The sequence below is a fragment of the Dipodomys spectabilis genome, unplaced genomic scaffold (assembly GCF_019054845.1).
Source record: "Dipodomys spectabilis isolate Male_0828 unplaced genomic scaffold, ASM1905484v1 ptg000120l, whole genome shotgun sequence".
Classification (NCBI taxonomy): domain Eukaryota; kingdom Metazoa; phylum Chordata; class Mammalia; order Rodentia; family Heteromyidae; genus Dipodomys; species Dipodomys spectabilis.
In genome coordinates, this window is record NW_024870797.1 from 4,056,066 (window position 1) to 4,200,244 (window position 144,179).

Consider the following 144,179-nt stretch of genomic DNA (forward strand, 5'->3'; position numbering starts at 1 on the left):
GTATCACTATCTGCAATACTGTGGAATTTATGTAATCACTTAGTCACAATTAAAAATTTGCAAAAACAACCACAACTAAAATCACGAGGTGTAGGGCCTAAGAATTTGGAATTATTGCATGTCTGATGGCTACATTTTACAGCATATGTTTGAAGGAAGGAAGGATTCAGTTTTAATCCTACCTATCAGTTTTGGTTCTTCATAAGGAAAGAGAGTCAAGAGGATTAACTTTCACTGCTGTTTTGCTTATAATGTTGGCTTTGCAATTGCTACAAATAATGAACCAATTTTAATTAGAATATTGTAAAATAGTTCCAAGATTCCACAACCTAGCTTACCTGTTTACAAGCAGTTATTTAAAACTAGGATTAAGAATTGGATATACCCAACCGGAATTAAGAATTGGAGATACCCAGCCAGGCACTTTTGGAACAGGCCTATAATACTAGCTACTGAGAAAGTTCAGATTGGAGGACCAGGGCACAAATTCAGCCTGGGCACCTTTTGGTAATCAAAAGAAAGTATAAGTCTTGTTTTTTGTTTACTGTAGCCTAATTTAGCAATACCAGAAATTTGATATATGTGATATGCTGGGACAATTTTTTCTCAAAGATCTATTAAATTATTTTGTTTTCTGTGAATCAGATTAGAGATTGTATTGGACAAAAAGACTAAGAAAATAGCACTACTTCATGTATATAAGCTGATTGATTCTGATACATTTCCCACCTCTGTAGTGGATGATGCGTGCAAACTGGATCATGGTGATGAACATGGATATGGAACCAGAAGTCAGTTCTTGCAAAGTAGATGACACTTGCCCTGAAGTCATGAAGATGTCCACATTAAAATCTGACGGTGGAATGGATGACTTAGGTAAAGAGGAGACCTTCAGCATGTTGTATATGCTGTCCCAAATTACTCATCTTGATTCCTTAAATGGTTGAACCTTAGCTTTCGTATACCAGAATAATTGACATCTTCTTTGGAGACATCTTTTAAGATGTACTTGAAATGCATGGTAAAAGTATCATGGAGGACTGTGTTGAAATGAAGGTTCAAATGAATTCTTGTCTTGTTCCCTGACCGGTGGCCATGCAGACATGGCATAAAGTGCCACCTGAGAGTAATTTTGGAGTGGGACTAGTGTGTCAGAGCAAAAGAATTTTTACTTCCAGGGAATAGAAACGTGTATGCCTGTCAGTGAGTCCAGGAAAAAGAAGAAGTCTTAAGTAAGCAGAAGGCATGTGGTGGGAAACATGTCCGTAAATTGTGGGGATTAAGAGCTACTCAGGATTTTGTATTTGGGACAATAAGTTTACTATGAAGGTACTCTGCTAACTGAATGTGTCCATACCTCCATTTTATTATTATATTTCAGGCAGAACTAACATTTTTGTCCAAGGACAGCCTCAGTTTATATTACTGCTAAATATAGCCTATTTCATAGCTGGAATCACACATCCAGATTGTTGTTGTCTCAGATTGTATTACCCCTAAATATAGTCTACTGAGTAAGTAGCTGGGGGTACACCTGCAGGATGTCTGTTGAAATGCTCTCTCTTCATTTTTTCCAAGCGGCTCTTCTCTTCGTTAGTGGCTGGAATATACACATATGATGCTCTGCCCATTCTACACTGGGTAATCAATGTAAGCAGTATTTGAATGAAGTAAGGAACACTGTTTTAGTAATTATTATGGTCTCTTTGCTCAAAGAAGGCATCCTTGTCTTTTAAGTCAGCAAGAAATCCTTAAATTTTTGATTCTTTCCTTCTTGCCTTTCATGAACTCTCTCTTTCAGTCCTCTTTTTGCCTTTATTCTTTCCTTCTCAGCCTTTGTTACTTCCTTTCTTTCTTCGTGTTTTCATTCCTTGTTTTCTTGCTGCCTTCCTTCTTTTGTCCATGCTTCTTTTCCTTTCTTCTTTCCCTCCCTCCTTCCTTCATTCCACTTTCCCTTCTTTCTGTCTTGTTTTCTTTTTGTGTTTCCCTTTGTTTCCCTTGGGGTTTACATTCAGTGGTGGAATTCTGTGCTTTACCTTTGTGTTTTCAGGACTGAAGTCTATCACTTGAGCAACACTGTCTCTTTCAGTTTGAGGTGTTGGTGTTTAACTGCAGACAAGAGTGACACAGGCTTTTCTTCCCAGTCTGGCTTTGAACCTCAGATCTTCACATCTCAGCCCCCTGAGCTGTTAGGGTTACATATATGAGCAGACCGGTGCCCAGCATCATTGGTGCTTTGAAAGTTTATGGAAGGGGTTGATGGTGTACACCTTCATTCATAGCACTTTGGGAAGCTGAGATAGGAGGATCTCATCCTGCCTGGACTAGCAAGATTCTGTATGAAAAATAAAAGTATGAATTACAGCAGAGTCTCAGAAGTTAATAATTCATCTCAGTAATATTTTTGTGCATTCACTTAATTTTGTACTTAGGATTTGCTGAAATTAATGATGAAGGATATACAGATGTGATTGCAGGAGAGGAAGATGCTGCAGCTGTAGCATCTTCTGCTATACATGAACAGCAAGTGGGTGACAATGAAGTGAAAGCCCTGATGCCAGTCACATGGACAGCAGCTTACAGTAAGTCACATAGCACTTGAAGAATTCAGTCTCTGATTATTGAAAAAACGCATCTGTGCTATTCAGAGTTTAGCACTGGGAAATGATTTTGTGGTGGTTTAAGAAGAGGTGAGGAACTCTCAGATGGGTTTTCTTTTTTTCCTATGGATTTTTCCCTGAGTTTCCTGGTATGTTAGAAAGTGACAGACAGACTTGCAAGGTGTTACCTTGTAATTCTTCTTGTTGGTGGCCCAGGACTTTTCCTCTTTAGGAGATTGCTGGGTTTGGAAGCAAGGTGTTTCCTGGTCTCAGTATGAATGTGCCCATAAGACAGTGCATAAGCGGTATGGAGGTTCCTCAAAACATGACACATAGAGCTCCCATATGACCCATATGACTTCTGGGCTTTTATCCAAAGGATCACAAACAAGGCCATACTAAAGCTATGTTTATCACAGCATTATTTACCACAGCTAAGATAAGGAATCAACCCAGATGCCCCTCATTAGAAGAGTAGATCAAAAAGATATTATACATACATACAATGGATTTCTGCGCTTCCATCAGGAAGAACATTACTGTCCCTTTTGTTAGGAAATGGAAAGGCTTGGGAAAGATCATATTAAGTGAAGTTGACCAGTCCTAAAGACATTTAGGATTCATGGTTTCCCTTCTTTGCAATAATTAGTATCCATATAGAATAATCTTATCAGATGAGCTGAAAAGCTCAGAAACCATGTACAAATGACCATATAAGTTGGTGCCAAGTGAAAGGAACCCCAAGATATGGACACAAGAGGTCTGTCTTAATTGTTACTGTTTTAAAAGTACCATGTTATTTTATTACTTGTTGTTGCTGTTGTTTCTTTGTATGTTCTTTCCCCTATGGCATATCCCCTGTAGCCACTGTACACCTTAACAATAAAATAAGAATTTTAAAAAGACATAGTGACTGAAATAAGGAGTTTCTGTAACTCATGAGTATCAGCACTTTGTCTTAATGGTTGTGGCTAAGTGTTCCTACAGTTTTATGCTTCATAACACTTTGTAAAAATGTTTTTTACTCACTTACTAGGTGATGCCTCTGATGGAGCTGAAAACCAGACTCCTGGAGCAGGTACCTTCTTACCTGTAGATGAGTGTGGTGGCCACAATCGACTGGCTAAACAAAACTCAGGAATAAGGAAGAGAGATGATTCTCAGCAAATGGGTGAGGAAAGGGTAGTTTTCACTCCACACGCTGCTGAGGTTTTAGAAGAAATTGATGGGCCACAAGTAGCATCTGGATTTGAAAATAGAGTTTCCAGAATTCAGGGAGAATCATGAGACATTTTCCTAGGAAAAATCTGATTGTGGTTCAGAATGAAGGAAAGGAAATAAAGTATGAGTTGATTTTAGTGGAGATGAAACAAAATTCCTATACCACCTTACGTGTCTGGTCATTTGTTTTTGTTTAGGTCATCGACCCCTGAGCTAGGGTACATGGCTAGGGTGCTAGCTCTCCTTTCTTTTTCCCCTTGCATTTTTTTCTCATTTGGGTCTAGCACTGAATCAAGTGAGCCGGCAATCCCTTACAGCTCTCTCATGGGTATAATTGGACATAAGAGTCTCAGGAACTTCTCTGCCCTGTCTGGATTGGAACCTCAATCCTCAGATCCTCAGGCTCATGAGTAGCTGGGATTACTAGCATGAGCCACATGCACACAAATTTCACTCATTATTGTCAAGATAAGCTAGCCTGGGCAGGAAAATACATGAGACCATTATCTCCAATAGACAACAAACCAAATCGTCAAGTGAAGCTGTGGTTCATGTGTAGGAGTGTAGGATGAGATTTTCTCATTCTCAGACTTTTGTTTTTCATAAAGTGATGTATAAAGATAAGGTGCCACCAAAAGGTACTTAGGTATAAATTCTGTGAATGTGAGACAGCTGTTTAACAAGGGATATTGAGTCATCACCTTTTAGCAAGAACTCTCCCCACAGTTGTGTAGGGTGCAGAAAATGTTTTAGCCCCTATCAGAATCCCCATGAGAATCCACTGGCAGGGTTGTCAGTGATGTGGGGGGTGGGGAGTAGGGAGATGCGATGGAGGGAGCTCTATTAACACTTGTCCTGGGAATATGGGTCTGCTGACTCTTCTAACTTGAAAACACCTCCAAAGTCTAAGCCCGGCAAAGAGATGCCATTTAAGGGTGACATTTATCTTGTGACTTCCCCAGATACCAGAGAAGCAAGGCAACATGGCTTTATCAACCCAGGAAGCAAAAGACACCAGTGTTGGTATTGTGACCACAGGAGCTCAAGCTCAGGTGATTTGAAGAGACATATAATTTCAGTTCACACCAAGGAGTATCCTCATAAGTGTGACATGTGTGGTAAAGGTTTTCACAGGCCTTCCGAACTCAAGAAACATGCCGCTGTCCACATGGATGAAAAAATGCATCAGTGTAGACATTGTGACTTCAAGATTTCAGATCCATTTCTGCTAAGTAGCCACATTCTGTCAGTTCATGCCAAGGATCCTCCCTTTAGATGTAAGAGGTGCCAAAAGGGATTTCAACAACAGGATGAGCTTGAAAAGCACATGAACACACACAGTGGTCGGAAAGTGTTTCAGTGTGAGCACTGTGAGTACAGCACCACAGATGCCTCAGGCTTTAAACGGCATGTTATCTCCATTCATACAAAAGACTACCCTCACCGCTGTGAGTACTGCAAGAAAGGATTTCGAAGACCCTCTGAAAAGAACCAGCACATACGGCGACACCATACAGATGAGAGCTTGCCCTCACAGTGTGTCCACGGATCTTTATAAACGTGTGCTGTGAAGCAAGAGACTTTCTTAAAGGCAGTCATCCTTGGTCATAGGCAGCTGGTGATGTACAAATACAACTGAATACTCTGTAGGCTTTATTCAGTAGAGCGTTCTGTATCTTAGTCCCTTTCTTTAAGCAAAAAGAAAAAGATGGAAAAAAAGTAGCCAATCCTTCTCTGTACTGAAGTTTTAGTCTTTGAAGCTTTAGTGCATGCTTACTTACCTACCTTTCCTCATCTCAACAAAATGAGTCACTCTAAAAAGTAATCATCTTAACCAGGTTGAGGCAGACATTTTCACATTCCTTGGAGATGTGCTACTTTTGGTAATATAAATAGTAAGAGATCTTAAATGAACTTTACAAGGAATCATTTCCTGGTCTTAGTTTCTTCAGTCTTTTGGACCGTGAGAATTTCCGTGTGAGCACGCTAGGGATGCTGAATACATATTGACCATATTTGCCCAAAGCTTTCATTTTGTCCAGTGGGAAAAGAATGCTACTACTGAGCATAAGATTTCCTTTGTACTGTCTCTCTATTTTTCAGGAGAGCTACCTTTCCAAGTAATTTTTATTTTTGCTCTGTGTGTTCAGATTGTGTTTTATAAATGAGACTTCATGTAGTCAGGCTTTATAGAACTCTCAGAAGTGAATGGTACCTGGTGACACTTTTTGGCCACTTAGCTCTTTTTCTTGGGTATTCCTCAAATCTTATGTCTGGGGTGAAAACTATTCGACAATATAGAGCTTGAATGTCTAGAAATGTCTGCGATCTTTCTGTAAACTTGACATACAAAGAGTAGAGTTCATGTGAAGTAGAGAGATAAAACGAGTGAACTGTGTAGAAAGTTTTCCATAATAACTTTTATTCCTGCCTTAAATTGTTCTGGGAAATTAACTCAGACATGGTCCTTCAGTTCTGAGAAGCTGGTAAAGATACTTTCTGTTTTGCAATGAAAGGGACATGAGGAGGAATTATAAGTCCATTTAATAAATGAATGAGAAGTAATTCCTAGAGTTGGCAGATTAAGCCTTCTTTGTGTTTATTAGAAAACAATGCTTGAAGAGTTCCTATGCAGGCTGGCTTTTATTAAAGCTTAAGATGGAAGCAGTGGAGGGGCTCAGATTTGCCTTGAGCAAAAGAGGCTCAGAGGTACCACCTAAGGCCTGAGTTTAGGCAGGCAGTTCAGACAGACAGACAGACAGACAATAAGCCCAACACACACACATCTTCACACACACACACACACACACACACACACACACACACACTCATACACACACACAGAGCTCAGATGTGATGTTTGACTTTCAAATATCAGCCAGTCTTTCAGTTTTGTCTAAGAGTTCACTACATGTTAAGTCACTAACTTGACTATAAATGAAATATGAAATTAATTCACTTTGCTCATCTTGAGGCATTAAGCTTTTTAGAAAAGAGGAAATTTTTTACATCTCTTAAAATATAAAGGGACACTGCCAAAAGGGGCATCTAATAGAATTGATTTTAAGAAACACATTCTGAAGGATCTTCTGGTTCATGATACTCCAATCTACATCAGCTAATAGGCTTTTATTTTCTAGTGTTACACACACACACACACACACACACACACACACACACAATTTCTTCACACTCATTTTCAAGGCTGACATCCCACCATAAATACAGATTGAGTTTTGAAGCCTCTTATACCTTCTTACTACCTCTACATATTCCCATGGTGTTTAGTCTGTTGGTAAAAATTTTTGTATGTGTAACGGTATTTCAAAGTCTTCTTTGAATTTCATTTTTAATAAAAATATTCAAATGAAAATTTAACATAAGATATTTAAAAAGTACAAAAACATTAATTTGGTGACATTTGTTAAATCAACAGAAAGATAAGAGAACACTTTACATACTTCATGTTTCTCAGCCTCCCTGGAGTCAGTTGTGTTGATTTTAACTTGTGGCATTGCAGAGTGAAAGGCCAGAAAATTTTGGACAAAAAAAATCACCTCAAACTCAAGCAGAAAAGGTCAGATAAGGTGATGTTAGGGAAATGAACACTAAGATATGTATTCAAATGCTTTTTTTCCTTTCATGCGGAACACATTTATAAGATTATTTCTTTGTTGCTTTGTATGCCCCTCCCCAACAGTATAACCCTGCTTTCACTGTATTTGATGTTGGTATATTTTGTGGAGGGGAAGGGGAAAAACAGATTGTTTAAATAGGGATACAGGTGGACCCGTTGCAACAATGAGATGTACAAGTCGTTATGTCCAAAACCAATTGGTGAGTGGAGGAGGGTGAGGGGGCAAAACCAACTGGTGAGTGGAGGAGGGTGAGCAGGTGGAGAGGAATGCATGTGGGGGCAGGGGGAGGATATGAAGGGACAGGAAGGGGAAACAAAGGAGGAGGCTACAATGCTTGATAAGAAATGTACTCATTATCTTGCCCATGTAATTGTAACACCTCTGTACACTATATACTCAATTTTAAAAAAATCACCTCAAAGAAAAATGAAATTGTTCTAGATTAGTAAACTGTTCGGATTATAGTCTGGTTTTTGTTTTATATTCAGTTGGCTAAGTTAAAGAAGTTGTTTCTGCTAAAATTTTCCAAGAGTAGAAGATCTTAGCATGGCTAGTTATGATTTCACTGAAATTCACTTTTGGATATTTTATGTCCTTTTGCACTTGTTGTGAAAAATATCAGTTATTTAAGAAATGCTAGTGTATGCATTGTTGGAAATGTGTGTTTGAGATGCGAAGATTAGAAAGGAGAATATTTTTGTTTTATAAAAGTTTAGTATGATTCTCAGGGTCTTGGGCTTCATAGGTGATGATCCACCAATTTTGAGCCACACAGAGCCCTGTTTAGCTTCCATTGTGTTTGAGAGAGTATCTCAAATTGATGGTAGACAACACTGTTATTCTCATGCTATAAAGAGCTAAATACAAAGCCCGGTGACTTTTTAAGTACTTAATCAGTTGAGGTTTATCTTGTTCATGTTCATTACATTGTTTCTTTTATATATATATATTTTTTTTTTGAGGGGGGGTCCCGGTTGTGGAGCCTGAATTCTGGGCCTGGGCGCTGTACCTCAGCTTTGCAGGTCAAGCCTAGTGCACTACCACTTGAGCCACAGCGCCACTTCCTGCTTATTTCTTTTTGCTTATGTGGTGCTGAGGGATCGAATACAGGGCTTCATGCATGCAAAGCAAGCACTCTACCACTGAGCCACCTTCCCAGAGCTGTCTTTTATATTTTAACTTGGCATATTTTATATGAATGTTGATCTTAGTAAGCCAAACCCCTAGAGTGTTTCTTTAGGAGCTGGCATCCTACTATTAATGAGGAATAATAGTTGATCACTGTTCCATTACATGAAAAGTAAAATCTTTTTTTTAATTTTTTTGGGGGGTTCCAGCGTGGGGCCAGAACTCTGGGCCTGGGCGCTGTCCCTCAGCTCATCAGCTCAAGGCTAGCACTCTACCACTTGAGCCGCAGTACCACTTCCGGCTTTTTTCTTTTTGCTTATGTGGTGCTGAGGAATCGAACCCAGGGCCTCAGCCACGCAAGGCAAGCGTTCTACCACTGAGAAACCTTCCTAGCCCAAAAAGAGACAATTCACTTTGGCTCATGGTGTCCAAGGTTTCTGTCCACTGCCACCTGGCTGCCTTATTTGTGATCTAGGTTAAGAAGAACATGGTGGAAAATTGGGTATCTCAGGTGATGAGGTGAGGCCACCTGCTCACCTCATTTCAGTTCTAAATGGAGAGACACAGAAGAGAATGGAGATAGAGGCCTTTAAGAAGTCTACCTTTGCTGGGTACCAGTGGCTGAGGCCTGTAATCCTAGTGACCCAGGAGGTTTAGATCCAGAGTTCTGTGTACAAGTACAGCCCAGGAAGAAGAGACTGTGAGACTCTTAGCTCCAGTTACCCAGAAAAATTGGGAAGCAGTGCTGTGAATAAAGTAGCTTCGTGCACCAAAATTCAGGGACACCACCGGCCATGAGGTCAACTGCCAGATGTAGTGGGAAAAAATGATAAACCAGAATCTTTTCACAGAAATACCATAGTTACTTACCAGTGAATTAATCCATTCATGAAGATATCCATTATGATTCAACCAATCATCACTCAGTGTTTTGCTCTACTACAGAGGCCAGGCTTTCAAGAGAAGAACTTTAGGGATGCTTGGCACTGAGACCAATTCATTTTGTGTTCTTTTAATCTTTGCCTGGCTGTGATACTCTTATACTGTTAGCATTAACAGTAAGTACACCAAAACATGGTTTCCTAACCACTTTGAGGTAGCATGCTCAGCCAAGATTAGCAAATACATACTGTTTCCATAAAGCAAGGCAAACAGTAACAGTAACCTCTCCTGCCACGAAGGTACATGTTATCTTTAATTTAAATGATAATAGGAAATTAGATTTAATGAAAGGCAGTGTGCCTTTTGAAGGTACTAGCTAGAGTATGGCCCACCTTGTACAGATGGGGAGGACAATTGACTCTGACTCCCAGTTGCACAGGATCCAGGCAGTGATTGCTTAGCAGGGCAAGTTTTAGGCTGGGTGGTGTGTGTAGGGTGCGTCTTGGTTGAGTAGTCCAGAGAGCAGCCACCAGGAGCAGGATCTTTCCCTAATTCCAAACAGCCTTATCAGGATTCTCCTATTGAAAGCCTGAAAGGCCAAGCTCACTTGATCTTGTGGGGTTCGAGGGCCATGGTTGGTCCTTATTGCATAGAGTAAGTTTTAAAACAATGTTGCTTTCCTTTGACTCTGGGTCCAGCTAAGTATAGTGCTGAAGCACCATCTTGAGGCGATTGAGAAATTCAACTGGATAGTCAGTGGGTCTCTGAAATCTTTGGGCTCCCTGGTGACTTGTCAGGGATGGGCTGCTAACCATGTGCCAGGAGGATAGGGAAAGCTGGACAGGATGGGCAGAGGGAAGAACAAGCATGGAGAGCAAGGAAAGCCTAAACTTGTATAGAACTACTAGCCAATTACCACTGTTGTAGCAATAATTGTCCAACTCTCCGAGAATATTTTAACCACAAGTCTGGTTTAGGGGCCATTAAGCCTGATTATGTGGTCTGTATACTGGCTAAGCCCTATTTCAATAAAACATAAGGTGTTATGTCTTTATAGACTCCTTGAGTGAAAGGACATCCAGAGAGCCGAGGAGACACCCTAAAGGAGTGTCTTAGGTGGGAAGAGACTGGTATCTCCCATTGGAGTATGGTGAGTGAAAAGAGACTGGAGTGGATGGCTGTATTTGTACACTGTGCACCCAGAGATTCTCTTATACTGAGTGTCACATTGTCCCAAACGGGAAGGACCGGCCAAGGAGGCGTAAGGATGTTTCTGGTGTGATGCCACATCAAGAGAGAAACAGAGAGAGTCAGAGGGCCCACAGGTAGTTATCACCACAAAAAGGGGTAGGGAGAGAGTGGTCTGGTATGGATGTAGGGCCAGCAATGACAAAGCCGAAAAATCCAGCATGAAGCTCCTCCAGCATTTAGGGCCCATGGAGGGGTGGTCAGAATGCAGGTTCACCCTCAGAAAGAGAAGAGAAGGGAAGGCGGTGGCTCCGGACTCTATTAGTGGGCATGATTGAACATCTTTAACTGGTGTGAAAGAATTTGGACTTGAGTAAAGTAGAGGACAACATTATGGATTGAATTACATGTCCTAGTAAACTAGGGAGACCAGAGCTCTTCAGCACCTACATAAGTGATAGGATAGTCACAGCAATCATTCCATAAAATCCACAAAAAGTACTAAGCATAGGACCTAGGCTTATATAACTAATTGCTATATTTGGTGTTTTGACTCAGAAACACACAGAAGGAAGAGCTTGTGAAGAGGTAACAGTGAGAATGCTGCTTTTTCTCTAGGAGGAAATCAAGCATTTTAAAAATTCTGAGACTTGGGCTTGGAAGTTGGCTCAGTGGTAGAGCGCTTCCCTTGCATGCCTGAGGCCCTGTGTTCGATTCCTCAGCACCACATAAGCAAAAAGGAAAAAGTCGGAAATGGCGCTGTGACTCAAGTGGTAGAGCGCTAGCCTTCAGCTGAAGAGCTGAGGGACAGCACCCAGGCCCAGAGTTCAGGCCCCACGACCGGACCCAGAAAAAAAAAATTCTGAGACTTAAAAAGTGTGAGAGAACAAGTTTGTGTTATTTGAGCCACCAGTGGGAGCATATCATGGCAACCTTTCTATATTAATGCACTTAATTCAGTAAACCTTCAACAACAACCTTTGCACTGGATGTTACATGTTTATAGACTTCCAAATAAAAAAAGAAAGGAGTTATTGTTATATTGAAATGTCTCAGCCTCCTCAAATCTATTCTCTATTTTATGTACAAGCGAGTAGTGTGATGTAAAATGCAAAGCCATTGGATTTTGTTGTTGTTGTTTTGCTTTGCTATGCTTTGCTTTTTACCTCATTTTCTTTGGGAAAAACAATGTCACCAACTTTGCTCTGTGGAAGTGTATTTACCAATATAATGAATGAAGGCTTGCGTTCAATTTCTAGAAATAAGCACATGAATAAATCCATGTGTCTCTCTACTTCCCATGCTATCTTTGTTGTCTTTAAGCCCAATCAAATGTGCTTAAGTTTGATATGGGATAGGTTTGTGACCATGAGCAGTTCTGCGCAACAGATGAATTCTCTGGTGTAGCCAGCTGCCTGATCCTCAGGAGAGGACAATCGGTTGAGATCTCTGAGAAGCTGGAGGATCAAGTTCAAAACCAGCCTGGAGGGAAAAGTCGGTTACAGCCCTTTTCCAAAATTACCAACACAAAGCCCGTCAGAAGGCCTGTCTCATGTCCTAGAGAGCCAGGCATGCAAGCAAGCACACAGGCAGAGGAAGCTCAAGGCCCAGGGGTCCTACCCATGTACCTATTACAGTTAAATAAACAAACAAACAAATCAAATCAAAACCAAAATCCTTGCCTCCTTCACAGCTACCTGTTGTGTATTCACAGCCTGTTCTTCTGGAATGTTCTTGTCTCCACCAATAGATAGCCTTTCCTTGGTGCTTATTTGTAAAAGTACAATGGAAACCCTGTAGAATCTTTTTTCACTTGTCTATTGTGGATTTTGTGGGTTTGTCTGTTTGTTTGAAGCTGTTGTTGCTGTTGTTGTTGTTGTTGTTGTCCCTGATAGCAGAGGTTGCTGCTGATTGCTTTGTGATGATCAGAGTATCTCAGAATTGTTTGCCTAGGCTATTTCTGAAGCCTAATTCTCAGACATCAGCCTCTGAATAGTTGGGCTACTAGGCATTTTGCTGCTGTTGTAAGCTGTACTGGTGGTTGAACTCAGGGTCTTGGGCAGTCACCCTACTGCTTATGCTACACTTCCCACCCCCCATCAAATTCTTTGTAGGAAGTGTTTCAAAGGGAGTTACTCAGCAGGTACGTGGTAACCTCTGTTTCTGAATATTTGTCATAAGGCAGTGAACAACAAAAACACAATATAGAATGTAGTGGGCCCTTCAAATAAGATCTTGAAAATACCCCATAACATGCATAATGACCGTTTCTGGTAAGTTCATAGATTTAATCAAGGGCCTACTAGATTATTTCCGCATTATTATTTGTGTTTTCCTATCACATCAACTTCTCATCTTCAGTATCTTTATTTTTTTTCTCTCTCACAGGACTGTTGTTTTAGGTTAATGTACAGTGAGATTGCCAAGTAGCTATTTGTTAGTGCCATGAAAGAGTGGAGCTGAGCCAGTTGCAAGTGCCACGTGAGGCCTATGGTCCTAGCTACTCAGAAAGCTAAGATATGAGGATTGAAGTTTAATGCCAGATGGAGCAGGAAGGGCTGTGAGACTCTTATCTTCAATTCAACACCAGAAGACATGGAGTGGAGTGTGTCTCCAGTGGCAGAGTGCCTAGCCTTGATCAGAACACCCAAGTTCTGAGTTCAATCATCCCCCACCCCCAAATGCACACACATGCACACCCAGTAGCATAGAGATTCTAACCACTTTCAACAAGGAAGCAAAACAATTTACCAGTAGTTAAGTTTACTCCTGTAGTCAACTACAGAATAACGTCTTGGACCTTTTTTTTAAAAAAAAAAAAAAAAAAAAGTTATTTATTGAGTGTGTTTGGAGGAGATATAGCCGTTTCTATTTCACTGAAGAGTTTGAAGAGATTAGGAAAGAGTTCTCCTTGGAAGGTCTTATAGAATCAGGCTGTGAATCCATTTGGTCCCAAGCTTTTCTTGGATGGGTGGTCCTTTACTGCCATTTCAATTTCATTACTCGTTACTGATCTAAAGTAAAGTTAAATCTTCCCTTTGGGGGCCAGTTGGGGCTATCAATGTTCTCTAGGAGTGCCACCATACTCCTAGATTCTCAAATTTATTGGCGTAAAGATTTGTGAAGTATAATACTTGGAATCTTGCATATTTCTGTTGGGATGTGTCCCACTTTCATCTCTAAATTTTTTTATTTGGGTGTGCTTCCTTGACAGGGTGTCCATTTTGTTATTTCTTCAGAGAGCCAGCATTTTGTTTTGTTGATTATATGATCTTTTATGCTCTAATTAGCTATTTCTGATTTGATTTGTAGTATTTGTTTCCATCTATTGATAGGCGATTTGGCTTATTCCTGTTTTCCCAGGAGATTGAGCTGCATCACTAAAATGCTGACTTGAATTTTCGCCAACTTCTTGATGTAAGTCAGCACTTAGAGCTCTACATTTTCCTCTGAGTACTGCCTTTGTTGTGCCCCAGACAAGCTGGTATTGTGTGTTAAGTCATATTATTTTCCATACAAGTTTGAATATTCCAACTAATCTCCTTGATAACACATTGAGCAAGCTTCAGAGTGGTGGATAAAGAATCGAGAGCTATGTACAGATGACCATATAGAATAATATTCTATGACACGGTACTTCAAGAAAGGGAAACAAGACATTGTTGCTGTTTCAGTTTCATTTTCTTTTGGTCTGGCTTGTTGGATTATTTGTATTTGGGAAGGTAAGAAAGGGCACTTCAAAGGTGGAACAAGGATGAACATATGCAATAGTGATACTCACTAGGCCCTTTGTGGAAATGGACTGTGTATCTTGTGGGTGGGAACAGGAGGGGAAGATGGAAAGGGAGACAGTGAATGGGTGATGACATCTTTCAAAAAGAATTGTTCTCATTACTCATTACCTGATTCATGCAACTGTAAACCTTCTGTGTTTAAACTTTGCCGTGACAATTCCCAAAAGTGTTACTTGTTCATATGATAAAGGAGATGTACACAGTGGTTACAGTTACACAGTACACATAACCAGTATATATATCTTTGAACAGTGTCACCTCATCCCCACTCTGCTTTCTTGGACTTTTAATAAAGGATTTCTTAACATACTATTAGCCATAGAATTTCTTCTGTTAATTTTTTTGTTTTTACTGTGAAAATACCGTCTAGAGGGTTATAATTACATGAGCAAGTCCTGGAGTACATTTCGTATCAAATATTGTTGTTTCTTCCTTTGTTTCCCCTTACCATCCCTTCTCATCTCACTCCCCTTCCCCCCTTTTTTTTTAACATCCTGTTCTTTTTATTGTAAGTTGCTTTTTCCACATTACCTTTTTTGGGCTGTCCTCTGTTTTGAACTTGGCTTAGGTCTCGTTGGCTAGGCAAGCAGTGTTTTGCATCACACACCAAATCCCTATGCACCCATGCCCGCTTCTCTTTTTTTCAGTATGCTTAGTTTTAGACAATGTTTGATGTGTTGTTCTGTGTGTGGCCATCTGTTTGTGTGTGCTGCACCAGGTCTGGGGTTTCAACTTGCAGCCAAAGCTCATGGCTTTTTGTCCCTTGAGCCACATCTCTACTATTACTTTTGAGTTCTTTGCTGGGAAAATAATGAGAAGAGTCTCTTGGATTGCTGGCTTCAAACATTGGCCTGTTTGAGTCCCTAGGCCTGTAGGGTTTAGCCATAGACACCGGGATAGGGTCTGCATGTTCTTTTTCTTTATTATAGTCCTGTCTCTAACTGCCCTTTCCCTGCTTGTGTCCTCTGGAGACTCAAGGGTTACAGACATGCACCACTTGCACAGCTTGTTTAGATGAGGCCCCAACATTTTGTATGCCTACGGAAACTGAAATACTCTAGTTTTCCTTACCTGAGCAGCTATGAGTTAGTTACAGGCACACGTCACCCAGTTCAGCGTGAATGTATTTTCCATGGGTGTATGAAAAGTAGTTACTACAGATTGTCTAAAATGTGTACATATTAAGAGGGTACCAAGTGATATTTTGTGCAATGTGTAAATCCGGGTAACATCCTTTCATTAAAGCTGAATTTACCAATGGAAAGTAATATCCATGAACATTTAGAAAGTGGCTTTATGAATTTGATTTTGTCATGTTTTGTTTTTGCTTTTGCTTTTGCACCCTGAATTGTTGTTGAACTTTTGTTTGTGGGTGTTTTGTTTGTTTGTTTGATAGAGTGACTTGTGCCAGTCCTGGGGCTTGCCCTCAAGCCCTCAGGGCTCTCATTTGGCTTCTCCAGGTGGCCCTTTCACTCCTGCTCACAACTAGGGCCTTACTGTCCCTGCAAAGCCTGCACAACCAAGTTGCTCTTGGAATATCTACCGAAACAAAACAAGGAATCTACCATTACTTGCCTTGTCTCCGATTTTCCTTTTCTGTTTTCTTTGAGCAGTGTTCTCTCACTCAATTACTGGTGCTGCCTCCCAACTCACTTTCTCCCCTCACCTGCCCGGTTCCTGGAATCATGGAAGTGTGCTACCTTGCCAGGCTTGCTCTTTGGTTTATAGTGAAGCATTAAACGGGTTAGGGGGGAAGCATTTCAGTACTACGTACATATACAATGTATACCTCCACAATATAGCAGCCAAGGTGGAGTATGTCTTTAATACAGGTAAAGGATTTGTAGTTTTTACTTGGAAAAGGGTGCTAATCTCCCATGAAGGATACTGGTTAGGTGATATGCTAGTGAGGTCTTAGTATGAACACAAACGTATTATCACTTCACATTAAAAACAAAACAAAAGCAAAGATCAGAACAGAACAACAAAATACCAACTTCACTCAGTTGTCACAAAACACTGAAGCTTTGAAAGGTAAGTAACCATGTAGAACATTTCCGATGACTTCTGCAAAGCTTCGGGTTTCGTCTGTAAGATGTTTTACTCTCTTAAGTGGTGTTTACGTTTTGTTGGTTCTTTTTTTCCTTTTTTCCTTTTTTTTCTTTTGTGGGTCCTGGGGCTTGAACTCTGGGCCTGGACACTGTCCCTCAGCTCGTCACCTCATGGCTAGTACTCTACCACAAGGCCAATTCCGGTATTTTGCGAGGTTTATTGAAGATAGGAGTCTCTCCAACTTTTCTGCCTGGGTTGGATTTGAACCTCTATCCTCAGATCTCAGCCTCCTCAGTAGCTTGGATGACAAGCATGGGCCTCCTCTGTGTTGGTTGGTTTTTGTACTTAGAAGAGAGTACAAGCGATACACTAGTAAAGTATGATAGAAAATTTAAAAAGCAAAACTAAACATGGGCCATTTAAAGATTTTTATATCTACTTACTGGGTGTTTTCCTTCAGGTACCTTTTGTCTCCACATGTGTGCCAGCAGTGGGGCCTAAACTTCGGGTGACAGCTGTGCCTGGTCTCTTGCTGATGGTCTAGCTCTGCCACAGGAGTCACACCTCCAGATCTCCATTTCAAAGGACAAGAGAACTCCCTCCTTCTGCGTGTATTTCTGTCTGTCTGCCTGCCTGCCTGTCTGTCTGTCTGTGTGTCTCTTTCTCTCTCACTCTCTCTATCCAATTTTAAGGGTATAATGGCCTGTGAGCCCATCTCTGAGAAGACCCAGAGCGGAAAGATGGAAGATCCTAAGTTTGGTGTAGCTAAAGCTTCCTAGGCAGATCATGTGTTGAAACGAATGAAGCAGTAAATGAGTAAGTGCATTATAGCAAATAACTAAATACATCAATGAACAGAATGTAATGCAAACCAGAACTACAGGATTTGGGAACCGGTCGATCCTGTGGAATCAAGCGTAGCTATGACTATGGTTTGTAATCAGCCAGGATTCATATCCCATGATGCTGACCGAGATTCACATGCAATTCTGTTCCTTTTCGAGTATTGACGAATATGGAAAATGTGCAGATGCCATCGTTAGAATGCTCTGTCTTTCCGCATTTCAAGTCAGAATCTCAGACTGCCGACTGCCTTAATAAGGTTGTGAGCAAACGGTTTAGTGTTGCACTGGGACCTCCTCTCCGGCTTCCTTTTCGTTTTCAAAGGTTTCGTTGAGGTGGTCTGCAGGCCTGCCAGCTAGGACTGGAGGTGAAGATTAGGTCAGGCCATGGCCTGGACTGCTAACTTCTCCAAGGGGGCTTGCTTGAAGGAGGGCCTTGCTGCAGCTTTGGGGCAGGGCAGGCGTCTGGGCTCAGGTCAGTGGTGGCTGTGGAGGCAAAGAGAACCTTGTGACCCGCCCCTAGGAGAGCCCGCTGCACGTGACCAGCGGGTCCCCTGTTGTCAATCACCAAGAGGTCCACCAAGAGGTCCTCCAGGAGCCGGCAGGAGGCGCCTATGTGCTCTTCCGCCTGTTCCCGGGTGTGTCTGTCTGGCGATGACGTAAGTAAGTGACGTACTTGCTAACGGTTGTCCTGTGCTGGGGAGCTCGGACCCCTTCGCTCCTCCCCTGCCCCACCAGCCGCAGCCTGGCTCAGCGCCACCTGGGCAAGGTCTTCCCGTGTTATCCGCGCCATCTCTGACCCTTGCTCAGACGGTGTAGTCCGGTGAGTCCGGGACGCCTCTGTGTCCTTGGGCCCTAGTGTCAGTGCGGTGGTCTGGGCGGCGCCCCCCATGGTCCCTCTCCTGCGTCGGGCTGGGCGACGCTGCTCCAGAAGCTCAGTAGTCCCTGAAGACGCAGCTTGCGATCCGAGCAGGCCGGGGAAGGCCACAGTAGGCCGCAGTGGGAGTCGGCTCAGGGAGTGGTGGCCATGGCGCGCTCTTGGGAGGAAGCGGGTGGAGGTGGTGGCTGGGTGGCCCAGCGGTGCGAGGCAGCCGAAGCGGCCCCAGTGGACCGACAAGTGATCCAAAGTGGGGGCGAAAGGAGAAGGGCAAAGGGCAAAGGTCCAGGCCTGAGACGAAGGCCGCAGCCGCGCCGCACACATTTTTCACTGTGTAAATATCGGCAGTGCTGGACTAACTCCCTGTGGGGGAAAAGATGCTCGAGTGTCTGTAAGCCTACCTTCTCCAGGAAACGACCAGGGATTGCAGGAGAGGGGGAGCACCATTCTGAAGGCGGCCTCTGGAGAGAAAGATTTCTCTCTGGTGGGTGAGGAGGATGTACAGCAAGAGAGTGGGAGGCCGCACGCGCTGTGAGCCGGCCCTGCCCTCTCTGCCTTTGTGCGCCTTCTCTGCTGGGCTGTCTTCCTCTCTTGCTTCTGTAACCTCTGCACTTCATCTTCACTGCCTGGTGCTGCCTGGTGCTGCCTGGTGCGGCCTGGTGTTTCCTGGCACTTTCTCACATGGTGTTTGTCCTGGGCTGCTGCAGTGAGACCCCAGGAAATTCAATTTTTGCTCGAGTACCTCATATGAGCCCTTAGGTTGAGGCGGTGCCGATTTCAGCCAGTATTGCCCCCACTGTCTGAAAATGCAAACTCAAATTTGGTGGGAAAATACTGCTTCCTAGTGTGTCCAGTGGAAGACAAGAGTAAATTAGGACAGTGAGAAGGTCTGGAGGTTATATTGTCATGTATCGGGAGAAAGTTTTCCACTCTTTGAATGAATGATGATTCATCTTTTTGTTTCCGTTTTATTTTTCCCTGTTGTTTTCCTGTCCCTTTTTCCTTTCAATATTCTTGGCATGACAGTGGGTTTGGAAGTAGGCTGCAGGGTTTTCCTCTGAAGAAATGCTAAGTGTTATTAGTACATATTTGAGACCTTACATACTTATGGTGGTGTTTCTCCTCTTGAGGGTGGGTTGGGGCTGTGGATAAAATAAAAACGTTCTTCTCTCAGAGGTCTTTGGTCTTTCTGGTTGCTGAGCAGTGAGAGAACCATAGTCGATGCACTGTGGAAGGTGTAAGGAGAGCTGACTAGGGTCTTTTGTGGGGCAGTATATGGCTCAGAAAATTGGCCGCTGGGGATCTTAGCTTACATGCACAGCATTATGAAAAAGTAGGTATTTTAATGCGTTGAGGTGTTCTTTGGTTTTTTTTCTTATAATGGTGTGTGGAACTGTTTCTGCCTCTTTGCTGCAAAAAAGAAAATGGAAAGTCTTACTCAGATCATCCAGATTTTTCCATTCTTGTAAGAAGTATGTAAATAAGTGCTAATCATATCTAATGGGAAATGGCTTAGAACATAATTTGGAAAGCAGAAACTGGCAGTTCCTTCAAATGAAAGTAAAAAATAATCTTCTAATGAAATCATATATTGCTAAGTGTGATTTATCCTGCCAGGGAAACCATGCCTGATGTATCAATTGTCATTATTTAAATACATAGAAACATGCGGTGCTAATACGCTTCAAATGCCTGTTAAAGAAACATGGGAATTAATTTTTTTAGAGTTGTCAGATCACTGACAAAAAAAAGTCAGAAATAATTGAGCTGTTGAGCTCAGACTAACATATTGTGTAGATACTGGCAGGTCGTTGGGGTCCCATCTTGGCTGGAGGAGGGGCCAGGGAAGGGTCCGCCATCCTCTGGTCTTCACCCCCAACTTCCAGTGCTCATGGAGTTACACCTTGGCTTTTAGAGAGATGCTTTCCCAGGCGTGAGCATAGCAGTGCCACAAGTCCGTGTGGGTAGAGCCAGCTGTTCCTCAGCAGCTGCACTCAGGGGCTATGGGCATGAGACAGGGGGCACCGTGGCCAGGACACCACTGCTGCTCAAATGAGTTGGACAATTTAATTACTGTTTATCAGTGGGACAGCCTGGCTCTGGGAGCTGAAATGGTGCTTGGATATCTTTTTAATTAGTAGATATGCCAAATAGCTATATGGTGTGAAAAAAATGATAATATGATAATACTCTTTGAGATTTTCCACTCAGAAAATAATGAGAATTTTTGACCATAGGAAGTTGTGAGGGTTCATGTGAACTCTTGCTCTGTCACATACAGCTAATGACGTGTGGCTTTCCTACTTCTTTTCTTTTAGTGTCTCAGGTTATAGAATCAGAGATACCATAGTCACAAATGACATTTTAGCTTGTAAAATTGTGTGATGATACCTTATCCGTTGGAAATACAGGAATAGAATCTGGCCCTGATTCACCAGACATGAATTTTGAGTAATTGCTCTCTTTAAGAGTTGGTGTTCTGATTGATGCCTCTGGTTGGTCCCTCCTGTCACTGCATCACTGGTGGCCACTTGTAGGTGGCTCACACATCTCATATTTCTGTACTCGCTGATATGTACCATTGATAAGTAGGAACTGGTATGGTATATCACAGCAAATGACAAATGGTGTAGACCTGTCTTTGTACCCCTTCCATGAGCTGTAGTTGTGAGTTGTGTGCTTTGTAGCCTGGTCCATTGGAAGCAGCAGACAATCGGATTCCAGGGGGCACTGCCGGTTGCCCAGTCACAGTGGGCATGTGGTGTGGAAGTTTTCTTGAGGGATTTTGTTTTGGTTCTCCTTTTCATTAAGACTGGAATCAAGCGTACATGTAAACTTTTGGTAATTTAAGTTTCCTTTTGTGTCATTCAGTGTAAAACTGTCTCATTGGGAAAAAATGTAGGTTATGAAAAGTAAAGATTTAGGCACCGTTCAAAAAAAAAAAAGAAAAAGTAGGATGATGATGTTTTGATCAAGAATTACCGAGAGACAAGATAGAGGCAGAAGTAGGGAAAAGACATCCATGTGTAAGTTGAAAACTCAGAAAGTTGCCAATATTTACAGGATGGCTCCAGTTGAGACAATCTGAGATGCTTAGAGTAGAAAGTTCATGAGGGTGCAGTTGTGAGCAGCATTGCTGAGGTCTGTGTGACATTCGACTAGAAGCTCTTATTCACTGCAGAAGTTTCAAGGCTGAGAAATATGCCAAGGGAGTCAATGTGGGCTCCCACTACTAACTGTTACCAAGAAATGGTGCCTCTTCTCTCATGGTAGGTTGCTCTTACTTTTCCTATCTTGCTGAGTAGAGCAATGGGCTTAATAGCAAGGGTGTTATGGTGGCTGACTAGAGAGAAGATTTAGGATGTCTGCCCTGTCCTTAGGTTAATTATGAAGACACAGGTATTTACAGAGTAGCTCCTAAACTTGTGTAGCCTACACTGTCCTCACAAAAACCCTGCCTGGTGAAAGAACTTAACAAATGGCAATAACCCTTTCATTATTCTTCACTTATCGAAATCTTAAAGCACCTCCTGTGACTGTCCAGTTACTGGAGTTCCTGAACATGTAGAGCATGTGTTTCCAACAATCTTACGGTATAAAAGCCCAGTTTTCCACACCTTTTCTGGACTGCAGCTGATCACAGCAGCAATGCTTCAGCAGTTCTCCATGTTTACTACATCAGGAAGAGGTTTTGAAAGGAGTGAGTAAAAACAGAGAGGCAGCCATTTGTACAGACATTGTTGGCTGCCTTGCGAAATAAAATGCTTAGGCCATTGTTTTTTGGACTATAGAAGTAGCTGATTTGTATTGGGAGAGCTGAAGTCCTACAGAGAAGATAGAATTATATATCCTGCACATTACATCGACATGAGGTGTTTCAGGATATCAGTTAGTTGTGCCCGATGAAGAGTAAATTAGTCTCAAGCATAAGAAAGAATCAAGTGAGGGGCTGGGAAGGTGGTTCAGTGGTAGAACACTTGCCTTGCATGCCTGAGGCCCTGGGTTTGATTCCTCAGCACCACATAAGCAAAAAGAAAAAAGCCGGAAGTGGCGCTGTTGCTCAAGTGGTAGAGCTCTAGCCTTGAGCTGAAGAGCTGAGGGACAGTGCCCATGCCCAGAGTAGAGGCCCCATGACTGGACCCAAAAAAAAAAAAAAAAAACAGGTGAGATTATCTTTAGCAGGAAATCCTGTGATGAGTTTATATGTGTGTATATTTATACGAGTACTTCTTTTAATTTTTTTTACTGTTTTTATTTTGTGTGTTTAGAGGGGTAGACGGTGATGAACTGGAAAACCAGAGGTATACATATTTTGGTAGTAGTCGTTTTGGCCAAAGGATGTGTTATTTCATAATTTACACACAATTTAATGTTTTCATAAACTAATTATTTATTTAAACCTATAAAAAAGAGGCAGATAGTTGCTAAAATAATTAGGAAAGGATAATTAGAAAACATAGGAGGATGATACTTTACAAAACGCCATGCGGGGACTAAAAGTCAAACTCTATGTAAAAATGCCACATTACAGAATATTTTATAAAATACAAAGTCGAAGATATAAAAGGACTATGTATATTCTAACTCTAAAAATGAGTAATCGCGACTAAATATTAGGTTTAAATTTACAGCTTCCTCTGGAAGCGTGTGCAGCCGTTTACTCAGCCATGCAATTTACATACATTTTAGAAAGACAGTCCCTTTCCTTATTTAAAAATTAGTGTTTTGTCAAACTTTTCAACTTTGGTTGGGGGTACAGGGAGGCTTGGGTGTGGGTCGGGAGGATGGGAAGGGATAGGAAGGGGAATCAAAGGAGGAGGCTACAATGCTTGATAAGAAATGTACTCATTATCTTGCCCATGTAATTGTATCCCCTCTGTACAGTTTTTTCACAATAAAAAATAAATAAAAATTTTAAAAAATTAGTGATTTGAGCTTTGAGTATGGTGGCTTATGCTTGTAATGATACCTGCATAACGGGATGACTTTGAAGCCTGGGAGGGCAAAAGGTTATGCTAGCAAGATGACATGTAAACTGGGTCTGATGGCACAGGATTGTGATCCCAGTTATGTGAGGTAAGAGCATCTTGAACTGAGGATAGGCTAGCTTCCTCTGAAAAAGTAGCACAGGCCAAAGAAGTTGTATGTTTTCCTGAAGTTCTGGTCTAGGGTTGGAAAGAGCGGAGATGAAGTCATAGTTGAGGCCAAAAATGGTTCATATATTACTGACTGATTGACTTGCTTCCTTTCTTCCTTCCTTCCTTTCCTTTGCATGTGTATGTACATATATCTATCTATCTATCTATCTATATATCCTTTGTACATTTATGTATACCTTTATACATATTCACATCTTGTTCTAGGAATGGGACTTGTCAATTTGCCAGTTTTGTCAATTTCCTTATCTTCAAGGTGGTATACAGATGATTTAGAGTTACAAATGAAAGGCAACCACTCCCTTTCTTGTCTTACCCATTACCCCATACCTCATTAGTCTCCCACTTTCCATCCTTCCCAACCCAGTTAAGTTGTACAGTGCGTTTTCAACATAGTGTCTTGTGAGTATCACTGGGCATTGGTTTAGCTTTTTTCCTTTGTCTCCTTTGTTTTTCCTTTGTTTCCTTTTGTTGATCCCTTTCCATTCAGATAATTCAGATAAACATACTGTATTTGACTTTTTAAGGTGCTCAATTGGGTATTTGAGAAGTAGCCATCAATGTGCTAGAGAGGAGAGGACAAAGAACTGGAAGGCCAAAGTAGGTAAGAATTAAGGTTCCCAGTGCTCTTGATTATTGGTGTTACTTTGGCTAACATGTATTAGAAGTTTGAAATCGCTGAGTATAATAAATAAGTTGTAAAGAACCTGGGTCTTTTCTTTCTTTTCTTTCTCTCTCTCTCTCTCTTTTTTGTATGGTGGTAGGGGGTTTGGGAGAGCAGTTCTGGGGCTTGAACTAGGACTTGGGTTGAGTCCTTGAGCTGTTTTTCCCAAGGCTAGCACTCTACCACTTAGAGTCACAGCACCACTTCTAGCTTTCTGAGTGATTAATTTGTGATAAGAATGTCAGGAACTTTCCTGGTCATGCTGGCTCTCAGCTTCCTCAGTAGCTAGGACTACAGATGCGCCATTTGTCAGGAATCGATTGGTGAGGGGTTTCTGGCTTAGTTTTTCTTTCCACTTATCCTCACCTCTCCAGTAAGGAGTTTTGCACAGTTTTCTCAGGTGTTGGATGCCGGGGAACGGAGTTGATCCAGCAGCTTGAGAAGTTGAGGCCAGAGTATCACAACAGCCTAAGAGTTGGGAAGAGTCTATCTTAACTGACTAGCTAGCCAACTAACTAACTACATAACTAAATATCACATCAATAAATAAATGTATTATAAAAGTAGAAATGATGTCATCTGTTGTGAGTACAGTTTCAACTTTGCCAACAATTGCAGATTTCTTTCAACACTACTCTAATGAGTAGTGTTTCTCTGATATTGTTTGGTTTAAAATTCTTTTCAGCAAGATAACTGCATCTCTGTGTGCCCCTCATAGGTTCATATCCACTGGCTTGCATAAAATTGGTTTATAGGGCTGGCTCTGGTAGCAACTCCACTTTCAGCTTTTTTGGTAATGATTCATTGGAGTTAAGAGTCCCAAAGGCTCTCCTGCCCAGTCTGGATTCAAACATGGCTGGTCACATCTCAGCCTCCTCAATAGCTAGGATTACAGGCCCTTGAACTGTTTTAGTTATTTTTGAAACAGAGCCTTCCCTTTTTGACTGGGCCAGGCTCTGACTCTAGTTCTCCTCCTGGTGACTTGCTTTACAGGCATGTCTCAGTGTGTCCCCTGGTCTCTACGGAGACCAGGAGTTCCCAGACTGGCGTTGAACCACAATCTCCCCTCTCTCTCACTCTCCCAAGTACCATACCTTAACAAGCAGCAATCCTAGGCCAATACATGTATAGATGTTTTAAAAACAAACCAGGTATAGACTCAGATATAACAAGGTAAACATAATTCTGAATTAACACCTAATTAAAAATTTGAAATGTGCTAGATTATGATTTGACATGATTTTTATACTGCAGTAGTACAAAATCTCAGTATAGTACTTTTTACAAAATAATTAAGCAGCATTGAGTAGAAGCCAGGTGCCGGAGACTCACGCCTGTAATCCTAGTTACTCAGGAGGCTAAGATCTAAGGATCATGGTTCAAAGCCAGCCTGGGCAAAAAACTCCATGAAACTTTTATGTCCAATAAACCATCAGAAAACCAGAAGTGGTGCAGTAGCTAAATTGGTAGAGTGCTAGCCCTGTATTTAAAAGCTGAGGGAAGTGCTCATGACCAGATTTCAAGTTCCACGAATGAAAAAAAAAAGTATCTGTATGTATTACTTTTTTGTACGTATGTACTCATACAGTAAGAGTAACCAAAGCTTGCTTTAGAAATATTGTACCGTGTGAGGAATATAATTTTTTGTTTTGTTCTGTTTTTCTTATTTTTTTTCAAACTTTCTATCCCTACCCTCGTTTTTCACCTATGGAATATGCTTTTGAAGTTTGGTCACACTGGCTGTGGGACATGAGTGTTCGTACTCTTGGTTCTCTCACCAGTGTCTCCAGAGGAACTGAGATTATATGATGACTCAGTTGTACTTATCTAGTTGATATTCATACAATTTTCTTTTGTGAAAATATTATCTCATTTTTGTCATTTTGTAAAATAGTGTTCTAATGATGAGTAGACCAGGGGAGAGCCCTAGATGTAAGTCCGTGATTATAAGTGTGCTAAGCATTTCCACTTGTTTTGTTTTTTTGTTTATTTTTGTTGTTGTTGTTGTTTACGTTTTCATTAGTTTGGGTGGAGTAGGTGGAGTGCTGGCACTGGTGCAGTTTCTATTCTGTTTCTGATGCTTGAATTCTGGGATTTGGGAGCTGGAACTCAGAATCTAAGCACGGTCCTTCCTTTAAGTTTTTCTCTCAACTAGCACTCTACCATTTGAGCCACTTCCTGTTTTGGTTATTTTCTTGGAGTCAAGAGTGTACTGTAGACTTTCATAGGTAGACAACCTGGCTATAAACTGCTATCCTTAGATATTAGTATCTAGACATAGGAGATTTTAATACAAGGTACCTGAGTATCTAGATGTAGAATATTTTAAAACAAGATACACTAAGAAAAGTTCTAAGTTGTCTTTTTACATCCCGACTGAGTAAATGTGTCACTTTGAAAGGTAGTGCCTCATTGAATGTGCTCTTAAGCCTTTGGCTTTCCTTTGCAGCCTTATTTTAACCTGTGGAAATATGGAGAACATGTAGACAAGATAAGGTAGGCTGGGAAAGTAGTATGTGTAGTAAAAAGGTAATACATGGGCTATATAACAGTTTTTCTCAAAGTCTAATTAACATATATGTTTTTCCCCATGTATTTCCTAGATTCTGTTCCTTAATTAAAACTTCCAAATGAGCTCTTCACAGGAGGTTTATGGTCTTAATTTTGCAAGTCTTAGTCAAGCTCAAGGTACAGTGAAGGCTGAGAGGTAGACTGATATGGAGAGACAGAGAGAAACAGACTGAGGGTCAAATAGATAGTGTGTTCAGGGCAACCATCTGGTGACCCATGTGATCACTTGGTCTTCTTGTACATTTGCATATAGACTTGGACTCCTTGTGTCATCTGTCTTGAGACACTTACTTGTGCTGGCTGTATTGTTGTGAGTAATTCAGTCCAATGTTACCAGCATATTCTTTCTCCCTGCTTGTAGATACATCTGCCATATGTTTCACTGATAAGAGTGGTGTCATTGAATAATTAGAGGAAGTTAGCAGTAGTGGGCCTCTGCTAAAACATTACTAGAAGAGGTTTAAGGTGCTCTGAAATATAAAATGGAAACACTTCCAGTTCCTCCATGACTATACTTGAGCTGGAAATTTTATCCAGGGCCCTCATACATGGAGAACATATGTTCTGCTGATAGGTTGCATCCCTATTTATTTCTGAGGATAAGTGAGGAAGGGGAAAGTAGGTCATCAAATGCACTGTTGCTTCCTATGAAAAGAGGAGATGGTTGCTCATATTAGTAACTGCTCATATGAGAGGTGTGTTCACCTCTCCTGTGCCCCAGTATGTGTTAGCAAAGGAAAGCATTCAGTGGGACTTCACAGAACCAGACTTCAGGCTTTACAAATAGTGGCTATCTTTGCCAGATAGTCTTCAGCATATAGCTGTTGCGGATTGCTTTCCTATGTACTGGAGCTCTTTCATCTTTTTTAGTGCTTGGTCACAAATGATTAAAGTACAATTGAAACTCAGAAGGCTGAGTACCAAAGAACCTTTCCAAAGTGGAAAGGAAGCAAACACACCTCTTGTTGGAGTAGTGATGTACTTAGCGCTCGCTTACCAGGCAAAATTAGTATTTATAGCAGGTAAGTCAGTGATAGACTTAGCCTAATATTGTAGGGTCTTTGGAATACTAGACATCTGTGTAAAATTTTTCTGAGCAGCAAACCTCTATTGATGATCAAAGGAATACTGTTGGAATAATCATCTGTCTACAGATTGTTGGGATTCCCTCCGGTTAACACAATTGTAGGACGTCTACGTAAAATTTACTTTTGTTTATAAGGTTTCTAGTCAGATGTGGTTGTGTCTTGAAGGAATAAATCCACTTGAAGGGCTGTATTGATTTCAGACATCAGGAAATTATGAATTGTGATGTTAAAAAAGAAGTAAAGGAAGAGAAATTGTGAATGAGAAATTCGTAAGAGATGATACCCAGTCTGGCAGGAGTGAAGAAAACTGTAATGTATTACATGTTAGGACTCTCCCTTAGTTTGTGGGTTTGGACATGTTTGTCCTGTTGGAAAAAACAAAAGCAACAATATGGGAGGAAATCAGAAATTTGAAAGGACAAGGCTATAGTATCCTTGAGAAACATGGGAGGAAAACTAGGATGTCACTTAAGGAAAGGGAAGGAATTGTGTGCCAAATCCTGAGCAGCCTAAAGGATAAGTAGTTAAGAAAGAAAACCTTGGTATGTCAATGGAATTTTTTTGTCTGTCATGTGGCTTGAACTCTGTGCCTGGGCACTGTCTCTGAGCTCTTCAGCTGAAGGCTAGAACACTACTACTTGAGCCGTAACTTCCCTTCTGTTTTTGTTTTTTGTTTTTTTTTTTTGAGATATTGTTCTTGGGGACTAGTTTCAACCACAGTCCTCCAATCTCATCCTCCTGAGTAGCTAGAGATTACAGACATGAGCCATCAGCTCTGGATATCAATGGCACTTTTGTTTCCATGTGTGCCTTTGTGTTGGTCTTTAGAAAGAGTCTACTTACATATGTAGCAAGCTTTTGCTGTGGCCTTAAACCTGCATGGCAGAGCACACCCTTCATCCAAAGCACTAGCATTTTTATTACATTAATTGATTGGATTTTGTAGATAAACCAAATATACCCTTAATTCAGTTTCATCTAGTTGGTTAGAGAAGATTAATTTGGATTTAATTGTGTGGGTGCCAGTCCTGGAGATTGAATCAGGGCCTGGTGTCCCTGAGACTGAAAAAGAATTCCTTTTAGGCTCCCTACTAGCTAGGATAACAGGACCCTGGCACTTTATCAGGCACTTCATTGAGAAAGCATCCTTGCAAACAAGTTTCTACCCTGACTACCTTCAAAGTATAATGCCAGTTAGTAATCTCAACTTTTCCATGAATCATGTTTGAGCCAAGAGCTCGTACCTTACTTGCATTTACATTTTTAAGAGAAGAAATAGAAATATGTAGTGAGACCTAGTTTTGAAAATCAGGAATAACAATAATGGATTTGCAGCCAGTATTGGTTCCCTGTTTCATTCGGGTTGATGATACATTAGTATAGCGACTATGGTCTTGTTATTTGAAGCAATGTGATTGTCTTAAACTATGTTTCTTACCAGTGAATAGGAGATACATGGGATGTTGAAAAGCTATAGTTTATATATAAATTACAGTTGAGTGTATCATTTACTTGTATGTGTTTATCAGGACCACATAACCTTTTTTGAAAAAAAAAAAAAAAAACTCTTTTCATGTACTAGGTCTGATCTCTGTCCTTGAGCCTGTTGTACTCAAAGATAAGACCTTATCTCTTGAGCCACAGCAACAGCTTTTTCTGAATAGCTTATTGGAGGTAAGATGTCAAAGATTTTCTCATTTATATTGTCTGTGAACCAGGGTGTTCAGATCTGAGCCTCCTGAGTAGCTAGGATAACATGTATGCCACTGTTGCCCAGGTAGCATCTATTCTGAATAGAAATGCATATTAATGGCCGGGCGCTGGTGGCTCACGCCTGTAATCCTATCTACTCAGGAGGCTGAGATCTGAGGATCACAGTTCAAAGCCAGCTTGGGCAGGAAAGTCTGTGAGACTCTTATATCCAATAAGCAACTCGAAAACAGGAAGTGGTGCAGTGGCTCAAGCAGTGGAGTTCTCCCCTTGAGCTGAAGAGCGCAGGAACAGCACGCAACCACGGACAAAAAAAAAAAAAAAAAAAGAAATGCATATCAATATATGTATCTATGTATCTACCTATCTATGTGTTTATGTGTCTATGTATATATCTATCTATACCTGAGACTTTAATTTTTCTAACGGAAACTAAATATAAAGTGAATAACTTTACTCTTTTTCTATACCTCTGTTAGGATTTTAGCTACAATGAGAGAAAGAGAGGGATTAGGGTTTCACCCAGGTTATGAAAGTGGGTTTTTATTGTGCTCATATGAACTTGTCTTCCTTAATGGTGGAGAAGAGTTCCCTTTTAGACCAGAGAGTGAGTGAAAGAGACTGACATACAGTTACATGTTCCTCCCTATTTCTGTAATCACAAGGTCATTATAAAGGGAGGCCAGTGACTACCCAAAAATGCAACAAGTGTTTACACTTCTTCGATACTTTGAATTGTTACCATTTTTTGAACTGGTGATAGCAAGATTAAGGTACCTTAAACTTAAGGTATAATGAACTCTCACAGAAATCCCTTCATTAAATGGGCTCAGGTTGAGCCAAATCATGATACTTTTAACGTTTCATTGTTGGTTGTACTTTATGCCTTGTCGTAGGTGCTGTGACGACTCAACATTAAAGGTCATGGATGGAGATGGATTTGAGATGCAGCCACAAGAACCAAACTCATTCTGTCCTGCAATAGGTATAAGTGTGTCTTACATGATCCTACTTTTAATGTATCAAACTTGGAGTTTTTTATTGAGAGAAGAAATGTCCCAATTTAAGATTCATTGATGGCCTTGTTATTCTGCCAGATTCTCATAGCTAATTCATTGGTTTTTCACTCTAGTCACTTGGCTTCTCTGATTTTCCCAGTTATACACTTCCATCCTAGTAGCTATCACAATCAAAGTGTTTCAAGTTGGATGTGTTGGATGTGTCTATTAGTGTATTATCACAGTTCCCTACCAGCAAGACTGGTAGTACTTGACCTCAGGATTCTGAGATACATAACTGGATTCCCTTTGGAATTTCTTCTATAAGGGCAAACTCAGGGTTTCTGTGTGGCTTCCTTTAGATTCTCCTGACTATGCAGATTTGGGGCCACATTTAATTCCTTTGGTTGTAAGGTTTCACTCCTTCTTTGCTTTCCATTTATCCACCATATTGATTTCCCCTTTCAGGTTTTTGCTCCTTGTACATTGCACAGGATTCCCTCAGGCAACAGTGAAAGGAGTTTTCTCATGTATTGTATTTTTCCATACCGTGTCCTCCATCACATCTGGACTCCAGCCAGAAAACTATTCCCTCTAAGAATGTGTATGGTTATCTTTAGAAATGCAGGCCATTGCTCCAACCTTAGAATTTATCCTCTTATTTATATTTCCAGTTGTTTTTGTATACACACACTGACACAGGTGGGCACACACATTTGCACACATGCACCCACATGCAAACACAGAAAAACCTCTTATATACAGACACATGGCATTTTTACAATATTAGAAAATAGGAGTTTCTTGTTAGCTCTCTCACAAATGAGAAATATAAAAGGCCATTCTCAGTGTTCCCAGTCCATGAATGTCACTGAACTTGTACTGAAGTTTAGCCCTTTTGAGTTGTAAAAGAACATTTAAACCTGATCCTGTGTGCATAGGTTAGGAAGTGCAACAACCTTCTGGAATACAGTTTCTCTTGTAAATTGACAAAAGTTATAAACACAAATTGCCTGTTACTAAGTTCAAGATAGCCTGACACCTGATAAACATGGAGAAACACCTCAGTTCACAGGTGTCTCCTGACTGCAATGCAAGCTACTCAGGATGTTGAGATCTGAGGATTCTGATTCCAAGCCATTCTAGGCAGGAAAGATAGAGAGTTAGGCTGGAGCCAAAATCCTCTCCAAGACATTTTCAGGTCTTTTAGTCTATCCCCAGGAGAGGCACACCAACACAGGAAAAAGAAAAAGAAAGTAAGCACAAAAGACAGTTTTAGGAAGTAGTAGCATTGGTAGAGGCACAGGAATACTTTCTGGGGAAAGCCATCTTAGCTGGCTCTAGTGGTACACACATGTAATTCGCGATTTCACAAGACTGAAGTGGGAGTATCTCATGTTCGAAAGCACCCCGGCTATATAGTGAGACCTTGTCTTAAGCATGATTAAGAAATCTAGGCCCTGTTGGCTCCTGCCTAATCTGCTACTCAGGAGGCTGAGATCTAAGGATTGTGTTTCAAGGGCAGCCAGGGCAAGAAAGCTGATGAGGCTCTTTTCTCCAATGACTTGCCAAAAAGAGCCTAGAGTGGAGCTGTGGGTCAAATGGTAGAGCACTAGCCCTGAGCAAAAATTCTCAGGTATAGTATCCAGTTCCTGAGCCCCATTCCCAGGACAGGTACCTTAAAAAACAAGAAATTAAAATACACAAAATTCAACTCATCCTTTCATGAAGACATTACTGTTTGACCTACATAATTTTTGGAACTCTTGTTATAAGAAAAAGTCAGCTTGCCACACAAGATTGACTTTGTTTTGTGTTCTTGTCTCTATTCAACTTGTCTGAAGTATGTTTATCCTGAAATTCTGTTGCATTTCTGATGTATGTGTATCTTGAATTTCTGCTGTCTTTACCTCTTAATTTCACCAACCTTTTCTTTTTAGTCTGTAGCTCCTCACTGTTGCAGGCAGCCCAGTGGTGTGGGGGTGGGGGGATAAGGAAGGCGCCAGGGAACAGGAGGGTTGGATGGGTGTGTATGTGTGTGTGTGTGTGTGTGTGTGTGTGTGTGTGTGTGTGTGTTGTGCTGGAGTTTGATCTCTGAGAATGAGTTCTAACCCTGAGTGTTTCCTTTTTCTATCATTGTGTTCTTTTACTTAAGACTAACTCTCTTGAGAGTTAAGCCACAGGTCCATTTCTGGCTCTTTTGGATAATGTATTGGAATTCAGAGTCTCACAGACTTTCCTTCCTGGGGCTCGTTTAAACCCTATCCTCAGATCTCAGCCTCCTACTAAGGAGGATTATAGGCATGCACTACCGCTTGGGATTTGCTAGCAGTCAAACATGTTTTTTTATTCATATCCATAAAGTTCAATTTAAAAATGTTAAAAACTATCTATACAGGAATATTTATTATACTTAAAAATGTTTGTTCCCCATATTGAAGAAAATACATTTGGAACATCTTCCAGACGCCATCTTTATAGAAGTAAAACCTCTTGATGCTGCAATGTACTACAGTAGATTCTAGTTTATGCTTTTAAAACATAGGACTGGAATTCATTCTTCCTATGTTCCTCCTCCCCCAATGTGGCAGTTCTTAAATTAATGACATTCAATCATGATATACTACCACAGGTCCTTAGATAGCGTACACACTGCATATATACCGCGCAAGTCTTCTCTAATTGCTGTCACGTAATTCTTTCAGATAAGCATTTGACTTTAAGTACAAAGAGAAATACTACATCCCATGATTGTAAACATTCACCAAGAGCTTCCAGAGCACAGTGAGTAATAGTGCAGCTGAGAGTCCATTAGCTGTTCACTCATCTGGATACTGCTGAGATTAGAAATGTGCTGAAGGCCAACCTTGTCATTAAAGGCATGCACTACTGCCTGGGATTTGCTAGCTGTCGAACATTTTTGTAAGAAAATGTTTACCTTTCATACATTAGGTTGTGAAGTATATCAGTTTCCTTTCAATAAAAGATGTTTTTATTCTGAGACCAATTGCTCTGGTGGATCATGCCTCTGATCCTCATTACTCAAGAAGCTGAGATCTGAGGATGTTGGTTTGAAGCCAACTGTGCCCAGCAAATTCAAGGGACTCTTATCTCCAATTAAGCACCAAAGAGCAGGAAGTGGAGATGTGGCTTTAGGTCTTGGTCCAAACTGTTACGTTTTCTCTCATATGTGAACGATGCCTCCTAAACAACAGTGGTACATGATACCTTCTGCAGGCCCTGTGTGTTTACTCATGAACAGACACAACAGACAGACCCAAAGAGGATACTCTTCCTTGAGGAATCCAAAAGTGTACATCTTAAATACTGTTCATGAAAACGAATTCCACAAATGGAATTCATTTTGTTGGTGGTGTTTTTATTCTTTTTTTCTGGTGGGTTGGTTGTACTGTTAGGGTGGACAAACAGAGGGTGGACAAATGTAGATGTGATATCCATTATACTTTATGGAAACAATGTGCTGTACAACTTGTGGGCAAGGACGGCAGGGCAAATTGGGAGAAAAAAGGATGGTGATACATTATCTAGAGAGTATTATACTCATAACCTGACTCATGGAACTGTGACCCACCCCTCCATATTCCATACAACTGTTTAATAATAACAAAGAAATCGTATTTTTAAAAAGTTACACAAGAAAATCAAACCTCAGTTCCAGACCCAAAATGAAGGAAAGGAGCATGTCAGGGGCCAAGGCAGGAAGGGAAGGAGGAATTGAATAGGAGAGCAGGAAGGAGAGGACAAAACTGAGAGAGTAAGAGAGGAAGTAACAAATAGAGTAAGCCAGGCCGAAAGAAACTTAGGTCCCATGGTTCCCCATATTTGCAATAATTAGTATGTGTCTGAGTCTAGCAGAAAAGGTCAGATAAGTTGATGTTAGGGAAATGAGCCCTAAGATATGTATTCAAACGTTTTTTTTCTTTCATGTGATTGTTTCTAACACATTTATAAGATTATATCTTTGTTGCTATGTATGTCCCCCCCACCATGGGGGGACATACATGCTTTCACTGTATTTGAGATTTGGTATAATTTGTGGAGGGGAAGGGGAAAAAATCATATAAATAGGGATACAGGTGTATCCATTGCAACAATGACATGTACAATTCGTTATATGGAAAAATGAACTGTACAACTTTAGTTGGGGGGCATGGGAGGGGAAGAGGAATGGATCGGGGTGCGGAAGGAGGATGGGAAGAAATGGGAAGGGGAAACAAAGGAGGAGGCTACAATGATTGATGAGAAATATACTCATTATATTGCCCATGTAATTGTAACCCCTGTGTACATTATTTTCATAATAAAAAAAAAGAACAAATGGAGGGAGGGAAGGAGGAAAAGCATAAGGATAATAGGACTTGGAGGTATATTCCTGAGTGTAAAGAGGTTTTGCACCTATGTGGTACAATATGTGCACATCTGAGGGATACTAGATGGAGAACACAGAAAAAGAGGGAAAAGTAAAAAAAATCCATCAGAAGGACCCATAAGCTTCACAAGTCATTGATCAAAACAAACTAAGCAACTCAATGTCAGCAATGGGAGGGAAGGGAATGAGCAGGAAAGTGGGAACTGCTGACACTAAGCACAAGGAAAGAAATGTACACATCACCTGATGTGGAAGATAAAACTATATTGTCAAAGCTCATAGAACTCATAAACTCTATAGACCATGATAAAGACAATTTGCCCGATGAAAGTTAGAATGTGGTTGTGACTTTAACAAAGTATCACTATCTCACAATACTGTGGAATTTATATAGTCACTTAGTCACAATAAAAAATTTGCTAAAAACAACAACAACATCTAAAATCACTGGTTGTAGGGCCTAAGACTTTGGAATTATTGCATGTCTGATTGCTACATTTTACAGCCCATGTTTGTAGGAAGGATGGTTTTAGTATATTCTTACCTATCAGTTTTGGTTCTTCATAAGGAAAGAGAGTCAAGAGGATTAACTTTCACTGCTGTTTTGCTTATAATGTTGGCTTTGCAATTGCTACAAATAATGAACCAATTTTAATTAGAAGATTGTAAAATAGTTCCAAGATTCCACAACCTAGCTCACCTGTTTACAAGCAGTTATTTAAAAGTAGGATTAAGAATTGGAGATACTCAGCAGGGAATCTTTGGATCAGGCCTATAATACTAGCTACTGAGAAAGTTCAGATTGGAGGACCAGGGTACAAAGTCAGCCTGGGCACCTTTTGGTAATCAAAAGAAAGTATATGTCTTGTTTTTTGTTTACTGTAGCCTAATTTAGCAATACCAGAAATTTGACTTATGTGGTCTGCTGGGACAGTTTTTTCTCAAACATCTATTAAATTATTTTGTTTTCTGTGAATCAGATAAGAGATTGTATTGGACAAAAAAACTAAGAAAATAGCACTACTTCATGTATATAAGCTGGTTGATTCTGATACATTTCCCACCTCTGTAGTGGATGATGCGTGCAAACTGGATCATGGTGGTCCCATTAGACTGAACATGGACATGGAACCAGAAGTCAGTTCTTGTAAAGTAGATGACACTTGCCCTGAAGTCATGAAGATGTCCACATTAAAATCTGACGGTGGAATGGATGACTTAGGTAAAAAGGAAACCTTCAGCATGTTGTATATGCTGTCCCAAATTACTCATCTTGATTCCTTAAATGGTTGAACCTTAGCTTTCGTATACCAGAATAATTGACATCTTCTTTGGAGACATCTTTTAAGAGGTACTTGAAATGTATGGTAAAAGTATTATAGAGGACTGTGTTGAAATGAAGGTTCAAATGAATTCTTGTCTTGTTTCCTGACCGGTGCCCATGCAGACATGGTGGAAAGTGCCACCTGAGAGTAATTTTGGAGTGGGACTAGTGTGTCAGAGCAAAAGAATTTTTATTTCCAGGGAATAGAAACATGTATGCCTGTCAGTGACTCCAGGAAAAAGAAGTCTTAAGTCAGCAGAAGGCATGTGGTGGGAAACATGTCCGTAAGTTGTGGGAGTAAAGTGCTACTCGGGATTTTGTATTTGGGACAATAAGTTTACTATGAAGGTCCTCCGCTAACTGAACGTGTCCATACCTCCATTTTATTATTATATTTCAGGCAGAACTAACATTTTTGTCCAAGGACAGCCTCAGCTTATATTGCTGCTAACTGTAGACTGTTGCGTAGCTAGAATCACACATCCAGATTGCTGTTGTCTCAGATTGTATTACTCCTAAAAATAGTCTACTGAGTAAGTACCTGGGGCACACACGCAGGATGTCTGTTGAGATGCTCTCTCCGGGTTTTTTCCAAGCGGCTCTTCTCTTCTTTAGTGGCTGGATTAGACACATAAGATGCTCTGCCCAGCCTACACATGGTAACGAATGCAAGCAGTATTTGAATGAAGTAAGGAACACTGTTTTAGTAATTATTATGGTCTCTTTGCTCAAAGAAGGCATCCTTGTCTTTTAAATCAGCAAGAAATCCTTAGATTGTTGATTCTTTCCTTCTTGCTTTCTTTCATGAACTCTTTCTTTCTGTCCTCTTTTAGCCTTTATTCTTTCCTTCTCAGCCTTTATTACTTCCTTTCTTCCTTCGTGTTTTCATTCTTTGTTTCCTTGCTGCATTCCTTCTTTCCCCTGTGCTTCCCTTCCTTTCTTCTTTCTTCTCTCCGTCCCTTCATCCTTTGTTGCATTTTTCCTTCTCTCTGTTTCATTTTCTTTCTGTGTTTCCCTTTCTTTTCTTTGAGGTTTACATTCAGTGGTAGAATTCTGTGTTTTACATTTGTGTTTTCCGGACTGGTGGTCTATCACTTGAACAACAGTGTCTCTTTCAGCTTGAGGTTTTGGTGTTTAACTGTAGACAAGAGTGACACACACTTTTTTTCGTAGTCTGGCTTTGAACCTCAGATCTTCACATCTCAGCCTCCTGAGCTGTTAGGGTTACACATATGAGCCCACCTTAGCCCAGGTACATTGGTGCCTTGAAAATTTATGGAAGGGGTTGATGGTGTACACCTTCATTCCCATCACGTTGGGAAGCTGAGTCAGGAGGATCTCAGCCAGCCTGGGCTAGCAAGATTCTGTATGAAATTAATAATTCATCTCAGCAATATTTTTGTGCATTTACTTAATTTTGTACTTAGGTTTTGCTGAAATTACCGATGAAGGATATATAGATGTGATTGCAGGAGAGGAAGATGCTGCAGCTGTAGCATCTTCTGCTATACATGAACAGCAAGTGGGTGACAATGAAGTGAAAGCCCTGATGCCAGTCACATGGACAGCAGCTTACAGTAAGTCACATAGCACTTGAAGAATTCAGTTTCACATTATTGAAAACACTGGAATCCGTGCTATTTAGAGTGTAGCATTGGGAAATGAATTTGTGGTGGTTTAAGAAGAGGTGAGGAACTCTCAGATGGGTTTTCTTTTTCTCCTATGGATTTTGCCCTGAGTTTTTTGGTATGTTAGAAAGAGGCAGACTTTCAATGTGTTAGCTTGTAATTTTGCTTGTACATGGCTTATGACTTGGCCCCTTTAGGAGCAAGGCATTTCCTGGTCTTGATATGAATGTGCCCATAAGACAGTGCATAAGCGGTATGGAGGTTCCTCAAAACATGACACATAGAGCTCCCATATGACCCATATGACTTCTGGGCTTTTACCCAAAGGATCACAAACAAGGCCATACTAAAGCTATGTTTATCACAGCATTATTTACCACAGCTAAGATATGGAATCAACCCAGATGCCCCTCATTAGAAGAGTAGATCAAAAAGATATTATACATATATACAATGGATTTCTGTGCTTCCATCAGGAAGAACATTACTGTCCCTTTTGTTAGGAAATGGAAAGGCTTGGGAAAGATCATATTAAGTGAAGTTGCCCAGTCCTAAAGACATTTAGGATTCATGGTTTCCCTTCTTTGCAATAATTAGTATCCATATAGGATAATCTTATCAGATGAGCTGAAAAGCTCAAACACCATGTACAAATGACCATATAAGTTGATGCCAAGTGAAAGGAACCCCAAGATATGGATACAAGAGGTCTGTCTTGATTGTTACTGTTTTAAAAGTACTATGTGATTTTATTACTTGTTGTTATTGTTGTTGTTTCTTTGTATGTTCTTTCCCCTATGGCATATCCCCTGTTGCGACTGCACACCTTAACAATAAAATAAGAATTTTAAAAAGACACAGTGACTGAAATAAGGAGTATCTGTAACTCATGAGTGTCAGCACTTTGTCTTCGTGGTTGTGGCTAAGAGTTTCTACAGTTTTATGCCTCATAACACTTTGTAAAAATGTTTTTAATACTCACTTACTAGGTGATGTCTCTGATGGATCTGAAAACCAGATTCCTGGAGCAGGTACCCTCTTGCCTGTAGATGAGTGTGGTGGCCAAGATCGACTCGCTAAACAAAACCCAGGGAAAAGGAAGAGAGATGATTCCCAGCAACAGCAAATGGGTGAGGGAAGGGTAGTTTTTACTCCACACATTGGTGAGGTTTTAGAAGAAATTGATGGGCCACAAGTGGCTTTTGTTTTTGAAAATAGAGTTTCTAGAATTCAGGGAGAGTCATGAGACATTTTCCTTGGAAAAATCTGATTGTGGTTCAGAATGAAGGAAAGGAATCAAAAGTGTAAGCTGATTTTAGTGGAGATGAAACAAAATTCCTAAACCCCCTTATGTGTCTGGTCATTTGTTTTTGGGGTCCTGTGAGTTTCAACTCACAGGATTTTTCTTGTTTGTTTGTTTTATTCTAGGTCATCAACCACTGAGCTAAGGTACATAGCTAGGGTGCTAGCTCTCCTTTCTTTTCCCCCTTGCATTTTTTTCTCATTTAGGTCTAGCACTAAATAAAGTGAGCCAGCACATCCCTTACAGCTCTCACATGGGTATAATTGGACATAACAGTCTTAGGAACTTCTCTGCCCTGTCTGGATTAGACCCTCAATCCTCAGATCCTCAGTCTCATGAGTAGCTGGGATTACTAGCATGAGCCACATGCACACAAATTTCACTCATTATTGTCAAGATAACCCAGCCTGGGCAGGAAAATACATGAGACCATTATCTCCAATAGACAATGAACCAAATTGTCAAGTGAAGCTGTGTTTCATGTGTAGGAGTGTAGGATGAGATTTTCTCATTCTCAGACTTTTGTTTTCTCATAAAGTGATGTGTAAAGTACCAAAAGGTACTTAGGTATAAATTCTGTGAATGCGAGACAGCTGTTTAACAAGGGATATTGAGTCATCACCTTTTAGCAAGAACTCTCCCCACAGTTGTGTAGGGTGCAGAAAATGTTTTAGCCCCTATCAGAATCCCCATGAGAATCCACTGGCAGGGTTGTCAGTGATGTGGGGGGTGGGGAGTAGGGAGATGCGATGGAGGGAGCTCTATTAACACTTGTCCTGGGAATATGGGTCTGCTGACTCTTCTAACTTGAAAACACCTCCAAAGTCTAAGCCCGGCAAAGAGATGCCATTTAAGGGTGACATTTATCTTGTGACTTCCCCAGATACCAGAGAAGCAAGGCAACATGGCTTTATCAACCCAGGAAGCAAAAGACACCAGTGTTGGTATTGTGACCACAGGAGCTCAAGCTCAGGTGATTTGAAGAGACATATAATTTCAGTTCACACCAAGGAGTATCCTCATAAGTGTGACATGTGTGGTAAAGGTTTTCACAGGCCTTCCGAACTCAAGAAACATGCCGCTGTCCACATGGATGAAAAAATGCATCAGTGTAGACATTGTGACTTCAAGATTTCAGATCCATTTCTGCTAAGTAGCCACATTCTGTCAGTTCATGCCAAGGATCCTCCCTTTAGATGTAAGAGGTGCCGAAAGGGATTTCAACAACAGGATGAGCTTGAAAAGCACATGAACACACACAGTGGTCGGAAAGTGTTTCAGTGTGAGCACTGTGAGTACAGCACCACAGATGCCTCAGGCTTTAAACGGCATGTTATCTCCATTCATACAAAAGACTACCCTCACCGCTGTGAGTACTGCAAGAAAGGATTTCGAAGACCCTCTGAAAAGAACCAGCACATACGGCGACACCATACAGATGAGAGCTTGTCCTCACAGTGTGTCCACGGATCTTTATAAACGTGTGCTGTGAAGCAAGAGACTTTCTTAAAGGCAGTCATCCTTGGTCATAGGCAGCTGTTGATGTACAAATACAGCTGAGTTCTCTGTAGGCTTTATTCAATAGAGCATTCCGGATCTTACTCCCTTTCTTTAACAGATGAGCAAAAAGAAAAAAGATGAAAAAGCATCAACCAATAGTTGCTTTGTAGTAAAGTAGCCAATCCTTCTCTGTACTGAAGTTTTAGTCTTTGAAGCTTTAGTGCATGCTTACTTACCTAACTTTCCTCATCTCAACAAGATGAGTCACTCTAAAAAGTAATCAACCAGGTTGGGGCAGACATTTTCACATTCCTTGGAGGTGAGACGATTTTGGTGATATAAATAGTGTCAAGTCTTAATTGAACTTTACAAGGAATCATTTCCTGGTCTTAGTTTCCTCAGCCTTTTGGACGCTAGGGATGCTGAATACACATTGACCGTATTTGCCCCAAGTTTTCATTTTGTCCAGTGGGAAAAGAATGCTACTACTGAGAGTAAGATTTCCTTTGTACTCCTCTCTATTTTTCAGCAGAGCAACATTTCCAAGTAATTTTGCTTATTGTTCTATGTGTTCAGATTGTGTTTTACAAATGAGACCTCATGTAGTCGGGCTTTATAAGACTCTTAGAAGTGAATGGTACCTGATGACACTTTTTGGCCACTAAGCTGTTTTTCTTGGGCATTCTTCAAATCTTATGTCTGGGGTGAAAACTATTCGACAATATAGAGCTTGAATGTCTAGAAATGTGTGCGATCTTCCTGTAAACTTGATATACAAAGAGTAGAGTTCAGTTGGAGAAAAGAGGTAAAATGAATGAACTGTGTAGAAAGTTTTCCGTAACAACTTGTATTCATGCCTTAAATTGTTCTGGGAAACTAACTCATACGTGGTCCTTCAGTTTTGCGAAGCTGGTAAAAATTCTTCCCATTTTGCAATGAAAGGACCATGAGGAGGAATTACAACTCCATTTAATAAATGAATGAGAAGTAATTCCTAGAGTTGGCATATTAAGCTTTCTTTTTGTTTATTAGAAAACAATGCTTGAAGAGTTCAAATGTTGGCTGGCTTTTATTAGAGCTTACGATAGAAGAAGTTGAGGGGCTCAGATTTGCCTTGAGCAAAAGAAGCTTAGAGGCAGCACCTAGGGCCTGAGTTTAGGCAGGCAGGCAGAGAGACAGACAGGCGATAAGCCCAACACACACACATCTTCACACACACACACATCACACACACACACACACACACACACACACACACACACACTCATACACACCCACAGAGTTCAGATGTGAAGTTTGGCTTTCAAATATCAGCCAGTCTTTCCGTTTTGTCTAAGAGTTCACTACATGTTAAGTCACTAACTTGACTATAAATGAAATATGAAATTAATTCACTTTGCTAGTCTTGAGGCATTAAGCTTTTTAGAAAAGAGGAAATTTTTTACATCTCCTAAAATATAAAGGGACACTGCCAAAAGGGGCATCTAATAGAATTGATTTTAAGAAACACATTCTGAAGGATCTTCTGGTTCATGATACTCCAATCTACATCAGCTAATAGGCTTTTATTTTCTAGTGTTACACACACACACACACACACACACACACACACACACACACAATTTCTTCACACTCATTTTCAAGGCTGACATCCCACCATAAATACAGATTGAGTTTTGAAGCCTCTTATACCTTCTTACTACCTCTACATATTCCCATGGTGTTTAGTCTGTTGGTAAAAATTTTTGTATGTGTAACGGTATTTCAAAGTCTTCTTTGAATTTCATTTTTAATAAAAATATTCAAATGAAAATTTAACATAAGATATTTAAAAAGTACAAAAACATTAATTTGGTGACATTTGTTAAATCAACAGAAAGATAAGAGAACACTTTACATACTTCATGTTTCTCAGCCTCCCTGGAGTCAGTTGTGTTGATTTTAACTTGTGGCATTGCAGAGTGAAAGGCCAGAAAATTTTGGACAAAAAAAATCACCTCAAACTCAAGCAGAAAAGGTCAGATAAGGTGATGTTAGGGAAATGAACACTAAGATATGTATTCAAATGCTTTTTTTCCTTTCATGCGGAACACATTTATAAGATTATTTCTTTGTTGCTTTGTATGCCCCTCCCCAACAGTATAACCCTGCTTTCACTGTATTTGATGTTGGTATATTTTGTGGAGGGGAAGGGGAAAAACAGATTGTTTAAATAGGGATACAGGTGGACCCGTTGCAACAATGAGATGTACAAGTCGTTATGTCCAAAACCAATTGGTGAGTGGAGGAGGGTGAGGGGGCAAAACCAACTGGTGAGTGGAGGAGGGTGAGCAGGTGGAGAGGAATGCATGTGGGGGCAGGGGGAGGATATGAAGGGACAGGAAGGGGAAACAAAGGAGGAGGCTACAATGCTTGATAAGAAATGTACTCATTATCTTGCCCATGTAATTGTAACACCTCTGTACACTATATACTCAATTTTAAAAAAATCACCTCAAAGAAAAATGAAATTGTTCTAGATTAGTAAACTGTTCGGATTATAGTCTGGTTTTTGTTTTATATTCAGTTGGCTAAGTTAAAGAAGTTGTTTCTGCTAAAATTTTCCAAGAGTAGAAGATCTTAGCATGGCTAGTTATGATTTCACTGAAATTCACTTTTGGATATTTTATGTCCTTTTGCACTTGTTGTGAAAAATATCAGTTATTTAAGAAATGCTAGTGTATGCATTGTTGGAAATGTGTGTTTGAGATGCAAAGATTAGAAAGGAGAATATTTTTGTTTTATAAAAGTTTAGTATGATTCTCAGGGTCTTGGGCTTCATAGGTGATGATCCACCAATTTTGAGCCACACAGAGCCCTGTTTAGCTTCCATTGTGTTTGAGAGAGTATCTCAAATTGATGGTAGACAACACTGTTATTCTCATGCTATAAAGAGCTAAATACAAAGCCCGGTGACTTTTTAAGTACTTAATCAGTTGAGGTTTATCTTGTTCATGTTCATTACATTGTTTCTTTTATATATATATATTTTTTTTTTGAGGGGGGGTCCCGGTTGTGGAGCCTGAATTCTGGGCCTGGGCGCTGTACCTCAGCTTTGCAGGTCAAGCCTAGTGCACTACCACTTGAGCCACAGCGCCACTTCCTGCTTATTTCTTTTTGCTTATGTGGTGCTGAGGGATCGAATACAGGGCTTCATGCATGCAAAGCAAGCACTCTACCACTGAGCCACCTTCCCAGAGCTGTCTTTTATATTTTAACTTGGCATATTTTATATGAATGTTGATCTTAGTAAGCCAAACCCCTAGAGTGTTTCTTTAGGAGCTGGCATCCTACTATTAATGAGGAATAATAGTTGATCACTGTTCCATTACATGAAAAGTAAAATCTTTTTTTTAATTTTTTTGGGGGGTTCCAGCGTGGGGCCAGAACTCTGGGCCTGGGCGCTGTCCCTCAGCTCATCAGCTCAAGGCTAGCACTCTACCACTTGAGCCGCAGTACCACTTCCGGCTTTTTTCTTTTTGCTTATGTGGTGCTGAGGAATCGAACCCAGGGCCTCAGCCACGCAAGGCAAGCGTTCTACCACTGAGAAACCTTCCTAGCCCAAAAAGAGACAATTCACTTTGGCTCATGGTGTCCAAGGTTTCTGTCCACTGCCACCTGGCTGCCTTATTTGTGATCTAGGTTAAGAAGAACATGGTGGAAAATTGGGTATCTCAGGTGATGAGGTGAGGCCACCTGCTCACCTCATTTCAGTTCTAAATGGAGAGACACAGAAGAGAATGGAGATAGAGGCCTTTAAGAAGTCTACCTTTGCTGGGTACCAGTGGCTGAGGCCTGTAATCCTAGTGACCCAGGAGGTTTAGATCCAGAGTTCTGTGTACAAGTACAGCCCAGGAAGAAGAGACTGTGAGACTCTTAGCTCCAGTTACCCAGAAAAATTGGGAAGCAGTGCTGTGAATAAAGTAGCTTCGTGCACCAAAATTCAGGGACACCACCGGCCATGAGGTCAACTACCAGATGTAGTGGGAAAAAATGATAAACCAGAATCTTTTCACAGAAATACCATAGTTACTTACCAGTGAATTAATCCATTCATGAAGATATCCATTATGATTCAACCAATCATCACTCAGTGTTTTGCTCTACTACAGAGGCCAGGCTTTCAAGAGAAGAACTTTAGGGATGCTTGGCACTGAGACCAATTCATTTTGTGTTCTTTTAATCTTTGCCTGGCTGTGATACTCTTATACTGTTAGCATTAACAGTAAGTACACCAAAACATGGTTTCCTAACCAATTTGAGGTAGCATGCTCAGCCAAGATTAGCAAATACATACTGTTTCCATAAAGCAAGGCAAACAGTAACAGTAACCTCTCCTGCCACGAAGGTACATGTTATCTTTAATTTAAATGATAATAGGAAATTAGATTTAATGAAAGGCAGTGTGCCTTTTGAAGGTACTAGCTAGAGTATGGCCCACCTTGTACAGATGGGGAGGACAATTGACTCTGACTCCCAGTTGCACAGGATCCAGGCAGTGATTGCTTAGCAGGGCAAGTTTTAGGCTGGGTGGTGTGTGTAGGGTGCGTCTTGGTTGAGTAGTCCAGAGAGCAGCCACCAGGAGCAGGATCTTTCCCTAATTCCAAACAGCCTTATCAGGATTCTCCTATTGAAAGCCTGAAAGGCCAAGCTCACTTGATCTTGTGGGGTTCGAGGGCCATGGTTGGTCCTTATTGCATAGAGTAAGTTTTAAAACAATGTTGCTTTCCTTTGACTCTGGGTCCAGCTAAGTATAGTGCTGAAGCACCATCTTGAGGCGATTGAGAAATTCAACTGGATAGTCAGTGGGTCTCTGAAATCTTTGGGCTCCCTGGTGACTTGTCAGGGATGGGCTGCTAACCATGTGCCAGGAGGATAGGGAAAGCTGGACAGGATGGGCAGAGGGAAGAACAAGCATGGAGAGCAAGGAAAGCCTAAACTTGTATAGAACTACTAGCCAATTACCACTGTTGTAGCAATAATTGTCCAACTCTCCGAGAATATTTTAACCACAAGTCTGGTTTAGGGGCCATTAAGCCTGATTATGTGGTCTGTATACTGGCTAAGCCCTATTTCAATAAAACATAAGGTGTTATGTCTTTATAGACTCCTTGAGTGAAAGGACATCCAGAGAGCCGAGGAGACACCCTAAAGGAGTGTCTTAGGTGGGAAGAGACTGGTATCTCCCATTGGAGTATGGTGAGTGAAAAGAGACTGGAGTGGATGGCTGTATTTGTACACTGTGCACCCAGAGATTCTCTTATACTGAGTGTCACATTGTCCCAAACGGGAAGGACCGGCCAAGGAGGCGTAAGGATGTTTCTGGTGTGATGCCACATCAAGAGAGAAACAGAGAGAGTCAGAGGGCCCACAGGTAGTTATCACCACAAAAAGGGGTAGGGAGAGAGTGGTCTGGTATGGATGTAGGGCCAGCAATGACAAAGCCGAAAAATCCAGCATGAAGCTCCTCCAGCATTTAGGGCCCATGGAGGGGTGGTCAGAATGCAGGTTCACCCTCAGAAAGAGAAGAGAAGGGAAGGCGGTGGCTCCGGACTCTATTAGTGGGCATGATTGAACATCTTTAACTGGTGTGAAAGAATTTGGACTTGAGTAAAGTAGAGGACAACATTATGGATTGAATTACATGTCCTAGTAAACTAGGGAGACCAGAGCTCTTCAGCACCTACATAAGTGATAGGATAGTCACAGCAATCATTCCATAAAATCCACAAAAAGTACTAAGCATAGGACCTAGGCTTATATAACTAATTGCTATATTTGGTGTTTTGACTCAGAAACACACAGAAGGAAGAGCTTGTGAAGAGGTAACAGTGAGAATGCTGCTTTTTCTCTAGGAGGAAATCAAGCATTTTAAAAATTCTGAGACTTGGGCTTGGAAGTTGGCTCAGTGGTAGAGCGCTTCCCTTGCATGCCTGAGGCCCTGTGTTCGATTCCTCAGCACCACATAAGCAAAAAGGAAAAAGTCGGAAATGGCGCTGTGACTCAAGTGGTAGAGCGCTAGCCTTCAGCTGAAGAGCTGAGGGACAGCACCCAGGCCCAGAGTTCAGGCCCCACGACCGGACCCAGAAAAAAAAAATTCTGAGACTTAAAAAGTGTGAGAGAACAAGTTTGTGTTATTTGAGCCACCAGTGGGAGCATATCATGGCAACCTTTCTATATTAATGCACTTAATTCAGTAAACCTTCAACAACAACCTTTGCACTGGATGTTACATGTTTATAGACTTCCAAATAAAAAAAGAAAGGAGTTATTGTTATATTGAAATGTCTCAGCCTCCTCAAATCTATTCTCTATTTTATGTACAAGCGAGTAGTGTGATGTAAAATGCAAAGCCATTGGATTTTGTTGTTGTTGTTTTGCTTTGCTATGCTTTGCTTTTTACCTCATTTTCTTTGGGAAAAACAATGTCACCAACTTTGCTCTGTGGAAGTGTATTTACCAATATAATGAATGAAGGCTTGCGTTCAATTTCTAGAAATAAGCACATGAATAAATCCATGTGTCTCTCTACTTCCCATGCTATCTTTGTTGTCTTTAAGCCCAATCAAATGTGCTTAAGTTTGATATGGGATAGGTTTGTGACCATGAGCAGTTCTGCGCAACAGATGAATTCTCTGGTGTAGCCAGCTGCCTGATCCTCAGGAGAGGACAATCGGTTGAGATCTCTGAGAAGCTGGAGGATCAAGTTCAAAACCAGCCTGGAGGGAAAAGTCGGTTACAGCCCTTTTCCAAAATTACCAACACAAAGCCCGTCAGAAGGCCTGTCTCATGTCCTAGAGAGCCAGGCATGCAAGCAAGCACACAGGCAGAGGAAGCTCAAGGCCCAGGGGTCCTACCCATGTACCTATTACAGTTAAATAAACAAACAAACAAATCAAATCAAAACCAAAATCCTTGCCTCCTTCACAGCTACCTGTTGTGTATTCACAGCCTGTTCTTCTGGAATGTTCTTGTCTCCACCAATAGATAGCCTTTCCTTGGTGCTTATTTGTAAAAGTACAATGGAAACCCTGTAGAATCTTTTTTCACTTGTCTATTGTGGATTTTGTGGGTTTGTCTGTTTGTTTGAAGCTGTTGTTGCTGTTGTTGTTGTTGTTGTTGTCCCTGATAGCAGAGGTTGCTGCTGATTGCTTTGTGATGATCAGAGTATCTCAGAATTGTTTGCCTAGGCTATTTCTGAAGCCTAATTCTCAGACATCAGCCTCTGAATAGTTGGGCTACTAGGCATTTTGCTGCTGTTGTAAGCTGTACTGGTGGTTGAACTCAGGGTCTTGGGCAGTCACCCTACTGCTTATGCTACACTTCCCACCCCCCATCAAATTCTTTGTAGGAAGTGTTTCAAAGGGAGTTACTCAGCAGGTACGTGGTAACCTCTGTTTCTGAATATTTGTCATAAGGCAGTGAACAACAAAAACACAATATAGAATGTAGTGGGCCCTTCAAATAAGATCTTGAAAATACCCCATAACATGCATAATGACCGTTTCTGGTAAGTTCATAGATTTAATCAAGGGCCTACTAGATTATTTCCGCATTATTATTTGTGTTTTCCTATCACATCAACTTCTCATCTTCAGTATCTTTATTTTTTTTCTCTCTCACAGGACTGTTGTTTTAGGTTAATGTACAGTGAGATTGCCAAGTAGCTATTTGTTAGTGCCATGAAAGAGTGGAGCTGAGCCAGTTGCAAGTGCCACGTGAGGCCTATGGTCCTAGCTACTCAGAAAGCTAAGATATGAGGATTGAAGTTTAATGCCAGATGGAGCAGGAAGGGCTGTGAGACTCTTATCTTCAATTCAACACCAGAAGACACGGAGTGGAGTGTGTCTCCAGTGGCAGAGTGCCTAGCCTTGATCAGAACACCCAAGTTCTGAGTTCAATCATCCCCCACCCCCAAATGCACACACATGCACACCCAGTAGCATAGAGATTCTAACCACTTTCAACAAGGAAGCAAAACAATTTACCAGTAGTTAAGTTTACTCCTGTAGTCAACTACAGAATAACGTCTTGGACCTTTTTTTTAAAAAAAAAAAAAAAAAAGTTATTTATTGAGTGTGTTTGGAGGAGATATAGCCGTTTCTATTTCACTGAAGAGTTTGAAGAGATTAGGAAAGAGTTCTCCTTGGAAGGTCTTATAGAATCAGGCTGTGAATCCATTTGGTCCCAAGCTTTTCTTGGATGGGTGGTCCTTTACTGCCATTTCAATTTCATTACTCGTTACTGATCTAAAGTAAAGTTAAATCTTCCCTTTGGGGGCCAGTTGGGGCTATCAATGTTCTCTAGGAGTGCCACCATACTCCTAGATTCTCAAATTTATTGGCGTAAAGATTTGTGAAGTATAATACTTGGAATCTTGCATATTTCTGTTGGGATGTGTCCCACTTTCATCTCTAAATTTTTTTATTTGGGTGTGCTTCCTTGACAGGGTGTCCATTTTGTTATTTCTTCAGAGAGCCAGCATTTTGTTTTGTTGATTATATGATCTTTTATGCTCTAATTAGCTATTTCTGATTTGATTTGTAGTATTTGTTTCCATCTATTGATAGGCGATTTGGCTTATTCCTGTTTTCCCAGGAGATTGAGCTGCATCACTAAAATGCTGACTTGAATTTTCGCCAACTTCTTGATGTAAGTCAGCACTCAGAGCTCTACATTTTCCTCTGAGTACTGCCTTTGTTGTGCCCCAGACAAGCTGGTATTGTGTGTTAAGTCATATTATTTTCCATACAAGTTTGAATATTCCAACTAATCTCCTTGATAACACATTGAGCAAGCTTCAGAGTGGTGGATAAAGAATCGAGAGCTATGTACAGATGACCATATAGAATAATATTCTATGACAGGTACTTCAAGAAAGGGAAACAAGACATTGTTGCTGTTTCAGTTTCATTTTCTTTTGGTCTGGCTTGTTGGATTATTTGTATTTGGGAGGGTAAGAAAGGGCACTTCAAAGGTGGAACAAGGATGAACATATGCAATAGTGATACTCACTAGGCCCTTTGTGGAAATGGACTGTGTATCTTGTGGGTGGGAACAGGAGGGGAAGATGGAAAGGGAGACAGTGAATGGGTGATGACATCTTTCAAAAAGAATTGTTCTCATTACTCATTACCTGATTCATGCAACTGTAAACCTTCTGTGTTTAAACTTTGCCGTGACAATTCCCAAAAGTGTTACTTGTTCATATGATAAAGGAGATGTACACAGTGGTTACAGTTACACAGTACACATAACCAGTATATATATCTTTGAACAGTGTCACCTCATCCCCACTCTGCTTTCTTGGACTTTTAATAAAGGATTTCTTAACATACTATTAGCCATAGAATTTCTTCTGTTAATTTTTTTGTTTTTACTGTGAAAATACCGTCTAGAGGGTTATAATTACATGAGCAAGTCCTGGAGTACATTTCGTATCAAATATTGTTGTTTCTTCCTTTGTTTCCCCTTACCATCCCTTCTCATCTCACTCCCCTTCCCCCCTTTTTTTTTAACATCCTGTTCTTTTTATTGTAAGTTGCTTTTTCCACATTACCTTTTTTGGGCTGTCCTCTGTTTTGAACTTGGCTTAGGTCTCGTTGGCTAGGCAAGCAGTGTTTTGCATCACACACCAAATCCCTATGCACCCATGCCCGCTTCTCTTTTTTTCAGTATGCTTAGTTTTAGACAATGTTTGATGTGTTGTTCTGTGTGTGGCCATCTGTTTGTGTGTGCTGCACCAGGTCTGGGGTTTCAACTTGCAGCCAAAGCTCATGGCTTTTTGTCCCTTGAGCCACATCTCTACTATTACTTTTGAGTTCTTTGCTGGGAAAATAATGAGAAGAGTCTCTTGGATTGCTGGCTTCAAACATTGGCCTGTTTGAGTCCCTAGGCCTGTAGGGTTTAGCCATAGACACCGGGATAGGGTCTGCATGTTCTTTTTCTTTATTATAGTCCTGTCTCTAACTGCCCTTTCCCTGCTTGTGTCCTCTGGAGACTCAAGGGTTACAGACATGCACCACTTGCACAGCTTGTTTAGATGAGGCCCCAACATTTTGTATGCCTACGGAAACTGAAATACTCTAGTTTTCCTTACCTGAGCAGCTATGAGTTAGTTACAGGCACACGTCACCCAGTTCAGCGTGAATGTATTTTCCATGGGTGTATGAAAAGTAGTTACTACAGATTGTCTAAAATGTGTACATATTAAGAGGGTACCAAGTGATATTTTGTGCAATGTGTAAATCCGGGTAACATCCTTTCATTAAAGCTGAATTTACCAATGGAAAGTAATATCCATGAACATTTAGAAAGTGGTTTTATGAATTTGATTTTGTCATGTTTTGTTTTTGCTTTTGCTTTTGCACCCTGAATTGTTGTTGAACTTTTGTTTGTGGGTGTTTTGTTTGTTTGTTTGATAGAGTGACTTGTGCCAGTCCTGGGGCTTGCCCTCAAGCCCTCAGGGCTCTCATTTGGCTTCTCCAGGTGGCCCTTTCACTCCTGCTCACAACTAGGGCCTTACTGTCCCTGCAAAGCCTGCACAACCAAGTTGCTCTTGGAATATCTACCGAAACAAAACAAGGAATCTACCATTACTTGCCTTGTCTCCGATTTTCCTTTTCTGTTTTCTTTGAGCAGTGTTCTCTCACTCAATTACTGGTGCTGCCTCCCAACTCACTTTCTCCCCTCACCTGCCCGGTTCCTGGAATCATGGAAGTGTGCTACCTTGCCAGGCTTGCTCTTTGGTTTATAGTGAAGCATTAAACGGGTTAGGGGGGAAGCATTTCAGTACTACGTACATATACAATGTATACCTCCACAATATAGCAGCCAAGGTGGAGTATGTCTTTAATACAGGTAAAGGATTTGTAGTTTTTACTTGGAAAAGGGTGCTAATCTCCCATGAAGGATACTGGTTAGGTGATATGCTAGTGAGGTCTTAGTATGAACACAAACGTATTATCAGTTCACATTAAAAACAAAACAAAAGCAAAGATCAGAACAGAACAACAAAATACCAACTTCACTCAGTTGTCACAAAACACTGAAGCTTTGAAAGGTAAGTAACCATGTAGAACATTTCCGATGACTTCTGCAAAGCTTCGGGTTTCGTCTGTAAGATGTTTTACTCTCTTAAGTGGTGTTTACGTTTTGTTGGTTCTTTTTTTCCTTTTTTCCTTTTTTTTCTTTTGTGGGTCCTGGGGCTTGAACTCTGGGCCTGGACACTGTCCCTCAGCTCGTCACCTCATGGCTAGTACTCTACCACAAGGCCAATTCCGGTATTTTGCGAGGTTTATTGAAGATAGGAGTCTCTCCAACTTTTCTGCCTGGGTTGGATTTGAACCTCTATCCTCAGATCTCAGCCTCCTCAGTAGCTTGGATGACAAGCATGGGCCTCCTCTGTGTTGGTTGGTTTTTGTACTTAGAAGAGAGTACAAGCGATACACTAGTAAAGTATGATAGAAAATTTAAAAAGCAAAACTAAACATGGGCCATTTAAAGATTTTCATATCTACTTACTGGGTGTTTTCCTTCAGGTACCTTTTGTCTCCACATGTGTGCCAGCAGTGGGGCCTAAACTTCGGGTGACAGCTGTGCCTGGTCTCTTGCTGATGGTCTAGCTCTGCCACAGGAGTCACACCTCCAGATCTCCATTTCAAAGGGCAAGAGAACTCCCTCCTTCTGCGTGTATTTCTGTCTGTCTGCCTGCCTGCCTGTCTGTCTGTCTGTGTGTCTCTTTCTCTCTCACTCTCTCTATCCAATTTTAAGGGTATAATGGCCTGTGAGCCCATCTCTGAGAAGACCCAGAGCGGAAAGATGGAAGATCCTAAGTTTGGTGTAGCTAAAGCTTCCTAGGCAGATCATGTGTTGAAACGAATGAAGCAGTAAATGAGTAAGTGCATTATAGCAAATAACTAAATACATCAATGAACAGAATGTAATGCAAACCAGAACTACAGGATTTGGGAACCGGTCGATCCTGTGGAATCAAGCGTAGCTATGACTATGGTTTGTAATCAGCCAGGATTCATATCCCATGATGCTGACCGAGATTCACATGCAATTCTGTTCCTTTTCGAGTATTGACGAATATGGAAAATGTGCAGATGCCATCGTTAGAATGCTCTGTCTTTCCGCATTTCAAGTCAGAATCTCAGACTGCCGACTGCCTTAATAAGGTTGTGAGCAAACGGTTTAGTGTTGCACTGGGACCTCCTCTCCGGCTTCCTTTTCGTTTTCAAAGGTTTCGTTGAGGTGGTCTGCAGGCCTGCCAGCTAGGACTGGAGGTGAAGATTAGGTCAGGCCATGGCCTGGACTGCTAACTTCTCCAAGGGGGCTTGCTTGAAGGAGGGCCTTGCTGCAGCTTTGGGGCAGGGCAGGCGTCTGGGCGCAGGTCAGTGGTGGTTGTGGAGGCAAAGAGAACCTTGTGACCCGCCCCTAGGAGAGCCCGCTGCACGTGACCAGCGGGTCCCCTGTTGTCAATCACCAAGAGGTCCACCAAGAGGTCCTCCAGGAGCCGGCAGGAGGCGCCTATGTGCTCTTCCGCCTGTTCCCGGGTGTGTCTGTCTGGCGATGACGTAAGTAAGTGACGTACTTGCTAACGGTTGTCCTGTGCTGGGGAGCTCGGACCCCTTCGCTCCTCCCCTGCCCCACCAGCCGCAGCCTGGCTCAGCGCCACCTGGGCAAGGTCTTCCCGTGTTATCCGCGCCATCTCTGACCCTTGCTCAGACGGTGTAGTCCGGTGAGTCCGGGACGCCTCTGTGTCCTTGGGCCCTAGTGTCAGTGCGGTGGTCTGGGCGGCGCCCCCCATGGTCCCTCTCCTGCGTCGGGCTGGGCGACGCTGCTCCAGAAGCTCAGTAGTCCCTGAAGACGCAGCTTGCGATCCGAGCAGGCCGGGGAAGGCCACAGTAGGCCGCAGTGGGAGTCGGCTCAGGGAGTGGTGGCCATGGCGCGCTCTTGGGAGGAAGCGGGTGGAGGTGGTGGCTGGGTGGCCCAGCGGTGCGAGGCAGCCGAAGCGGCCCCAGTGGACCGACAAGTGATCCAAAGTGGGGGCGAAAGGAGAAGGGCAAAGGGCAAAGGTCCAGGCCTGAGACGAAGGCCGCAGCCGCGCCGCACACATTTTTCACTGTGTAAATATCGGCAGTGCTGGACTAACTCCCTGTGGGGGAAAAGATGCTCGAGTGTCTGTAAGCCTACCTTCTCCAGGAAACGACCAGGGATTGCAGGAGAGGGGGAGCACCATTCTGAAGGCGGCCTCTGGAGAGAAAGATTTCTCTCTGGTGGGTGAGGAGGATGTACAGCAAGAGAGTGGGAGGCCGCACGCGCTGTGAGCCGGCCCTGCCCTCTCTGCCTTTGTGCGCCTTCTCTGCTGGGCTGTCTTCCTCTCTTGCTTCTGTAACCTCTGCACTTCATCTTCACTGCCTGGTGCTGCCTGGTGCTGCCTGGTGCGGCCTGGTGTTTCCTGGCACTTTCTCACATGGTGTTTGTCCTGGGCTGCTGCAGTGAGACCCCAGGAAATTCAATTTTTGCTCGAGTACCTCATATGAGCCCTTAGGTTGAGGCGGTGCCGATTTCAGCCAGTATTGCCCCCACTGTCTGAAAATGCAAACTCAAATTTGGTGGGAAAATACTGCTTCCTAGTGTGTCCAGTGGAAGACAAGAGTAAATTAGGACAGTGAGAAGGTCTGGAGGTTATATTGTCATGTATCGGGAGAAAGTTTTCCACTCTTTGAATGAATGATGATTCATCTTTTTGTTTCCGTTTTATTTTTCCCTGTTGTTTTCCTGTCCCTTTTTCCTTTCAATATTCTTGGCATGACAGTGGGTTTGGAAGTAGGCTGCAGGGTTTTCCTCTGAAGAAATGCTAAGTGTTATTAGTACATATTTGAGACCTTACATACTTATGGTGGTGTTTCTCCTCTTGAGGGTGGGGTGGGGCTGTGGATAAAATAAAAACGTTCTTCTCTCAGAGGTCTTTGGTCTTTCTGGTTGCTGAGCAGCGAGAGAACCATAGTCGATGCACTGTGGAAGGTGTAAGGAGAGCTGACTAGGGTCTTTTGTGGGGCAGTATATGGCTCAGAAAATTGGCCGCTGGGGATCTTAGCTTACATGCACAGCATTATGAAAAAGTAGGTATTTTAATGCGTTGAGGTGTTCTTTGGTTTTTTTTCTTATAATGGTGTGTGGAACTGTTTCTGCCTCTTTGCTGCAAAAAAGAAAATGGAAAGTCTTACTCAGATCATCCAGATTTTTCCATTCTTGTAAGAAGTATGTAAATAAGTGCTAATCATATCTAATGGGAAATGGCTTAGAACATAATTTGGAAAGCAGAAACTGGCAGTTCCTTCAAATGAAAGTAAAAAATAATCTTCTAACGAAATCATATATTGCTAAGTGTGATTTATCCTGCCAGGGAAACCATGCCTGATGTATCAATTGTCATTATTTAAATACATAGAAACATGCGGTGCTAATACACTTCAAATGCCTGTTAAAGAAACATGGGAATTAATTTTTTTAGAGTTGTCAGATCACTGACAAAAAAAAGTCAGAAATAATTGAGCTGTTGAGCTCAGACTAACATATTGTGTAGATACTGGCAGGTCGTTGGGGTCCCATCTTGGCTGGAGGAGGGGCCAGGGAAGGGTCCGCCATCCTCTGGTCTTCACCCCCAACTTCCAGTGCTCATGGAGTTACACCTTGGCTTTTAGAGAGATGCTTTCCCAGGCGTGAGCATAGCAGTGCCACAAGTCCGTGTGGGTAGAGCCAGCTGTTCCTCAGCAGCTGCACTCAGGGGCTGTGGGCATGAGACAGGGGGCACCGTGGCCAGGACACCACTGCTGCTCAAATGAGTTGGACAATTTAATTACTGTTTATCAGTGGGACAGCCTGGCTCTGGGAGCTGAAATGGTGCTTGGATATCTTTTTAATTAGTAGATATGCCAAATAGCTATATGGTGTGAAAAAAATGATAATATGATAATACTCTTTGAGATTTTCCACTCAGAAAATAATGAGAATTTTTGACCATAGGAAGTTGTGAGGGTTCATGTGAACTCTTGCTCTGTCACATACAGCTAATGACGTGTGGCTTTCCTACTTCTTTTCTTTTAGTGTCTCAGGTTATAGAATCAGAGATACCATAGTCACAAATGACATTTTAGCTTGTAAAATTGTGTGATGATACCTTATCCGTTGGAAATACAGGAATAGAATCTGGCCCTGATTCACCAGACATGAATTTTGAGTAATTGCTCTCTTTAAGAGTTGGTGTTCTGATTGATGCCTCTGGTTGGTCCCTCCTGTCACTGCATCACTGGTGGCCACTTGTAGGTGGCTCACACATCTCATATTTCTGTACTCGCTGATATGTACCATTGATAAGTAGGAACTGGTATGGTATATCACAGCAAATGACAAATGGTGTCGACCTGTCTTTGTACCCCTTCCATGAGCTGTAGTTGTGAGTTGTGTGCTTTGTAGCCTGGTCCATTGGAAGCAGCAGACAATCGGATTCCAGGGGGCACTGCCGGTTGCCCAGTCACAGTGGGCATGTGGTGTGGAAGTTTTCTTGAGGGATTTTGTTTTGGTTCTCCTTTTCATTAAGACTGGAATCAAGCGTACCTGTAAACTTTTGGTAATTTAAGTTTCCTTTTGTGTCATTCAGTGTAAAACTGTCTCATTGGGAAAAAATGTAGGTTATGAAAAATAAAGATTTAGGCACTGTTCAAAAAAAAAAAAGAAAAAGTAGGATGATGATGTTTTGATCAAGAATTACTGAGAGACAAGATAGAGGCAGATGTAGGGAAAAGACATCCATGTGTAAGTTGAAAACTCGGAAAGTTGCCAATATTTACAGGATGGCTCCAGTCGAGACAATCTGAGATGCTTAGAGTAGAAAGTTCATGAGGGTGCAGTTGTGAGCAGCATTGCTGAGGTCTGTGTGACATTCGACTAGAAGCTCTTATTCACTGCAGAAGTTTCAAGGCTGAGAAATATACCAAGGGAGTCAATGTGGGCTGCCACTACTAACCGTTACCAAGAAATGGTGCCTCTTCTCTCATGGTAGGTTGCTCTTACTTTTCCTATTTGCTGAGTAGAGCAATGGGCTTAATAGCAAGGGTGTTATGGTGGCTGACTAGAGAGAAGATTTAGGATGTCTGCCCTGTCCTTAGGTTAATTATGAAGACACAGGTATTTACAGAGTAGCTCCTAAACTTGTGTAGCCTACACTGTCCTCACAAAAACCCTGCCTGGTGAAAGAACTTAACAAATGGCAATAACCCTTTCATTATTCTTCACTTATCGAAATCTTAAAGCACCTCCTGTGACTGTCCAGTTACTGGAGTTCCTGAACATGTAGAGCATGTGTTTCCAACAATCTTACGGTATAAAAGCCCAGTTTTCCACACCTTTTCTGGACTGCAGCTGATCACAGCAGCAATGCTTCAGCAGTTCTCCATGTTTACTACATCAGGAAGAGGTTTTGAAAGGAGTGAGTAAAAACAGAGAGGCAGCCATTTGTACAGACATTGTTGGCTACCTTGTGAAATAAAATGCTTAGGCCATTGTTTTTGTGGACTATAGAAGTAGCTGATTTGTATTGGGAGAGCTGAAGTCCTACAGAGAAGATAGAATTATATCCTGCACATTACATCGACATGAGGTGTTTCAGGATATCAGTTAGTTGTGCCCGATGAAGAGTAAATTAGCCTCAAGCATAAGAAAGTATCAGGTGTGAGATTATCTTTAGCAGGAAATCATGTGATGAGTTTATATGTGTGCATATTTATAGAGTACTTGTTTTAATTTTTTTTACTGTTTTTATTTTGTGTGTTTAGAGGGGTAGACGGTGATGAACCGGAAAACCAGAAGTATACATATTTTGGTAGTAGTCGCTTTTGGCCAAAGTATGTGTTATTTTATAATTTACACACAATTTATTTTTTTCATAATCTAATTATTTATTTAAAGCTATAAAAAGAGGCAGATGTTGATAAAATAATTAGGAAAGGATAATTAGAATGATTCACAAGATTTAACATAGGAGGATGGTACTTTACAAAACGCCATGAGGGGAATAAAAGTCAAACTCCAAGTAAAAATGCCACATTACAGAGTATTTTATAAAATACAAAGTCGAAGATATAAAAGGACTAATCGCGACTAAATATTAGTTTTAAATTTACAGTTCCTGGGCATGAGAGCCAGGAAACTATACATATCTCCGGAAGCATTCACAGCCGTTTGCTCAGCCATACAATTTACACACATTTTAGAAAGACAGTCCCTTTCCTTGTTTAAAACTTAGTGTTTTGAGTGCTGAGTATGGTGGCTTATGCTTGTAATGATAACTGCATAACGGGATGACTTTGAAGCCTGGAAGGGCAAAAAGTTATGCTAGCAAGATGACATGTAAACTGGGTCTGATGGCACAGGATTGTGATCCCAGTTACGTGAAGTAAGAGCATCTTGAACTGAGGATACATTAGATTACCCTGAAAAGTAATACAAGCTGAAAAAACTGGATGTTTTCCTGAAGTTCTTGTCTAGGGTTGGTAAGAGCTGAGATAAAGTCATAGTTGAGCCCAAAAATTGTTCGTATATGACTGACTGATTGACTTGTGTCCTTTCTTTCTTTCTTCCTTTCTTTTTTATGTATATCTTTATATATTCACAGCTTGTGTTCTGGGAATGGGACTTGTCAATTTGCCAGTTTTGTCAATTTCCTTTTATCTTCAAGGTGGTGTACAGAGGATTTAGAGTTACAAATGAAAGGCAACCACTCCCTTTCTTGTCTTACTCATTACCCCATACCTCATTAGTCTCCCACTTTCCATCCTTCCCAACCCAGTTAAGTTGTACAGTGCGTTTCCAACAGTGTCTTGTGAGTATCACTGGGCATTGGTTTAGCTTTTTTCCTTTGTCTCCTTTGTTTTTCCTTTGTTTCCTTTTGTTGATCCCTTTCCATTCAGATAATTCAGAGAAACATACTGTATTTGACTTTTTAAGGTGCTCAATTGGGTATTTGAGAAGTAGCTAGCAATGTGCTAGAGAGGAGAGGACAAAGAACTGGAAGGCCAAAGTAGGTAAGAAGGGTCCCAGTGCTCTTGATTATTGGTGTTACTTTTGTTAACATGTATTAGAAGTTTGAGATGCTGAGTATAATAAATAAGTTGTAAAGAAGCTGGGTATTTTCTTTTTCTTTTCTTTTCTTTCTTTCTCTCTCTCTGTCTCTCTCTCTCTCTTTTGTATGGTGGTTGGGGGTTTAGGAGAGCAGTCCTGGGGCTTGAACTAGGACTTGGGTTGAGTCCTTGAGCTGTTTTTCCCAACGCTAGCACTCTACCACTTAGAGCCACAGCACCACTTCTAGCTTTCTGAGTGATTAATTTGTGATAAGAATGTCAGGAACTTTCCTGGTCATGCTGGCTCTCAGCTTCCTCAGTAGCTAGGACTACAGATGTGCTATTTGTCAGGAATCAATTGGTGAGGGGTTTCTGGCTTAGTTTTTCTTTCCACTTATCCTCACCTCTCCTGTAAGGAGGTTTGCACAGTTTTCTCAGGTGTTTTAGGAAATGCGCTGGATGCCTGGGAACACAGTTGATCCAGCTGCTTAAGAAGTTGAAGCCAAAGGATCACAAGAGCCTAACAGTGGGAAGGGTCTATCTTAACTGACTAGCTAGCCAACTACCTAATTATATAACTAAATAACACATCAATAAATAAATGTATTATCAAAGTGGAAATGATGTCATCTGTTGTGAGTACAGTTTCAAGGTTTGAACTTTGCCGACAAGTGTAGACTTCTTTCAACAACGGCTCTAATGAGTAGTGTTTCTCTGATATTGTTTGGTTTAAAATTCTTTTCAGCAAGATAACTGCATCTCTGTGTGCCCCTCATAGGTTCATATCCACTGGCTTGCATAAAATTGGTTTATAGGGCTGGCTCTGGTGGCAACTCCACTTTGGGCTTTTTTGGTGATGATTCATTGGAGTTAAGAGTCCCAAAGGCTCTCCTGCTCAGTGTGGTTTCAAACGTGCTGGTCACATCTCAGCCTCCTCAATAGCTAGGATTACAGGCCCTTGAACTGCTTTAGTTATTTTTGAAACAGAGCCTTCCCTTTTTGACTGGGCCAGGCTCTGACTCTAGTTCTCCTCCTGGTGACTTGCTTTACAGGCATGTCTCAGTGTGTCCACTGGTCTCTGTGGAGACCAGGAGTTCCCAGACTGGCTTTGAACCATAATCTCCCCTCTCCCTCACTCTCCCAAGTACCATACCTTAACTAGCAGCTCTATAGGCCAACACATGAATAGATGTTTTAAAAACAAACCAGGTATAGACTCAGATATAACAAGGTAAACATTATTCTGAATTAATACCTAAATAAAAATTTGAATTGTTCTAGATTATGATTTGACATGATTTTTATACTGCAGTAGTACAAAATCTCAGTATAGTGCTTTTGCAAAATAATTGAGCAGCAGTGAATAGAAGCCAGGTGCCGGAGACTCACGCCTGTAATCCTAGTTACTCAGGAGGCTGAGATCTAAGGATCATGGTTCAGAGCCAGCCTGGGCAAGAAACTCCATTAAACTCTTATCTCCAGTAAACCATCAGAAAAACAGAAGTGGCTCTGTAGGTCAAGTGGTAGAGTGCTCGCCTTGAGCTGAAAAACGGAGGGACAGTGCTCATGACCAGAGTTCAACTTCCCCGACTGAAAGAAAAAAGGTATCTTTTAAAATTGCTTTTTTGTATGCATGTATCCATATAGTAAGAGTAACCAAAGCTTGCTTTAGAAATACTGTACTGCGTGAGTAATATACTTTTTTGTTTTGTTCTGTTTTTCTTATTTTTTTTCAAACTTTCTATCCCTACCCTCGTTTTTCACCTATGGAATATGCTTTTGAAGTTTGGTCACACTGGCTGTGGGACATGAGTGTTCTTACTCTTGGTTCTCTCACCAGTGTCTCCAGAGGAACTGAGATTATATGATGACTCAATTGTACTTATCTAGTTAATATTCATACAATTTTCTTTTGTGAAAATATTATCTCATTTTTGTCATTTTGTAAAATAGTTCTCTAATGATGAGTAGACCAGTGGAGAGCCCTAGATGTAAGTCCGTGATCATAAGTGTGCTAAGCATTTCCACTTGTTTTGGTTTTTCATTTATTTTTGTTGTTGTTATTTATGTTTTCATTAGTTTGGGTGGAGTAGGTGGAGTGCTGGCACTGGTGCTGTCTCTATTCTGTTTCTGATGCTTGAATTCTGGGATTTGGGAGCTGGAACTCAGGACCTGAGCACTGTCCTTCCTTTAAGTTTTTCTCTCAAGACCAGCACTCTACTACTTGAGCCACAGCTCCACTTCCTGCTTTGGTTATTTACGGAGCCAAGAATGTACTGTAGACTTTCATACATGGACAGCCAGGCTTTGAACTGTGATCCTTAGTATCTAGACATAGGAAATTTTAAATCAAGGTATCTGAGTATCAAGATATAGGAGATTTTAAAACAGGGTACACAAAGAAAAGCTCTAAGTTGTCTTTTTACATCCCGACTGAGTAAATGTGTCACTTTGAAAGGTAGTGACTTGTTGAATGTGCTTAAGCCTTTGGCATTCCTTTGCAGCCTTATTTTAAACTGTGGAAATGTGGAGAACATGTACACAAGATAAGGTAGGCTGGGAAAGTACTGTGTGTAGTTAAAAAGGTAATACATGGGCTATTTAATAGTTTTTCTCAAAGTCTAATTAACATATATGTTTTTCCCCATGTATTTCCTAGATTCTGTTCCTTAATTAAAACTTCCAAATGAGCTCTTCACAGGAGGTTTATGGTCTTAATTTTGCAAGTCTTAGTCAAGCTCAAGGTACAGTGAAGGCTGAGAGGTAGACTGATATGGAGAGACAGAGAGAAACAGACTGAGGGTCAAATAGATAGTGTGTTCAGGGCAACCATCTGGTGACCCGTGTGATCACTTGGTCTTCTTGTACATTTGCATATAGACTTGGACTCCTTGTGTCATCTGTCTTGAGACATTTACTTGTGCTGGCTGTATTGCTGTGGGTATTTCAGTCCAACGTTACCAGCATATTCTTTCTCCCTGCTTGTAGATACATCTGCCATATGTTTCACTGATAAGAGTGGTGTCATTGAATAATTAGAGGAAGTTAGCCTCTAATGTTTTAGTCCCTGCTAAAACATTACCAGAAGAGGTTTAAGGTGCTCTGAAATACAAAATGCAAACACTTCTAGTTCCTCCACCACTATACTTGAGCTGGAAATTTTATCCAGGGCCCTCATACATGGAGAACACATATGTTCTGCTGATAGGTTGCATCCCTATTTCTTTTGTTCTGACGATAAAGGGGGAAGGGGAAAGGAGGGCATCAAATGTACTGTTGCTTCCTATGAAAAGAGGAGATGGTTGCTCATATTAGTAACTGCTCATATGAGAGGTGTGTTCACCTCTCCTGTGCCCCAGTATGTGTTAGCAAAGGAAAGCATTCAGTGACTCTTCACAGACCCAGACTTCAGGCTTTACAAATAGTTGCTGTCTTTGCCAGATCGTCTACAGCATGTAGCAGTCGCCGATTTCTTTCCTATGTGCTGGAGCTCTTTCATCTTTTTCATTGCTTGGTCACAAATGATTAAAGTACAATTGAATCTCAGAAGGCTGAGTACCAAAGAACCTTTCCAAAGTGGAAAAGAAGCAAACACACCTCTTGTTGGAGTAGTGATGTACTTAGCGCTCGCTTACCAGGCAAGATTAGTATTTATAGCAGGTAACTCGGTGATAGGCTTGGCCTAATACTGCAGGGTCTTTGGAATATTAACATCTGTGTAAAATTTTCTGAGCAGCAAACCTCCATTGATGATCAAAGGAATTCTGTTTGAATACTCATCTGCCTACGGATTGTTGGGATACCCTCTGCTCAACACAATTGTAGGATTTCTACATAAAAATCAACTTTTGTTTATAGGGTTTCTAGTCAGATGTGGTTGTGTCTTGAAGGAATAAATCCACTTAAAGGGCTGTATTGATTTCAGACATCAGGAAATTATGAACTGTAATGTTAAAAAAGAAGTAAAAGGAAGAGAAATTGTTCATGAGGAATTGGCAAGAGATGATACCGAATCTGGCAGGAGTGAAGAAAACTGTAATATGTTACATGTTAGGACTCTCCCTTAGTTTGTGGGTTTGGACATGTTCTTCCTGTTGGAAAAAACAAAAGCAACAATATGGGAGGAAATCAGAAAGGTGAAAGGTCAGGGCTAAGGTAGCCTTGAGATACATGGGAGGAAAACTAGGATGTCAACTTAAGGAAAGGGAAGGAATTGTGTGCCAAATCCTGAGCAGCCTAAAGGATAAGTAGTTAAAAAAGAAAAGCTGGTATGTCAATGGAACTTGTGTGCCAAATCCTGAACAGCCACAGGTTAAGTAGTTAAAAAAGAAAACCTTGGTATGTCAATGGAATTTTTTTGTCTGTCATGAGGCTTGAACTCTGTGCCTGGGCACTGTCTCTTAGCTCTTCAGCTGAAGGTTAGAACACTACCACTTGAGCCACAGCTTCCTTTCTGTTTTTTTTTTTTTTTGACATAAGTGCCTCAGGGACTAGTTTGAACCACAGTCCTCCAATCTCATCCTCCTGAGTAGCTAGAGATTACAGATGTGAGCCATCAGCTCTGGATATCAATGACACTTTTGTTTCCATGTGTACCTTTGTGTTGGTCTTTAGAGAGAGTCTACTTACATATGTAGCAAGCTTTTGCTTTGACCTTAAACTTTCTATTGACCTGCATGGCAGAGCACACCCTTCATCCAAATCACTAGCATTTTTATTACATTAATTGGATTGGATTTTGTAGATAAGCCGAAAATGCCCTTAATTCAGTTTCATCTAGTTGGTTAGAGAAGATTAATTTGGATTTAATTGTGTGGGTGCCAGTCCTGGAGATTGAGCTCAGGGCCTGGTGTCCATGAGACTGAAAAAGAATTACTTTTAGGCTCCCTACTAGCTAGGATAACAGGACCCTGGCACTTTATCAGACTCTTCATTGAGAAAGCATCCTTGCAAACTGTTTCTATGTTGACTAGCTTCAAAGTATAATGTCAGTTAGTAATCTCAACTTTTCAATGAATTATGTTTGAGCCAGGAACTTGTATCTTACTTGAATTTACATTTTTAAGAGAAGAAATAAAAATATGTAGTGAAACCTAGTTTTGAAAATCAGGAATGACAATAATGGATTTGCAGCCAGTATTGGTTCCCTGTTTCATTTGGGTTGATGATACATTAGTATAGCGACTATGGTCTTGTTATTTGAAGCAATGTGATTGTCTTAAACTATGTTTCTTACCAGTGAATAGGAGAAAAACTGGGATGTTGAAAAGCCATTGTTTATATATAAATTACAGTTGAGTGTGTTATTTACTTGTATGTGTTTATCAGGACCACATAACTTTTTTGGAAAAAAAAAAAAAAACCTCTTTTCATGTACTAGGCTTGGTCTCTGTCCCTGAGCCTTGTTGTACTCAACGGTAAGACCCTACCTCTTGAGCCACAGCAACAGCTTTTTCTGAATAGCTTATTGGAGGTAAGATGTCACAGACTTTCTCATTTAGATTGGCTTTGGACCATGGTGTTCGGATCTCAGTCTCCTGAGTAGCTAGGATAACTTTTGAGCCACTGTTGCCCAGGTAGCATCTCTTCTGAATAGAAATGCATATTAATGGCCGGGCTCAGGTGGCTCAAGCCTGTAATCCTATCTACCCAGGAGGCTGAGATCTGAGGATCACAGTTCAAAGACAGCTTGGGCAGGAAAGGCTGTGAGACTCTTATCTCCAATAAACAACTCGAAAACAGGAAGTGGCACAGTGGCTCAAGCAGTGGAGTGCTTGCCTTGAGCTGAAGAGCCCAGGGACAGCACTCAAGCCCAGAGTTCAAGCCCCACGACAGACAAAAGGAAAAAGAAAAAAAGAAATGCATATCTACCTATATAGTGATGTGTCTATGTGTCTATGTATATATCTATCTATATCTGAGACTTTAATTTTTCTAGCGGAAACTAAATATGAAGTGAATAACTTTACTCTTTTACTCTATTAGCATTTCTGCTACAGTGAGAGAAAGAGAGGGATGCTTGGGTAGGGTTTCACACAGGTTATGAAGGTGTTTTTTTATTGTGCTCATATGAACTTGTCTTCCTTAATGGCGGAGAAGAGCACCCTTTAGACCAGAGAGTGAATGAAAGAGACTTACATACACAGTGGAATTCTATGCCTCCATCAGAAAGAATGACATTGCCCCATTTGTTAGGAAATGGAAAGACTTGGAAAAAATTTTATTAAGTGAAGTAAGGCAAGCCCAAAGAAACAGAGGTCCCATGGTTTCCCTTATTTGCAATATCTAGTATATGTATGAGTCAAGCAGAAAAAGTCAGATAAGGTGATGTTAGGAAAATGAACCCTAAGATATGTATTTAAATGTTTTTTTCCTTTCATGCATTTGTTTCTAACGCATTTATAAGATTATTTCTTTGTTGCTTAGTATGTCCCTCCCCTACAGTATAACCCCTGCTTTCACTGTATTTGATGTCAATATAATTTGTAGAGGGGAAGGGGAAAAACAAGTTGTTTAAATAAGGATACAGGTGGACTCATTGCAACAATGAGAAGTACAAGTTGTCATGTGGAAAACGAACTTTACAACTTTGTTGGGGGGCGGGGGGAATTAGGTAAGGGGGCGGGGGAGGCTGGGAAGGGATGTGAAGGGTAAAGAAAGGAGGAGGCTACAATGCTTGATAAGAAATGTACTCACTATCTTGCCCATGTAATTGTAACCCCTCTGTACAGTATTTTCACAATAAAAAAAAAGAAAAACAAAAAGAGACTTACATACAGTTACATGTTCCTCCCTATTTCTGTAATCACAAGGTCATTATAAAGGGAGGCCAGTGACTACCCAAAAATGCAACAAGTGTTTACACTTCTTCGATACTTTGAATTGTTACCATTTTTTGAACTGGTGATAGCAAGATTAAGGTACCTTAAACTTAAGGTATAATGAACTCTCACAGAAATCCCTTCATTAAATCGGCTCAGGTTGAGCCAAATCATGATACTTTTAACGTTTCATTGTTGGTTGTACTTTATGCCTTGTCGTAGGTGCTGCGACGACTCAACATTAAAGGTCATGGATGGAGATGGATTTGAGATGCAGCCACAAGAACCAAACTCATTCTGTCCTGCAATAGGTATAAGTGTGTCTTACGTGATCCTACTTTTAATGTATCAAACTTGGAGTTTTTTATTGAGAGAAGAAATGTCCCAATTTAAGATTCATTGATGGCCTTGTAATTCTGCCAGATTCTCATAGCTAATTCATTGGTCTTTTACTCTGGTCACTTGGCTTCTCTAATTTTCCCAGTTATACACTTCCATCCTAGTAGCTATCACAATCAAAGTGTTTCAAGTTGGATGTGTTGGATGTGTCTATTAGTGTATTATTACAGTTCCCTACCAGCAAGACTGGTAGTACTTGACTTCAGGATTCTGAGATACATAACTGGATTCCCCTTGGAGTTTCTTCCTTAAGGGCAAGCTCAGGGTTTCTGTGTGGCTTCCTTTAGATTCTCCTGACTATGCAGATTTGGGGCCACATTAAATTCCTTTGGTTGTAAGGTTTCAGTCCTTCTTTGCTTTCCATTTATCCACCATGGTGATTTTTCCCTTTCAGATTTTTGCTGCTTGTACATTGCACAGGATTCCCTCAGGCAACAGTGAAAGGAGTTTCCTCATGTATTGTATTTTCCATACCGTGTCCTCCATCACATCTGGATTCCAGCAAGAAAACTATTCCCTCTAAGAATGTGTTTGGTTCTATTTAGAAATCCAGGCCATTATTCCAATCTTAGAATTTATCCTCTTATTTATACTTCCAGTTGTTTTTGCATATACACACTCACACACACCCAGGTGGGCACACTCAATTTCACACATGCACCCACATGTATACATAGAATAACCTCTTATATACAAACACATGGCATTTTTACAATATCAGGAAGTTGGAGTTTCTAGTTAGGTCTCTCACAAATGTGAAATATAAAAGGCCATTCTCAGTGTTCCCAGTCCATGAATGTCACTGAAATTGCACTAAAGTTTAGCCCTTTTGAGTTGTAAAAGAACATTTAAATCTGATACTAATGATCCTGTGAGCACAGGTTAGGAAGTACAACAACCTTCTGGAATACAGTTTCTCTTGTGAGTTGACAAAAGTTATAAACACAAATTGCCTGTTACTAAGTTATAATAACAAAGTTCAAGATAGCCTGACACCTGATAAACAGGGAGAAAGACCTCAGTTCACAGGTGTCTCCTGACTGCAATGCAAGCTACTGAGGATGTTGAGATCTGAGGATTCTGATTCCAAGCCATTCTGGGCAGGAAAGATAGAGAGTTAGGCTGGAACCAAAATCCTCTCCGAGACATTGTCAGGTCTTTTAGTCTTATCCCCAGGAGAGGCACAACAACACAGGAAAAAGAAAAAGAAAGTAAGCACAAAAGACAGTTTTAGGAGGTAGTATCATTGGAAGAGGCACAGGAAGACTGTCTGGGGAAAGCCATCTTAGCTAGCTCTAATTGGGGTCCTCAGAAGATTGAAGTGAGAGTATCTCATGTTTGAAAGCACCCCGGCTATATAGTGAGACCTTGTCTTAAGCATGATTAAGGAATCTAGGCCCTGTTGGCTCCTGCCTAATGTAAGCTACTCAGGAGGCTTGAGATCTAAGGATTGTGTTTCAAAGGCAGCCAGGGCAAGAATGCTGGTGAGACTCTTTTCTCCACTAACTTGCTGAAAAGAGCCTAGAGTGGAGCTGTGGGTCAAATGGTAGAGCACTAGCCCTGAGCAAAAACTCTCAGGGATAGTATCCAGGTCCTGAGCCCCATTCTCAGGAAAGGTACCTTAAAAAACAAGAAATTAAAATACACAAAATTCAACTCATCCGTTCATGAAGATATTACTCTTTGACCTACATAATTTTTGGGACTCTTGTTATAAGAAAAAGTCAGATTGCCACACAAGATTGACTTTGTTTTGGTTCTCATCTATATTCAACTTGTCTGAAGTATGTTTATCCTGAGATTCTGTTGCATTTCTGATGTATGTGTATCTTGAATTTCTGCTCTCTTTACCTCTTAATTTGACCTACCTTTTCTTTTCAGTCTCTAGCTCCTTACTGTTGCCTTCAGGCCAGTGCGGGAGTGGGAGGAGGAAGGCACCAGGGGACAGGATGGATGTGTGTGTGTGTGTGTGTGTGTGTGTGTGTGTGTGTGTGTGTGTGTGTGTGTGTGTGTGTTTGCGCGCGCGCGCGCTAGAGGTTGATCGCTGAGAATAGGTGCTATCCCGGAGTGTTTCCCTTTGCTGTCTTTGTGTTATTTTGCTTAAGACTAACTCTCTCGGGGTTGAGCCACAGATCCACTTCTGGCTCTTTTGGATAATGTATTGGAATTCAGAGTCTCACAGACTTTCCTTCCAGGGGCTGGTTTCAACCCCATCCTCAGATCTCAGCTCTCCTACTAAGGAGGATTATAGGCATGTACTACTCCCTGGGATTTGCTAGCTGTCAAACATTTTTGTAAGAAAATATTTACCTTTCGTACATTAGGTTGTGAAATATATCAGTTTCCTTTCATTAAAAGATGTTTTCATTCTGAGACCAATTGTGTTTAAAAATGTAGCTTGCAAGCCAAGTACGCTCTGGTGGATCATGCCTCTGATCCTCATTACTCAAGAGGCTGAGATCTGAGGATGTTGGTTTGAAGCCAACTGTGCCCAGCAAATTCAAGGGACTCTTATCTCCAATTAAGCACCAAAGAGCAGGAAGTGGGGATGTGGCTTAAGGTCTTGGTCTAAACTGTTACGTTTTCTCTCAGATGTGAACGATGCCTCCTAAACAACAGTGGTACATGAAAACTTCTGCAGGGCCTTTGTGTTTACTCATGAACAGACACAACAGACAGACCCAAAGAGGATACTCTTCCTTGAGGAATCCAAAAGTGTACATCTTAAATACTGTTCATGAAAACGATTTCCACAAATGGAATTCACTTTGTTGGTGGTGTTTTTATTCTTTTTTCCTGGTGGATTAGTTGTACTGTTAGGGTGGACAAATGTAGATGTGATATTCAATATACCTTATGGAAACAATGTACTGTGTGCAACTTGTGGGCAAGGATGACAGGACAAATCTGGTAGGAAAAATGGATGGTGATACATTATCTAGAGAGTATTATACTCATAACCTGACTCATGGAACTGTGACCCACCCCTTCATCTCCCCGTACAACTCTTTAATAATAACAAAGAAATGGTATTTTTAAAAAGTTACACAAGAGAATGAAACCTCAGTTCCAGGAACACAACTAAGGAAGGGAGCGTGTGAAGGGACGAGGTAGGAAGGCAAGGAGGAATTGAATAGGAGAGCAGGAAGGAGAGGACAAAACTGAGAGAGTAAGAGAGGAAGTAACAAATGGAGGGAGGGATAATAAGTGAAGTAAGCCAGGCCTAAAGAAACATAGGTCCCATGCTTTCCTTTATGTGCAATAACTAGTATATGTATGAGTCAAGCAGAAAAGGTCAGGTAAGTTGATGTTAGGGAAATGAACCCTAAGATATATATTCAAATGTTTTTTTCTTTCATGTGATTGTTTCTAACACAGTTATAAGATTATTTCTTTGTTGCTTTGTTTGTCCCTCCCCCATGGTATAACCCATTCTTTCACTGTATTTGAGATTTGGTATAATTTGTGGAGGGAAAGGGAAAAAACAAATCACTTAAATAGGGATACTGGTGTATACATTGCAGTAATGCGATGTACAAGTCCTTAAGTGGAAAAACAAACTTTAGACCTTTAGTGGGGGGTGGGAGGGAGGAGGATTGTGTAGGGGTGTGGACGGAGGATTGGAAGAAATGGGAAGGGGAAACAAAGGAGGAGGCTACAATGCTTGATAAGAAATGTACTCATTATCTTGCCCATGTAATTGTCACCCCTCTGTACAGTATTTTCACAATAAAAAAAATGGAGGGAGGGAAGGAGGAAAAGCATAAGGATAATAGGGCTTGGAGTTATATTCCTGTGTGTAAAGAGATTTAGCACATATATGGTACATATGTGCACATCTGACGGATACTAGATGGAGAACACAGAAACAGAGGGAAAAGGGAAAAAATCCATCAGAAGGACTCATCAGCTTCACAGGACATTGATCAAAACAAACTAAGCCACTCATGACATCAATGGGAGGGAAGGGAATGAGCAGGAAAGTGGAAACTGCTGATACTAAACACAAGGAAAGAAATGTACATATCACCTGATATGGAAGATATAACTATATTGTCAAAGCTCATAGAACTCATAAATTCTATAGACCATGATAAAGACAATTTGCCCGATGAAAGTTCGAATGTGGTTGTGACTTTTAACTAAGTATCACTATGTCACATTACTGTGGAATTTATGTAATCACTTAGTCACAATAAAAAAAATTGCTAAAACAACCACAACAACTAAATCACCAGTTATAGGGCCTAAAACTTTGGAATTATTGCATGTCTGATTGCTACATTTTACAGCTCATGTTTGTCGGAAGGAAGATTTCAGTATATTCCTACCTATCAGTTTTGGTTCTTCGTAGGGAAAGAGAGTCAAGAGGATTAACTTTCAGTGCTGTTTTGCTTATAATGTTGGCTTTGCAATTGCTACAAATAATGAACCAATTTTAATTAGAATATTGTAAAATAGTTCCAAGATTCCACAACGTAGCTCACCTGTTTACAAGCAGTTATTTAAAACTAGGATTAAGAATTGGGGATACGGAATTCTATGCCTCCATCAGAAAGAGTGACATTGTCCCATTTGTTAGGAAATGGAAAGGCTTGGAAAAAATTTTATTAAGTGAAGTAAGACAAGCCCAAAGAAACATAGGTTCCATGGTTTCCCGTATTTGCAATATCTAGTATATGTATGAGTCAAACAGAAAAGGTCAGATAATGAGATGTTAGGAAAATGAACCCTTAAATATGTATTTAAATGTTTTTTTTCTTTCATGCATTTGTTTCTAACGCATTTATAAGATTATTTCTTTGAAACTAAAGCTAGATCCTTATATATCACCCTGCACCAGAATCAACTCCAAATGGATCACAGACCTCGAAGTCAAAGCAGACACTCTGAAAACATTACAGGATGGAATAGGAGAAACCCTAGGTCTCCTTGGCTCAGGCCGAAATTTTCTGAATAGAGACCCGAAACACAACAAATCAAAGAAAGGTTGGACAAATGGGATTGCATAAAGTTGCAGAGCTTCTGCATGGCAAAGGACATAGCTAGCAAGATCAATAGAAAGCCCACGGATTGGGAGAAGATCTTTACTAGCCATACAACGGACAAAGGTCCCATATCTAAAATATACTTGGAACTCAAAAAAATTAAATCCCCCAACAACAAATCCTCAAAGAAACAACTACCCAATAAACAAGTGGGCGAAAGACTTAAAGAGAAACTTCTCTGAAGAAGAAAGGATGGCCAATAGACACCTGAAGAAATGCTCAACCTCCCTAGCCATGAAAGAAATGCAAATCAAAACAACATTGAGAGACCACCTCACTCCAGTTAGAATGGCAAAAATCAAGAACTCTAACAACAACAGATGCTGGAGGGGATGTGGACAGAAGGGAACCTTACTTCATTGTTGGTGGGAATATAAACTTGTTCAACCACTTTGGAAAGCAGTATGGAGGTTCCTCAAAAGACTCCACATAGAACTCCCCTATGACCCAGCAATCCCACTTTTGGGCATTTACCCAAATGATTACAAACAAGACCACACTAAAGCTACCAGCACAACTATGTTTATTGCAGCATTATTTACCATAGCTAAGATCTGGAACCAACCCAGATGCCCCTCAGTAGATGAATGGATCAAGAAAATGTGGTATATATACACAATGGAATTCTATGCCTCCATCAGAAAGAATGACATTGCCCCATTAGTTAGGAAATGGAAAGACTTGGAAAAAATTATATTAAGCGAAGTAAGCCAAGCCCAAAGAAACATAGGTCCCATGGTTTCCCTTATTTGCAATATCTAGATTATGTATGAGTCAAGCGGAAAAGGTCAGATAATGTGATGTTAGGAAAATGAACCCTTAGATGTGTATTTTAATGTTTCTTTCTTTCATGCATGTGTTTCTAACGCATTTATAAGATTATTTCTTTGTTGCTTTGTCCCTCCCCCACAGTATAACCCCTGCTTTCACTATATGTGATGTCAATATAACTTGTGGAGGAGATGGGGAAAAACAAGTCGTTTAAGGATACAGGTGGACCTGTTGCAACAATGAGAAGTACAACTTGTCATGTCCAAAACGGGCTTTACAACTTCGGGGCAGGGAGGGGAGGGGGGGAGAAGAAGGATTGGGACTGGGGGGGGTGGGGAGCGGGGAAGCTGGGAAGGGATGTGAAGGGTAAACAAAGGAGGAGGCTGCAATGCTTGGTAAGAAATGTACACACTATCCTGCCCATATAATTGTAACCCCTCTGTACATTATGTTCACAAAAAAGAAAAAAGAAAATACATTAAAAAAAGAAATGTACTCATTATCTTGCCCATGTAATTGTAACCCCTCTGTACAGTATCTTCACAATTAAAAAAAAATAATAATAAAAATAAAAAAAAGAATTGGGGATACCCAGCCTAACACCGTTGGATCAGGCCTATAATACTAGCTATTCAGGAGGTTCATATTGGAGGATCAGCCTGGGCACCTTTGGGTAAAGAAAAGAAAGTATATGTCTTGTTTTTGTTTACTGTAACCTAATTTAGCAATACTGGAAATTTGACTTATGTGGTGTGCTGGGACAATTTTTTCTCAAACATCTATTAAATTATTTTGTTTTCTGTGAGTCAGATTAGAGATTGTATTGGACAAAAAGACTAAGAAAATAGCACTACTTCATGTATATAAGCTGGTTGATTCTGATATATTTCCCACCTCTGTAGTGAATGACGCATGCAAACTGGATCATGGTGGTCCCATTAGACTGAATATGGACATGGAACCAGAAGTCAGTTCTTGTAAAGTAGATGACACTTGCCCTGAAGTCATGAAGATGTCCACTATAAAATCTGACGGTGGAATGGATGACTTAGGTAAAGAGGAAACCTTCAGCATGTTTATATGCTGTTCCAACTTACTCATCTTGATTCCTTAAATGGTTGAGCCTTAGCTTTCGTATACCAGAATAATTGACATCTTCTTTGGAGACATCTTTTAAGAGGTACTTGAAATGTATGGTAAAAGTATTATAGAGGACTGTGTTGAAATGAAGGTTCAAATGAATTCTTGTCTTGTTTCCTGACCGGTGCCCATGTAGACATGGTGGAAAGTGCCACCTGAGAGTAATTTTGGAGTGGAACTAGTGTGTCAGAGCAAAAGAATTTTTACTTCCAGGGAATAGAAACGTGTATGCCTGTCAGTGAGTCCAGGAAAAAGAAGAAGTCTTAAGTAAGCAGAAGGCATGTGGTGGGAAACATGTCCGTCAGTTGTGGGGATTAAGAGCTACTCAGGATTTTGTATTTGGGACAAATACAAAATACTATGAAGGTCCTCCGCTAACTGAACGTGTCCATACCTCCATTTTATTATTATATTTCAGGCAGAACTAACATTTTTGTCCATGACAGCCTCAGCTTATATTGCTGCTAACTGTACACTGTTGCGTAGCTGGAATCACACATCCAGATTGTTGTTGTCTCAGATTGTATTACTCCTAAATATAGTCTACTGAGTAAGTAGCTGGGGCTCACACACAGGATGTCTGTTGAGATGCTGTCTCTGCATTTTTTCCAAGCGGCTCTTCTCTTCTTTAGTGGCTGGATTATATACATAAGATGCTCTGCCCAGCCTACACAGGGTATTCAGTGCAAGCAGTATTTGAATGAAGTAAGGAACACTGTTTTAGTAATTATTATGGTCTCTTTGTTCAAAGAAGGCATCCTTGTCTTTTAAGTCAGCAAGAAATCCTTAGGTTGTTGATTCTTTCCTTCTTGCCTTTCATAAACTAGTTCTTTCTGTCCTCTTTTTGCCTTTATTCTTTCCTTCTCAGCCTTTGTTACTTCCTTTCTTCCTTTCTGTGTTCATTCCTTGTTTTCTTGCACCTTTCCTTCTATCCTCCCCTCTTTCCTTCCTTTCTTTCTGCCTTCTTTCCCTCCCTTCATCCTTTGTTCCATTTTTCCTTCTCTCTTTCTCATTTTCTTTCTGTCTTTCCCTTTCTTCCCCTTGGGGTTTACATTCAGTGGTGGAATTCTGTGCTTTACCTTTGTGTTTTCAGGACTGGAGGTCTATCACTTGAACAACAGTGTCTCTTTCAGCTTGAGGTTTTGGTGTTTAACTGCAGAAAAGAGTGACACATGCTTTTCTTCCCAGTCTGGCTTTGAACCTCAGATCTTCACATATGAAGGTTACACATATGAGCCTACCGGTTCCCAGCGACATTGGTGCTTTGAAAGTTTATGGAAGGGGTTGATGGTATACCCCTTCATTCATAGCACTTTGGGAAGCTGAGTCAGGAGGATTTCAGCCAGCCTGGGCTAGCAAGATTCTGTATGAAAAATCAGAGTATGAATTACAGCAGAGTCTTAGAGATTAATATCTCTAACTTTTTGTGCATTTACTTAATTTTGTACTTAGGTTTTGTTGAAATTACTGATGAAGGATATATCGATGTGATTAAAGGAGAGGAAGATGCTGCAGCTCTAGCATCTTCTGCTATACATGAACAGCAAGTGGGTGACAATGAAGTGAAAGCCCTGATGCCAGTCATATGGACAGCTGCTTATGGTAAGTCACATAGTACTTGAAGAATTTAGTCTTTGAATAATGAAAAAACTGGCATCTGTGCTATTCAGAGTTTAGCACTGGGAAATGAATTTGTGGTGGTTTAAGGAGAGGTGAGGAATTCTCAGATGGGTTTTCTTTTTCCCTATGCATTTTGCTCTGAGTTTCCTGGTACATTAGAAAGGGACAGACTTTCAATGTGTTAGCTTATAATTTTGCTTGTACGTGTGTCATGACTTGACCACCTCTTTAGGAGATTGCTGGGTTTGGAAGCAAGGCGTTTCCTGGTCTCGATATGAATGTGTCCATAAAGAGTCCCTAAGCGGTATGGAGGTTCCTCAAAACACATAGAGCTCCCATATGACCCAGCAATCTGACTTTTGCTCTTTTACCCAAAGGATCATAAATAAGACTATGCTATAAAGCTATGCTTATCACAGCATTTTTTACCACAGCTAAGATATGGAATCAACCCAGATGCCCCTCAGTAGAAGAGTAGATCAAGAAGATATTATACATATATACAATGGATTTCTGTGCTTCCGTCAGAAAGAACGATAGTGTCCCTTTTGTTAGGAAATGGAAAGGCTTGGAAAAGATCATATTAAGTGAAGTTGACCAGTCCCAAGGACATTTAGGTCTCATGGTTTCCCTTCTTTGCAATAATTAGTATCCATATAGGATAATCTTATCAGATGAGTGGAAAAGCTCAGAAACCATGTACAAATGACCATATAAGTTGATGCCAAGTGAAAGGATATGGATACAAGCGGTCTGTCTTGATTGTTACTGTTTTAAAAGTACTATGTGATTTTATTACTTGTTGTTATTGTTGTTTCTTTGTATGTTCTTTCCCCTATGGCATATCCTCTATTGCCACTGCACACCTTAACAATAAAATAAGAATTTTAAAAAGACACAGTGACTGAAACAAGGAGTTTCTGTAACTCATGAGTGTCAGCACTTTGTTTTCATGGTTGTGGCTAAGAGTCCCTACTGTTTTATGCCTCATAACACTTTGTAAAAATGTTTTTAATACTCACTCACTAGGTGATATCTCTGATGGATCTGAAAACCAGGCTCCTGGAGCAGGTACCCTCTTGCATGTAGATGAGTGTGGTGGCCAAGATCGACTCGCTAAACAAAACCCAGGGAAAAGGAAGAGAGATGATTCCCAGCAACAGCAAATGGGTGAGGGAAGGGTAGTTTTCACTCCACATGTAGGTGAGATTTTAGAAGAAATTGATGGGCCCCAAGTAGTTTTTGTTTTTGAAAATAGGGTTTCTAGAATTCAGGGAGAGTCATGAATCATTTCCTTGGAAAAATCTGATTGTGGTTCAGAATGAAGGAAAGGAATCAAAATTGTAAGCTGATTTTAGTGGAGATGAAACAAAATTCCTAAACCCCCTTATGTGTCTGGTCATTTGTTTTTGGGGTCCTGTGAGTTTCAACTCACAGGATTTTTCTTGTTTGTTTGTTTTATTCTAGGTCATCGACCACTGAGCTAAGGTACATGGATAGGGTGCTAGCTCTCCTTTCTTTGCCCTCTTGTATTTTTTTCTCATTTGGGTCTAGCACTGAATGAAGTAAACCAGCACATCCCTTACAGCTCTCTCATGGGTATAATTGGAGATAAGTGTCTCAGGAACTTCACTGCCTTGTCTGGATTGGACCCTCAATCCTCAGATCCTCAGTCTCATGAGTAGCTGGGATTATTATCATGAACCACATGCACACAAATTTCACTCATTATTGTCAAGATAACCCAGCCTGGGCAGGAAAATACATGAGACCATTATCTCCAATAGACAATGAACCAAATCGTCAAGTGAAGCTGTGGTTCATGTGCAGGAGTGTAGGATGAGATTTTCTCATTCTCAGACTTTTGTTTTCTTATAAAGTGATATGTAAAGAAAAAGTGCCACCAAAAGGTACTTAGGTGTAAATTCTGTGCATGTGAGACAGCTGTTTAACAAGGGATATTGAGTCATCACCTTTTAGCAAGAACTCTCCCCACAATTGTGTAGGGTGCAGAAAATGTTTTAGCCCCTATCAGAGCACAGAATCCACATGAGAATCCATTGGCAGGATTATGGGTGGTGGGGGTGGGAGGGAGGAGGGAGATGTGGTGGAGGGAGCTCTATTAGCACTTGTCCTGGGAATATGGGTCTGCTGACTCTTCTAACTTGAAAACACATCCAAAGTCTAAGCCCAGCAAAGAGATGCCATCTAAGGGTGACATTTATCTTCTGACTTCCCCAGATACTAGAGAAGCACAGCAACATGGCTTTATCAACCCAGGAAGCAAAAGACACCAGTGTTGGTATTGTGACCACAGGAGCTCAAGCTCAGGTGATCTGAAGAGACATATAATTTCAGTTCACACCAAGGAGTACCCCTATAAGTGTGAAATGTGTGGTAAAGGTTTTCACAGGCCTTCCGAACTCAAGAAACATGCCACTGTCCACACAGATGAAAAAATGCATCAGTGTAGACATTGTGACTTCAAGATTTCAGATCCATTTCTGCTAAGTAGCCACATTCTGTCAGTTCACGCCAAGGATCCTCCCTTTAGATGTAAGAGGTGCCGAAAGGGATTTCAACAACAGGATGAGCTTGAAAAGCACATGAATACACACAGTGGTCGGAAAGTGTTTCAGTGTGAGCACTGTGAGTACAGCACCACAGATGCCTCAGGCTTTAAACGGCATGTTATCTCCATTCATACAAAAGACTACCCTCACCGCTGTGAGTACTGCAAGAAAGGATTTCGAAGACCCTCTGAAAAGAACCAGCACATACGGCGACGCCATACAGATGAGAGCTTGCCCTCACAGTGTGTCCACGGATCTTTATAAACGTGTGCTGTGAAGCAAGAGGCTTTCTTAAAGGCAGTCATCCTTGGTCATAGGCAGCTGTTGATGTACAAATACAACTGAGTTCTCTGTAGGCTTTATTCAGTAAAGTGTTCTGGATCTTACTCTCTTTCTTTAACAGATGAGCAAAAAGAAAAAAGATGAAAAGGCATCAACAAGTTGCTTTGTAGAAAGTAGCCAATCCTTCTCTGTACTGAAGTTTTAGTCATTAAAGCTTTAATGCATGCTTACTCTAACTGTCCTCATCTTAACAAGATGAGTCACTGTAAAAAGTAATCATCTTAACCAGGTTGGGGCAGACATTTTTACATTCCTTGGAGATGAGACGATTTTGGTAATATAAATATTGTCAGGTCTTAATTGAACTTTACAAGGAATCATTTCCTGGTCTTAGTTTCTTCAGCCTTTTGGACAGTGACACTTTCCGTGTGAACACACTAGCGATGCTAATACGTATTGACCATATTTGCCCAGTGGGAAAAGAATGCTACTACTGAGAGTAAGATTTCCTTTGTACTCTCTCTCTATTTTTCAGCAGAGCAACATTTCCAAGTAATTTTGCTTATGCTCTATGTATTCTAGGTTGTGTTTTACAAATGAGACCTCATGTAGTCTGGCTTTATAAGACTCTCAGAAGTAAATGGCACCTGGTGACACTTTTTGGCCACTTAGCTCTTTTTCTTGGGCATTCCTCAAATCTTATGTCTGGGGTGAAAACTATTCGACAATATACAGCTTGAATGTCTAGAAATGTCTGCGATCTTTCTGTAAACTTGATATACAAAGAGTAGAGTTCATGTGAAGTAGAGAGATAAAACGAGTGAACTGTGTAGAAAGTTTTCCATAATAACTTTTATTCCTGCCTTAAATTGTTCTGGGAAATTAACTCAGACATGGTCCTTCAGTTCTGAGAAGCTGGTAAAGATACTTTCTGTTTTGCAATGAAAGGGACATGAGGAGGAATTATAAGTCCATTTAATAAATGAATGAGAAGTAATTCCTAGAGATGGCAGATTAAGCCTTCTTTGTGTTTATTAGAAAACAATGCTTGAAGAGTTCCTATGCAGGCTGGCTTTTATTAAAGCTTAAGATGGAAGCAGTGGAGGGGCTCAGATTTGCCTTGAGCAAAAGAAGCTCAGAGGCACCACCTAAGGCCTGAGTTTAGGCAGGCAGGCAGACAGACAGACGATAAGCCCAACACACACACATCTTCACACACATACACACACACACAGACACACTCATACACACACACACAGAGTTCAGATGTGAAATTTGGCTTTCAAATATCAGCCAGTCTTTCCATTTTGTCTAAGAGTTCACTACATGTTAAGTCACTAACTTGACTATAAATGAAATATGAAATTAATTCACTTTGCTAGTCTTGAGGCATTAAGCTTTTTAGAAAAGAGGAAGTTTTTTACATCTCTTAAAATATAAAGGGACACTGCCAAATGGGGCATCTAATAGAATTGATTTTCAAAAGCACATTCTGACCTGAGAAGGATCTTCTGGTTCATGATACTCCAATCTACATCTGCTAAAAGGCTTTTATTTTATTTTCTAGTGTTAAATACACACACACACACACACACACACACACACACACAATTTCTTCACACTCATTTTCAAGTTTGACATCCCACCATAAATACAGATTGAGTTTTGAAGCCCTTTATACCTTCTTACTACCTCTACATATTCCCATGGTGTTTAGTCTGATGGTAAGGTATTGTGGAGAATAAATTTTTGTATGTGTAATGCTATTTTCAAAGTCTTCTTTGAATTTCATTTTTAATAAAAATATACAGATGAAAATTTAACAGGAGATATTTAAAAAGTACGAAAACATTAATATGGTGACATTTGTTAAATAAAACAAAGATAACAGAACACTTTACATTTGTTGTGTTTCTCAGCCTCACTGGAGTCATAATTGTGTTGATTTGAACTTGTGGCATTACAGAGTGATAAAACAGAAAACTTTGGACAAAAAAATCACGTCAAAGAAAAATGAAATTGTTGTAGATTACTAAACTGTTGGGATTATAGGCTGGTTATTGTTTTATATTCCATTGGCTAAGTGAAAGAAGTTGTTTCAGGCCTGGGAAGGTGGCTCAGTGGTAGGGTGCTTGCCTTGCATGCATGAGGCCTTAGGTTTGATTCCTGAGCACCACATAAGCAAAAAGAAAAAAGCTGGAAGTGGCGCTTTTGCTCAAGGGGTAGAGCACTAGCCTTGAGCTGTAGAGCTGAGGGACAGTGCCCTAGCCCAGAGTTCAGGACCAGGACTGGACTCAAAAAAAAAAAAAAAAAAAGAAGTTGTTTCTGTTAAAATTTTCAAGAGTAGAAGATCTTAGCATGGCTAGTTATGATTTCACTGAAATTCACTTTTGGATATTTTATGTCCCTTGGCACTCGTGAAAAATACCTATTATTTAAGAAATGCTAGTGTATGCATTGTTGGAAATGTGTGTTTGAGATGCAAAAATTAGAAATGAGAATATTTTTGTTTTATAAAAGGTTAGTATGATTCTCAGGGACTTGGGCTTCATAGGTGATGATACACCAATTGAGCCAAACACAACCCTGTTTAACTTCCATTCTGTTTGAGATAGTATCTCAAATTGATGGTAGACAACACTGTTATTCTCATACTATAAAGAGCTAAATACAAAGCCTGGTGACTTTTTAAGTACTTAATCAGTTGAAGTTTATCTTGTTCATGTTCACTACAATGTTGCTTTTATATTTTAACTTTGCATATTTTGTATGAATGTTGATCTTAGTAAGCCAAACCCCTAGAGGGTTTCTTTAGGATGTGGCATCCTACTATTAATGAGGAATAAGAGTTGATCACTGTTCCATTACATGAAAAGTAAAATCTTAAGTGACAATTCACTTTGGCTCATGGTGTCTAAGTTTTCTATCCACTGCCACCTGGCTGCCTTATTTGGGATCTAGGTTAAGAAAAACATGGTAGAAAACTGGGTATCTCAGTGATGAGGTAAGGTCACCTGCTCACCTCATTTCAGTTCTAAACAGAAAGAGACAGAAGAGAATGGAGATAGAGGCCTTTGAGAAGTCCTTCTTTGCTGGGTGCCAGTGGCTGAGGCCTGTAATCCTAGTGTCCCAGGTAGCTTAGATCCAAAGTTCAGTGTACAAGTACAGCCCAGGGAGAAGAGACTGCGAGACTCTTAGCTCCAGTTACCCAGAAAAATTGGGAAGCAGTGCTGTGAATAAAGTAGCTTCGTGCACCAAAAGTCAGGGACAGCACCCGGCCATGCAGTCAACTGCCAGATCTAGTGGGAAAAAATAATAAATCAGAATCTTTTCTCAGAAATACCATATTTATTTACCAGTGAATTAATCCATTCATGAAGACACCCATTATGATTCAACCACTCATCACTCAGTGTTTTGCTCTACTACATAGAGGCCAAGCTTTTAACTAGAGAACTTTAAGGATGCTTGGCACAGAGACCAATTCATTTTGTGTTCTTTTAATATCTTTGCCTGGCTGTGATACTCTCATACTGTTAGCATTACACAGTAAGCCTACCACAATCACGATTTCCTACCCACTTTGAGGTAGCACGCTTAGCCAAGATTAGCAAATACATACTGTTTCCATAAAGCAAGGCAATCAGTAACTGTAACCTCTCCTGCCATAAAGGTACATGTTATGTTTAATTTAAATGATAATGGGAAATTAGATTTAATGAAAGGCAGTTTGCCATTTTGAACGTATTGGCTAGAGTTATGGCCCACCTTGTAGAGATGGAAGGACATTTGACTCTGAACCCCAGGTTGCACAGGATCCAGGCAGTGGTTGCTTAGCAGGGCAAGTTTTAGGCTGGGTGGTGTGTGTTGGGTGCCTCTTGGATGAGTAGTCCAGAGAGCAGCCACCAGGAGCAGGATCTTTCCCTAATTCCAAACAGCCTTATCAGCCTTCTCCTGGTATTCCTGACTATTGAAAACCTGAAACGCCATGCTCATTGATCTTGTGGAGCTTGAGGGCAATCATTGGTCCTTTTTGCATAGAGTGAGTTTTAAAAACAATGATGCTTTCCTTTGACTCTGGGTCCAGCTAAGTATAGTGCTGAAGCACCATCTTGAGGCGATTGAGAACTGGATAGTCACTGGGTCTCTGGGCTATCTCTGGGCTCCCTGGTGACTTGTCAGGGATGGGCTGCTACCCATGTGCCAGGAAGATAGGGAAAGCTGGACAGGATGGGCAGAGGGAAGAACAAACATGGAGAGCAAGAAAAGCCTGAATATGTGTAGAACTACTAGCCAGTTACCACTGTTGTAGCAATAATAATCCAAGTCTCCGAGAATATTTTTACCACAAGTCTGGTTTAGGGGCCATTAAGCCTGATTGTGTAGCCAATAAAACATAAGGTGTTTTGTCTTTATAGACTCCTTGAGTGAAAGGAAATCTAGAGAGTGTCTGAGATGGGAAGGCACTGGCAGCTCACATTGGAGTGTGCTTAGTTAAAAGAGGCTAGAGTGGATGGCTGTATTTGTACACTGTGTACCTACAGTCTCTGTTATAGTGAAAGTCACGTTGTCGATTCAGGCATCTCCAAATGAGAAGGACTGGCCCAGGAGGTATAAGGATGCTTCTGGTGTGATGCCACATCGAGAGAGAAACAGAAAGAGTCAGAGGGCCCACAGGTAGTTATCACCACAAAAAGGGTTAAAGAGAGAGTGGTCTAGTATGGATGTAGGGCCAGCAAAGACAAAGATGAGAAATCCAGCATGGAGCTCCTCCAGCATTTAGGGCCCAGGGAGGGGTGGTCAGAATGCAGGTTCACCCTCAGAAAGAGAAGAGAAGGGAAGGCGGTGGCTCCAGACTCTATTAGTGGGCATGTTTGAACATCTTTAACTGGTGTGAAAGAATTTGGACTTGAGTAAGGTAGACGGCAGCATTATGGATTGAATGAAATGTCCTAGTAAACTAGGGAGACCAGAGCTCTTGAGCACCAAATAAGTGATAGGATAGTCACAGCAATTATTCCATAAAATCCACAAAATATAAAAGTACTAAGCATGGGCCCTAGGCTTATAACTAATTCTTATATTTGGGTCAGGACTCAGAAACACACAGAAGGAAGAGCATGTGAAGAAGTACAATGACAATGCTGCTTTGTCCCTAGGAGGAAATCAAGCACTTTAAAAATTCAGAGACTTAAAAAGTGTGAGACAATAAGTTTGTTATTTGAGCCAACAGTGGGAAGATCTCATGGCAAACTTTCTATATTAATGCACTTAATTCAGTAAACCTCCAACAACCTTTGCACTGGATATTACATGTTTTTAGACTTCCAAATATAAAAAGAAAGGAGTTTTTGTAATACTGAAATGTCTCAGCCTACTCAAATCTATTCTCTATTTTATGTACAAGCAAGTAGTGTGATTTAAAATCCAAAGCCATTGGTTTTGTTGTTGTTGTTTTACTTTGCTTTACTTTTTACCTCATATTTTTTGGGAAAAACAATGTCACCAGCTTTGCTCAGTGGTAGTGTGTTTACCAATATAATGAATAAAGGCTTGCGTTCAATTTCTAGAAATAAGCACATGAATAAATCCATGTGTCTCTCTACTTCCCATGCTATCTTTATTGTCTTTAAGCCCACTCAAAGGTGTTTAAGTTTGATATGGGATAGGTTTGTGACCATGAGCAGTTCTGTGCAACAGATGAATTCTCTGGTCTAGCCAGCTGCCTGTGGCTCACACCCATTTCCTTGATCCTCAGGAGAGGACAGTCACTTGAGATTTCTGAAGAGCTGGAGGATCAAGTTCAAAACCAGCCAGGACATTAGAGTCTGTTACAGCTCTTATCCAAAATTACCAACACAAAGAAAGAAAAAAAAGAAAATTACCAACACAAAGCCTGTCAGATGGCCTGCCTCATGTTCTAGAGAGCCAGGCAAGCAAGCAAGCACACAGGCAAAGCAAGCTCAAGGCCCAGAGGTCCAAAGCATGTACCTATTTCGGATAAATAAACAAACAAACATAACATGAAAACCGAAATCCTTTCCTCCTTCACAGCTACCTATTCTGTATTCATAGCCTGTTCTTTTCTCCACCAGGCCTTTGCTTGGTGTTTATTTGTAAAAGTACAATGGAAGCCCTGTAGAATCTTTTTTCACTTGTCTATTGTGGATTTTGTGGGTTTGTCTGTTTGTTTGATGCTATTGTTGCTGTTGTTGTTGTTGTTCCTGATAGCAGAGCTTGAGCATAACCTGTTGTTTGTTGCTGATTGCTTTGTGATGATCAGAGTATCTCAGATTTGTTTGCCTAGGCTATCTCTGAAGCCTAATTCTCAGACATTAGCCTCTGAGTAGTTGGGCTACTAGGCATTTTGCTGTTGTTGTAAGCTGTACTGGTGTATGAACTCAGGGTCTTGAGCAGTCACCCTCCTGCTTATGCTACACTTGCCACCCCCCATCAAATTCTTTGTAGAAAGTGTTTCAAAGGCAGTTACTCAGCAGGTATGTGGTGACCTCTGTTTCTGAATTTTTGTGGTAAGGCAGTGAACAACAAAAACACAATATAGAATATAGTGGATCCTTGAAATAAGATCCTGAAAATAGCACATAACAGGCATAATGACTGTTTCTGCTACATTCATAAATTTAATCAAGGGCCTACTAGAATATTTCTGCATTATTATTTGTATTTTCCTATTACATCAACTTCTCATCTTCAGTATCTATTAGTTTTTTCCTCTCTCACAGGGCTGTTGTTGTATGTTAATGTACAGTTCTGGGAAATGAGATTGCCAAGTAACTATAATGCCGTGAAAGAGTGGAGCTGAACCAGTTGCCAGTGCCTCATGAGCCTATAGTCCTAGCTGCTCAGAAAGCTAAGATATGAGGATTGAAGTTTGATGCCAACTGGAACAGGAAAGGCTGTGAGACTCTTATCTTCAATTCAGCACCAGAAGACACAGAGCGGAGTGGGTCTCCAGTGACAGAGTGCCTAGCCTTGATCAGAACACCCAAGCCCTGAGTTCAATCATTCCCCACCCCCAAATACACAAACATGCACATCCAGTAGCAGAGATTCTAACCACTTTCAACAAGGAAGCAAAACAATTCACTAGTAGTTAAATTTCCTCCTGTAGTCAACTACATAATAATAACGTCTTGGACTTTTTTTTAAAAGAAATGTTATTTATTGAGTGTGTTTGGAGGTGAGATAGCAGTTTCTATTTCACTGAACAGTATAAAGAGATTTGGAAGAGTTCTACTTTGAAGGCCTTATATAATCTGGCTGTGAATCCATCTGGTCCCAGGCTTTTCTTGGATGGGTGGTCCTTTACTGCCATTTCAATTTCATTTCTAAATTAAAGTTAAATCTTCTCTTGGGGGTCAACTTGGAGGCTATCAATGTTCTCCAGGAGTGCCGCCATTCCTCCTAGACTCTCAAATTATTGGCGTAAAGATTTGTGAAGTATAATGCTTGGAATCTTGCATATTTCTGTTGGGATGTGTCCCACTTTCATCTCTAAATTTTTTTTTTATTTGGGTGTGCCTCCTTCATTGGGAGTCAGATTTGCTGACAGGGTGTCAATTTTGTTATAACTTCAGAGACTCAGTGTTTTCTCTTTTTGATTATATGATCTTTTATGCTGTAATTATCTATTTCTGATTTGATATGTATTATTTGTTTCCATCTATTGATAGGGGATTTGGTTTATTCCTATTTTTTCAGGAGATTGAGCTGCATCACTAAAATGCTGATTTGAGTTTTTGTCAACTTCTTGATGTAAGTCAGCACTCATAGCTCTACATTTTCCTCTGAGTACTCCCTTAGTTGTGCCCCAGAAGAGCTGGTATTGTGTGTTCAGTCCTATTATTTTCCATACAAGTTTGAATATCCCTACTAATCTCCTTGATAACACATTGAGCAAGCATCAGAGTGGTGGACAAAGAATTGCTAGCCATGTACAGATGACCATATAGAATAATGTACTGTACTTCAAGACACTGTACTTCAAGAAAGGGAAACAAGACATTGTTGCGGTTTCAGTTTCATTTTCTTTTGGTCTGGCTTGTTGGATTATTTGTATTTGGGAAGGTAAGAAAGGGCACTTCAAAGGTGGAACAAGGATGAACATATGCAATAGTGATACTCACTAGACCCTTTGTGGAAAATGGACTGTGTATCTTGTGGGTGGGAACAGGAGGGGAAGATGGAAAGGGAGACAGTGAATGGGTGATGACATCATTCATAAAGAATTGTTCTCATTACTCATTACCTGAGTCATGCCACTGTAAAAATTCTGTGTTTAAACTCTGCAGTAACAATTTCCAAAAGAGTTACTTGTTCATATGGTAAAGGAGATGTACACAATGGTTACAGTTACACAGTACACATAACCAGTATATATGTCTTTGAACAGTGTCACCACATCCCCACTTTGCTTTCTTAGACTTTGAATAAAGGATTTCTTAACATACTACTAGCCATACAATATGTTCTTTTAACATTTTTGTTTTTACTGTGAAAATACCATCCAGAGGGTTATAATTACAGGAGCAAGTCCTTGAGTACATTTCTTATCAAATATTCCTCTTCCTTTATTTCCCCTTACTATCCCTTCTCATCTCACTCCCCTTCCCCCCTTTTTTTAACGTTCTGTTCTTTTTATTGTAAGTTGCTTTTTCCACATTGCCTTTTTTGGGCTGTCCTGTGTTTTGAACTTGGCCTTTCTCGTTGGCTAGGCAAGCAGTGTTTTGCATCACACACCAAGCCCCTACGCACCCATGCCCACTTTCTCTTTCTATCAGTATGCTTATCTTTAGGCAATGTTTGAGGTGTTGTTCTGTGTGTGGCAATGTGTTTGTGTGTGCTGCACCAAGTCTAGGGTTTAAACTTGCAGCCAAAGCTCATGGTTTTCTGTCCCTTGAGACACATCTCTACTATTACTTTGAGGTTTTTGCTAGGAAAAAAATGAGTAGAGTCTCTTGGATTGCTGGCTTCAAACATTGGCCTGTTTGAGTCCCTAGGCCTGTAAGGTTTAGACATAGACACTGGGATAGGGTCTGCATGTTTTTCTCTTTATTTATTATAGACCTGTCTCTAACTTGTGTCTGTGCTTGTGTCCTCTGGAGAATCAAGGAGTACAGACATGCACCACTTGCACAGCCTGTTTAGATGAGGCCCCAACATTTTGTATGCCTACGGAAACTGAAATATTCTAGTTTTCCTTACCTGAGCAGCTATGAGTTAGTTACAGGCACACGTTACCCAGTTCAGCGTGAATGTATTTTCCATGGATATATGAAAAGTAGTTACTACAGATTGTCTAAAATGTGTACATATTAAGAGGGTGCCAAGTGATATTTATGCAATGTGTAAATCTGGGTAACATCCTTTCATTAAAGCTGAGTTTACCAATAGACATTTAGAAAGTGGCTTTATGGGTTTGATTTTGTCATGATTTGTTTTTGCTTTTGCTTTTGTACCCTGAATTGTTGTTGAACTTTTGTTTGTGGGTGTTTGTTTGTTTGATAGAGTGACTTGTGCCAGTCCTGGGGCTTGCCCTCAAGGCCTCAGGGCTCTCATTTGGCTTCTCCAGGTGGCCCTTTCACTCCTGCTCACTACTAGGGCTTTACTGTCCCTGCAAAGCCTGCACAACCAAGTTGCTCTTGGAATATCTACCAAAACAAAACAAGGAATCTACCATTACTTGCCTTGTCTCCGATTTTCCTTTTCTGTTTTCTTTGAGCAGTGTTCTCTCACTCAATTACTGGTGCTGCCTCCCAACTCACTTTCTCCCCTCACCTGCCCGGTTCCTGGAATCATGGAAGTGTGCTACCATGCCTGGCTTGCTCTTTGGTGTATAGTGAAGCATTAAAGGGATTTCGGGGAAGCATTTCAGTACTAAATACGTATACAACGTATACCTCCACAATACAGCAGGCAAGGTGGAGTATGTCTTTAATGCAGGTAGAGGATTTGTAGTTTTTACTTGGAAAAGGGTGCTAATCTCCCATGAAGGATAATGCTTAGGTGATATGTTTGTGAAATTTTTGTATAAACACAAACATATTATCACTTTACATTAAAAACAAAGCAAAAGCAAAGAACAGAACACATCAGAACAGAACAACAAAATACCAACTTCACTCAGTTGTCACAAAACACTGAAGCTTCAAAAGGTAAGTAACCATGGAGAACATTTCCAGTGTTTTACTCTCCTAAGCTGTGTTCATGTTTTGTTGGTTCTTTTTATCTTTTCTTTTTTTTTTTCTTTTGTGAGTCCTGGGGCTTGAACTCTGGGCCTGGGCATTGTTCCTCAGCTCTTCATCTCATGGCTAGTACTCTACCACTTGAGCCACAAGGCCAATTCCGGTATTTTGAGTGGTTTATTGAAGTTAGGAGTCTCACCAACATTTCTGGCCAGGCTGGCTTTGACCCTCAGTCTTCAGATCTCAGCCTCCTGAGTAGCTTGGATGACAAGCATGTGCTTCCTCTGTGTTGGTTGGTTTTTGTACTTAGAAGAGAGTACAAGCGATACACTAGTAAAGTATGATAGAAAATTTAAAAAGCAAAACTAAACATGGGCCATTTAAAGATTTTCATATCTACTTACTGGGTGTTTTCCTTCAGGTACCTTTTGTCTCCACATGTGTGCCAGCAGTGGGGCCTAAACTTCGGGTGACAGCTGTGCCTGGTCTCTTGCTGATGGTCTAGCTCTGCCACAGGAGTCACACCTCCAGATCTCCATTTCAAAGGGCAAGAGAACTCTCTCCTTCTGCGTGTATTTCTGTCTGTCTGCCTGCCTGCCTGTCTGTCTGTCTGTGTGTCTCTTTCTCTCTCACTCTCTCTATCCAATTTTAAGGGTATAATGGCCTGTGAGCCCATCTCTGAGAAGACCCAGAGCGGAAAGATGGAAGATCCTAAGTTTGGTGTAGCTAAAGCTTCCTAGGCAGATCATGTGTTGAAACGAATGAAGCAGTAAATGAGTAAGTGCATTATAGCAAATAACTAAATACATCAATGAACAGAATGTAATGCAAACCAGAACTACAGGATTTGGGAACCGGTCGATCCTGTGGAATCAAGCGTAGCTATGACTATGGTTTGTAATCAGCCAGGATTCATATCCCATGATGCTGACCGAGATTCACATGCAATTCTGTTCCTTTTCGAGTATTGACGAATATGGAAAATGTGCAGATGCCATCGTTAGAATGCTCTGTCTTTCCGCATTTCAAGTCAGAATCTCAGACTGCCGACTGCCTTAATAAGGTTGTGAGCAAACGGTTTAGTGTTGCACTGGGACCTCCTCTCCGGCTTCCTTTTCGTTTTCAAAGGTTTCGTTGAGGTGGTCTGCAGGCCTGCCAGCTAGGACTGGAGGTGAAGATTAGGTCAGGCCATGGCCTGGACTGCTAACTTCTCCAAGGGGGCTTGCTTGAAGGAGGGCCTTGCTGCAGCTTTGGGGCAGGGCAGGCGTCTGGGCGCAGGTCAGTGGTGGCTGTGGAGGCAAAGAGAACCTTGTGACCCGCCCCTAGGAGAGCCCGCTGCACGTGACCAGCGGGTCCCCTGTTGTCAATCACCAAGAGGTCCACCAAGAGGTCCTCCAGGAGCCGGCAGGAGGCGCCTATGTGCTCTTCCGCCTGTTCCCGGGTGTGTCTGTCTGGCGATGACGTAAGTAAGTGACGTACTTGCTAACGGTTGTCCTGTGCTGGGGAGCTCGGACCCCTTCGCTCCTCCCCTGCCCCACCAGCCGCAGCCTGGCTCAGCGCCACCTGGGCAAGGTCTTCCCGTGTTATCCGCGCCATCTCTGACCCTTGCTCAGACGGTGTAGTCCGGTGAGTCCGGGACGCCTCTGTGTCCTTGGGCCCTAGTGTCAGTGCCGTGGTCTGGGCGGCGCCCCCCATGGTCCCTCTCCTGCGTCGGGCTGGGCGACGCTGCTCCAGAAGCTCAGTAGTCCCTGAAGACGCAGCTTGCGATCCGAGCAGGCCGGGGAAGGCCACAGTAGGCCGCAGTGGGAGTCGGCTCAGGGAGTGGTGGCCATGGCGCGCTCTTGGGAGGAAGCGGGTGGAGGTGGTGACTGGGTGGCCCAGCGGTGCGAGGCAGCCGAAGCGGCCCCAGTGGACCGACAAGTGATCCAAAGTGGGGGCGAAAGGAGAAGGGCAAAGGGCAAAGGTCCAGGCCTGAGACGAAGGCCGCAGCCGCGCCGCACACATTTTTCACTGTGTAAATATCGGCAGTGCTGGACTGACTCCCTGTGGGGGAAAAGATGCTCGAGTGTCTGTAAGCCTACCTTCTCCAGGAAACGACCAGGGATTGCAGGAGAGGGGGAGCACCATTCTGAAGGCGGCCTCTGGAGAGAAAGATTTCTCTCTGGTGGGTGAGGAGGATGTACAGCAAGAGAGTGGGAGGCCGCACGCGCTGTGAGCCGGCCCTGCCCTCTCTGCCTTTGTGCGCCTTCTCTGCTGGGCTGTCTTCCTCTCTTGCTTCTGTAACCTCTGCACTTCAGCTTCACTGCCTGGTGCTGCCTGGTGCGGCCTGGTGCGGCCTGGTGTTTCCTGGCACTTTCTCACATGGTGTTTGTCCTGGGCTGCTGCAGTGAGACCCCAGGAAATTCAATTTTTGCTCGAGTACCTCATATGAGCCCTTAGGTTGAGGCGGTGCCGATTCCAGCCAGTATTACCCCCACTGTCTGAAAATGCAAACTCAAATTTGGTGGGAAAATACTGCTTCCTAGTGTGTCCAGTGGAAGACAAGAGTAAATTAGGACAGTGAGAAGGTCTGGAGGTTATGTTGTCATGTATCGGGAGAAAGTTTTCCACTCTTTGAATGAATGATGATTCATCTTTTTGTTTCCGTTTTATTTTTCCCTGTTGTTTTCCTGTCCCTTTTTCCTTTCAATATTCTTGGCATGACAGTGGGTTTGGAAGTAGGCTGCAGGGTTTTCCTCTGAAGAAATGCTAAGTGTGATTAGTACATATTTGAGACCTTACATACTTATGGTGGTGTTTCTCCTCTTGAGCGTGGGGTGGGACTGTGGATAAAATAAAAACGTTCTTCTCTCAGAGGTCTTTGGTCTTTCTGGTTGCTGAGCAGCGAGAGAACCATAGTCGATGCACTGTGGAAGGTGTAAGGAGAGCTGACTAGGGTCTTTTGTGGGGCAGTATATGGCTCAGAAAGTTGGCCGCTGGGGATCTTAGCTTACATGCACAGCATTATGAAAAAGTAGGTATTTTAATGCGTTGAGGTGTTCTTTGGTTTTTTTTCTTATAATGGTGTGTGGAACTGTTTCTGCCTCTTTGCTGCAAAAAAGAAAATGGAAAGTCTTACTCAGATCATCCAGATTTTTCCATTCTTGTAAGAAGTATGTAAATAAGTGCTAATCATATCTAATGGGAAATGGCTTAGAACATAATTTGGAAAGCAGAAACTGGCGGTTTCTTCAAATGAAAGTAAAAAATAATCTTCTAACGAAATCATATATTGCTAAGTGTGATTTATCCTGCCAGGGAAACCATGCCTGATGTATCAATTGTCATTATTTAAATACATAGAAACATGCGGTGCTAATACGCTTCAAATGCCTGTTAAAGAAACATGGGAATTAATTTTTTTAGAGTTGTCAGATCACTGACAAAAAAAAGTCAGAAATAATTGAGCTGTTGAGCTCAGACTAACATATTGTGTAGATACTGGCAGGTCGTTGGGGTCCCATCTTGGCTGGAGGAGGGGCCAGGGAAGGGTCCGCCATCCTCTGGTCTTCACCCCCAACTTCCAGTGCTCATGGAGTTACACCTTGGCTTTTAGAGAGATGCTTTCCCAGGCGTGAGCATAGCAGTGCCACAAGTCCGTGTGGGTAGAGCCAGCTGTTCCTCAGCAGCTGCACTCAGGGGCTGTGGGCATGAGACAGGGGGCACCGTGGCCAGGACACCACTGCTGCTCAAATGAGTTGGACAATTTAATTACTGTTTATCAGTGGGACAGCCTGGCTCTGGGAGCTGAAATGGTGCTTGGATATCTTTTTAATTAGTAGATATGCCAAATAGCTATATGGTGTGAAAAAAATGATAATATGATAATACTCTTTGAGATTTTCCACTCAGAAAATAATGAGAATTTTTGGCCATAGGAAGTTATGAGGGTTCATATGAACTCTTGCTCTGTCACATACAGCTAATGACGTGTGGCTTTCCTACTTCTTTTCTTTTAGTGTCTCAGGTTATAGAATCAGAGATACCATAGTCACAAATGATATTTTAGCTTGTAAAATTGTGTGATGATACCTTATCCGTTGGAAATACAGGAATAGAATCTGGCCCTGATTCACCAGACATGAATTTTGAGTAATTGCTCTCTTTAAGAGTTGGTGTTCTGATTGATGCCTCTGGTTGGTCCCTCCTGTCACTGCATCACTGGTGGCCACTTGTAGGTGGCTCACACATCTCATATTGCTGTACTCGCTGATATGTACCATTGATAAGTAGGAACTGGTATGGTATATCACAGCAAATGACAAATGGTGTAGACCTGTCTTTGTACCCCTTCCATGAGCTGTAGTTGTGGGTTGTGTGCTTTGTAGCCTGGTCCATTGGAAGCAGCAGACAATCGGATTCCAGGGGGCACTGCCGGTTGCCCAGTCACAGTGGGCATGTGGTGTGGAAGTTTTCTTGAGGGATTTTGTTTTGGTTCTCCTTTTCATTAAGACTGGAATCAAGCGTACATGTAAACTTTTGGTAATTTAAGTTTCCTTTTGTGTCATTCAGTGTAAAACTGTCTCATTGGGAAAAAATGTAGGTTATGAAAAGTAAAGATTTAGGCACTGTTCAAAAAAAAAAAAGAAAAAGTAGGATGATGATGTTTTGATCAAGAATTACTGAGAGACAAGATAGAGGCAGAAGTAGGGAAAAGACATCCATGTGTAAGTTGAAAACTCAGAAAGTTGCCAATATTTACAGGATGGCTCCAGTTGAGACAATCTGAGATGCTTAGAGTAGAAAGTTCATGAGGGTGCAGTTGTGAGCAGCATTGCTGAGGTCTGTGTGACATTCGACTAGAAGCTCTTGTTCCCTGCAGAAGTTTCAAGGCTGAGAAATATACCAAGGTCGTCAATGTGGGCTCCCACTACTAACCGTTACCAAGAAATGGTGCCTCTTCTCTCATGGTAGGTTGCTCTTACTTTTCCTATCTTGCTGAGTAGAGCAATGGGCTTAATAGCAAGGGTGTTATGATGGCTGACTAGAGAGAAGATTTAGGATGTCTGCCCTGTCCTTAGGTTAATTCTGAAGACACAGGTATTTACAAAGTAGCTCCTAAACTTGTGTAGCCTACACTGTCCTCACAAAAACCCTGCCTGGTGAAAGAACTTACCAAATGGCAATAACCCTTTCATTATTCTTCACTTATCGAAATCTTAAAGCACCTCCTGTGACTGTCCAGTTACTGGAGTTCCTGAACATGTAGAGCATGTGTTTCCAACCATCTTATGGTATAAAAGCCCAGTTTTCCACACCTTTTCTGGACTGCAGCTGATCACAGCAGCAATGCTTCAGCAGTTCTCCATGTTTACTACATCAGGAAGAGGTTTTGAAAGGAGTGAGTAAAAACAGAGAGGCAGCCATTTGTACAGACACTGTTGGCTGCCTTGTGAAATAAAATGCTTAGGCCATTGTTTTTGTGGACTATAGAAGTAGCTGATTTGTATTGGGAGAGCTGAAGTCCTACAGAGAAGATAGAATTATATCCTGCACATTACATCAACATGAGGTGTTTCAGGACATCAGTTAGTTGTGCCCGATGAAGAGTAAATTAGCCTCAAGCATAAGAAAGAATCAGGTGAGGGGCTGGGAAGGTAGCTCAGTGGTAGAACGCTTGCCTTGCATGCCTGAGGCCCTGGGTTTGATTCCTCAGCACCACATAAGCAAAAAGAAAAAAGCCGGAAGTGGCGCTGTTGCTTAAGTGGTAGAGCTCTAGCCTTGAGCTGAAGAGCTGAGGGACAGTGCCCATGCCCAGAGTAGAGGCCCCATGACTGGACCCCAAAAAAAAAAAAAAAAAATCAGGTGAGATTATCTTTAGCAGGAAATCATGTGATGAGTTTATATGTGTGTATATTTATACGAGTACTTCTTTTAATTTTTTTACTGTTTTTATTTTGTGTGTTTAGAGGGGTAGATGGTGATGAACTGGAAAACCAGAGGTATACATATTTTAGTAATAGTCGTTTTGGCCAAAGGATGTGTTATTTCATAATTTACACACAATTTAATGTTTTCATAAACTAATTATTTATTTAAACCTATAAAAAAGAGGCAGATAGTTGCTAAAATAATTAGGAAAGGATAATTAGAAAACATAGGAGGATGATACTTTACAAAACGCCATGCGGGGACTAAAAGTCAAACTCTATGTAAAAATGCCACATTACAGAATATTTTATAAAATACAAAGTCGAAGATATAAAAGGACTATGTATATTCTAACTCTAAAAATGAGTAATCGCGACTAAATATTAGGTTTAAATTTACAGCTTCCTCTGGAAGCGTGTGCAGCCGTTTACTCAGCCATGCAATTTACATACATTTTAGAAAGACAGTCCCTTTCCTTATTTAAAAATTAGTGTTTTGTCAAACTTTTCAACTTTGGTTGGGGATGCAGGGAGGCTTGGGTGTGGGTCGGGAGGATGGGAAGGGATAGGAAGGGGAATCAAAGGAGGAGGCTACAATGTTTGGTAAGAAATGTACTCATTATCTTGCCCATGTAATTGTATCCCCTCTGTACAGTTTTTTCACAATAAAAAATAAATAAAAATTTTAAAAAATTAGTGATTTGAGCTTTGAGTATGGTGGCTTATGCTTGTAATGATACCTGCATAACGGGATGACTTTGAAGCCTGGGAGGGCAAAAGGTTATGCTAGCAAGATGACATGTAAACTGCGTCTGATGGCATAGGATTGTGATCCCATTTATGTGAGGTAAGAGCATCTTGAACTGAGGATAGGCTAGCTTCCTCTGAAAAAGTAGCACAGGCCAAAGAAGTTGTTTGTTTTCCTGAAGTTCTGGTCTAGGGTTGGAAAGAGCGGAGATGAAGTCATAGTTGAGGCCAAAAATGGTTCGTATATTACTGACTGATTGACTTGCTTCCTTTCTTCCTTCCTTCCTTTCCTTTGCATGTGTATGTACATATATCTATCTATCTATCTATCTATCTATCTATATATATCCTTTGTACATTTATGTATACCTTTATACATATTCACATCTTGTTCTAGGAATGGGACTTGTCAATTTGCCAGTTTTGTCAATTTCCTTATCTTCAAGGTGGTATACAGATGATTTAGAGTTACAAATGAAAGGCAACCACTCCCTTTCTTGTCTTACCCATTTACCCCATACCTCATTAGTCTCCCACTTTCCATCCTTCCCAACCCAGTTAAGTTGTACAGTGCGTTTTCACCATAGTGTCTTGTGAGTATCACTGGGCATTGGTTTAGCTTTTTTCCTTTGTCTCCTTTGTTTTTCCTTTGTTTCCTTTTGTTGATCCCTTTCCATTCAGATAATTCAGATAAACATACTGTATTTGACTTTTTAAGGTGCTCAATTGGGTATTTGAGAAGTAGCTATCAATGTGCTAGAGAGGAGAGGACAAAGAACTGGAAGGCCAAAGTAGGTAAGAATTAAGGTTCCCAGTGCTCTTGATTATTGGTGTTACTTTGGCTAACATGTATTAGAAGTTTGAAATCGCTGAGTATAATAAATAAGTTGTAAAGAACCTGGGTCTTTTCTTTCTTTTCTTTCTCTCTCTCTCTCTCTTTTTTGTATGGTGGTTGGGGGTTTGGGAGAGCAGTTCTGGGGCTTGAACTAGGACTTGGGTTGAGTCCTTGAGCTGTTTTTCCCAAGGCTAGCACTCTACCACTTAGAGCCACAGCACCACTTCTAGCTTTCTGAGTGATTAATTTGTGATAAGAATGTCAGGAACTTTCCTGGTCATGCTGGCTCTCGGCTTCCTCAGTAGCTAGGACTACAGATGCGCCATTTGTCAGGAATCGATTGGTGAGGGGTTTCTGGCTTAGTTTTTCTTTCCACTTATCCTCACCTCTCCTGTAAGGAGTTTTGCACAGTTTTCTCAGGTGTTGGATGCCGGGAAACGGAGTTGATCCAGCAGCTTGAGAAGTTGAGGCCAGAGTATCACAACAGCCTAAGAGTTGGGAAGAGTCTATCTTAACTGACTAGCTAGCCAACTAACTAACTACATAACTAAATATCACATCAATAAATAAATGTATTATCAAAATGGAAATAATGTCATCTGTTGTGAATACAGTTTCAACTTTGCCAACAATTGCAGATTTCTTTCAACACTACTCTAATGAGTAGTGTTTCTCTGATATTGTTTGGTTTAAAATTCTTTTCAGCAAGATAACTGCATCTCTGTGTGCCCCTCATAGGTTCATATCCACTGGCTTGCATAAAATTGGTTTATAGGGCTGGCTCTGGTAGCAACTCCACTTTCAGCTTTTTTGGTAATGATTCATTGGAGTTAAGAGTCCCAAAGTCTCTCCTGCCCAGTCTGGATTCAAACATGGCTGGTCACATCTCAGCCTCCTCAATAGCTAGGATTACAGGCCCTTGAACTGTTTTAGTTATTTTTGAAACAGAGCCTTCCCTTTTTGACTGGGCCAGGCTCTGACTCTAGTTCTCCTCCTGGTGACTTGCTTTACAGGCATGTCTCAGTGTGTCCCCTGGTCTCTACGGAGACCAGGAGTTCCCAGACTGGCGTTGAACCACAATCTCCCCTCTCTCTCACTCTCCTAAGTACCATACCTTAACAAGCAGCAATCCTAGGCCAATACATGTATAGATGTTTTAAAAACAAACCAGGTATAGACTCAGATATAACAAGGTAAACATAATTCTGAATTAACACCTAATTAAAAATTTGAAATGTGCTAGATTATGATTTGACATGATTTTTATACTGCAGTAGTACAAAATCTCAGTATAGTACTTTTTACAAAATAATTAAGCAGCATTGAGTAGAAGCCAGGTGCCGGAGACTCACGCCTGTAATCCTAGTTACTCAGGAGGCTAAGATCTAAGGATCATGGTTCAAAGCCAGCCTGGGCAAAAAACTCCATGAAACTTTTATGTCCAATAAACCATCAGAAAACCAGAAGTGGTGCAGTAGCTAAATTGGTAGAGTGCTAGCCCTGTATTTAAAAGCTGAGGGAAGTGCTCATGACCAGATTTCAAGTTCCACGAATGAAAAAAAAAAGTATCTGTATGTATTACTTTTTTGTACGTATGTACTCATACAGTAAGAGTAACCAAAGCTTGCTTTAGAAATATTGTACCGTGTGAGGAATATAATTTTTTGTTTTGTTCTGTTTTTCTTATTTTTTTTCAAACTTTCTATCCCTACCCTCGTTTTTCACCTATGGAATATGCTTTTGAAGTTTGGTCACACTGGCTGTGGGACATGAGTGTTCGTACTCTTGGTTCTCTCACCAGTGTCTCCAGAGGAACTGAGATTATATGATGACTCAGTTGTACTTATCTAGTTGATATTCATACAATTTTCTTTTGTGAAAATATTATCTCATTTTTGTCATTTTGTAAAATAGTGTTCTAATGATGAGTAGACCAGGGGAGAGCCCTAGATGTAAGTCCGTGATTATAAGTGTGCTAAGCATTTCCACTTGTTTTGTTTTTTTGTTTATTTTTGTTGTTGTTGTTGTTTACGTTTTCATTAGTTTGGGTGGAGTAGGTGGAGTGCTGGCACTGGTGCAGTTTCTATTCTGTTTCTGATGCTTGAATTCTGGGATTTGGGAGCTGGAACTCAGAATCTAAGCACGGTCCTTCCTTTAAGTTTTTCTCTCAACTAGCACTCTACCATTTGAGCCACTTCCTGTTTTGGTTATTTTCTTGGAGTCAAGAGTGTACTGTAGACTTTCATAGGTAGACAACCTGGCTATAAACTGCTATCCTTAGATATTAGTATCTAGACATAGGAGATTTTAATACAAGGTACCTGAGTATCTAGATGTAGAATATTTTAAAACAAGATACACTAAGAAAAGTTCTAAGTTGTCTTTTTACATCCCGACTGAGTAAATGTGTCACTTTGAAAGGTAGTGCCTCATTGAATGTGCTCTTAAGCCTTTGGCTTTCCTTTGCAGCCTTATTTTAACCTGTGGAAATATGGAGAACATGTAGACAAGATAAGGTAGGCTGGGAAAGTAGTATGTGTAGTAAAAAGGTAATACATGGGCTATATAACAGTTTTTCTCAAAGTCTAATTAACATATATGTTTTTCCCCATGTATTTCCTAGATTCTGTTCCTTAATTAAAACTTCCAAATGAGCTCTTCACAGGAGGTTTATGGTCTTAATTTTGCAAGTCTTAGTCAAGCTCAAGGTACAGTGAAGGCTGAGAGGTAGACTGATATGGAGAGACAGAGAGAAACAGACTGAGGGTCAAATAGATAGTGTGTTCAGGGCAACCATCTGGTGACCCATGTGATCACTTGGTCTTCTTGTACATTTGCATATAGACTTGGACTCCTTGTGTCATCTGTCTTGAGACACTTACTTGTGCTGGCTGTATTGTTGTGAGTAATTCAGTCCAATGTTACCAGCATATTCTTTCTCCCTGCTTGTAGATACATCTGCCATATGTTTCACTGATAAGAGTGGTGTCATTGAATAATTAGAGGAAGTTAGCAGTAGTGGGCCTCTGCTAAAACATTACTAGAAGAGGTTTAAGGTGCTCTGAAATATAAAATGGAAACACTTCCAGTTCCTCCATGACTATACTTGAGCTGGAAATTTTATCCAGGGCCCTCATACATGGAGAACATATGTTCTGCTGACAGGTTGCATCCCTATTTATTTCTGAGGATAAGGGAGGAAGGGGAAAGTAGGTCATCAAATGCACTGTTGCTTCCTATGAAAAGAGGAGATGGTTGCTCATATTAGTAACTGCTCATATGAGAGGTGTGTTCACCTCTCCTGTGCCCCAGTATGTGTTAGCAAAGGAAAGCATTCAGTGGGACTTCACAGAACCAGACTTCAGGCTTTACAAATAGTGGCTATCTTTGCCAGATAGTCTTCAGCATATAGCTGTTGCAGATTGCTTTCCTATGTACTGGAGCTCTTTCATCTTTTTTAGTGCTTGGTCACAAATGATTAAAGTACAATTGAAACTCAGAAGGCTGAGTACCAAAGAACCTTTCCAAAGTGGAAAGGAAGCAAACACACCTCTTGTTGGAGTAGTGATGTACTTAGCGCTCGCTTACCAGGCAAAATTAGTATTTATAGCAGGTAAGTCAGTGATAGACTTAGCCTAATATTGTAGGGTCTTTGGAATACTAGACATACTAGACATCTGTGTAAAATTTTTCTGAGCAGCAAACCTCTATTGATGATCAAAGGAATACTGTTGGAATAATCATCTGTCTACAGATTGTTGGGATTCCCTCCGGTTAACACAATTGTAGGACGTCTACGTAAAATTTACTTTTGTTTATAAGGTTTCTAGTCAGATGTGGTTGTGTCTTGAAGGAATAAATCCACTTGAAGGGCTGTATTGATTTCAGACATCAGAAAATTATGAATTGTGATGTTAAAAAAGAAGTAAAGGAAGAGAAATTGTGAATGAGAAATTCGTAAGAGATGATACCCAGTCTGGCAGGAGTGAAGAAAACTGTAATGTACTACATGTTAGGACTCTCCCTTAGTTTGTGGGTTTGGACATGTTTGTCCTGTTGGAAAAAACAAAAGCAACAATATGGGAGGAAATCAGAAATTTGAAAGGACAAGGCTATAGTATCCTTGAGAAACATGGGAGGAAAACTAGGATGTCACTTAAGGAAAGGGAAGGAATTGTGTGCCAAATCCTGAGCAGCCTAAAGGATAAGTAGTTAAGAAAGAAAACCTTGGTATGTCAATGGAATTTTTTTGTCTGTCATGTGGCTTGAACTCTGTGCCTGGGCACTGTCTCTGAGCTCTTCAGCTGAAGGCTAGAACACTACTACTTGAGCCATAACTTCCCTTCTGTTTTTGTTTGTTTTTTTTTTTTTTTGAGATATTGTTCTTGGGGACTAGTTTCAACCACAGTCCTCCAATCTCATCCTCCTGAGTAGCTAGAGATTACAGACATGAGCCATCAGCTCTGGATATCAATGGCACTTTTGTTTCCATGTGTGCCTTTGTGTTGGTCTTTAGAAAGAGTCTACTTACATATGTAGCAAGCTTTAGCTGTGGCCTTAAACCTGCATGGCAGAGCACACCCTTCATCCAAAGCACTAGCATTTTTATTACATTAATTGATTGGATTTTGTAGATAAACCAAATATACCCTTAATTCAGTTTCATCTAGTTGGTTAGAGAAGATTAATTTGGATTTAATTGTGTGGGTGCCAGTCCTGGAGATTGAATCAGGGCCTGGTGTCCCTGAGACTGAAAAAGAATTCCTTTTAGGCTCCCTACTAGCTAGGATAACAGGACCCTGGCACTTTATCAGGCACTTCATTGAGAAAGCATCCTTGCAAACAAGTTTCTACCCTGACTACCTTCAAAGTATAATGCCAGTTAGTAATCTCAACTTTTCCATGAATCATGTTTGAGCCAAGAGCTCGTACCTTACTTGCATTTACATTTTTAAGAGAAGAAATAGAAATATGTAGTGAGACCTAGTTTTGAAAATCAGGAATAACAATAATGGATTTGCAGCCAGTATTGGTTCCCTGTTTCATTCGGGTTGATGATACATTAGTATAGCGACTATGGTCTTGTTATTTGAAGCAATGTGATTGTCTTAAACTATGTTTCTTACCAGTGAATAGGAGATACATGGGATGTTGAAAAGCTATAGTTTATATATAAATTACAGTTGAGTGTATCATTTACTTGTATGTGTTTATCAGGACCACATAACCTTTTTTGAAAAAAAAAAAAAAAAACTCTTTTCATGTACTAGGTCTGATCTCTGTCCTTGAGCCTGTTGTACTCAAAGATAAGACCTTATCTCTTGAGCCACAGCAACAGCTTTTTCTGAATAGCTTATTGGAGGTAAGATGTCAAAGATTTTCTCATTTATATTGTCTGTGAACCAGGGTGTTCAGATCTGAGCCTCCTGAGTAGCTAGGATAACATGTATGCCACTGTTGCCCAGGTAGCATCTATTCTGAATAGAAATGCATATTAATGGCCGGGCGCTGGTGGCTCACGCCTGTAATCCTATCTACTCAGGAGGCTGAGATCTGAGGATCACAGTTCAAAGCCAGCTTGGGCAGGAAAGTCTGTGAGACTCTTATATCCAATAAGCAACTCGAAAACAGGAAGTGGTGCAGTGGCTCAAGCAGTGGAGTTCTCCCCTTGAGCTGAAGAGCGCAGGAACAGCACGCAACCACGGACAAAAAAAAAAAAAAAAAAAGAAATGCATATCAATATATGTATCTATGTATCTACCTATCTATGTGTTTATGTGTCTATGTATATATCTATCTATACCTGAGACTTTAATTTTTCTAACGGAAACTAAATATAAAGTGAATAACTTTACTCTTTTTCTATACCTCTGTTAGGATTTTAGCTACAATGAGAGAAAGAGAGGGATTAGGGTTTCACCCAGGTTATGAAAGTGGGTTTTTATTGTGCTCATATGAACTTGTCTTCCTTAATGGTGGAGAAGAGTTCCCTTTTAGACCAGAGAGTGAGTGAAAGAGACTGACATACAGTTACATGTTCCTCCCTATTTCTGTAATCACAAGGTCATTATAAAGGGAGGCCAGTGACTACCCAAAAATGCAACAAGTGTTTACACTTCTTCGATACTTTGAATTGTTACCATTTTTTGAACTGGTGATAGCAAGATTAAGGTACCTTAAACTTAAGGTATAATGAACTCTCACAGAAATCCCTTCATTAAATGGGCTCAGGTTGAGCCAAATCATGATACTTTTAACGTTTCATTGTTGGTTGTACTTTATGCCTTGTCGTAGGTGCTGTGACGACTCAACATTAAAGGTCATGGATGGAGATGGATTTGAGATGCAGCCACAAGAACCAAACTCATTCTGTCCTGCAATAGGTATAAGTGTGTCTTACATGATCCTACTTTTAATGTATCAAACTTGGAGTTTTTTATTGAGAGAAGAAATGTCCCAATTTAAGATTCATTGATGGCCTTGTTATTCTGCCAGATTCTCATAGCTAATTCATTGGTTTTTCACTCTAGTCACTTGGCTTCTCTGATTTTCCCAGTTATACACTTCCATCCTAGTAGCTATCACAATCAAAGTGTTTCAAGTTGGATGTGTTGGATGTGTCTATTAGTGTATTATCACAGTTCCCTACCAGCAAGACTGGTAGTACTTGACCTCAGGATTCTGAGATACATAACTGGATTCCCTTTGGAATTTCTTCTATAAGGGCAAACTCAGGGTTTCTGTGTGGCTTCCTTTAGATTCTCCTGACTATGCAGATTTGGGGCCACATTTAATTCCTTTGGTTGTAAGGTTTCACTCCTTCTTTGCTTTCCATTTATCCACCATATTGATTTCCCCTTTCAGGTTTTTGCTCCTTGTACATTGCACAGGATTCCCTCAGGCAACAGTGAAAGGAGTTTTCTCATGTATTGTATTTTTCCATACCGTGTCCTCCATCACATCTGGACTCCAGCCAGAAAACTATTCCCTCTATGAATGTGTATGGTTATCTTTAGAAATGCAGGCCATTGCTCCAACCTTAGAATTTATCCTCTTATTTATATTTCCAGTTGTTTTTGTATACACACACTGACACAGGTGGGCACACACATTTGCACACATGCACCCACATGCAAACACAGAAAAACCTCTTATATACAGACACATGGCATTTTTACAATATTAGAAAATAGGAGTTTCTTGTTAGCTCTCTTACAAATGAGAAATATAAAAGGCCATTCTCAGTGTTCCCAGTCCATGAATGTCACTGAACTTGTACTGAAGTTTAGCCCTTTTGAGTTGTAAAAGAACATTTAAACCTGATCCTGTGTGCATAGGTTAGGAAGTGCAACAACCTTCTGGAATACAGTTTCTCTTGTAAATTGACAAAAGTTATAAACACAAATTGCCTGTTACTAAGTTCAAGATAGCCTGACATCTGATAAACATGGAGAAACACCTCAGTTCACAGGTGTCTCCTGACTGCAATGCAAGCTACTCAGGATGTTGAGATCTGAGGATTCTGATTCCAAGCCATTCTAGGCAGGAAAGATAGAGAGTTAGGCTGGAGCCAAAATCCTCTCCAAGACATTTTCAGGTCTTTTAGTCTATCCCCAGGAGAGGCACACCAACACAGGAAAAAGAAAAAGAAAGTAAGCACAAAAGACAGTTTTAGGAAGTAGTAGCATTGGTAGAGGCACAGGAATACTTTCTGGGGAAAGCCATCTTAGCTGGCTCTAGTGGTACACACATGTAATTCGCGATTTCACAAGACTGAAGTGGGAGTATCTCATGTTCGAAAGCACCCCGGCTATATAGTGAGACCTTGTCTTAAGCATGATTAAGGAATGTAGGCCCTGTTGGCTCCTGCCTAATCTAAGCTACTCAGGAGGCTGAGATCTAAGGATTGTGTTTCAAAGACAGCCAGGGCAAGAAAGCTGGTGAGACTCTTTTCTCCAATGACTTGCCAAAAAGAGCCTAGAGTGGAGCTGTGGGTCAAATGGTAGAGCACTAGCCCTGAGCAAAAATTCTCAGGTATAGTATCCAGGTCCTAAGCCCCATTCTCAGGACAGGTACCTTAAAAAACAAGAAATTAAAATACACAAAATTCAACTCATCCGTTCATGAAGATATTACTGTTTGACCTACATAATTTTTGGAACTCTTGTTATAAGAAAAAGTCAGCTTGCCACACAAGATTGACTTTGTTTTGTGTTCTTGTCTCTATTCAACTTGTCTGAAGTATGTTTATCCTGAAATTCTGTTGCATTTCTGATGTATGTGTATCTTGAATTTCTGCTGTCTTTACCTCTTAATTTCACCAACCTTTTCTTTTTAGTCTGTAGCTCCTCACTGTTGCAGGCAGCCCAGTGGTGTGGGGGTGGGGGGATAAGGAAGGCGCCAGGGAACAGGAGGGTTGGATGGGTGTGTATGTGTGTGTGTGTGTGTGTGTGTGTGTGTGTGTGTGTGTGTGTGTGTGTGTGTGTTGTGCTGGAGTTTGATCTCTGAGAATGAGTTCTAACCCTGAGTGTTTCCTTTTTCTATCATTGTGTTCTTTTACTTAAGACTAACTCTCTTGAGAGTTAAGCCACAGGTCCATTTCTGGCTCTTTTGGATAATGTATTGGAATTCAGAGTCTCACAGACTTTCCTTCCTGGGGCTCGTTTAAACCCTATCCTCAGATCTCAGCCTCCTACTAAGGAGGATTATAGGCATGCACTACCGCTTGGGATTTGCTAGCAGTCAAACATGTTTTTTTATTCATATCCATAAAGTTCAATTTAAAAATGTTAAAAACTATCTATACAGGAATATTTATTATACTTAAAAATGTTTGTTCCCCATATTGAAGAAAATACATTTGGAACATCTTCCAGACGCCATCTTTATAGAAGTAAAACCTCTTGATGCTGCAATGTACTACAGTAGATTCTAGTTTATGCTTTTAAAACATAGGACTGGAATTCATTCTTCCTATGTTCCTCCTCCCCCAATGTGGCAGTTCTTAAATTAATGACATTCAATCATGATATACTACCACAGGTCCTTAGATAGCGTACACACTGCATATATACCGCGCAAGTCTTCTCTAATTGCTGTCACGTAATTCTTTCAGATAAGCATTTGACTTTAAGTACAAAGAGAAATACTACATCCCATGATTGTAAACATTCACCAAGAGCTTCCAGAGCACAGTGAGTAATAGTGCAGCTGAGAGTCCATTAGCTGTTCACTCATCTGGATACTGCTGAGATTAGAAATGTGCTGAAGGCCAACCTTGTCATTAAAGGCATGCACTACTGCCTGGGATTTGCTAGCTGTCGAACATTTTTGTAAGAAAATGTTTACCTTTCATACATTAGGTTGTGAAGTATATCAGTTTCCTTTCAATAAAAGATGTTTTTATTCTGAGACCAATTGCTCTGGTGGATCATGCCTCTGATCCTCATTACTCAAGAAGCTGAGATCTGAGGATGTTGGTTTGAAGCCAACTGTGCCCAGCAAATTCAAGGGACTCTTATCTCCAATTAAGCACCAAAGAGCAGGAAGTGGAGATGTGGCTTTAGGTCTTGGTCCAAACTGTTACGTTTTCTCTCATATGTGAACGATGCCTCCTAAACAACAGTGGTACATGATACCTTCTGCAGGCCCTGTGTGTTTACTCATGAACAGACACAACAGACAGACCCAAAGAGGATACTCTTCCTTGAGGAATCCAAAAGTGTACATCTTAAATACTGTTCATGAAAACGAATTCCACAAATGGAATTCATTTTGTTGGTGGTGTTTTTATTCTTTTTTTCTGGTGGGTTGGTTGTACTGTTAGGGTGGACAAACAGAGGGTGGACAAATGTAGATGTGATATCCATTATACTTTATGGAAACAATGTGCTGTACAACTTGTGGGCAAGGACGGCAGGGCAAATTGGGAGAAAAAAGGATGGTGATACATTATCTAGAGAGTATTATACTCATAACCTGACTCATGGAACTGTGACCCACCCCTCCATATTCCATACAACTGTTTAATAATAACAAAGAAATCGTATTTTTAAAAAGTTACACAAGAAAATCAAACCTCAGTTCCAGACCCAAAATGAAGGAAAGGAGCATGTCAGGGGCCAAGGCAGGAAGGGAAGGAGGAATTGAATAGGAGAGCAGGAAGGAGAGGACAAAACTGAGAGAGTAAGAGAGGAAGTAACAAATAGAGTAAGCCAGGCCGAAAGAAACTTAGGTCCCATGGTTCCCCATATTTGCAATAATTAGTATGTGTCTGAGTCTAGCAGAAAAGGTCAGATAAGTTGATGTTAGGGAAATGAGCCCTAAGATATGTATTCAAACGTTTTTTTTCTTTCATGTGATTGTTTCTAACACATTTATAAGATTATATCTTTGTTGCTATGTATGTCCCCCCCACCATGGGGGGACATACATGCTTTCACTGTATTTGAGATTTGGTATAATTTGTGGAGGGGAAGGGGAAAAAATCATATAAATAGGGATACAGGTGTATCCATTGCAACAATGACATGTACAATTCGTTATATGGAAAAATGAACTGTACAACTTTAGTTGGGGGGCATGGGAGGGGAAGAGGAATGGATCGGGGTGCGGAAGGAGGATGGGAAGAAATGGGAAGGGGAAACAAAGGAGGAGGCTACAATGATTGATGAGAAATATACTCATTATATTGCCCATGTAATTGTAACCCCTGTGTACATTATTTTCATAATAAAAAAAAAGAACAAATGGAGGGAGGGAAGGAGGAAAAGCATAAGGATAATAGGACTTGGAGGTATATTCCTGAGTGTAAAGAGGTTTTGCACCTATGTGGTACAATATGTGCACATCTGAGGGATACTAGATGGAGAACACAGAAAAAGAGGGAAAAGTAAAAAAAATCCATCAGAAGGACCCATAAGCTTCACAAGTCATTGATCAAAACAAACTAAGCAACTCAATGTCAGCAATGGGAGGGAAGGGAATGAGCAGGAAAGTGGGAACTGCTGACACTAAGCACAAGGAAAGAAATGTACACATCACCTGATGTGGAAGATAAAACTATATTGTCAAAGCTCATAGAACTCATAAACTCTATAGACCATGATAAAGACAATTTGCCCGATGAAAGTTAGAATGTGGTTGTGACTTTAACAAAGTATCACTATCTCACAATACTGTGGAATTTATATAGTCACTTAGTCACAATAAAAAATTTGCTAAAAACAACAACAACATCTAAAATCACTGGTTGTAGGGCCTAAGACTTTGGAATTATTGCATGTCTGATTGCTACATTTTACAGCCCATGTTTGTAGGAAGGATGGTTTTAGTATATTCTTACCTATCAGTTTTGGTTCTTCATAAGGAAAGAGAGTCAAGAGGATTAACTTTCACTGCTGTTTTGCTTATAATGTTGGCTTTGCAATTGCTACAAATAATGAACCAATTTTAATTAGAAGATTGTAAAATAGTTCCAAGATTCCACAACCTAGCTCACCTGTTTACAAGCAGTTATTTAAAAGTAGGATTAAGAATTGGAGATACTCAGCAGGGAATCTTTGGATCAGGCCTATAATACTAGCTACTGAGAAAGTTCAGATTGGAGGACCAGGGTACAAAGTCAGCCTGGGCACCTTTTGGTAATCAAAAGAAAGTATATGTCTTGTTTTTTGTTTACTGTAGCCTAATTTAGCAATACCAGAAATTTGACTTATGTGGTCTGCTGGGACAGTTTTTTCTCAAACATCTATTAAATTATTTTGTTTTCTGTGAATCAGATAAGAGATTGTATTGGACAAAAAAACTAAGAAAATAGCACTACTTCATGTATATAAGCTGGTTGATTCTGATACATTTCCCACCTCTGTAGTGGATGATGCGTGCAAACTGGATCATGGTGGTCCCATTAGACTGAACATGGACATGGAACCAGAAGTCAGTTCTTGTAAAGTAGATGACACTTGCCCTGAAGTCATGAAGATGTCCACATTAAAATCTGACGGTGGAATGGATGACTTAGGTAAAAAGGAAACCTTCAGCATGTTGTATATGCTGTCCCAAATTACTCATCTTGATTCCTTAAATGGTTGAACCTTAGCTTTCGTATACCAGAATAATTGACATCTTCTTTGGAGACATCTTTTAAGAGGTACTTGAAATGTATGGTAAAAGTATTATAGAGGACTGTGTTGAAATGAAGGTTCAAATGAATTCTTGTCTTGTTTCCTGACCGGTGCCCATGCAGACATGGTGGAAAGTGCCACCTGAGAGTAATTTTGGAGTGGGACTAGTGTGTCAGAGCAAAAGAATTTTTATTTCCAGGGAATAGAAACATGTATGCCTGTCAGTGACTCCAGGAAAAAGAAGTCTTAAGTCAGCAGAAGGCATGTGGTGGGAAACATGTCCGTAAGTTGTGGGAGTAAAGTGCTACTCGGGATTTTGTATTTGGGACAATAAGTTTACTATGAAGGTCCTCCGCTAACTGAACGTGTCCATACCTCCATTTTATTATTATATTTCAGGCAGAACTAACATTTTTGTCCAAGGACAGCCTCAGCTTATATTGCTGCTAACTGTAGACTGTTGCGTAGCTAGAATCACACATCCAGATTGCTGTTGTCTCAGATTGTATTACTCCTAAAAATAGTCTACTGAGTAAGTACCTGGGGCACACACGCAGGATGTCTGTTGAGATGCTCTCTCCGGGTTTTTTCCAAGCGGCTCTTCTCTTCTTTAGTGGCTGGATTAGACACATAAGATGCTCTGCCCAGCCTACACATGGTAACGAATGCAAGCAGTATTTGAATGAAGTAAGGAACACTGTTTTAGTAATTATTATGGTCTCTTTGCTCAAAGAAGGCATCCTTGTCTTTTAAATCAGCAAGAAATCCTTAGATTGTTGATTCTTTCCTTCTTGCTTTCTTTCATGAACTCTTTCTTTCTGTCCTCTTTTAGCCTTTATTCTTTCCTTCTCAGCCTTTATTACTTCCTTTCTTCCTTCGTGTTTTCATTCTTTGTTTCCTTGCTGCATTCCTTCTTTCCCCTGTGCTTCCCTTCCTTTCTTCTTTCTTCTCTCCGTCCCTTCATCCTTTGTTGCATTTTTCCTTCTCTCTGTTTCATTTTCTTTCTGTGTTTCCCTTTCTTTTCTTTGAGGTTTACATTCAGTGGTAGAATTCTGTGTTTTACATTTGTGTTTTCCGGACTGGTGGTCTATCACTTGAACAACAGTGTCTCTTTCAGCTTGAGGTTTTGGTGTTTAACTGTAGACAAGAGTGACACACACTTTTTTTCGTAGTCTGGCTTTGAACCTCAGATCTTCACATCTCAGCCTCCTGAGCTGTTAGGGTTACACATATGAGCCCACCTTAGCCCAGGTACATTGGTGCCTTGAAAATTTATGGAAGGGGTTGATGGTGTACACCTTCATTCCCATCACGTTGGGAAGCTGAGTCAGGAGGATCTCAGCCAGCCTGGGCTAGCAAGATTCTGTATGAAATTAATAATTCATCTCAGCAATATTTTTGTGCATTTACTTAATTTTGTACTTAGGTTTTGCTGAAATTACCGATGAAGGATATATAGATGTGATTGCAGGAGAGGAAGATGCTGCAGCTGTAGCATCTTCTGCTATACATGAACAGCAAGTGGGTGACAATGAAGTGAAAGCCCTGATGCCAGTCACATGGACAGCAGCTTACAGTAAGTCACATAGCACTTGAAGAATTCAGTTTCACATTATTGAAAACACTGGAATCCGTGCTATTTAGAGTGTAGCATTGGGAAATGAATTTGTGGTGGTTTAAGAAGAGGTGAGGAACTCTCAGATGGGTTTTCTTTTTCTCCTATGGATTTTGCCCTGAGTTTTTTGGTATGTTAGAAAGAGGCAGACTTTCAATGTGTTAGCTTGTAATTTTGCTTGTACATGGCTTATGACTTGGCCCCTTTAGGAGCAAGGCATTTCCTGGTCTTGATATGAATGTGCCCATAAGACAGTGCATAAGCGGTATGGAGGTTCCTCAAAACATGACACATAGAGCTCCCATATGACCCATATGACTTCTGGGCTTTTACCCAAAGGATCACAAACAAGGCCATACTAAAGCTATGTTTATCACAGCATTATTTACCACAGCTAAGATATGGAATCAACCCAGATGCCCCTCATTAGAAGAGTAGATCAAAAAGATATTATACATATATACAATGGATTTCTGTGCTTCCATCAGGAAGAACATTACTGTCCCTTTTGTTAGGAAATGGAAAGGCTTGGGAAAGATCATATTAAGTGAAGTTGCCCAGTCCTAAAGACATTTAGGATTCATGGTTTCCCTTCTTTGCAATAATTAGTATCCATATAGGATAATCTTATCAGATGAGCTGAAAAGCTCAAACACCATGTACAAATGACCATATAAGTTGATGCCAAGTGAAAGGAACCCCAAGATATGGATACAAGAGGTCTGTCTTGATTGTTACTGTTTTAAAAGTACTATGTGATTTTATTACTTGTTGTTATTGTTGTTGTTTCTTTGTATGTTCTTTCCCCTATGGCATATCCCCTGTTGCGACTGCACACCTTAACAATAAAATAAGAATTTTAAAAAGACACAGTGACTGAAATAAGGAGTATCTGTAACTCATGAGTGTCAGCACTTTGTCTTCGTGGTTGTGGCTAAGAGTTTCTACAGTTTTATGCCTCATAACACTTTGTAAAAATGTTTTTAATACTCACTTACTAGGTGATGTCTCTGATGGATCTGAAAACCAGATTCCTGGAGCAGGTACCCTCTTGCCTGTAGATGAGTGTGGTGGCCAAGATCGACTCGCTAAACAAAACCCAGGGAAAAGGAAGAGAGATGATTCCCAGCAACAGCAAATGGGTGAGGGAAGGGTAGTTTTTACTCCACACATTGGTGAGGTTTTAGAAGAAATTGATGGGCCACAAGTGGCTTTTGTTTTTGAAAATAGAGTTTCTAGAATTCAGGGAGAGTCATGAGACATTTTCCTTGGAAAAATCTGATTGTGGTTCAGAATGAAGGAAAGGAATCAAAAGTGTAAGCTGATTTTAGTGGAGATGAAACAAAATTCCTAAACCCCCTTATGTGTCTGGTCATTTGTTTTTGGGGTCCTGTGAGTTTCAACTCACAGGATTTTTCTTGTTTGTTTGTTTTATTCTAGGTCATCAACCACTGAGCTAAGGTACATAGCTAGGGTGCTAGCTCTCCTTTCTTTTCCCCCTTGCATTTTTTTCTCATTTAGGTCTAGCACTAAATAAAGTGAGCCAGCACATCCCTTACAGCTCTCACATGGGTATAATTGGACATAACAGTCTTAGGAACTTCTCTGCCCTGTCTGGATTAGACCCTCAATCCTCAGATCCTCAGTCTCATGAGTAGCTGGGATTACTAGCATGAGCCACATGCACACAAATTTCACTCATTATTGTCAAGATAACCCAGCCTGGGCAGGAAAATACATGAGACCATTATCTCCAATAGACAATGAACCAAATTGTCAAGTGAAGCTGTGTTTCATGTGTAGGAGTGTAGGATGAGATTTTCTCATTCTCAGACTTTTGTTTTCTCATAAAGTGATGTGTAAAGTACCAAAAGGTACTTAGGTATAAATTCTGTGAATGCGAGACAGCTGTTTAACAAGGGATATTGAGTCATCACCTTTTAGCAAGAACTCTCCCCACAATTGTGTAGGGTGCAGAAAATGTTTATCCACTAACAGAGCACAGCATCCACATGAGAATCCATTGGCAGGGTTGTGGGTGGTGTGGGGGGGCGGTAGGGAGATGGTGTGGAGGGAGGGCTATCAGCACTTGTTCTGGGAATATGGGTCTGCTGACTCTTCTAACTTGAAAACACCTCCAAAGTCTAAGCCCGGCAAAGAGAAGCCATTTAAGGATGACATTTATCTTCTGACTTCCCCAGATACCAGAGAAGCAAGGCAACATGGCTTTATCAACCCAGGAAGCAAAAGACACCAGTGTTGGTATTGTGACCACAGGAGCTCAAGCTCAGGTGATTTGAAGAGACATATAATTTCAGTTCACACCAAGGAGTATCCCCATAAGTGTGACATGTGTGGTAAAGGTTTTCACAGGCCTTCCGAACTCAAGAAACATGCCGCTGTCCACATGGATGAAAAAATGCATCAGTGTAGACATTGTGACTTCAAGATTTCAGATCCATTTCTGCTAAGTAGCCACATTCTGTCAGTTCATGCCAAGGATCCTCCCTTTAGATGTAAGAGGTGCCGAAAGGGATTTCAACAACAGGATGAGCTTGAAAAGCACATGAACACACACAGTGGTCGGAAAGTGTTTCAGTGTGAGCACTGTGAGTACAGCACCACAGATGCCTCAGGCTTTAAACGGCATGTTATCTCCATTCATACAAAAGACTACCCTCACCGCTGTGAGTACTGCAAGAAAGGATTTCGAAGACCCTCTGAAAAGAACCAGCACATACGGCGACACCATACAGATGAGAGCTTGTCCTCACAGTGTGTCCACGGATCTTTATAAACGTGTGCTGTGAAGCAAGAGACTTTCTTAAAGGCAGTCATCCTTGGTCATAGGCAGCTGTTGATGTACAAATACAGCTGAGTTCTCTGTAGGCTTTATTCAATAGAGCATTCCGGATCTTACTCCCTTTCTTTAACAGATGAGCAAAAAGAAAAAAGATGAAAAAGCATCAACCAATAGTTGCTTTGTAGTAAAGTAGCCAATCCTTCTCTGTACTGAAGTTTTAGTCTTTGAAGCTTTAGTGCATGCTTACTTACCTAACTTTCCTCATCTCAACAAGATGAGTCACTCTAAAAAGTAATCAACCAGGTTGGGGCAGACATTTTCACATTCCTTGGAGGTGAGACGATTTTGGTGATATAAATAGTGTCAAGTCTTAATTGAACTTTACAAGGAATCATTTCCTGGTCTTAGTTTCCTCAGCCTTTTGGACGCTAGGGATGCTGAATACACATTGACCGTATTTGCCCCAAGTTTTCATTTTGTCCAGTGGGAAAAGAATGCTACTACTGAGAGTAAGATTTCCTTTGTACTCCTCTCTATTTTTCAGCAGAGCAACATTTCCAAGTAATTTTGCTTATTGTTCTATGTGTTCAGATTGTGTTTTACAAATGAGACCTCATGTAGTCGGGCTTTATAAGACTCTTAGAAGTGAATGGTACCTGATGACACTTTTTGGCCACTAAGCTGTTTTTCTTGGGCATTCTTCAAATCTTATGTCTGGGGTGAAAACTATTCGACAATATAGAGCTTGAATGTCTAGAAATGTGTGCGATCTTTCTGTAAACTTGATATACAAAGAGTAGAGTTCAGTTGGAGAAAAGAGGTAAAATGAATGAACTGTGTAGAAAGTTTTCCGTAACAACTTGTATTCATGCCTTAAATTGTTCTGGGAAACTAACTCATACGTGGTCCTTCAGTTTTGCGAAGCTGGTAAAAATTCTTCCCATTTTGCAATGAAAGGACCATGAGGAGGAATTACAACTCCATTTAATAAATGAATGAGAAGTAATTCCTAGAGTTGGCATATTAAGCTTTCTTTTTGTTTATTAGAAAACAATGCTTGAAGAGTTCAAATGTTGGCTGGTTTTTATTAGAGCTTACGATAGAAGAAGTTGAGGGGCTCAGATTTGCCTTGAGCAAAAGAAGCTTAGAGGCAGCACCTAGGGCCTGAGTTTAGGCAGGCAGGCAGAGAGACAGACAGGCGATAAGCCCAACACACACACATCTTCACACACACACACATCACACACACACACACACACACACACACACACACACTCATACACACCCACAGAGTTCAGATGTGAAGTTTGGCTTTCAAATATCAGCCAGTCTTTCCGTTTTGTCTAAGAGTTCACTACATGTTAAGTCACTAACTTGACTATAAATGAAATATGAAATTAATTCACTTTGCTAGTCTTGAGGCATTAAGCTTTTTAGAAAAGAGGAAATTTTTTACATCTCCTAAAATATAAAGGGACACTGCCAAAAGGGGCATCTAATAGAATTGATTTTAAGAAACACATTCTGAAGGATCTTCTGGTTCATGATACTCCAATCTACATCAGCTAATAGGCTTTTATTTTCTAGTGTTACACACACACACACACACACACACACACACAATTTCTTCACACTCATTTTCAAGGCTGACATCCCACCATAAATACAGATTGAGTTTTGAAGCCTCTTATACCTTCTTACTACCTCTACATATTCCCATGGTGTTTAGTCTGTTGGTAAGATACTCTGTAGAATAAATTTTTGTATGTGTAACGGTATTTCAAAGTCTTCTTTGAATTTCATTTTTAATAATAATATTCAAATGAAAATTTAACATAAGATATTTAAAAAGTACAAAAACATTAATTTGGTGACATTTGTTTAATCAACAGAAAGATAAGAGAACACTTTACATACTTCATGTTTCTCAGCCTCCCTGGAGTCAGTTGTGTTGATTTTAACTTGTGGCATTGCAGAGTGAAAGGCCAGAAAATTTTGGACAAAAAAAATCACCTCAAACTCAAGCAGAAAAGGTCAGATAAGGTGATGTTAGGGAAATGAACACTAAGATATGTATTCAAATGCTTTTTTTCCTTTCATGCGGAACACATTTATAAGATTATTTCTTTGTTGCTTTGTATGCCCCTCCCCAACAGTATAACCCTGCTTTCACTGTATTTGATGTTGGTATATTTTGTGGAGGGGAAGGGGAAAAACAGATTGTTTAAATAGGGATACAGGTGGACCCGTTGCAACAATGAGATGTACAAGTCGTTATGTCCAAAACCAATTGGTGAGTGGAGGAGGGTGAGGGGGCAAAACCAACTGGTGAGTGGAGGAGGGTGAGCAGGTGGAGAGGAATGCATGTGGGGGCAGGGGGAGGACATGAAGGGACAGGAAGGGGAAACAAAGGAGGAGGCTACAATGCTTGATAAGAAATGTACTCATTATCTTGCCCATGTAATTGTAACACCTCTGTACACTATATTCTCAATTTTAAAAAAATCACCTCAAAGAAAAATGAAATTGTTCTAGATTAGTAAACTGTTCGGATTATAGTCTGGTTTTTGTTTTATATTCAGTTGGCTAAGTTAAAGAAGTTGTTTCTGCTAAAATTTTCCAAGAGTAGAAGATCTTAGCATGGCTAGTTATGATTTCACTGAAATTCACTTTTGGATATTTTATGTCCTTTTGCACTTGTGAAAAATATCAGTTATTTAAGAAATGCTAGTGTATGCATTGTTGGAAATGTGTGTTTGAGATGCAAAGATTAGAAAGGAGAATATTTTTGTTTTATAAAAGTTTAGTATGATTCTCAGGGTCTTGGGCTTCATAGGTGATGATCCACCAATTTTGAGCCACACAGAGCCCTGTTTAGCTTCCATTGTGTTTGAGAGAGTATCTCAAATTGATGGTAGACAACACTGTTATTCTCATGCTATAAAGAGCTAAATACAAAGCCCGGTGACTTTTTAAGTACTTAATCAGTTGAGGTTTATCTTGTTCATGTTCATTACATTGTTTCTTTTATATATATATATATTTTTTTTTGAGGGGGGGTCCCGGTTGTGGAGCCTGAATTCTGGGCCTGGGCGCTGTACCTCAGCTTTGCAGGTCAAGCCTAGTGCACTACCACTTGAGCCACAGCGCCACTTCCTGCTTATTTCTTTTTGCTTATGTGGTGCTGAGGGATCGAATACAGGGCTTCATGCATGCAAAGCAAGCACTCTACCACTGAGCCACCTTCCCAGAGCTGTCTTTTATATTTTAACTTGGCATATTTTATATGAATGTTGATCTTAGTAAGCCAAACCCCTAGAGTGTTTCTTTAGGAGCTGGCATCCTACTATTAATGAGGAATAATAGTTGATCACTGTTCCATTACATGAAAAGTAAAATCTTTTTTTTAATTTTTTTGGGGGGTTCCAGCGTGGGGCCAGAACTCTGGGCCTGGGCGCTGTCCCTCAGCTCATCAGCTCAAGGCTAGCACTCTACCACTTGAGCCGCAGTACCACTTCCGGCTTTTTTCTTTTTGCTTATGTGGTGCTGAGGAATCGAACCCAGGGCCTCAGCCACGCAAGGCAAGCGTTCTACCACTGAGAAACCTTCCTAGCCCAAAAAGAGACAATTCACTTTGGCTCATGGTGTCCAAGGTTTCTGTCCACTGCCACCTGGCTGCCTTATTTGTGATCTAGGTTAAGAAGAACATGGTGGAAAATTGGGTATCTCAGGTGATGAGGTGAGGCCACCTGCTCACCTCATTTCAGTTCTAAATGGAGAGACACAGAAGAGAATGGAGATAGAGGCCTTTAAGAAGTCTACCTTTGCTGGGTACCAGTGGCTGAGGCCTGTAATCCTAGTGACCCAGGAGGTTTAGATCCAGAGTTCTGTGTACAAGTACAGCCCAGGAAGAAGAGACTGTGAGACTCTTAGCTCCAGTTACCCAGAAAAATTGGGAAGCAGTGCTGTGAATAAAGTAGCTTCGTGCACCAAAATTCAGGGACACCACCGGCCATGAGGTCAACTGCCAGATGTAGTGGGAAAAAATGATAAACCAGAATCTTTTCACAGAAATACCATAGTTACTTACCAGTGAATTAATCCATTCATGAAGATATCCATTATGATTCAACCAATCATCACTCAGTGTTTTGCTCTACTACAGAGGCCAGGCTTTCAAGAGAAGAACTTTAGGGATGCTTGGCACTGAGACCAATTCATTTTGTGTTCTTTTAATCTTTGCCTGGCTGTGATACTCTTATACTGTTAGCATTAACAGTAAGTACACCAAAACATGGTTTCCTAACCAATTTGAGGTAGCATGCTCAGCCAAGATTAGCAAATACATACTGTTTCCATAAAGCAAGGCAAACAGTAACAGTAACCTCTCCTGCCACGAAGGTACATGTTATCTTTAATTTAAATGATAATAGGAAATTAGATTTAATGAAAGGCAGTGTGCCTTTTGAAGGTACTAGCTAGAGTATGGCCCACCTTGTACAGATGGGGAGGACAATTGACTCTGACTCCCAGTTGCACAGGATCCAGGCAGTGATTGCTTAGCAGGGCAAGTTTTAGGCTGGGTGGTGTGTGTAGGGTGCGTCTTGGTTGAGTAGTCCAGAGAGCAGCCACCAGGAGCAGGATCTTTCCCTAATTCCAAACAGCCTTATCAGGATTCTCCTATTGAAAGCCTGAAAGGCCAAGCTCACTTGATCTTGTGGGGTTCGAGGGCCATGGTTGGTCCTTATTGCATAGAGTAAGTTTTAAAACAATGTTGCTTTCCTTTGACTCTGGGTCCAGCTAAGTATAGTGCTGAAGCACCATCTTGAGGCGATTGAGAAATTCAACTGGATAGTCAGTGGGTCTCTGAAATCTTTGGGCTCCCTGGTGACTTGTCAGGGATGGGCTGCTAACCATGTGCCAGGAGGATAGGGAAAGCTGGACAGGATGGGCAGAGGGAAGAACAAGCATGGAGAGCAAGGAAAGCCTAAACTTGTATAGAACTACTAGCCAATTACCACTGTTGTAGCAATAATTGTCCAACTCTCCGAGAATATTTTAACCACAAGTCTGGTTTAGGGGCCATTAAGCCTGATTATGTGGTCTGTATACTGGCTAAGCCCTATTTCAATAAAACATAAGGTGTTATGTCTTTATAGACTCCTTGAGTGAAAGGACATCCAGAGAGCCGAGGAGACACCCTAAAGGAGTGTCTTAGGTGGGAAGAGACTGGTATCTCCCATTGGAGTATGGTGAGTGAAAAGAGACTGGAGTGGATGGCTGTATTTGTACACTGTGCACCCAGAGATTCTCTTATACTGAGTGTCACATTGTCCCAAACGGGAAGGACCGGCCAAGGAGGCGTAAGGATGTTTCTGGTGTGATGCCACATCAAGAGAGAAACAGAGAGAGTCAGAGGGCCCACAGGTAGTTATCACCACAAAAAGGGGTAGGGAGAGAGTGGTCTGGTATGGATGTAGGGCCAGCAATGACAAAGCCGAAAAATCCAGCATGAAGCTCCTCCAGCATTTAGGGCCCATGGAGGGGTGGTCAGAATGCAGGTTCACCCTCAGAAAGAGAAGAGAAGGGAAGGCGGTGGCTCCGGACTCTATTAGTGGGCATGATTGAACATCTTTAACTGGTGTGAAAGAATTTGGACTTGAGTAAAGTAGAGGACAACATTATGGATTGAATTACATGTCCTAGTAAACTAGGGAGACCAGAGCTCTTCAGCACCTACATAAGTGATAGGATAGTCACAGCAATCATTCCATAAAATCCACAAAAAGTACTAAGCATAGGACCTAGGCTTATATAACTAATTGCTATATTTGGTGTTTTGACTCAGAAACACACAGAAGGAAGAGCTTGTGAAGAGGTAACAGTGAGAATGCTGCTTTTTCTCTAGGAGGAAATCAAGCATTTTAAAAATTCTGAGACTTGGGCTTGGAAGTTGGCTCAGTGGTAGAGCGCTTCCCTTGCATGCCTGAGGCCCTGTGTTCGATTCCTCAGCACCACATAAGCAAAAAGGAAAAAGTCGGAAATGGCGCTGTGACTCAAGTGGTAGAGCGCTAGCCTTCAGCTGAAGAGCTGAGGGACAGCACCCAGGCCCAGAGTTCAGGCCCCACGACCGGACCCAGAAAAAAAAAATTCTGAGACTTAAAAAGTGTGAGAGAACAAGTTTGTGTTATTTGAGCCACCAGTGGGAGCATATCATGGCAACCTTTCTATATTAATGCACTTAATTCAGTAAACCTTCAACAACAACCTTTGCACTGGATGTTACATGTTTATAGACTTCCAAATAAAAAAAGAAAGGAGTTATTGTTATATTGAAATGTCTCAGCCTCCTCAAATCTATTCTCTATTTTATGTACAAGCGAGTAGTGTGATGTAAAATGCAAAGCCATTGGATTTTGTTGTTGTTGTTTTGCTTTGCTATGCTTTGCTTTTTACCTCATTTTCTTTGGGAAAAACAATGTCACCAACTTTGCTCTGTGGAAGTGTATTTACCAATATAATGAATGAAGGCTTGCGTTCAATTTCTAGAAATAAGCACATGAATAAATCCATGTGTCTCTCTACTTCCCATGCTATCTTTGTTGTCTTTAAGCCCAATCAAATGTGCTTAAGTTTGATATGGGATAGGTTTGTGACCATGAGCAGTTCTGCGCAACAGATGAATTCTCTGGTGTAGCCAGCTGCCTGATCCTCAGGAGAGGACAATCGGTTGAGATCTCTGAGAAGCTGGAGGATCAAGTTCAAAACCAGCCTGGAGGGAAAAGTCGGTTACAGCCCTTTTCCAAAATTACCAACACAAAGCCCGTCAGAAGGCCTGTCTCATGTCCTAGAGAGCCAGGCATGCAAGCAAGCACACAGGCAGAGGAAGCTCAAGGCCCAGGGGTCCTACCCATGTACCTATTACAGTTAAATAAACAAACAAACAAATCAAATCAAAACCAAAATCCTTGCCTCCTTCACAGCTACCTGTTGTGTATTCACAGCCTGTTCTTCTGGAATGTTCTTGTCTCCACCAATAGATAGCCTTTCCTTGGTGCTTATTTGTAAAAGTACAATGGAAACCCTGTAGAATCTTTTTTCACTTGTCTATTGTGGATTTTGTGGGTTTGTCTGTTTGTTTGAAGCTGTTGTTGCTGTTGTTGTTGTTGTTGTTGTCCCTGATAGCAGAGGTTGCTGCTGATTGCTTTGTGATGATCAGAGTATCTCAGAATTGTTTGCCTAGGCTATTTCTGAAGCCTAATTCTCAGACATCAGCCTCTGAATAGTTGGGCTACTAGGCATTTTGCTGCTGTTGTAAGCTGTACTGGTGGTTGAACTCAGGGTCTTGGGCAGTCACCCTACTGCTTATGCTACACTTGCCACCCCCCATCAAATTCTTTGTAGGAAGTGTTTCAAAGGGAGTTACTCAGCAGGTACGTGGTAACCTCTGTTTCTGAATATTTGTCATAAGGCAGTGAACAACAAAAACACAATATAGAATGTAGTGGGCCCTTCAAATAAGATCTTGAAAATACCCCATAACATGCATAATGACCGTTTCTGGTAAGTTCATAGATTTAATCAAGGGCCTACTAGATTATTTCCGCATTATTATTTGTGTTTTCCTATCACATCAACTTCTCATCTTCAGTATCTTTATTTTTTTTCTCTCTCACAGGACTGTTGTTTTAGGTTAATGTACAGTGAGATTGCCAAGTAGCTATTTGTTAGTGCCATGAAAGAGTGGAGCTGAGCCAGTTGCAAGTGCCACGTGAGGCCTATGGTCCTAGCTACTCAGAAAGCTAAGATATGAGGATTGAAGTTTAATGCCAGATGGAGCAGGAAGGGCTGTGAGACTCTTATCTTCAATTCAACACCAGAAGACACGGAGTGGAGTGTGTCTCCAGTGGCAGAGTGCCTAGCCTTGATCAGAACACCCAAGTTCTGAGTTCAATCATCCCCCACCCCCAAATGCACACACATGCACACCCAGTAGCATAGAGATTCTAACCACTTTCAACAAGGAAGCAAAACAATTTACCAGTAGTTAAGTTTACTCCTGTAGTCAACTACAGAATAACGTCTTGGACCTTTTTTTAAAAAAAAAAAAAAAAAAAGTTATTTATTGAGTGTGTTTGGAGGAGATATAGCCGTTTCTATTTCACTGAAGAGTTTGAAGAGATTAGGAAAGAGTTCTCCTTGGAAGGTCTTATAGAATCAGGCTGTGAATCCATTTGGTCCCAAGCTTTTCTTGGATGGGTGGTCCTTTACTGCCATTTCAATTTCATTACTCGTTACTGATCTAAAGTAAAGTTAAATCTTCCCTTTGGGGGCCAGTTGGGGCTATCAATGTTCTCTAGGAGTGCCACCATACTCCTAGATTCTCAAATTTATTGGCGTAAAGATTTGTGAAGTATAATACTTGGAATCTTGCATATTTCTGTTGGGATGTGTCCCACTTTCATCTCTAAATTTTTTTATTTGGGTGTGCTTCCTTGACAGGGTGTCCATTTTGTTATTTCTTCAGAGAGCCAGCATTTTGTTTTGTTGATTATATGATCTTTTATGCTCTAATTAGCTATTTCTGATTTGATTTGTAGTATTTGTTTCCATCTATTGATAGGCGATTTGGCTTATTCCTGTTTTCCCAGGAGATTGAGCTGCATCACTAAAATGCTGACTTGAATTTTCGCCAACTTCTTGATGTAAGTCAGCACTCAGAGCTCTACATTTTCCTCTGAGTACTGCCTTTGTTGTGCCCCAGACAAGCTGGTATTGTGTGTTAAGTCATATTATTTTCCATACAAGTTTGAATATTCCAACTAATCTCCTTGATAACACATTGAGCAAGCTTCAGAGTGGTGGATAAAGAATCGAGAGCTATGTACAGATGACCATATAGAATAATATTCTATGACAGGTACTTCAAGAAAGGGAAACAAGACATTGTTGCTGTTTCAGTTTCATTTTCTTTTGGTCTGGCTTGTTGGATTATTTGTATTTGGGAAGGTAAGAAAGGGCACTTCAAAGGTGGAACAAGGATGAACATATGCAATAGTGATACTCACTAGGCCCTTTGTGGAAATGGACTGTGTATCTTGTGGGTGGGAACAGGAGGGGAAGATGGAAAGGGAGACAGTGAATGGGTGATGACATCTTTCAAAAAGAATTGTTCTCATTACTCATTACCTGATTCATGCAACTGTAAACCTTCTGTGTTTAAACTTTGCCGTGACAATTCCCAAAAGTGTTACTTGTTCATATGATAAAGGAGATGTACACAGTGGTTACAGTTACACAGTACACATAACCAGTATATATATCTTTGAACAGTGTCACCTCATCCCCACTCTGCTTTCTTGGACTTTTAATAAAGGATTTCTTAACATACTATTAGCCATAGAATTTCTTCTGTTAATTTTTTTGTTTTTACTGTGAAAATACCGTCTAGAGGGTTATAATTACATGAGCAAGTCCTGGAGTACATTTCGTATCAAATATTGTTGTTTCTTCCTTTGTTTCCCCTTACCATCCCTTCTCATCTCACTCCCCTTCCCCCCTTTTTTTTTAACATCCTGTTCTTTTTATTGTAAGTTGCTTTTTCCACATTACCTTTTTTGGGCTGTCCTCTGTTTTGAACTTGGCTTAGGTCTCGTTGGCTAGGCAAGCAGTGTTTTGCATCACACACCAAATCCCTATGCACCCATGCCCGCTTCTCTTTTTTTCAGTATGCTTAGTTTTAGACAATGTTTGATGTGTTGTTCTGTGTGTGGCCATCTGTTTGTGTGTGCTGCACCAGGTCTGGGGTTTCAACTTGCAGCCAAAGCTCATGGCTTTTTGTCCCTTGAGCCACATCTCTACTATTACTTTTGAGTTCTTTGCTGGGAAAATAATGAGAAGAGTCTCTTGGATTGCTGGCTTCAAACATTGGCCTGTTTGAGTCCCTAGGCCTGTAGGGTTTAGCCATAGACACCGGGATAGGGTCTGCATGTTCTTTTTCTTTATTATAGTCCTGTCTCTAACTGCCCTTTCCCTGCTTGTGTCCTCTGGAGACTCAAGGGTTACAGACATGCACCACTTGCACAGCTTGTTTAGATGAGGCCCCAACATTTTGTATGCCTACGGAAACTGAAATACTCTAGTTTTCCTTACCTGAGCAGCTATGAGTTAGTTACAGGCACACGTCACCCAGTTCAGCGTGAATGTATTTTCCATGGGTGTATGAAAAGTAGTTACTACAGATTGTCTAAAATGTGTACATATTAAGAGGGTACCAAGTGATATTTTGTGCAATGTGTAAATCCGGGTAACATCCTTTCATTAAAGCTGAATTTACCAATGGAAAGTAATATCCATGAACATTTAGAAAGTGGTTTTATGAATTTGATTTTGTCATGTTTTGTTTTTGCTTTTGCTTTTGCACCCTGAATTGTTGTTGAACTTTTGTTTGTGGGTGTTTTGTTTGTTTGTTTGATAGAGTGACTTGTGCCAGTCCTGGGGCTTGCCCTCAAGCCCTCAGGGCTCTCATTTGGCTTCTCCAGGTGGCCCTTTCACTCCTGCTCACAACTAGGGCCTTACTGTCCCTGCAAAGCCTGCACAACCAAGTTGCTCTTGGAATATCTACCGAAACAAAACAAGGAATCTACCATTACTTGCCTTGTCTCCGATTTTCCTTTTCTGTTTTCTTTGAGCAGTGTTCTCTCACTCAATTACTGGTGCTGCCTCCCAACTCACTTTCTCCCCTCACCTGCCCGGTTCCTGGAATCATGGAAGTGTGCTACCTTGCCAGGCTTGCTCTTTGGTTTATAGTGAAGCATTAAACGGGTTAGGGGGGAAGCATTTCAGTACTACGTACATATACAATGTATACCTCCACAATATAGCAGCCAAGGTGGAGTATGTCTTTAATACAGGTAAAGGATTTGTAGTTTTTACTTGGAAAAGGGTGCTAATCTCCCATGAAGGATACTGGTTAGGTGATATGCTAGTGAGGTCTTAGTATGAACACAAACGTATTATCAGTTCACATTAAAAACAAAACAAAAGCAAAGATCAGAACAGAACAACAAAATACCAACTTCACTCAGTTGTCACAAAACACTGAAGCTTTGAAAGGTAAGTAACCATGTAGAACATTTCCGATGACTTCTGCAAAGCTTCGGGTTTCGTCTGTAAGATGTTTTACTCTCTTAAGTGGTGTTTACGTTTTGTTGGTTCTTTTTTTCCTTTTTTCCTTTTTTTTCTTTTGTGGGTCCTGGGGCTTGAACTCTGGGCCTGGACACTGTCCCTCAGCTCGTCACCTCATGGCTAGTACTCTACCACAAGGCCAATTCCGGTATTTTGCGAGGTTTATTGAAGATAGGAGTCTCTCCAACTTTTCTGCCTGGGTTGGATTTGAACCTCTATCCTCAGATCTCAGCCTCCTCAGTAGCTTGGATGACAAGCATGGGCCTCCTCTGTGTTGGTTGGTTTTTGTACTTAGAAGAGAGTACAAGCGATACACTAGTAAAGTATGATAGAAAATTTAAAAAGCAAAACTAAACATGGGCCATTTAAAGATTTTCATATCTACTTACTGGGTGTTTTCCTTCAGGTACCTTTTGTCTCCACATGTGTGCCAGCAGTGGGGCCTAAACTTCGGGTGACAGCTGTGCCTGGTCTCTTGCTGATGGTCTAGCTCTGCCACAGGAGTCACACCTCCAGATCTCCATTTCAAAGGGCAAGAGAACTCCCTCCTGCGTGTATTTCTGTCTGTCTGCCTGCCTGCCTGTCTGTCTGTCTGTGTGTCTCTTTCTCTCTCACTCTCTCTATCCAATTTTAAGGGTATAATGGCCTGTGAGCCCATCTCTGAGAAGACCCAGAGCGGAAAGATGGAAGATCCTAAGTTTGGTGTAGCTAAAGCTTCCTAGGCAGATCATGTGTTGAAACGAATGAAGCAGTAAATGAGTAAGTGCATTATAGCAAATAACTAAATACATCAATGAACAGAATGTAATGCAAACCAGAACTACAGGATTTGGGAACCGGTCGATCCTGTGGAATCAAGCGTAGCTATGACTATGGTTTGTAATCAGCCAGGATTCATATCCCATGATGCTGACCGAGATTCACATGCAATTCTGTTCCTTTTCGAGTATTGACGAATATGGAAAATGTGCAGATGCCATCGTTAGAATGCTCTGTCTTTCCGCATTTCAAGTCAGAATCTCAGACTGCCGACTGCCTTAATAAGGTTGTGAGCAAACGGTTTAGTGTTGCACTGGGACCTCCTCTCCGGCTTCCTTTTCGTTTTCAAAGGTTTCGTTGAGGTGGTCTGCAGGCCTGCCAGCTAGGACTGGAGGTGAAGATTAGGTCAGGCCATGGCCTGGACTGCTAACTTCTCCAAGGGGGCTTGCTTGAAGGAGGGCCTTGCTGCAGCTTTGGGGCAGGGCAGGCGTCTGGGCGCAGGTCAGTGGTGGCTGTGGAGGCAAAGAGAACCTTGTGACCCGCCCCTAGGAGAGCCCGCTGCACGTGACCAGCGGGTCCCCTGTTGTCAATCACCAAGAGGTCCACCAAGAGGTCCTCCAGGAGCCGGCAGGAGGCGCCTATGTGCTCTTCCGCCTGTTCCCGGGTGTGTCTGTCTGGCGATGACGTAAGTAAGTGACGTACTTGCTAACGGTTGTCCTGTGCTGGGGAGCTCGGACCCCTTCGCTCCTCCCCTGCCCCACCAGCCACAGCCTGGCTCAGCGCCACCTGGGCAAGGTCTTCCCGTGTTATCCGCGCCATCTCTGACCCTTGCTCAGACGGTGTAGTCCGGTGAGTCCGGGACGCCTCTGTGTCCTTGGGCCCTAGTGTCAGTGCGGTGGTCTGGGCGGCGCCCCCCATGGTCCCTCTCCTGCGTCGGGCTGGGCGACGCTGCTCCAGAAGCTCAGTAGTCCCTGAAGACGCAGCTTGCGATCCGAGCAGGCCGGGGAAGGCCACAGTAGGCCGCAGTGGGAGTCGGCTCAGGGAGTGGTGGCCATGGCGCGCTCTTGGGAGGAAGCGGGTGGAGGTGGTGGCTGGGTGGCCCAGCGGTGCGAGGCAGCCGAAGCGGCCCCAGTGGACCGACAAGTGATCCAAAGTGGGGGCGAAAGGAGAAGGGCAAAGGGCAAAGGTCCAGGCCTGAGACGAAGGCCGCAGCCGCGCCGCACACATTTTTCACTGTGTAAATATCGGCAGTGCTGGACTAACTCCCTGTGGGGGAAAAGATGCTCGAGTGTCTGTAAGCCTACCTTCTCCAGGAAACGACCAGGGATTGCAGGAGAGGGGGAGCACCATTCTGAAGGCGGCCTCTGGAGAGAAAGATTTCTCTCTGGTGGGTGAGGAGGATGTACAGCAAGAGAGTGGGAGGCCGCACGCGCTGTGAGCCGGCCCTGCCCTCTCTGCCTTTGTGCGCCTTCTCTGCTGGGCTGTCTTCCTCTCTTGCTTCTGTAACCTCTGCACTTCAGCTTCACTGCCTGATGCTGCCTGGTGCTGCCTGGTGCGGCCTGGTGTTTCCTGGCACTTTCTCACATGGTGTTTGTCCTGGGCTGCTGCAGTGAGACCCCAGGAAATTCAATTTTTGCTCGAGTACCTCATATGAGCCCTTAGGTTGAGGCGGTGCCGATTTCAGCCAGTATTGCCCCCACTGTCTGAAAATGCAAACTCAAATTTGGTGGGAAAATACTGCTTCCTAGTGTGTCCAGTGGAAGACAAGAGTAAATTAGGACAGTGAGAAGGTCTGGAGGTTATATTGTCATGTATCGGGAGAAAGTTTTCCACTCTTTGAATGAATGATGATTCATCTTTTTGTTTCCGTTTTATTTTTCCCTGTTGTTTTCCTGTCCCTTTTTCCTTTCAATATTCTTGGCATGACAGTGGGTTTGGAAGTAGGCTGCAGGGTTTTCCTCTGAAGAAATGCTAAGTGTTATTAGTACATATTTGAGACCTTACATACTTATGGTGGTGTTTCTCCTCTTGAGGGTGGGGTGGGGCTGTGGATAAAATAAAAACGTTCTTCTCTCAGAGGTCTTTGGTCTTTCTGGTTGCTGAGCAGCGAGAGAACCATAGTCGATGCACTGTGGAAGGTGTAAGGAGAGCTGACTAGGGTCTTTTGTGGGGCAGTATATGGCTCAGAAAATTGGCCGCTGGGGATCTTAGCTTACATGCACAGCATTATGAAAAAGTAGGTATTTTAATGCGTTGAGGTGTTCTTTGGTTTTTTTTCTTATAATGGTGTGTGGAACTGTTTCTGCCTCTTTGCTGCAAAAAAGAAAATGGAAAGTCTTACTCAGATCATCCAGATTTTTCCATTCTTGTAAGAAGTATGTAAATAAGTGCTAATCATATCTAATGGGAAATGGCTTAGAACATAATTTGGAAAGCAGAAACTGGCAGTTCCTTCAAATGAAAGTAAAAAATAATCTTCTAATGAAATCATATATTGCTAAGTGTGATTTATCCTGCCAGGGAAACCATGCCTGATGTATCAATTGTCATTATTTAAATACATAGAAACATGCGGTGCTAATACACTTCAAATGCCTGTTAAAGAAACATGGGAATTAATTTTTTTAGAGTTGTCAGATCACTGACAAAAAAAAGTCAGAAATAATTGAGCTGTTGAGCTCAGACTAACATATTGTGTAGATACTGGCAGGTCGTTGGGGTCCCATCTTGGCTGGAGGAGGGGCCAGGGAAGGGTCCGCCATCCTCTGGTCTTCACCCCCAACTTCCAGTGCTCATGGAGTTACACCTTGGCTTTTAGAGAGATGCTTTCCCAGGCGTGAGCATAGCAGTGCCACAAGTCCGTGTGGGTAGAGCCAGCTGTTCCTCAGCAGCTGTACTCAGGGGCTATGGGCATGAGACAGGGGGCACCGTGGCCAGGACACCACTGCTGCTCAAATGAGTTGGACAATTTAATTACTGTTTATCAGTGGGACAGCCTGGCTCTGGGAGCTGAAATGGTGCTTGGATATCTTTTTAATTAGTAGATATGCCAAATAGCTATATGGTGTGAAAAAAATGATAATATGATAATACTCTTTGAGATTTTCCACTCAGAAAATAATGAGAATTTTTGACCATAGGAAGTTGTGAGGGTTCATGTGAACTCTTGCTCTGTCACATACAGCTAATGACGTGTGGCTTTCCTACTTCTTTTCTTTTAGTGTCTCAGGTTATAGAATCAGAGATACCATAGTCACAAATGACATTTTAGCTTGTAAAATTGTGTGATGATACCTTATCCGTTGGAAATACAGGAATAGAATCTGGCCCTGATTCACCAGACATGAATTTTGAGTAATTGCTCTCTTTAAGAGTTGGTGTTCTGATTGATGCCTCTGGTTGGTCCCTCCTGTCACTGCATCACTGGTGGCCACTTGTAGGTGGCTCACACATCTCATATTTCTGTACTCGCTGATATGTACCATTGATAAGTAGGAACTGGTATGGTATATCACAGCAAATGACAAATGGTGTAGACCTGTCTTTGTACCCCTTCCATGAGCTGTAGTTGTGAGTTGTGTGCTTTGTAGCCTGGTCCATTGGAAGCAGCAGACAATCGGATTCCAGGGGGCACTGCCGGTTGCCCAGTCACAGTGGGCATGTGGTGTGGAAGTTTTCTTGAGGGATTTTGTTTTGGTTCTCCTTTTCATTAAGACTGGAATCAAGCGTACCTGTAAACTTTTGGTAATTTAAGTTTCCTTTTGTGTCATTCAGTGTAAAACTGTCTCATTGGGAAAAAATGTAGGTTATGAAAAATAAAGATTTAGGCACTGTTCAAAAAAAAAAAAGAAAAAGTAGGATGATGATGTTTTGATCAAGAATTACTGAGAGACAAGATAGAGGCAGATGTAGGGAAAAGACATCCATGTGTAAGTTGAAAACTCGGAAAGTTGCCAATATTTACAGGATGGCTCCAGTCGAGACAATCTGAGATGCTTAGAGTAGAAAGTTCATGAGGGTGCAGTTGTGAGCAGCATTGCTGAGGTCTGTGTGACATTCGACTAGAAGCTCTTATTCACTGCAGAAGTTTCAAGGCTGAGAAATATACCAAGGGAGTCAATGTGGGCTGCCACTACTAACCGTTACCAAGAAATGGTGCCTCTTCTCTCATGGTAGGTTGCTCTTACTTTTCCTATTTGCTGAGTAGAGCAATGGGCTTAATAGCAAGGGTGTTATGGTGGCTGACTAGAGAGAAGATTTAGGATGTCTGCCCTGTCCTTAGGTTAATTATGAAGACACAGGTATTTACAGAGTAGCTCCTAAACTTGTGTAGCCTACACTGTCCTCACAAAAACCCTGCCTGGTGAAAGAACTTAACAAATGGCAATAACCCTTTCATTATTCTTCACTTATCGAAATCTTAAAGCACCTCCTGTGACTGTCCAGTTACTGGAGTTCCTGAACATGTAGAGCATGTGTTTCCAACAATCTTACGGTATAAAAGCCCAGTTTTCCACACCTTTTCTGGACTGCAGCTGATCACAGCAGCAATGCTTCAGCAGTTCTCCATGTTTACTACATCAGGAAGAGGTTTTGAAAGGAGTGAGTAAAAACAGAGAGGCAGCCATTTGTACAGACATTGTTGGCTACCTTGTGAAATAAAATGCTTAGGCCATTGTTTTTGTGGACTATAGAAGTAGCTGATTTGTATTGGGAGAGCTGAAGTCCTACAGAGAAGATAGAATTATATCCTGCACATTACATCGACATGAGGTGTTTCAGGATATCAGTTAGTTGTGCCCGATGAAGAGTAAATTAGCCTCAAGCATAAGAAAGTATCAGGTGTGAGATTATCTTTAGCAGGAAATCATGTGATGAGTTTATATGTGTGCATATTTATAGAGTACTTGTTTTAATTTTTTTTACTGTTTTTATTTTGTGTGTTTAGAGGGGTAGACGGTGATGAACCGGAAAACCAGAAGTATACATATTTTGGTAGTAGTCGCTTTTGGCCAAAGTATGTGTTATTTTATAATTTACACACAATTTATTTTTTTCATAATCTAATTATTTATTTAAAGCTATAAAAAGAGGCAGATGTTGATAAAATAATTAGGAAAGGATAATTAGAATGATTCACAAGATTTAACATAGGAGGATGGTACTTTACAAAACGCCATGAGGGGAATAAAAGTCAAACTCCAAGTAAAAATGCCACATTACAGAGTATTTTATAAAATACAAAGTCGAAGATATAAAAGGACTAATCGCGACTAAATATTAGTTTTAAATTTACAGTTCCTGGGCATGAGAGCCAGGAAACTATACATATCTCCGGAAGCATTCACAGCCGTTTGCTCAGCCATACAATTTACACACATTTTAGAAAGACAGTCCCTTTCCTTGTTTAAAACTTAGTGTTTTGAGTGCTGAGTATGGTGGCTTATGCTTGTAATGATAACTGCATAACGGGATGACTTTGAAGCCTGGAAGGGCAAAAAGTTATGCTAGCAAGATGACATGTAAACTGGGTCTGATGGCACAGGATTGTGATCCCAGTTACGTGAAGTAAGAGCATCTTGAACTGAGGATACATTAGATTACCCTGAAAAGTAATACAAGCTGAAAAAACTGGATGTTTTCCTGAAGTTCTTGTCTAGGGTTGGTAAGAGCTGAGATAAAGTCATAGTTGAGCCCAAAAATTGTTCGTATATGACTGACTGATTGACTTGTGTCCTTTCTTTCTTTCTTCCTTTCTTTTTTATGTATATCTTTATATATTCACAGCTTGTGTTCTGGGAATGGGACTTGTCAATTTGCCAGTTTTGTCAATTTCCTTTTATCTTCAAGGTGGTGTACAGAGGATTTAGAGTTACAAATGAAAGGCAACCACTCCCTTTCTTGTCTTACTCATTACCCCATACCTCATTAGTCTCCCACTTTCCATCCTTCCCAACCCAGTTAAGTTGTACAGTGCGTTTCCAACAGTGTCTTGTGAGTATCACTGGGCATTGGTTTAGCTTTTTTCCTTTGTCTCCTTTGTTTTTCCTTTGTTTCCTTTTGTTGATCCCTTTCCATTCAGATAATTCAGAGAAACATACTGTATTTGACTTTTTAAGGTGCTCAATTGGGTATTTGAGAAGTAGCTAGCAATGTGCTAGAGAGGAGAGGACAAAGAACTGGAAGGCCAAAGTAGGTAAGAAGGGTCCCAGTGCTCTTGATTATTGGTGTTACTTTTGTTAACATGTATTAGAAGTTTGAGATGCTGAGTATAATAAATAAGTTGTAAAGAAGCTGGGTATTTTCTTTTTCTTTTCTTTTCTTTCTTTCTCTCTCTCTGTCTCTCTCTCTCTCTTTTGTATGGTGGTTGGGGGTTTAGGAGAGCAGTCCTGGGGCTTGAACTAGGACTTGGGTTGAGTCCTTGAGCTGTTTTTCCCAACGCTAGCACTCTACCACTTAGAGCCACAGCACCACTTCTAGCTTTCTGAGTGATTAATTTGTGATAAGAATGTCAGGAACTTTCCTGGTCATGCTGGCTCTCAGCTTCCTCAGTAGCTAGGACTACAGATGTGCTATTTGTCAGGAATCAATTGGTGAGGGGTTTCTGGCTTAGTTTTTCTTTCCACTTATCCTCACCTCTCCTGTAAGGAGGTTTGCACAGTTTTCTCAGGTGTTTTAGGAAATGCGCTGGATGCCTGGGAACACAGTTGATCCAGCTGCTTAAGAAGTTGAAGCCAAAGGATCACAAGAGCCTAACAGTGGGAAGGGTCTATCTTAACTGACTAGCTAGCCAACTACCTAATTATATAACTAAATAACACATCAATAAATAAATGTATTATCAAAGTGGAAATGATGTCATCTGTTGTGAGTACAGTTTCAAGGTTTGAACTTTGCCGACAAGTGTAGACTTCTTTCAACAACGGCTCTAATGAGTAGTGTTTCTCTGATATTGTTTGGTTTAAAATTCTTTTCAGCAAGATAACTGCATCTCTGTGTGCCCCTCATAGGTTCATATCCACTGGCTTGCATAAAATTGGTTTATAGGGCTGGCTCTGGTGGCAACTCCACTTTGGGCTTTTTTGGTGATGATTCATTGGAGTTAAGAGTCCCAAAGGCTCTCCTGCTCAGTGTGGTTTCAAACGTGCTGGTCACATCTCAGCCTCCTCAATAGCTAGGATTACAGGCCCTTGAACTGCTTTAGTTATTTTTGAAACAGAGCCTTCCCTTTTTGACTGGGCCAGGCTCTGACTCTAGTTCTCCTCCTGGTGACTTGCTTTACAGGCATGTCTCAGTGTGTCCACTGGTCTCTGTGGAGACCAGGAGTTCCCAGACTGGCTTTGAACCATAATCTCCCCTCTCCCTCACTCTCCCAAGTACCATACCTTAACTAGCAGCTCTATAGGCCAACACATGAATAGATGTTTTAAAAACAAACCAGGTATAGACTCAGATATAACAAGGTAAACATTATTCTGAATTAATACCTAAATAAAAATTTGAATTGTTCTAGATTATGATTTGACATGATTTTTATACTGCAGTAGTACAAAATCTCAGTATAGTGCTTTTGCAAAATAATTGAGCAGCAGTGAATAGAAGCCAGGTGCCGGAGACTCACGCCTGTAATCCTAGTTACTCAGGAGGCTGAGATCTAAGGATCATGGTTCAGAGCCAGCCTGGGCAAGAAACTCCATTAAACTCTTATCTCCAGTAAACCATCAGAAAAACAGAAGTGGCTCTGTAGGTCAAGTGGTAGAGTGCTCGCCTTGAGCTGAAAAACGGAGGGACAGTGCTCATGACCAGAGTTCAACTTCCCCGACTGAAAGAAAAAAGGTATCTTTTAAAATTGCTTTTTTGTATGCATGTATCCATATAGTAAGAGTAACCAAAGCTTGCTTTAGAAATACTGTACTGCGTGAGTAATATACTTTTTTGTTTTGTTCTGTTTTTCTTATTTTTTTTCAAACTTTCTATCCCTACCCTCGTTTTTCACCTATGGAATATGCTTTTGAAGTTTGGTCACACTGGCTGTGGGACATGAGTGTTCTTACTCTTGGTTCTCTCACCAGTGTCTCCAGAGGAACTGAGATTATATGATGACTCAATTGTACTTATCTAGTTAATATTCATACAATTTTCTTTTGTGAAAATATTATCTCATTTTTGTCATTTTGTAAAATAGTTCTCTAATGATGAGTAGACCAGTGGAGAGCCCTAGATGTAAGTCCGTGATCATAAGTGTGCTAAGCATTTCCACTTGTTTTGGTTTTTCATTTATTTTTGTTGTTGTTGTTTATGTTTTCATTAGTTTGGGTGGAGTAGGTGGAGTGCTGGCACTGGTGCTGTCTCTATTCTGTTTCTGATGCTTGAATTCTGGGATTTGGGAGCTGGAACTCAGGACCTGAGCACTGTCCTTCCTTTAAGTTTTTCTCTCAAGACCAGCACTCTACTACTTGAGCCACAGCTCCACTTCCTGCTTTGGTTATTTACGGAGCCAAGAATGTACTGTAGACTTTCATACATGGACAGCCAGGCTTTGAACTGTGATCCTTAGTATCTAGACATAGGAAATTTTAAATCAAGGTATCTGAGTATCAAGATATAGGAGATTTTAAAACAGGGTACACAAAGAAAAGCTCTAAGTTGTCTTTTTACATCTCGACTGAGTAAATGTGTCACTTTGAAAGGTAGTGACTTGTTGAATGTGCTTAAGCCTTTGGCATTCCTTTGCAGCCTTATTTTAAACTGTGGAAATGTGGAGAACATGTACACAAGATAAGGTAGGCTGGGAAAGTACTGTGTGTAGTTAAAAAGGTAATACATGGGCTATTTAATAGTTTTTCTCAAAGTCTAATTAACATATATGTTTTTCCCCATGTATTTCCTAGATTCTGTTCCTTAATTAAAACTTCCAAATGAGCTCTTCACAGGAGGTTTATGGTCTTAATTTTGCAAGTCTTAGTCAAGCTCAAGGTACAGTGAAGGCTGAGAGGTAGACTGATATGGAGAGACAGAGAGAAACAGACTGAGGGTCAAATAGATAGTGTGTTCAGGGCAACCATCTGGTGACCCGTGTGATCACTTGGTCTTCTTGTACATTTGCATATAGACTTGGACTCCTTGTGTCATCTGTCTTGAGACATTTACTTGTGCTGGCTGTATTGCTGTGGGTATTTCAGTCCAACGTTACCAGCATATTCTTTCTCCCTGCTTGTAGATACATCTGCCATATGTTTCACTGATAAGAGTGGTGTCATTGAATAATTAGAGGAAGTTAGCCTCTAATGTTTTAGTCCCTGCTAAAACATTACCAGAAGAGGTTTAAGGTGCTCTGAAATACAAAATGCAAACACTTCTAGTTCCTCCACCACTATACTTGAGCTGGAAATTTTATCCAGGGCCCTCATACATGGAGAACACATATGTTCTGCTGATAGGTTGCATCCCTATTTCTTTTGTTCTGACGATAAAGGGGGAAGGGGAAAGGAGGGCATCAAATGTACTGTTGCTTCCTATGAAAAGAGGAGATGGTTGCTCATATTAGTAACTGCTCATATGAGAGGTGTGTTCACCTCTCCTGTGCCCCAGTATGTGTTAGCAAAGGAAAGCATTCAGTGACTCTTCACAGACCCAGACTTCAGGCTTTACAAATAGTTGCTGTCTTTGCCAGATCGTCTACAGCATGTAGCAGTCGCCGATTTCTTTCCTATGTGCTGGAGCTCTTTCATCTTTTTCATTGCTTGGTCACAAATGATTAAAGTACAATTGAATCTCAGAAGGCTGAGTACCAAAGAACCTTTCCAAAGTGGAAAAGAAGCAAACACACCTCTTGTTGGAGTAGTGATGTACTTAGCGCTCGCTTACCAGGCAAGATTAGTATTTATAGCAGGTAACTCGGTGATAGGCTTGGCCTAATACTGCAGGGTCTTTGGAATATTAACATCTGTGTAAAATTTTCTGAGCAGCAAACCTCCATTGATGATCAAAGGAATTCTGTTTGAATACTCATCTGCCTACGGATTGTTGGGATACCCTCTGCTCAACACAATTGTAGGATTTCTACATAAAAATCAACTTTTGTTTATAGGGTTTCTAGTCAGATGTGGTTGTGTCTTGAAGGAATAAATCCACTTAAAGGGCTGTATTGATTTCAGACATCAGGAAATTATGAACTGTAATGTTAAAAAAGAAGTAAAAGGAAGAGAAATTGTTCATGAGGAATTGGCAAGAGATGATACCGAATCTGGCAGGAGTGAAGAAAACTGTAATATGTTACATGTTAGGACTCTCCCTTAGTTTGTGGGTTTGGACATGTTCTTCCTGTTGGAAAAAACAAAAGCAACAATATGGGAGGAAATCAGAAAGGTGAAAGGTCAGGGCTAAGGTAGCCTTGAGATACATGGGAGGAAAACTAGGATGTCAACTTAAGGAAAGGGAAGGAATTGTGTGCCAAATCCTGAGCAGCCTAAAGGATAAGTAGTTAAAAAAGAAAAGCTGGTATGTCAATGGAACTTGTGTGCCAAATCCTGAACAGCCACAGGTTAAGTAGTTAAAAAAGAAAACCTTGGTATGTCAATGGAATTTTTTTGTCTGTCATGAGGCTTGAACTCTGTGCCTGGGCACTGTCTCTTAGCTCTTCAGCTGAAGGTTAGAACACTACCACTTGAGCCACAGCTTCCTTTCTGTTTTTTTTTTTTTTTGACATAAGTGCCTCAGGGACTAGTTTGAACCACAGTCCTCCAATCTCATCCTCCTGAGTAGCTAGAGATTACAGATGTGAGCCATCAGCTCTGGATATCAATGACACTTTTGTTTCCATGTGTACCTTTGTGTTGGTCTTTAGAGAGAGTCTACTTACATATGTAGCAAGCTTTTGCTTTGACCTTAAACTTTCTATTGACCTGCATGGCAGAGCACACCCTTCATCCAAATCACTAGCATTTTTATTACATTAATTGGATTGGATTTTGTAGATAAGCCGAAAATGCCCTTAATTCAGTTTCATCTAGTTGGTTAGAGAAGATTAATTTGGATTTAATTGTGTGGGTGCCAGTCCTGGAGATTGAGCTCAGGGCCTGGTGTCCATGAGACTGAAAAAGAATTACTTTTAGGCTCCCTACTAGCTAGGATAACAGGACCCTGGCACTTTATCAGACTCTTCATTGAGAAAGCATCCTTGCAAACTGTTTCTATGTTGACTAGCTTCAAAGTATAATGTCAGTTAGTAATCTCAACTTTTCAATGAATTATGTTTGAGCCAGGAACTTGTATCTTACTTGAATTTACATTTTTAAGAGAAGAAATAAAAATATGTAGTGAAACCTAGTTTTGAAAATCAGGAATGACAATAATGGATTTGCAGCCAGTATTGGTTCCCTGTTTCATTTGGGTTGATGATACATTAGTATAGCGACTATGGTCTTGTTATTTGAAGCAATGTGATTGTCTTAAACTATGTTTCTTACCAGTGAATAGGAGAAAAACTGGGATGTTGAAAAGCCATTGTTTATATATAAATTACAGTTGAGTGTGTTATTTACTTGTATGTGTTTATCAGGACCACATAACTTTTTTGGAAAAAAAAAAAAAAACCTCTTTTCATGTACTAGGCTTGGTCTCTGTCCCTGAGCCTTGTTGTACTCAACGGTAAGACCCTACCTCTTGAGCCACAGCAACAGCTTTTTCTGAATAGCTTATTGGAGGTAAGATGTCACAGACTTTCTCATTTAGATTGGCTTTGGACCATGGTGTTCGGATCTCAGTCTCCTGAGTAGCTAGGATAACTTTTGAGCCACTGTTGCCCAGGTAGCATCTCTTCTGAATAGAAATGCATATTAATGGCCGGGCTCAGGTGGCTCAAGCCTGTAATCCTATCTACCCAGGAGGCTGAGATCTGAGGATCACAGTTCAAAGACAGCTTGGGCAGGAAAGGCTGTGAGACTCTTATCTCCAATAAACAACTCGAAAACAGGAAGTGGCACAGTGGCTCAAGCAGTGGAGTGCTTGCCTTGAGCTGAAGAGCCCAGGGACAGCACTCAAGCCCAGAGTTCAAGCCCCACGACAGACAAAAGGAAAAAGAAAAAAAGAAATGCATATCTACCTATATAGTGATGTGTCTATGTGTCTATGTATATATCTATCTATATCTGAGACTTTAATTTTTCTAGCGGAAACTAAATATGAAGTGAATAACTTTACTCTTTTACTCTATTAGCATTTCTGCTACAGTGAGAGAAAGAGAGGGATGCTTGGGTAGGGTTTCACACAGGTTATGAAGGTGTTTTTTTATTGTGCTCATATGAACTTGTCTTCCTTAATGGCGGAGAAGAGCACCCTTTAGACCAGAGAGTGAATGAAAGAGACTTACATACACAGTGGAATTCTATGCCTCCATCAGAAAGAATGACATTGCCCCATTTGTTAGGAAATGGAAAGACTTGGAAAAAATTTTATTAAGTGAAGTAAGGCAAGCCCAAAGAAACAGAGGTCCCATGGTTTCCCTTATTTGCAATATCTAGTATATGTATGAGTCAAGCAGAAAAAGTCAGATAAGGTGATGTTAGGAAAATGAACCCTAAGATATGTATTTAAATGTTTTTTTCCTTTCATGCATTTGTTTCTAACGCATTTATAAGATTATTTCTTTGTTGCTTAGTATGTCCCTCCCCTACAGTATAACCCCTGCTTTCACTGTATTTGATGTCAATATAATTTGTAGAGGGGAAGGGGAAAAACAAGTTGTTTAAATAAGGATACAGGTGGACTCATTGCAACAATGAGAAGTACAAGTTGTCATGTGGAAAACGAACTTTACAACTTTGTTGGGGGGCGGGGGGAATTAGGTAAGGGGGCGGGGGAGGCTGGGAAGGGATGTGAAGGGTAAAGAAAGGAGGAGGCTACAATGCTTGATAAGAAATGTACTCACTATCTTGCCCATGTAATTGTAACCCCTCTGTACAGTATTTTCACAATAAAAAAAAAGAAAAACAAAAAGAGACTTACATACAGTTACATGTTCCTCCCTATTTCTGTAATCACAAGGTCATTATAAAGGGAGGCCAGTGACTACCCAAAAATGCAACAAGTGTTTACACTTCTTCGATACTTTGAATTGTTACCATTTTTTGAACTGGTGATAGCAAGATTAAGGTACCTTAAACTTAAGGTATAATGAACTCTCACAGAAATCCCTTCATTAAATCGGCTCAGGTTGAGCCAAATCATGATACTTTTAACGTTTCATTGTTGGTTGTACTTTATGCCTTGTCGTAGGTGCTGCGACGACTCAACATTAAAGGTCATGGATGGAGATGGATTTGAGATGCAGCCACAAGAACCAAACTCATTCTGTCCTGCAATAGGTATAAGTGTGTCTTACGTGATCCTACTTTTAATGTATCAAACTTGGAGTTTTTTATTGAGAGAAGAAATGTCCCAATTTAAGATTCATTGATGGCCTTGTAATTCTGCCAGATTCTCATAGCTAATTCATTGGTCTTTTACTCTGGTCACTTGGCTTCTCTAATTTTCCCAGTTATACACTTCCATCCTAGTAGCTATCACAATCAAAGTGTTTCTAGGTGGATGTGTTGGATGTGTCTATTAGTGTATTATTACAGTTCCCTACCAGCAAGACTGGTAGTACTTGACCTCAGGATTCTGAGATACATAACTGGATTCCCCTTGGAGTTTCTTCCTTAAGGGCAAGCTCAGGGTTTCTGTGTGGCTTCCTTTAGATTCTCCTGACTATGCAGATTTGGGGCCACATTAAATTCCTTTGGTTGTAAGGTTTCAGTCCTTCTTTGCTTTCCATTTATCCACCATGGTGATTTTTCCCTTTCAGATTTTTGCTGCTTGTACATTGCACAGGATTCCCTCAAGCAACAGTGAAAGGAGTTTCCTCATGTATTGTATTTTCCATACCGTGTCCTCCATCACATCTGGATTCCAGCAAGAAAACTATTCCCTCTAAGAATATGTTTGGTTCTATTTAGAAATCCAGGCCATTATTCCAATCTTAGAATTTATCCTCTTATTTATACTTCCAGTTGTTTTTGCATACACACACTCACACACACCCAGGTGGGCACACTCAATTTCACACATGCACCCACATGTACACATAGAATAACCTCTTATATACAAACACATGGCATTTTTACAATATCAGGAAGTTGGAGTTTCTAGTTAGGTCTCTCACAAATGTGAAATATAAAAGGCCATTCTCAGTGTTCCCAGTCCATGAATGTCACTGAAATTGCACTAAAGTTTAGCCCTTTTGAGTTGTAAAAGAACATTTAAATCTGATACTAATGATCCTGTGAGCACAGGTTAGGAAGTACAACAACCTTCTGGAATACAGTTTCTCTTGTGAGTTGACAAAAGTTATAAACACAAATTGCCTGTTACTAAGTTATAATAACAAAGTTCAAGATAGCCTGACACCTGATAAACAGGGAGAAAGACCTCAGTTCACAGGTGTCTCCTGACTGCAATGCAAGCTACTGAGGATGTTGAGATCTGAGGATTCTGATTCCAAGCCATTCTGGGCAGGAAAGATAGAGAGTTAGGCTGGAACCAAAATCCTCTCCGAGACATTGTCAGGTCTTTTAGTCTTATCCCCAGGAGAGGCACAACAACACAGGAAAAAGAAAAAGAAAGTAAGCACAAAAGACAGTTTTAGGAGGTAGTATCATTGGAAGAGGCACAGGAAGACTGTCTGGGGAAAGCCATCTTAGCTAGCTCTAATTGGGGTCCTCAGAAGATTGAAGTGAGAGTATCTCATGTTTGAAAGCACCCCGGCTATATAGTGAGACCTTGTCTTAAGCATGATTAAGGAATCTAGGCCCTGTTGGCTCCTGCCTAATGTAAGCTACTCAGGAGGCTTGAGATCTAAGGATTGTGTTTCAAAGGCAGCCAGGGCAAGAATGCTGGTGAGACTCTTTTCTCCACTAACTTGCTGAAAAGAGCCTAGAGTGGAGCTGTGGGTCAAATGGTAGAGCACTAGCCCTGAGCAAAAACTCTCAGGGATAGTATCCAGGTCCTGAGCCCCATTCTCAGGAAAGGTACCTTAAAAAACAAGAAATTAAAATACACAAAATTCAACTCATCCGTTCATGAAGATATTACTCTTTGACCTACATAATTTTTGGGACTCTTGTTATAAGAAAAAGTCAGATTGCCACACAAGATTGACTTTGTTTTGGTTCTCATCTATATTCAACTTGTCTGAAGTATGTTTATCCTGAGATTCTGTTGCATTTCTGATGTATGTGTATCTTGAATTTCTGCTCTCTTTACCTCTTAATTTGACCTACCTTTTCTTTTCAGTCTCTAGCTCCTTACTGTTGCCTTCAGGCCAGTGCGGGAGTGGGAGGAGGAAGGCACCAGGGGACAGGATGGATGTGTGTGTGTGTGTGTGTGTGTGTGTGTGTGTGTGTGTGTGTGTGTGTGTGTGTGTTTGCGCGCGCGCACGCTAGAGGTTGATCGCTGAGAATAGGTGCTATCCCGGAGTGTTTCCCTTTGCTGTCTTTGTGTTATTTTGCTTAAGACTAACTCTCTCGGGGTTGAGCCACAGATCCACTTCTGGCTCTTTTGGATAATGTATTGGAATTCAGAGTCTCACAGACTTTCCTTCCAGGGGCTGGTTTCAACCCCATCCTCAGATCTCAGCTCTCCTACTAAGGAGGATTATAGGCATGTACTACTCCCTGGGATTTGCTAGCTGTCAAACATTTTTGTAAGAAAATATTTACCTTTTGTACATTAGGTTGTGAAATATATCAGTTTCCTTTCATTAAAAGATGTTTTCATTCTGAGACCAATTGTGTTTAAAAATGTAGCTTGCAAGCCAAGTACGCTCTGGTGGATCATGCCTCTGATCCTCATTACTCAAGAGGCTGAGATCTGAGGATGTTGGTTTGAAGCCAACTGTGCCCAGCAAATTCAAGGGACTCTTATCTCCAATTAAGCACCAAAGAGCAGGAAGTGGGGATGTGGCTTAAGGTCTTGGTCTAAACTGTTACGTTTTCTCTCAGATGTGAACGATGCCTCCTAAACAACAGTGGTACATGAAAACTTCTGCAGGGCCTTTGTGTTTACTCATGAACAGACACAACAGACAGACCCAAAGAGGATACTCTTCCTTGAGGAATCCAAAAGTGTACATCTTAAATACTGTTCATGAAAACGATTTCCACAAATGGAATTCACTTTGTTGGTGGTGTTTTTATTCTTTTTTCCTGGTGGATTAGTTGTACTGTTAGGGTGGACAAATGTAGATGTGATATTCAATATACCTTATGGAAACAATGTACTGTGTGCAACTTGTGGGCAAGGATGACAGGACAAATCTGGTAGGAAAAATGGATGGTGATACATTATCTAGAGAGTATTATACTCATAACCTGACTCATGGAACTGTGACCCACCCCTTCATCTCCCCGTACAACTCTTTAATAATAACAAAGAAATGGTATTTTTAAAAAGTTACACAAGAGAATGAAACCTCAGTTCCAGGAACACAACTAAGGAAGGGAGCGTGTGAAGGGACGAGGTAGGAAGGCAAGGAGGAATTGAATAGGAGAGCAGGAAGGAGAGGACAAAACTGAGAGAGTAAGAGAGGAAGTAACAAATGGAGGGAGGGATAATAAGTGAAGTAAGCCAGGCCTAAAGAAACATAGGTCCCATGCTTTCCTTTATGTGCAATAACTAGTATATGTATGAGTCAAGCAGAAAAGGTCAGGTAAGTTGATGTTAGGGAAATGAACCCTAAGATATATATTCAAATGTTTTTTTCTTTCATGTGATTGTTTCTAACACAGTTATAAGATTATTTCTTTGTTGCTTTGTTTGTCCCTCCCCCATGGTATAACCCATTCTTTCACTGTATTTGAGATTTGGTATAATTTGTGGAGGGAAAGGGAAAAAACAAATCACTTAAATAGGGATACTGGTGTATACATTGCAGTAATGCGATGTACAAGTCCTTAAGTGGAAAAACAAACTTTAGACCTTTAGTGGGGGGTGGGAGGGAGGAGGATTGTGTAGGGGTGTGGACGGAGGATTGGAAGAAATGGGAAGGGGAAACAAAGGAGGAGGCTACAATGCTTGATAAGAAATGTACTCATTATCTTGCCCATGTAATTGTCACCCCTCTGTACAGTATTTTCACAATAAAAAAAAATGGAGGGAGGGAAGGAGGAAAAGCATAAGGATAATAGGGCTTGGAGTTATATTCCTGTGTGTAAAGAGATTTAGCACATATATGGTACATATGTGCACATCTGACGGATACTAGATGGAGAACACAGAAACAGAGGGAAAAGGGAAAAAATCCATCAGAAGGACTCATCAGCTTCACAGGACATTGATCAAAACAAACTAAGCCACTCATGACATCAATGGGAGGGAAGGGAATGAGCAGGAAAGTGGAAACTGCTGATACTAAACACAAGGAAAGAAATGTACATATCACCTGATATGGAAGATATAACTATATTGTCAAAGCTCATAGAACTCATAAATTCTATAGACCATGATAAAGACAATTTGCCCGATGAAAGTTCGAATGTGGTTGTGACTTTTAACTAAGTATCACTATGTCACATTACTGTGGAATTTATGTAATCACTTAGTCACAATAAAAAAAATTGCTAAAACAACCACAACAACTAAATCACCAGTTATAGGGCCTAAAACTTTGGAATTATTGCATGTCTGATTGCTACATTTTACAGCTCATGTTTGTCGGAAGGAAGATTTCAGTATATTCCTACCTATCAGTTTTGGTTCTTCGTAGGGAAAGAGAGTCAAGAGGATTAACTTTCAGTGCTGTTTTGCTTATAATGTTGGCTTTGCAATTGCTACAAATAATGAACCAATTTTAATTAGAATATTGTAAAATAGTTCCAAGATTCCACAACGTAGCTCACCTGTTTACAAGCAGTTATTTAAAACTAGGATTAAGAATTGGGGATACGGAATTCTATGCCTCCATCAGAAAGAGTGACATTGTCCCATTTGTTAGGAAATGGAAAGGCTTGGAAAAAATTTTATTAAGTGAAGTAAGACAAGCCCAAAGAAACATAGGTTCCATGGTTTCCCGTATTTGCAATATCTAGTATATGTATGAGTCAAACAGAAAAGGTCAGATAATGAGATGTTAGGAAAATGAACCCTTAAATATGTATTTAAATGTTTTTTTTCTTTCATGCATTTGTTTCTAACGCATTTATAAGATTATTTCTTTGAAACTAAAGCTAGATCCTTATATATCACCCTGCACCAGAATCAACTCCAAATGGATCACAGACCTCGAAGTCAAAGCAGACACTCTGAAAACATTACAGGATGGAATAGGAGAAACCCTAGGTCTCCTTGGCTCAGGCCGAAATTTTCTGAATAGAGACCCGAAACACAACAAATCAAAGAAAGGTTGGACAAATGGGATTGCATAAAGTTGCAGAGCTTCTGCATGGCAAAGGACATAGCTAGCAAGATCAATAGAAAGCCCACGGATTGGGAGAAGATCTTTACTAGCCATACAACGGACAAAGGTCCCATATCTAAAATATACTTGGAACTCAAAAAAATTAAATCCCCCAACAACAAATCCTCAAAGAAACAACTACCCAATAAACAAGTGGGCGAAAGACTTAAAGAGAAACTTCTCTGAAGAAGAAAGGATGGCCAATAGACACCTGAAGAAATGCTCAACCTCCCTAGCCATGAAAGAAATGCAAATCAAAACAACATTGAGAGACCACCTCACTCCAGTTAGAATGGCAAAAATCAAGAACTCTAACAACAACAGATGCTGGAGGGGATGTGGACAGAAGGGAACCTTACTTCATTGTTGGTGGGAATATAAACTTGTTCAACCACTTTGGAAAGCAGTATGGAGGTTCCTCAAAAGACTCCACATAGAACTCCCCTATGACCCAGCAATCCCACTTTTGGGCATTTACCCAAATGATTACAAACAAGACCACACTAAAGCTACCAGCACAACTATGTTTATTGCAGCATTATTTACCATAGCTAAGATCTGGAACCAACCCAGATGCCCCTCAGTAGATGAATGGATCAAGAAAATGTGGTATATATACACAATGGAATTCTATGCCTCCATCAGAAAGAATGACATTGCCCCATTAGTTAGGAAATGGAAAGACTTGGAAAAAATTATATTAAGCGAAGTAAGCCAAGCCCAAAGAAACATAGGTCCCATGGTTTCCCTTATTTGCAATATCTAGATTATGTATGAGTCAAGCGGAAAAGGTCAGATAATGTGATGTTAGGAAAATGAACCCTTAGATGTGTATTTTAATGTTTCTTTCTTTCATGCATGTGTTTCTAACGCATTTATAAGATTATTTCTTTGTTGCTTTGTCCCTCCCCCACAGTATAACCCCTGCTTTCACTATATGTGATGTCAATATAACTTGTGGAGGAGATGGGGAAAAACAAGTCGTTTAAGGATACAGGTGGACCTGTTGCAACAATGAGAAGTACAACTTGTCATGTCCAAAACGGGCTTTACAACTTCGGGGCAGGGAGGGGAGGGGGGGAGAAGAAGGATTGGGACTGGGGGGGGTGGGGAGCGGGGAAGCTGGGAAGGGATGTGAAGGGTAAACAAAGGAGGAGGCTGCAATGCTTGGTAAGAAATGTACACACTATCCTGCCCATATAATTGTAACCCCTCTGTACATTATGTTCACAAAAAAGAAAAAAGAAAATACATTAAAAAAAGAAATGTACTCATTATCTTGCCCATGTAATTGTAACCCCTCTGTACAGTATCTTCACAATTAAAAAAAAATAATAATAAAAATAAAAAAAAGAATTGGGGATACCCAGCCTAACACCGTTGGATCAGGCCTATAACACTAGCTATTCAGGAGGTTCATATTGGAGGATCAGCCTGGGCACCTTTGGGTAAAGAAAAGAAAGTATATGTCTTGTTTTTGTTTACTGTAACCTAATTTAGCAATACTGGAAATTTGACTTATGTGGTGTGCTGGGACAATTTTTTCTCAAACATCTATTAAATTATTTTGTTTTCTGTGAGTCAGATTAGAGATTGTATTGGACAAAAAGACTAAGAAAATAGCACTACTTCATGTATATAAGCTGGTTGATTCTGATATATTTCCCACCTCTGTAGTGAATGACGCATGCAAACTGGATCATGGTGGTCCCATTAGACTGAATATGGACATGGAACCAGAAGTCAGTTCTTATAAAGTAGATGACACTTGCCCTGAAGTCATGAAGATGTCCACTATAAAATCTGACGGTGGAATGGATGACTTAGGTAAAGAGGAAACCTTCAGCATGTTTATATGCTGTTCCAACTTACTCATCTTGATTCCTTAAATGGTTGAGCCTTAGCTTTCGTATACCAGAATAATTGACATCTTCTTTGGAGACATCTTTTAAGAGGTACTTGAAATGTATGGTAAAAGTATTATAGAGGACTGTGTTGAAATGAAGGTTCAAATGAATTCTTGTCTTGTTTCCTGACCGGTGCCCATGTAGACATGGTGGAAAGTGCCACCTGAGAGTAATTTTGGAGTGGAACTAGTGTGTCAGAGCAAAAGAATTTTTACTTCC

General features: G+C 40.9%; 1 protein-coding gene and 2 pseudogenes across 1 annotated transcript; all 3 read left to right on the forward strand.

Annotated features, from left to right (window-relative positions):
* The first annotated feature begins 4,389 nt into the window (after positions 1-4,389).
* On the forward strand, positions 4,390-5,379 carry LOC122115537 (annotated as a pseudogene).
* A 17,824-nt stretch (positions 5,380-23,203) lies between these two features.
* Positions 23,204-111,608, forward strand: LOC122115538 (zinc finger X-chromosomal protein-like). The gene is made up of 9 exons (XM_042689024.1): positions 23,204-23,298; positions 30,308-30,396; positions 35,872-36,021; positions 37,551-37,700; positions 38,741-38,881; positions 39,836-40,354; positions 76,666-77,307; positions 91,058-91,067; positions 110,885-111,608. The coding sequence occupies exons 1-9, from the start codon at positions 23,204-23,206 to the stop codon at positions 111,606-111,608; spliced, it is 2,520 nt and encodes an 839-aa protein (XP_042544958.1).
* Positions 111,609-127,679: 16,071 nt separating this feature from the next.
* The window catches only part of LOC122115539, a 20,746-nt pseudogene continuing 4,246 nt past the window's right edge, over positions 127,680-144,179 (forward strand).

Excerpts from the sequence above, each read along its gene's own strand:
- LOC122115538 (XM_042689024.1), top strand. The coding sequence starts at position 23,204 with ATGACTTTGAAGCCTGGGAGGGCAAAAGGTTATGCTAGCAAGATGACA. Across the intron at positions 23,299-30,307 it reads TGTGATCCCAGTTATGTGAG|GTGCTGTGACGACTCAACAT; the intron begins GTAAGAGCATCT and ends GCCTTGTCGTAG. Across the intron at positions 37,701-38,740 it reads CACATGGACAGCAGCTTACA|GTGATGTCTCTGATGGATCT; the intron begins GTAAGTCACATA and ends CTCACTTACTAG.